The following is a 144,179-nucleotide window of genomic DNA, read 5'->3' as shown; positions in this document are numbered from 1 at the left end:
TTAGCCTGAATGCACAACTCCACTCCTTCGGGGCCACAGACAGACCATATTTTCTGTGTATCTTTGGCTGATAAGTACTTTAATGATCAAGCTGACACATCCAAAATATGATGTCCGGTTTGCAGCCTTTGAGGAATAGAATTGTGCTCCCTGATATAAGGCATGCTTTTGAGAAAAATGATGGCCTACATTTTTAATATCACTTTTATCCTATGTACTGCATAATTCGATGTTTCTGGGAAGCAGGGGTTTTAATTAGGAGTGATATTCTTTTTTTAAGAATTATATTATGCCTTGCTTGCTGAGATCATTCCTGGATTTCTAGATGCAAACAAACTATAAAGAACATAATTCTTTTCTTTGTAATTGTTATGAAATGTTATAGACTCAATATAGCACTTGATCTTGATTTTCATATAGGGGTGCCCGCACTAATTGAATCGATTGCGCGTCTTTAAAAATTTTCATTGTCATCATACAAAACCCAGGGTTAATATGGCAAGAAACCTTTTTAAAGATTTCCCCTGTCTTCTCCAGTGGGGAAGTGCTGCTTATTTTTCTTAAAAAAGCTTATCTTTTCTATGTTTCCAAATATTTCCATTTTATTTCAATATCAAGCATAAGCCATACTGTAAGCATAAGCCAAAGAACAAATATATGATCGTAACCAAATGCTAATCATAAAAACAAAGTATGATCCAGCTCTGATATGACATGCTTCAAGGGAGGTGATTGATTTCAATAATTTACAAAACTGGATAAGTTCATTAAGTAGATTGTTTTTTTAAGATAATACATGTTGGAGACTGCAAACTGATAGCATATCACCCATTTCTAGGTGGTCTGACTTAGAAGTATAATCTAATATTAAGTACACGTTGATGCATCTACGCTTTAATGTTTCTCCAACACATTTTAATCATATACAACTGTTTAACAGCCATACTAGTGTTATTACTCAAGGAACACATTCAAATGTTTGATAATGAAACTGCACATTCTTTATTGCCTGAAATCCACGGTGTGTGATCTTTCAAGAAACAAAACTATGTAGAATATTGTATTAGCTGTGATTGTTTGGCGTAATTTATCATCTGTGGAAGGGAATGTAATGTTGTTGTATCAGCACCCATCCTGTGGTTTGACCAGTCTTTAATACAAGTTAAGTCACTATATTAAAGGGACAGTTTAATGTCCCAGGCGGCATCACCAAAGAAAGCTGCAGCTCAATGGAGAGAGCCAGGGGTCCAGCCATTGGAGGTTCCCGGATATGTATATTTTACTAGTCCTAAAATTATATCACATCTCGTTGTCAGATGTGCTTCCTCATCTGTAGATTCATTCAATAGAAAAATGCAAGCCTTGGGAACAAACGACAAGCGTTTCCTCGTATATATATACTGCATAATATTAAACAGATTTGTTGTATCTGTTTTGTATTTACATAAAACAAAAAAACTTATAGAAAGAGCTCTGCATTGTATGTATTTATAAAAACAGATGTTTTCTAGTAATGATAAACTCTCATTAGATACATGTTGCATATGTGTTTCAATTACCCAAAAAACAGAAACACAGAGTGCTGTGAAAATCTCAATCCTTATAGACTCCCTGGTAAGGTAAAGCAAAACCTTAAAAACGCCTGTTACACTCTTACTTTAGACTATGAGCTTTGGTCTTGGAAAATGGTAACACTGTCTCATATTCTTCCTCCTCCTGGCTGCCTCTATTGAAAGCATTAAAACATTCTTAAATACGCAACATAGGCAAGGAGCATACTTAAGTATGCTTCCTGCTGTCAACGGAGCAACTGGAGGATGGGGGATGAGTCATACGCCTTTTCCAACTCCAAGAACTAAAGAATGCTTGCATTGCTTTTCATGCAGTAAAATGCAATGCGAAATGGACACAAATCTGTGTTTAATGAGGTTCTAGTGGGTTTTAGCCCATGGCCCATGAAAAAAGTGGCTGAAAAAAACTATCATGATGGCACACGATGTCTTGAAGAAAGTAGCAGTATATGCTAAACACTACCTGGCAGTTCCCGGTGCCATTAGCCCTCTCAGTACTGGAAGTCTTGCGCAATCAATAATTCCATTATGAATGGATCCCTCCAGTTCTGTGAACGTGAGGATCCATTCATGAGTAGTGATTGCTGCTGATCGATCGGAGACGTGCTTTTGCGCAGACACATGAGCATGCCTTGTAGTGTGCCCTGTATATTTAACAAAATATGCAAAAGCCTATCCATGTGGGGTATTTCTGTAATCTGGAGATACAGCTGAATACATCTTTGTGGGTTTTCTCTGCAGTTATATTTAGTCTGTTAAAACAATCCCAAGAAACATGAAATGCTTGGTGAAAAAACATACAGCTCCCTTTGCCATGGATTGAAGACCAACTGGCTCCATGATAAGTGTCTTCAAAAATATATACTTTTATGGGAGTATTTTGAGCTGGCAGCAGTGGCGGAACTACCGGGGTCGCAGGGGTCGCGACTGCGACCGGGCCCCGGCAGCAGGGGGGCCCAAGCCAAGGGGCCGCCCGAAATCTTTTTTTCCTTTTTTTTTTTTTTAAATAAGGCAGGGGCGTCCAACATGCGGCCCGCGGGCCAAATGCAGCCCGGGAGACCTCGAGGTGCGGCCCGCGTAAGATCGGCAGCCAGGGCAACCGATCTTACACGAGCCGCACCTCAAGCCCTACTACTTACTTGTGGGAGGGTCTTCTGGACTGCACAGAGGAAGCGGAGTTCACGTGACATCCTACTTCCTCTGTGCTTTAGCAGAGAAGGCAGAGGGAGGCCGCGCCCCTGCTGAAGTCTGTGAGCGGCATCGAGGAGCTGCAGTGCAGGTAAGGGGGTGGGGAGGGTGTTTGAATGAGTGTGTGTGATTGAGGGAATGAATCTGTGAATGAATGATTATATGAATAAATGAGTGTGTGTGTGTGTGTATGATAGCATGGATGTGTAAGTGCTGGAACCTAGGCATGATGGGACTGTGATTGCTGTTAGCAATCACACTCCTATCATGCCAAGTCAGCCAGTACATGCTGAAACCTGGCCAGCTGCCCCCCTTGTGTAGTGATGCTGCCAGCAGTATGGGGTCTGCACTTACAGCCACCCTGTACCAGCATGTACTGGCTGACTTGGCATGATAGGAGTGTGATTGCTAACAGCAATCACAGTCCTATAATGCCTAGGTTCCAGCATTTACTGGATGGATGTGTAAGTGCTGGAACCTAGGCATGATGGGACTGTGATTGCTGTTAGCAATCACACTCCTATCATGCCAAGTCAGCCAGTACATGCTGAAACCTGGCTAGCTGCCCCCCTTGTGTATTGATGCTGCCAGCAGTATGGGGTCTGCACATCACTTACAGCCACCCTGTACCAGCATGTACTGGCTGACTTGGCATGATAGGAGTGTGATTGCTAACAGCAATCACAGAGAGCACAGTCCCATCATGCCTAGGTACCAGCATTTACTGGTTGCCTGGGTATGATATATATATCATATTGCTAATTTTGTCCAATTGTGTGTTACCTACTTTTATTAAACATGTGAGTTTTTATTAGTGAACCCTGAATGTTTTGGTCCAGAATTTTCATTTTAGTTCATCCCTAGAATAAATCTAGGGAATCCTGAATTTGTAGTCACAAAACTTTCAAGGCCCAGAAATCAGTGAGAGGAAGAGTAAAGGTTTTGTGTCATTTTACTTTATTTTAATCTGCATATTTTATTAAAGGCCATATTTTTTGTCACAGTGAAAAATGAGTGCGGCCCGCGCATGTATACAATTCTGATGAAGTGGCCCACTGCAGAAAAAACTTGGACACCCCTGGATTATGCCCTTTGTACATGCACCCCTTTTTCTTTTATTTTTTTACAGATATGATTCAATATGTAAATTGAATTTGTTGATTTTGTTGAATAAAAATTGTTGGGTAAAAATCATGGTTTTTTTGGGGGGGTGAGGGGGCCCTTAACAGATTCTCGCACCCGGGCCCTGAGGCGTCTAGTTACGCCCCTGGCTGGCGGACAGCTAAACAGTCCCAAGTGAGACATAGGCATGTTGTATTTTATGCCTGGATCATGCGCAGATCGTATGTATGGGTCCCTGGGTGTAGCCAATGCTTCATTTCACTTCATAGTAAAGTGTCTATGCTGGATTTTGAGTATCTTGTCTGGTATTCCATGGTATTCAACAGGTGCAAGGATAAATAAGATTGTCTCCCAATGCAGATGGTTATGCAAAAAAAGTTAAATGTGCTGCATATAAAGACATACTTGGAGGAGAGAAATAACATTAGTTTGCTTCTCTTATGAATTTGTTTTTAACAAAATACCCTTGTTACACTCTTCAAACATCCTTGGAAAAACGACTTGGCTTACTCTCTATTTCTATATTGGATTACAAGGAAATATTAAATACAGAGGTTTTATTCACATTCTTCTTAAAGCTTGTGATGACAGGCCCTTTTCCCTTAAATTCCTTCCTGTTCTGCGTGATGGGTGGGCCCCAAGCAATTATTATCTTTTGTAGATAACATAAAGTAGTTTTGATTACTGCAATTAAGGATGTTTTTTAAACAATATGATTCTTTTTAAATTATATATATATATATATATATTCAAACACCATATGACCAAATCTATGTGGACACCCCTCCTAATTATTTAGTTTGGGTCTTTCAGCCAAGCACATAGGCAGTCATTTCCATAGACAAACATTAGCAGTATGAAGAGCTCAGTGTGTCAGGGTTCCACCCTGCCACCCTGTATTTCATGATGTCATACCCTTGTCATGTTTCCTTGCAACCTCTAGAGGTCACTCTCCCGTATGAGGAGTCAGGAATCATCTTACCTGACTAGCTGCACCTGTTTACTTGGGAGTTACCCTTACTATAAGTAGCTGCTCAGCACCTCAGTCTTGGCCTTTGCGTTGCAGTGTTAGCAGCCTATTGCTGTGGCACTGTACCTGGTCCTAAATCGTTCCTAGCATCCTGCTTCTGATCTTCGGCTTCTGACTTGGCTTCATTGTGACCACTCTCCTGCATACCGTTTTGGCTTTATGATTGTGTCCTTTGGCTACCAACCTAGCTTGATATTGACCACGCATACCTTATCTGGCTTTTCTGAGTTCGGCTACACACAGCGGGCATCCCGCCAGTCCTGCTACACAGTGGGCTTTCTGCTTGTATCCTGTTTGTGCTTTATTCTACCAATATACTAGTCCTGTTCCTGATCAGCTAGCTTTCATCAATATAATCTGTTCTTGTATATCAGCCTAGTGTGTGACTGTTATCTCTTGTCTGTACTTACCTGTCTGTCAATATGCATCTCGGAGTACAGACCTGAGCCTCAGATATCCCCTGCAATTGGGCTCCTACCCGACCTGTTGACCCTAGCCCTGACACAGTGACTTTAAACCTGGCACGTCATAGGAATTCTAATGAAAGAATCTGGGTTTGGCAGATGCCAGGAGAACACTACTTACCAGAATCTATAGTGCCTCCTTTGGGATGAATTTAAATGGTAATTGTGAACCATGACTTTTTTTCATCCAACATCAATGTCCAACCTCATAAATACTCTTTTGGCTGAATGGACATGAATTCCCACAGTCACACTCCAAGATCTTGTAGAAACCCTTCTCAGAACATCAAATGAATCCCTATGGTTTTGGAATAGGATGTCCAATATGCATAAGTGTCAGATGAACAACCACATGTGACATATTATACCCTGTCCTGATTTATTCAACAAAAATAAAGCCAAAATAGCGAAGCTAAACCCAAGAAAGAAAACAGAAGAAGTGGAGAACAAGAAAAGGCAAGACAAGAAGCAGAGCTGTGCAAATGGAGAGGGGGACATGGAAGCAGTTGGCGGAGAAGGTAGGGAGAGCGTTAGATAGCATGACACCAAATGGAAAAAGCTCTCTGAATTGAGTCTAAAACTAAATGGCAGGAAATAAAATTTGTTGTTGACAACTAATGGACCAAAAATTAAATGAAAAATTTGTTCAAACTGTTTTTGATCCATGTGAAAAAATCTAGTCAATACTATAGACAGTTAATCGTTAACCATCCAGGAAGTTGCTGGAAATAGCTGGAAATCTCATTTGGATCACATTAGGGAGTTTTGTCCGAAGACCTTCGTGTGTTAAGTGCTTAAGTTCCACTTAAATTCCAAGACTGTAAACTTTTCTTTTTCAGTTCCCCAAAATTAAAGATGAAGTGGAAAAGAAGGAGATTTAAAAACATATCAACCATAATAATTTAGAGAGACAACTTCACAGCTTAAGACTATCGGGTCTATTCAGTAAGATGTTGAGTATGCCCTTTAAATTTCGAGCGTCATCCGTGATGGCAAATGGGTTTAATGCGTGTCCTGAAACTTGCAAAATACCCCCTGCTACGTTAACATAAAAATAAAGCAAAAAAAAAACTTAAATTCCATTCCCAATAGGATGTTGGGTTAGGATAAAAAAATGATTGCTGGAGGGCATTTCGTGGCATCCATATCTCCCTCTCCATGCCCTTTGGGGTGAGGGGGCTAATGAGTAACATACCCTTCAAGGGCAACAACAAAAACAATAATTAAAACAAATCCTGTCTACTTTTTTCTCACACATGCAAACATTCTGCTACAAAGCTTGCATTTTAGCAAACTCACAAGCACTCACAATTTAATGAATAAACCTGTTTCTGCATTGCATCCAAAAGTGTCAAAAATGCATATGCTCTGGAGAAGAGTTGCTTTGAAGCAACACCACATAAGAATATATGTCTATAATTGTTTGAAATAAATCCTGAGTCTTACAACATTCTCATCACCCCTTGTATATGTCCCTGTAATTTGCCTTTATGTCTAGATGCATCCACTTGGGAAAAGAGGGTGTTGTTTTGGTTGGCTGAAATTATCAGTTAGCTCCAGGGCAGGGCAGAAAGAGCAGCTGCCATGCATTAAATAGAGGTCCAGTGTCCATCCCTTGTGCCTGACTCCATAGTCTTGGAATTACTGGAAGAGACAAGTCGATAAGTACCTTTCAATAGTGATCTGGGAAAGCTTCCAAGTTGCACAGAGAATGACTGATGGAATGTGAGCAATGTGGTATCTAACACTCTTAATATTCATGTTAAAGACTCACGTTCTCACACAATCCAAAAAAGAAGTTACAAGCATTACATATAGCTGTTGTATGAAAAGAGAAATATAAGCATTTTTGGAGTACTTCTTAGTCTTCCTCTGTACCATTGACACTTTGGTAAACTACTTAATTATACTCTGCTGAGCAAAATAGTGATTTTATCTCACTAATAGGCTTAGGACAGAAAATACAAAACTCTAAACCTAAAAATGAAAATCTATCAGTAATGGGCTAAGAAAACTTACTAAGTAAAAACTAGACTTGTGCATTCGTCTTCGGGCGAACATGAAAACGAACACGAAGAGTGCGTTTTCGTGTTCGTTCGGAAGACGTGAAGAAGAGAAGACAGTGCCGGTAAAACGTAGGCGAAGACGAAGACTCACACACGAAGAATCTTCGCCTTCGTCTACTATTCTCCCCGGTCCCTTCCCCATCTAACTTACCTTATCTTCACAGCATCGCGGGAGTTGACTGAAGTGGAAATCCGCAGGTTCGTCGTCAGGGGTTACAGGGCAGTGTGAGTGAGCCTATTGGTCACCTGCAGGGTCTTCCTCTGGCATCAACCAATTGGTTGATGCCAGAGGAAGACCCTGCAGGTGACCAATAGGGCTCACTCGCACGGCCTTTTTAACTCCTGATTTCCGCTCCCATTAACCCCTGCGATGCTGCATTGGATAACGGGAGCAGAAATCCGTAGGGTAAAGGGCTGTGCAAGCGACCAATAGGCTTACTCGCACGGCCCCTTACCACTAGTTGCTAGGCAGAAAAAAAAAAATCAACCTGGGACCCTGCTGCAACAGTTAAAAGTCCGTGCCAGCGACCAACAAAGTCGCTGGTACGGACATTTAACTGACACAGCAGGGACACCAGTGCTCTCCCCGCTGTGTCAGTTAAATGTCAGTGCCAGCGACCAACAAAGTCGCCGGTACGGACATTTAACTTAGCATAAATAACTTACTATAACTTCGGACACAATGCTGCCCTCTGTTGGTTTTACATTAAGTAGCATTGTTCCATATGCTTGAAAGAAATCCAGTTATTATGCTACTTAATGTAAAACCAACAGAGGGCCGCATTCTGTCCGAACATATATTAGCCATATGTGGCAGTGTGCTCATTTGCATTTATTCAAATAAAATATATTCCCATGATCCTTTCGTGTAATGGTTTAATACAAAAAACCCCCCAAAATAAATAGAAAAAAAGAGTTTGCAAGTTCGACAGAATTAATGTCTGCGAGTGCGGACATTTAACTGTTGCAGCGGGGAGACCAGCGGATCATGGGAATATATTTTTTTTAAATAATTAATAAATGAAAATGAGCACACTGCCACATATGGCTAATATATCTTCGGACAGAATGCTGCCCTCTGTTGGTTTTATACTGAGTAGCATAATATTCTGCCCGAGAATATATTAGCTATATATATGGTAGTGAGCTCATTGGTCCCCAGCAGGAGGCCCCCTGCTGGCGACCAATAGAGTTGCTGATAAGCACATTTAAACTACTGGCGCCAGAGCTGCTGCGGTACGCGTTAACCCCGTATTAACCCCTTAACCGGACAAAAACGAAGAAAAAACGAATATTCGTCCGAAGAGAAGACAGGAACGGGCGAATATTCGCGGAATACGAAGAATTTTTTTTGGACGAAGACGAGCACAAAGACGAACACGAAGAGCCCCCTGGTGCCCAAGTCTAGTAAAAACAGACCTGGACTTGCCATCGGACAAGTGCCTGGTGGAGGCTCCCCATGCACCTTTGCTGCTACTCCTATGGCCAAAAACATCCTATAGTGTGTGTCCACATGCTGCAATATATAATAATGTTAGAACGTGATCACAAGTTCCTTGTAAAGCAAAGAATAACTCTGTATACCCGAGGACATTTATGGTTCTTATACCACTGCTTGTAATGATGGAGGAAAATAAATACCCAGGAGAATTAGCCTTGATGGGATGATTCTGTGCCAGTGAGGGATGGTGGATGGGCTCTGGGCAGAAATGTGGGGTTTTGGCTGAGAATAGAACAGACCGTAACAGTTTGAAGTCCAGAACAAAATCCAATTCTGAAAACTGAGAAATGTCATGTTTTCCAGAGAAAACCTCCCAAATGATAAATCAACCAGATGTGCTCTTGTATGCCCCAAGCTTGTAAGAAAAAGAATATTCAATTCTAAATATTAAAATAAGAAATAAACATATGTATTTTTGAATGAATACTATGACTTCAAGGAATTAATGAGAGTCAAATAAATCAACCCTCTGGTTTTGGTTATTTTAAAGAAAAAGAAATGAAACAGGTCTTGAAAAAGGCTAAAACACTTAAAACTATTTACTGGATAATGTATCTACAGCTAATTAAGGATTCCTTGCATCTAATACATTATCTAAATTTTAACAATTTTCAGAGAAAGGGAGGCAAAATGATAAAATTCCAGCAGATTGTACAACAGACATGTCTGGAATGAATAGGCTGCACATTGCTGAATTTTATTTGTGCCTGAGGTAAATGAATTATATATGAATTTCTATTCTTAGACATAAAATTTTGATAGCATAAAGTCCCATAGCTGTGTGTTATTGCCAAGTGTCATTTGAGATTCCGGTTTAGTCTGTTGGTAAATAAATTACGTTTTAAGCCTTTCCTTTAAATCCAATACTGTTTGTTGTTTATCAGTGCTTAAATACTGTATGCAATGGTCACCAGGCCAGATAGAAAATATAAGTTCACGTTAACATTTTACTAAGTGGATAAAAACTGTTATGGAAAAAATGGCAATATCGATTGGAATTTCACACATTCTTCTGGCTCTGTTTAAAGGAATAGTCAATAAAAAATCATGTACTGGATAAAAAAAAAAGGGAGGGGGAAGAGTTAGAGACAAAGGAGAGCCAACCCATTGTACACCGCAGCGGAATATGATGGCCATATGATTGCCGGGTGAGCGCTGCGGGAGCGGGGTCTTGACACGTGCTGCTCCCTGCCCATTTTTTCCTTTAAATGGGGTGTTTCCAGCTGCCGTCAACCGGAACTCCCCCGACGTCAGTAGGAATGCTGCCAATGTCAGCGGGAACTCCCCCGACGTCAGCAGGACCGCCCACCGACATCAGTGGGACCACCCACCATCGTCTGCGGGACCGACCGCTAATGTCAGTGTGCAGTCCTTGCCGCGTCCTGCAAGGGAAGGCTCTGGGTAGCTGGAGCCGAGAAGTTCCCAGGTATGATGATGGCGCTTTATAAAACAATAAATAATAATAATAATAATAATAACCCTAATACCATACGTCCCAAGAAGGGCCATTTTTGTTTGTGGTGTTGCTGTCACAGGCATGGTTAAGGGGCAAACTTACTAAAACATTTGTATGGGACTTTGCAAGCTATTGATTGCTTTATGTGTACATGACTAATTTTATTTATGTGTTTTTATCCAATAACAGATTTTTTTCTGCAGTTTATATTCATGTTATTTTGACTTTTAGGGCTGCAAAACACTCTGAACCCATATAAAAATAGGGACATGAGGGAAGGAAAGAGGGATATTTGGGTCACAAAGATTAAAAGAAAACCAAATACCTTTCTTAGACGCCTCACCCCTTACTAGAGGCAGCCATTATTTTATAGTAGTTCTTCATGTTGATTGCACATGAAGCTCATATAGGTGGCAGCACACAATATATTACGGGGTGCGTACGCTTAAGAATGGGTTAAATTCCACTATTATGTTAAATATACAAAATATAACTAGAAAATGCATGAGAATGGCCCCCCTTTGCATCTCGGGTGCACCAGATTTTGAAGGCTTCAACTCTCATCACCCTCATCATCATTCTGAGGGTGAAGGGAGTTATAGGTTGTAGGTCTGTTTTTGTATGTAAAATACATTTATTTATATAAAAATGGTCCCTGTGTATGTTTTTATGGGGAGGTGATGATTCCTGCAGCATTCTTAGTAGCATTACTAAATTCTGTTCACTTCCTATCAATTCATTTGCCTTATAATTAAAAGCTCACGGAAATGAGAGACTTGTTTTGCTGACAGGAAGGAAGGGGTGGCCAAAGGGTCAGAAGAGCAGCGAAAGTTAGGGAAATATATTTAGCAGGGAAATGACCTATGATACTTGTCATGGTTTTGTAGAAATAGCTCCATGAAATACAGATCTTGTGATATTTTATTGCATAGTGGATTTAGGGTCACTCGGTGTTATATTTGGTTAATTTAACCCGTTTAACTCATTAAAGTGAATATATATATATAGAATTGGTCCTGTCTGAATGCACGCATGCAACGCACTCATAAGAGGGATATAGCCACAACCTAGTGCCGATAGAAGAGAGGGACAGAAGATTTGTTGTCCTTTTGATGACCACATTTCAAATATTGGGCAAAAGTGAACTTACAACATTTCTGTATATCTGGTTCTCTTGCAGGATTCCTTTCCACCTTTCTGCTGTGTAGTGTCCTGACACACTAGATTTATCCAGCAGGTGGCCGCAGTCCGGTGCAAAGACTGATAAAGATCCCGTCTCGGTATATGTATCCTGTTTTAATTCTAAATGGCTGTGTTTTGGAACAAGTTACCGCATGTGTGACATTGGTGCTCACTTTAGCGCATACCTTGGAACTTCCTGGCTATCTGCAGCTGTCCCTCTTCTGGTGAAATGACTTTATGTAGGGGTAGGGCAAGCCACATGTGAGGAGCTGTTAGCTCAGGCCTTTAGTGGGCTAATCGGCATAGGGAAAGTTCCCAGGTATGCTTATGTGAAGTCTCCGGGTTTGAGTCGGAGATCTCCGGTTCAACACCCGACTCCTCCCAGTCGTGGGAGCGCAATCTTGACACGCCCTGCTCCCCACCCATTTCCCCTTTAAATGGGAGCGTTTCACGTGATGTCAGCGGGGATGCCCACCAACGTCAGTGAGACCACAAATGCACCTACTGAGAGCCCCCTATGAACTGGGTCCCCTTGCAACACAGGGGCAGCAGAAGCCTGTGTTTTTCACTCTGTGAGAACCAGACTAAAAGGTGAAAAAAAGATTAAATAAAACTATTTCGCTCTGCTTCTCTTATTTTGGGTGAAAAAAATGTGTGGTTTATTTCAAAAATCTACTTGGACAGCCTTCAGGACTTAGCAGTAAAGAGACTTTGCCACAAAGCTTTCATCCTTCTAGAATTAATGCTTTCTTTCAAAAACTAGGATACAAACCATTTTTTTCCTATCCATTGCAAATAGATTTCAAGGAGAACAAGTTTTAAATGTCAAAACAGAAAAGCTTTAGAATTAAGCATTGATGAAAGGGCTACATGACTGAGCATGGGAAAGGCATTAATTTATACATAGTGCAGGAATTACTTTTTAAGACCAGGTAAGAGTCCTCAGTCGTATGAGAATAATACTCATTCTCGAGCCTTGGTAGTAAGCAGTTATAAAATGTCTGCTTTAAGAAGTAACATAGTATTAGTTACATATTCAATAACAGCACTGGCAGTAAGCATTGATACAAATATTGCTTTACTGATTATAGAAATGGCATTAACATACAGAATACAGGTTGGGGTTCGAAATTTTGGGCTAAAGTCTTGAGTGGCACATAAGAGAGAGGAGCTTGAAAATGGGGTCACGCTAGGCTATAAAATGAAGCACTTGGAAGGTGCCGGCACTCTTTACATAATTTGCCACAGTTAATTGTTGCCCCCTTTTTTTCTCTCTTTCAGGTTAATCTAAGTGGCCATGGTGCGGGTCCTTGAGGTCTGACATCAAAGCAGTCATTTGCTCTCCGAGGTACAAGCGAAATATTTAAGGGTAGGACTCTCCATGGATCCAGACCATGGAGGGTAGTATTGTGGCTACCATGAAGCAAAGGTAATGGCAGTAGTCACCCAGCAAGATCAATATTACTCCTATGTCGGTACTCTCAAGGAACGCATATCATACTTTTAGGGAATAAATTCAGTTAGCCAGTTCTGGCTGCCAATTTGGTGATAAGTTCATATGTTTATATTTGTTTGTTACATACACAAAAAAATTGGCACAGTTTTTCCAAAAACCATTATAATCCAGAATGCTTCTGTGTCATTATTATAGATAGATTAATAACATTTTAACAGGCAAGACAGATTTTGGCAAATCCGTGATACATATATAACGAGAAGAAATGGTTCTAGACACCACAATAGTGTGTGACACACCCTTCCTAAATACAATTTTAGGGCCGTCTTCAAAAAGTCTGTTCAGATCCCCTCTCAACTTTTCATTGCAGTTCTCCAGTTTTTTTTGTTCTTTCAGTGTATCATAATTATAATGTATTAAAGTCTCTGGGGCTTAAAGCTGTCATTTTATTCAGCTGTAAATCCCTTAGGCTGGCCATAAAACTGAGAACTCCTGAGAACTATACATGGGGAAAGCTCATAAACTCATAACAGGCATTATTAATTTATTCTACTGGACTAAAAAAAGAAGAGGGGGAAAAAAGTAGCCATTGCATAAAAAGGGCACATTTGCATAGATTTTACTAGACTTGTGCATTCGTATTCGGGCGAACATGAAAACGATCACGAAGAACGAACACGGCGGCGGCAAAACGTACACCAAGACACACAACACAAAGAATCTTAGTATTCGTCTTCGTTAGTATCTCCTAACTAATCTCCCTGGTTCCTTCCCCTTCTAGCCTACCTCGTCTACACAGCATTGCAGGGGTTAACGGGAGCGGGAATCCATAGGATCGTGCAAGGAGTTAAAGGTCCGTGCGAGCCACTCTATTGGTCACCTGCAGGGACCTCCTCTGGCATCAACCAATTGGTCACTTGTACAGACCTTTAACTCCTAGAGCAGGGAGACCCGGGGCAGAGTTTTGCCGTCATGAGTTAAAGGTCTGTCTGAGCAACTCTATTGGTCGCCGGCAGGGAGCTCCTCTGCCAGAGCGGGGAGACCAATGGTCTCACCAAGCCGACCCATTTGTAAATTTGCTGACGTCAACTTGCAACTTACAGGACTTAAAGGATCTGCTGCTAACGTCTCGGTGCCAGATACCACAGAACACCTTCAGAGGTCTAGAGTCCATGCCTCGACGGGTCTGGGCTGTTTTGGTGGCAAAAGGGGGATCTACACATTATTAGGTGATCATAATGTTATGGCTGATCGGTGTATGTGGAAGATGAGTACAGAACATTCCTTGTGTGTTTACAAGGTGCATTGTCTAGCCCACCCCACCACAATGTTTGTTCTATAAAATTCCCAAAGCAGAATATAGCATTGGGGACACTGCTCTGTCAGTGACAACAGAAGAAAGGGACTTGGGAGTGATTATTTCTCCAGACTTAAAGGTATGCAGGCAAGCAAAAGGAGATTAGAGTTTAGATTGCCTGGCACACATACTTTATATGAAACCTGTTTAAGCAATATAAATAAATTGATCAATAGTTTAATGTAAACAAAAGTACTGACAAGATATTGATCAACATGTTATCAGTAAATAAGAATATGAGTAGTACCACGGAAGACACAAAAGTGTGTCAATTCATTATCAGATGATATATTGGCATGTTGACTGTATTGCTGCAGTATAGTTTAAAGTTTTCCAAGTAGCCAGTTCAAAAATCTTTTTGTTACAAATGGAGGTAAGCTCCACGCAAGACTCTACTTATTTTGTCTGTAATATAACAGATGATCTTTACCTCAGGTTTGAGTAAGGGCAACTGCAATAACACAAAACGCTTTAAGACAGTACACCCTTTGTATGATGAGGAGAGCAAAGTTTCTGTTTGATTTGGCACCATTAAAACTTTCTTTTTTTGTTTTGAACCACTCCTCTTTCTTTGTCTGCTATGAATTAATTCACTCTAGAATATGAAGAATACTCAAGATATTTGTGCTGATTATGAGCAATTGTACCTGACAAAATTATATACCCTACTTTTCTATATTCTGGAAAACATTTGGGCATAGCACAAGGAAGCTTTATCTGTCAGGATGATCTAACTCGATTCTTTTGTCACATCCAGTGCCCTTCAACTGGTGAATTTGTAACCGCACAGGAATGCATCCGATCATTCAGCAGGGATGAAAAGGAGAAGCACGGGAGCGAGTATTTGCCTCCAAACACCTTTTAAGAATATTTAACCCCCTCCCATTTGCAATCTGCAAGCAAATCCCCCATTAAGGTGTAAACTCTTGTGAAGTTGCAGTAACTCCACTTTCCTATCCTATCCTTGAGAATATGCAAATTGAGAGAGGTTTCTTTCCAAGTGTTAATGTGGGTTGGCCTTAGTGAATTGGTGAGTTGCACTTTTGTCCAGCTCGTCCAATTTGCTTTGCAAACTTACATTTTTTTGCCAACTTACAAGCAGTATTGTGAATAGACATCTTATCATGGATAGTATTGGTACGATTAACCATCTCTTATATTTTTATATTATATATATATATATATATATATATATATATATATATTAGACCCCTGCATCTGACTAAAGACCAGGTTGAAAACAAATGTCTGATCTCCTACATTTCAAGGGCATTAAATCAAGGCACCTTACATTAAACACAATTTAAACAATTAACCTAGTATATTATTAAACAACAAACTGTCAATAAAAGAACCCCAGAAGTGTTAAACCCAAAATTCTACGCTCATCCATAATTCCAACGGAAGCTCAACACATGATCTTAACATACACTGTAATATCTGTATTACTTTAATATTCAGCTATACTGTATGTCACGGAGCTGGCTAGTCCGACCGACTGCCTCCGCTGTCTTGTGCTCCCTTAGCCTGGGACAACACACTTTCCCCGGTTCCCCAGTCACTAGCCGAGACTCAGTGTAGGGTAAAACCAAACGAAGACTGATTTATTTTGGACACACAGAGCTGGATATATCCAGCAAAACACACATTAACATAAAACAAGATATTGGGACACAAACCGCCCCCTTAATCTGCCTCTCAGAGACAACAGGGGCAGTAACGGGATTAACAATACAATAGGTGTGTGTGGGGGGGGAGACTGATTTATACAACATTAAACATCAAAGAATGGTGGTCACTCCCTGGTGGCAGATCCTGGCTGTCTGCTGGAGATAATCCCCTCAGCCAGTGATGAGATGATACTGCTGGGGGTAGCCACAGAAGTCTCTACAAACCCAGGGCCCATAGTCAATAGGGAGGAGGCTGGCAGTCAGGCTTCTCCAGTGGCCCCAGTGATGGAGGCTTCCGTCACAATTCTTCCCCCTCCGAATTGGACTGACATAGGATGAGACCCCAAACGGGTTGACTCCGTAGTCAGTCAGTTTATTTGGCCCATCAATGCCCTCCCAAAATTGTTGCTCCTGCTGCTGCTGGGAAGATGGGCCGGCTGCGCCATCTCCCGGGTACCGCTGGGGAGGGATGCCGCCTGCATCCCCTCCCTGGTGCTCCTGCTGCCGTTGAGGAGGGAGTTCAGGTTGATCTGGTCCCAGAATTAGGTTCTGCCGCTGGGGAGATGGACCGGCTGTTCCACCTCCCTGCTTCTGCTGGGGGGGCAGGTCGGCCGCTGTATCTCCCTGAATTCCTGCAGCTTTGGTAGGTGCTGGGCAGAGGCCAGTGATGCTCTGCCCTGTTGCCAGCACTTCAGCTGGGGTTAGGGCATCTTGTGGGTCGGCCTGCCGCTGGGGAGGGAGGGCCGCTTCCTCCGCTCCCGGACATGTGAGCTGCCGCTGGGGAGAAGGGCCGGCTGCCGCATCTCCCTGGATCCCTGTAGTGATTGCAGGTGTGGGGCAGAAGCCAGCAGCGCTCTGCCCTGTTGCCAGCTCTTCAGCTGGGACTAAGAGATCTGGGCAGACTGCCCAGCATTCTGAGGACCCAGGTGTGGAGACTGCAGTGTTATCCAACCCTCTTGAGTTAACATCCTCAGACAATAAATCAAATAAATCCCCAGTCTCTGGTTGTGGAGCACAGTCGCACAGCTCCAGTATCGGATCTGGATTAGCTGCCCAGCATCCCTGTGACTCAGGGGTGGAGACCGCAGTCCCATCCACCCTGCCTGGGTCAACATCCTCAGCTGACCACTCAATCACATCCACAAAATCCACACAATCCCTGGACACTGGGGCATTCTGTTGAACGCGTTCGAACAGTTTTTTATACGCCTTCTCCAGTTCCCACTCCTGTGTAATTAAAAAGTCTAAATCACCTTTAAGTTTTAGTGCATCTGGGAGGTCCCACTCCCTGAAATCCCGGATGTCCTCAATCCGCCACTCCGCTGTGCTGCCGAAGTCCGGATCCTCCTGAAGACTATCCCATAATAATCCCAGGCCACCGAAGTCATAGCCCTCTGGAGAACATTCTTTCGCAGTTCCCCAATATGCTTGCTCTGTATACCACTGCAGAGCCCTATAGTGATCTTCCAGCTCTACCTCCTGTTGGACCAGCTTGTCCAATTCGGATACCCATTGCTCCTGGGGTTGCTGTCCCAGGAATGACATCCGTAGTTCCCGCTGGTCTCTAATCTTTTGTTCGGAGCTTGGAAGACACTGACCCCGGCATATAACAGCCCTCTGCCATACTGACCGTCGAACCACTTGCCTCAGGTTCTGGTATTGTTCTGTAGGCAGGGCAGTGGTGTAGCAGGAGAGGATGAGTAAAAAGTACGTGTCCCTCGGACTAAGAAGCAATCCCACCGCTTGCCACCAATGTCACGGAGCTGGCTAGTCCGACCGACTGCCTCCGCTGTCTTGTGCTCCCTTAGCCTGGGACAACACACTTTCCCCGGTTCCCCAGTCACTAGCCGAGACTCAGTGTAGGGTAAAACCAAACGAAGACTGATTTATTTTGGACACACAGGACTGGATATATCCAGCAAAACACACATTAACATAAAACAAGATATTGGGACACAAACCGCCCCCTTAATCTGCCTCTCAGAGACAACAGGGGCAGTAACGGGATTAACAATACAATAGGTGTGTGTGGGGGGGGAGACTGATTTATACAACATTAAACATCAAAGAATGGTGGTCACTCCCTGGTGGCAGATCCTGGCTGTCTGCTGGAGATAATCCCCTCAGCCAGTGATGAGATGATACTGCTGGGGGTAGCCACAGAAGTCTCTACAAACCCAGGGCCCATAGTCAATAGGGAGGAGGCTGGCAGTCAGGCTTCTCCAGTGGCCCCAGTGATGGAGGCTTCCGTCACACTGTATAAAGTATAATGTCCAGTTCTAGCATAGTCCCAATTCTCCACTCATTGTAGTTTACTTCCTTCAGCCCAACCCAGATCAAAACTTAACAATAGTTTGTTGTGAAGGAAGATAAAGATTTTTTACTCTACATTTGCTAAGCAGGGCTTCATGCGGAGCCTCTAGGTCCAACTCAAAGACTTCCCAACTGGTATCAATTAATGCAAGGAGTGAATGTTAGGTAGTGGATTTTGAAGCCATCATTTTCATTATTTCTTATATTTGGAGTGTAGATAAATACATTGTGTCTCATCTCAAAGCATAATTTGTGTAAAAATATACATCAGTTCATACATTGGATGTATATCAGCTGGGTCATTGGTTAAAGATATTAATGACTCTTTGACCTGCTATAGTGTTTTCAGATGCTCACATTTCGGGAATCTTTTGTCTTTTAACAACTTGCAATTATTTCACAGCCAAAAAGTAGCCTGTGAGAAAAAGGCTCTGTAAAATTGTGAGAACGAGGCCAAAATATTTCTCTCTTGCATCCAAACTCCAGCTCTGTGTTTCATTATACAGTATAGGAGAAAAAAAAATCATTTATGGACCATTCTAGAATATTTATATTCTTAACATTAACAGATACAATTAGATCTTAATGAGTAAATAAAAGAAAAATCAAGGTGTCTTTACATAGGTTAGCTTGACCAAGAAAGAGCAAAGCCATAGATCCTGATCCAAACAATATCTCTCAACAGGCGCATTGCAAATCATTTTGGCTCACTTGTTTCCAGATGACAATCTCCAGTACTATACCCTTCCTTAGTGAGCATGGTTGATTATGTCCTGCTATTTGGCTTCTTGATTATTATTTCTTCTTTACATATTCTTTCATTATTTCTTTAAAACATAAAATCCTATGTGTACATAATTAGGTTTTAGAGCCTTTCCCCCAAGGAGTCACTAATCGCTTCCAATTGTCCCATATATTCTGGAATATCTCCTAGCAACAGATGTTTGTAATTTCAATGCCTAAGAGTTAATCTTCTCCTTAATCTTTAATATCTCAACTTCCAAGTTTTCAGCCCTGATTGCCAATACATCTACACTGATTTTAATCAAAATTATTTTCCATACAAACTTCATTGTTTAATCCAACAGGCACATTGTTGGTTTAATGTTGTACCACCACAAAAGAATGTAATACAGTAATATGCAGAGCTTTAACTCTATTTGCATGCTTTGCAAAATGTCCACTTTTCCCATATTCTGAGAGCAATTGATTGCCCGAGCCACATTTTAACAAGCGTAATAAAACTATTACGCTTTAATAGTGATGATTAACTAAAGGACGCATTAGAAGATTAACTAAAAAATGGTGGGTCAGGCCACTCAGCTGAGACTCAAGAATAAAAGGCCTCAAAGCATCTTTTTAGTGGTTCTCTGGGGTACAATTTCACAATTATTTTCAAATTACGTTCCCAAATCCACCAGTATACATATACACTATATGGACATATACACTAGGTATTGGGACACCTGACTATTACACCAACAGGGATTTATAACATTGCATTCTAAATGCATAGACAATTAGACATTAATATAAAGTTGGCCCCTCTGATGCAGCTATAACAGCCTCCTCTCTTCTGAGAAGGCTTTCCACAATATTTTGGAGTTTCTGTGAGAGTTTTTGCCCATTAATTCAGTAGATCATTTGTGAGGTTAGGCACTGATTTTGGGCGAGAAGGCCTGGCTTGCAATCTCCATTCCAGTTCATTCCAAAGGTGTTAGATGGGGTTGAGGTCAGGGCTTTGTGGGCCAGTCAAGTTTTTTCACATCAAACTCATTTAACCATGTCTTTATGGACCTTGCTTTGTGCACTGGGACACAGTCATGATGGAATAGAAAAGGACCTTCCCCAAACTATTCCCACAAAGTTGGAAGCATAGCATTGTCTAAAATGTCTTGGTATGCTAAAGGGGACATACCAAGACATTTTGAACAATGATATGTTCCAAATGCAAAAATCGTCACAGAAAAAGTCCAGAATCTTGTGGAAGAGTGAAAGCTGTTGTAGGTGCAAAGGGGGGGGGGCAACTACTTATTAATATCTTTGTATTTAGAATCCAATGTCATAAAAGTCCTTGTTGGTGTCATGGTCAGGTGCCCCAATATGTTTTGTTCCTACAGTGGGCATTAGAACCAATACAAAAAGAATATGAGATACTCACCAATAACAGACAGCTGCTTTTTTGCCTGCCTTACCGTGCATGGGAGCATCGCAAATTTTAGCTCTCTTGTGCCACAAATCAGTCTGATCTCACCCAAAAGGGCAGTCTAAAACCAAAGTGAGAGGCAAACTTCCTCTGCACAAGTGAACCAACAACCCCAGACATTTGTTTCAGCCTTTATTGGCCTTGTCAGTGGGGTACGATTGGTATACCTTTAGGCACAAGAGAGCAAGGAGGTCACGTCTGAACTCAACTTTACACTTGGGGTGAACCCCAAGAAATCCCTGAATGGTGAAATGCCATTTATACTGGCGAGGCCAATGAGTCATGGAAGAGTGCCAGCTAACAATGGCAGATATCCACAGCTGAACACCCTGCCACAAACTTACCATTGACTGGGGAGGAGATTTGTGTGACTGCCCTTGCTTTATATACCTCTTCTTGTTTCTGCTTTTCTGTGACTAGCTCCTAAATATTTACACAAATCAATTCAATTTAAGCAGATATCGCAAAAATAAAACCCATTCACAAAATATCATTTTTACTCATTAAAATAAAAATATAGTATTATTATATGTAAAATGAATTAAATTGAGCAAATTTCAGTCTATTCAGCTCTAAGAGGTTTTGTCACCAAGGATTAGGAATACGCTGACTAGATGTTGTTTAGTTTAGTGTTCTCCCAACCATAAGGTTAGTTATCGATGGCTTAGTGGGCATAATTCAAAGGAATAATACAATGGTTCTCATAATAAAAAAATCTGATATACAGTATTACATATGAGAAATTACCTTGTTCGCTAATTCAGTACTCAATCCAATCAACTGAATCAAAAGAGTGGGTCCATCTTGGGTCTACATACCAAGGCAAGATGCAAAGCAGGCATTAGAAAGCCAAGAAATCTCTGGAATATGAAACGCACTGATGATCAATTTGTCTTCTGGATCATCTCTCGCACAATCTAAACCGGCAGGGTCAGAAACTATGCAAAGAAAAAACACATTGTCTTGAATGGCTTTTACAAAAATGTTATAATAATGTCCTAATGTATTTCAATAATAGTCATGCCAGATGTTACTGCATGGGCAAGTCGCTATGAAATATCACACTGTAAATGCCCAAGGACATTATAATATGTATGAGTTTGAGTTTTTATTTGTACAACAATCATCAGAGCTTTCGTTTACAGTATAATAAATCTGGGGTATAGTAAGTGAAGTAACGATTATTATTATTATAGTATTTTATTTATAGGGCACCAACGGAATTTGTGGAGCTGTAATAGATCATAATAGAAGACAATACTCAATGAAACAATAAGTATATATGAATATTGAATAGGAAACTGTATATGCTTTCTGTAATGGTTGTGTTTCCCATAGGCTATGGAAAATAAGGTATATAATGTACAACAGTTATTGACTTTAGTATGTCATACTTTACTAAAGTCCAGAGTATGACAGGGACTTCCATCATTGAAAATATTGCATGGTATTGTGTTTTGAAACAAAAAAAACCTTCCAAATATAGTAAATATATTCATCTATATATATATATAGGCATTTAATATGGTTCCACACAATAGATTACTGTAGAAATTGTCAGAAGTAGGCTTAGTGGCAAATGTATGTACTTGTATTGGAAACTGGCTAAAAGATAGAATGCAAAGAGTGGTTATAAATGGAAAATTCTCAAAGTGGACCAAGGTATTAAGTGGAGTCCCTCTGGGGTCTGTCCTAGGTCCTCGGTCCTCTTTTTTAAATTTGTTTATGATTGATCTCCCATATTGTGTAGAAAGCCATGTCTCAGTGCCGATGAAACAAAATTATGTAGGATACTACAATCTAACTTTGATGTTGCTTCTCTGCAGGAGTGTTGAACTGGGCAGGCAAGGGGCAAATTAATTACCACCCCTGGAATTACCACCCTAGGTCTAGTTAGCCTTGGTGAGAATATACCACTGTTGGAGGCACATATGTAAATAATGCACTGTACGCTAAAAACCTGTTATTATGGACATAATGGACATGTCACAGCTGAGCGCCGTGAGGTGACTTGTCAGGTAAGGTGGGTGACCATGTCTCCAGCCCACCCACTCCTGCCTACAGCCCTGACCTTCTCCTCCTCCTACTGTATATGTGTATATGTATAGATCCATTATGTTCATATAAGTACAGTGGTATAGTTATAAAAATAATTATAATACATTAGGACACATTTTATTTGAGCTAAAGACATTTCCAGAGGTACCACCACCCTCCTAAGCAATACTCACACGCTAAATCAGACATGCCATAAACCTGAGCATACATTATATATGCAACACATACATAAAAAGCTCAAAAATAAGTTAATTTATAACATGGTGTCTTACTTACGCTAAATGAAATGATGCAGTATGTCAATGTTCTTCAGATTCCATCAGGAAGATGCCAAATCATGTTTGCTTCTTTTTTGTGTAGACATGAGAAGTGGGACAGTGATTAGACTTTAGTCATATGCCCAAGGCATGTTTTCTACTGTAATACTGCACTGGTCCCTTGTATGTTAAAAGCATTGTATGGCTTTTGATTTCTATCCGTAGCAGATGCGTTCCATTCCCGAGGCATCCTTAAAAGTGATAGTCTACGCGCATGAAACTGACTGATGTAACATCTCAACAGCTTTTCACTATTCTCCAGTCAATAACAATCAAACATTTGGAGGCTTCTGGCAAAGATCTTCCACATGACAATTCACTTTATTTCATGTTCTCACTCTATATTATTAGGAGGTACAGTCTGACAAAAATGTTTAGTGACACTGTAATGTGTTCCTTTGGGTAATTTACTCGAGACTTCATGTCCTAGTGACCCAAATATTGTACATAAATAAAAGTGAAAAACAAACAATGCTTAGTATTATACTGACAGTGACCAAGCAATTGTAATATTGTCAGGACTCGGGTGATCAGGTCAGGTAGGAGCCCATGCGCAGGGGATACTTGGGGTTCAGTATGTAACCCACGGTGCATGATTATGCAAACAAAGACACCACAAACAGAAATCCAGGTAATGCAGTGTATTTCATGTATATAACAGGACCAGCAAATAAGGGTAATATAGTCTAAGCAAGTAACCGGACGTATGGCAAAATAAAATACAGGTAATAAGTCTTTTGGCAGGGAGCCCACTTGGAAGGGCACGACAGACAGAGAGCCCGCTTGGAAGGGCACGAATGGCACACAGCCCGCTTGGAAGGGTACGAAAGGCACACAGCCCGCTTGGAAGGGTACGAAAGGCACACAGCCCGCTTGGAAGGGTACGAAAGGCACACAGCCCGCTTGGAAGGGTACGAAAGGCACACAGCCCGCTTGGAAGGGTACGAAAGGCAGGGAGTCCACTTGGAAGGACACAAAGCAGGGAGTCCACTTGGAAGGACACAAAGCAGGGAGTCCACTTGGAAGGACACAAAGCAGGGAGTCCACTTGGAAGGACACAAAGCAGGGAGTCCACTTGGAAGGACACAAAGCAGGGAGTCCACTTGGAAGGACACAAAGCAGGGAGTCCACTTGGAAGGACACAAAGCAGGGAGTCCACTCGGAAGGACACAAAGCAGGGAGTCCACTTGATCAGGACAAAAAGCAGGGAACCAGGAACAGTACAGGTGCAGAGCCACAGCAGGAAGGTCCATAGACTTCAATACAAAGGCCCTGACTAAAGGGCAGGGCAGGTTCATAAAGGCAGGGTAATCCAGGTAATAAGGCCCAGCTGGATGTAGACTAGGGCTCAACCCAGGTAACAAGGCACACCTGAGTTCTGAGTGCTCCAGAGGGTGGAGGGTGGCCACTAGTGGTTGCAGATGTAAACACCACAGGTATTAAAAAAGCCATGGTTCAGGCAGCGAAAAATTGGTTCCTGACAAATATGTAGTATATGTAATTTAGCTGCTCCTTACAGAAGTTAAATTTTATTTATAGGGTTATGAATAATAATAGAATTCTATTTCAAAGTGGCAAAAGCAGAGCAATCAGTAGAGACATTCCTTTGGATGCTATGTTGACTTACCATTTTGGATCATAATTGCCTGTTTTATATCTGTCTTTCTTTATATCCCTGCTAACTTGATTTTTTCTTAATCAATTTAAAGACCCGGATAAAGACTCCAAATGGGACCAAACAAGGTCCAACTTGCAGTGTCACATAACCCATTAGGCAGACTTGGCGTTTGACTGGTGACTCCAGAGATCTTGCCTCCAGTGCTTTAGCTGCAATACTGTTGACTGGAGGCAGGCATTTGGCAGGGTAATGTCATATGTTGGCAGTTCGTGCCATGTGCAAGAAGGAGTGGTGCCTTAGGCACTAGAATATTTTAGCCTGGCACTGCCTCTATGCTGGCACTTTTTTACACAATTCACCAATGGAGCCACAGTGACAGGATGTCTACCTTGCCAGGGGTCCAATGCAGCTTGTTAGAGTTAATGTTCTTATGAAGTGTTGATTGCACTGATGCACATATCCATACCTACAGTGTATTTGGGGTGCAGCACCCTGTTGTACTTACTACAGTGTGTAACAGTAGCACTCTATAGAAGATAATATGGATCATATTAAAACAGATAAAAAAACAACCATGTTCAGTGACCCAACACTTACTGCACTCAGTTCAGTCACTGAGGAAGGCCATTGGGGAGTGAAGAGTGTGACAATGAAGAAAGACATGATTTGCTTTACTGATCTTATAAAAATCAGGACACAATTACCTCTGTAATACTTTATTTAATGAAGCATGTGGTTGTATGGTGTATTACAATGTAACCAAATAATAAATAAACACAGACACAATACTTTGGATGAACAAAGGCCGTGGTCTTTTATTTAGCTTATAACAAAATCACCATATAAACACTCAACCAATAACTTAGTAACAACTTCATAAATAACCACCACTCTTGGCCCAAACCACAGAGTTAATAAATTAAAAACAAGGCCGACTGCCCCAAAGCCGGTCGGCCTACCACTGAAACAACCCCAATGTTCACTCTCTTCACAGAGAGCAACTTAACCCCAATAAAAGCCACGACATGAAATATATACTTTATCTTTTTTTTTTTTTTTTTAAACAAAAACAAAATAACATATACATAAATAAAACAGGGGAAGGGGGGGCGGGCGACAATTCAGCAGCTCTTCCATGCTTCCACCCCGAAGCCTTGCTGAAAACCGCCGCTCACCAGACGCAATTAAGGTCAGTGCAGTCGGTTAACGCTGCTTGGGGTAGTGAGACGGACGCCTCAGGAACGGCACTTATATAGCGCAAAATCCCGCCCAAACCATAGCGCGAGCTGTCCGCGAGCGCAACATAAAGCAGCAGCGCGAGGCAAACTAAGCGGCGCGAGGCAAACTAAGCGGCACGAGCCGCCCCTAGAACATTCTTTTCAAAAAAGGCGGGCAAAACTAAGCTGCGCGAGCGCATGCAAAGCACAAACCAGGCTGTCCTTTGCCTGACCCCTGGACAGTTAACCCTTTCCACATAAACAGCTCTCCCCAACAACCACATGTAACCCCGTGCTATTTGCACAGGGTTTTTTCATATTCTATTTCTTCACTAGAATACATGGAAGCCCTTTCTGTGTCCTAAATGTTTAGTGCTTACAGAGTACGTTCTCTGTAAAGTGACAGTTGTAAGTAATACTGTCTGCAGCGTGGTGGAAATATTTAGATATGTAATAAAAATATAATTTATCTTAAAAGACTTGGTATTTGGATGTGATACCGACAGTCCGCGCCATCAACTGGGCATATCAGCCATTTTTTCCTGGACAAGTCAATTTTTTACATTTTGCTGACCACTACCTGCAAACTGATTTGTTGTATTAACTTAATTAATTAAGGTATGTGCTGCTGGTGCATGGCACCCAGTCACTGAAATGACCATTACATGACCCTGTGGTTTGGGCAGCAGCAGAGCGACAGCTCAGCAGTGAAGACAGGGCTGCATGCCAGCTAAGGGAGAAGGGGGAGGAAGAGCTGAAGAGAAAGCTGTATGAACTACTTGGATGGGAGAGGGTGAGAATGTGTGTGTATAAAACATAAGTGTAAGTGTATGGTGTTATTGTGAGCGTGTGTTAGTGTATGGTGCGGGGGAGTGTAGATTGTAAGCTCGTTTGAGCAGGCCTCACCTGTTGTCTCTGTAAGTCAATTTGTTATGTTACATACTACTTCTTATGCCAACCCAATTGTCTACCCAATGTGCAGCGCTACGGAATTTGATGGCGCTATATAAAACAATAAATAATAATAATAAAAATGTGTGGTACAAGTGGTGACTACTTTATGACATTCCTTATGGTGCTTGGCCCAGTCTACTAGACAAACACTCTGACTCCTTGACATACTGTTAGTCAACCAGCCAGCCAGTCTGACTAATGAAAGGATATGTAGAAAGGGACTGCATTGCATTTCTAGAAAGAATAACCTCAGTGTGGTGACTGTGCTAGGACAGCCTACAGAATAACACATGACTGAAAACAATGGCAACCTCCATGTCATCATATTAAGAAAGTTTTTTGGGATAAAAGGAGATTTAAAATGTTTTTTTATATATATATAATGCAAACCAGCAGCACTGTATACAGCATTGAATTTTGCGCAGAAGTTGAAGAATATGTTTCACGGGATTAATAATAAATGCACCCACTACATCAAAAAATATAATTTTAAAGTAGGATAAAACCGAATAGCTATAAACCACAATCTGAACTTCACCTGAATGTGTCAGTCACAGTCAGCCACATCCTTCAAGAGCTGATTCTCAGTTTCCACTCTGCCCGTCCTTAGTACGAGAGGTGGTAGACAAACATAGACAGACTAATCTCATATGAGGTCTGTAGGTGGTATAGACAGGAAGCCTGGGGCCGGCTTTATTTTGAACCTTGCGTTTAGACACAGGAATTGACCTTTTTTCACAAGATATTTATACTAAATGTCATTCTTAGTCATCATAAGGTTGTACTTTTCGGAAATTTTCTCACAGAAGAAAACTTCAAATGACGTGGTGAGACAATTTCTTTTTTTTCCCTACCTAAGATAAATTAGTGTCACTGTATTTAGGTCTAAAGAAAAGGTAGGTAGATGAGAAACGGGTGATCAATACAAATGCATTCTATTTCTGACATTCAGGGCTGGTCCAAAACATGGTGCTGCCTTGAGTCCAAAGGGGAAAATCGCCCTACCACCAAAACAACACCCACATGTGTTATCATGATTAATAAATTTACTCATTCATGGTCTCTAACACAGGGCTGCCATAAAGGGGGTACAACTATTACAGTTGGAAGCGAGGTGCTTGAGGAGACAAAAAGTCTCCCTTTGTTTTTTCTAACAGAAAAAAAGCTTGAAGGCAGCTCTGCCATGCCCATGATTCCAATACTACAGGACCACCAAATAGAAGGAGCTGGAGGACCCCCAGTAGCAGATAATTTCTGGGTGCTGGGACCGGATGTGATTTTAAGAAGAAGGTGATTAAAAAATGCTCCAAATAAGGCTAGATGCATGCTACAAAAATAATTGTAATTTGTAATGAGCCAGTGAAAGAAATCCTACATAAGAGATTTGTGTAAAACATAATAATAATAACACTCATAATCAATGCTGGACTAAACATAAACAGATTGAGTAAAAAGAAAGCACCTGTGAAATACCCTCATCATAATACCATCAAGAGGTAACTTAAGAAGAACAATGGTTACATGGTTCCTTCAGATATGATCAACCAGAAGTTCTATATTCTATAAAAACCCCAATGATGGCATGGGTGCGTGCAAGGTGGGTTGCATCTTTGGCCCTCCAGATGTGGGCATGAGGCCCACCCAAGCATCCTTTGGTTGCCAGGAGGGTGAACTGTGAAAATCAGCTAATGTATCTAGGCATTAAGCAGTGCTAATCATAATAATTCACATTTGGTATACAGATTTTCATATAAAGAGCAGCCAATCACATGCATGTTGCCAAGGGTAACATCAGTAAACGATGCCCAGTGTCAGTGTTCTGTGCATCACAATGCCCTAGCCGTTGTTCTGTGCATCACTTTGCCCTAGTCGGTGTTCTTAGCAGCACTCTGACTGTAAGGCAGAGAGGCATACAGGCATACTGCAGCCAATTCTAAGCATTTTTTTTTAAATAATTCAATTTTTTTGCTGTCTGATCACTGTTATTGAATGAACTGCAGTTTTTGTACATTTGTACATTTTTTAACCCTAAAGGGTTAATTCCCCCATTCTTCTTTTCACCAAAGTGGATTGGGGTGGGAGGATTAGAGAGAAATTTCCTTGTGCGCATATACAGATTTTAGGTAAGAACATAAATGATTTAGAAAGTGGATGTCATATTTTAACCCATAATGATAACAAAAAGCATAGCATATCATGGTATATAGACATTATACCTACACTATATATCAATATAGTATCAGTTTGGTAAGTGAAAAATGTTGTTTACTTAATTTTTTCCATTTTTTGTTAAACAAAAACTAATGATGGTTTATCTATATCTATGTATGGTTTCCAAAGATGTCCTACTTGTCCTGAAAAATAAATATGATTTGTGTGGTTAAACTTAAATTAAGCAGGGGAAGACTTTGCTTGAAAATAAGATAGGAAAAGTGCAAAAATCCCTCACATCCTTAAGTGTAAAAAAGGGGAAAATTGCCTTAGATTATGACATCACAATACATCTAAAAGCTGGAGTTTCCTTCCAGGTGCTATCATCATGAAGATGAAGCGTAAGTGGAAGAGGCGTGTTACATTTTGCAAGAAGCAGAAACAATCAATGAACAGAACCCTGCAGGGCGGTACTGCGGCATTCGAAAAGAAGAAGGTGGCTACAATCCGCAAGAGAAAGATGACATTCCCTGAGGGATACATCAAGCACATCAACAGAATCCTGCAAAGCAACGCCCAATAAATGCTGTCTCCCTGATGTTTCTAAAATAAACCTAAATTAGATTAAAAATAACTTTTTCTGTTGTTTTGTTGCGACTCCACATACCTGTGTGGACAGAGCAGGGTTAACATAGTTGAGGATACGCAGATGACTTCTTACTCGTCTCTTTAGGAGTTTACCTATTCTCTGGAATCCCCTACCTCGTTCTGTCAGACTCGCTCCAACATATTCCTAATTAAACATTCACTATAAACCCACCTGTTAAGAGAAGCATACAACCTATCCACCCCAAACCCTTAACCTGCATCCTAAAAGAAACCATCTGTTCTCCCCTTCTTTGAGATCTCCATACTACTGACTTCTGCACATGACCTTCCCAGCAGGGTCCTCTTCTCCTTCTGGGCCAATATGTCTTAACATGTGTTTGTGTTATTGCTGTGAAATCTGGTGGTGCTCTGTAAATAAAATGTAATGTAATCATGTAATCAAATGTTTATTTTCTTCTTTAAACACACTAGTACCACTTTAAATATCTACGTGTGTGTTCACAAATCAAATCTGATGCTTAGAGAACATTTATTCTCATTATGCGATTTAAATGAAGGCTCTTAGATATTTGCATGACCTCTCATAATTCCTGCCATAACAGAAACCATATTCTAAAAACATCAAAATGACTTCAGTGGATACTTTATGTATTTTTATTTGCAACCTTTTTTGTATGTATGAAAAGAAAGTACTGTTGAGAATAGCAGGGATGGGCAAAACCTGAAGAAAAAAATAATTCTGTGGGCACTAAACTCAATTGGGAGGAAATTTGCATACTAAATATTTCTCAGACAAAAAATTACTTTTTTAGAATCTAAAAAATAGATATAGTACAGAAGCAAAAATTCAAACAAAATAAAAATTACATTACGATTAATTATATAGCATCAGCAGATTTTGTAGTTCTATTAAAAAAGGTACAGTGAAAATATTCAACAAAGAAAATTACAACAGCATTAACACGCGTTAAAACATATCGGTACAGAGTGAGACCTTTCGATGTATCCAAATTCTGATTGATTCATAACCTCCAACTTTCCCCAAATCTTGTAGCGTTTATTGTATTCCATCATCCATTTAATAAGGCCAGTAGACTGCGCTTATGAAATGTGCAAAGCCCTCAACGTTAAAGAGTTGTAGACCCTGAATGTATCTCTCCGTATGTAAATGCCGTATCGTTATACCGGTATTATGCCATCATAACGTACTGTAGAATACCCGTGACTTGTAGCAAAATGTTGTACGGTATAATTACATTTTAGGGCAATATTTACAGTATATTTGTTGTGAGCATGCAATTATTAAATTGTCCGATAGTTATCTTGAATGCTGAATAAACACACTAGTGTAACGCATATATTAAGTTTTTACAAAGCCATGACACATATAAGCAAGACAACAGATGTACTCTCTGTGGAGGAAAAAAAATGGAATAAGCCCTTTAATTGGCTTAATTTCCTAAATCATAAACCGGCTTAGACTTCCAGGAACAATACATTACTGTTTCCAAGCAAACAGAAAAATTTAGTATTAAATTACTTTCTCTATATTTTATATGTCAATTAGCGCATGTCATATTCACACACAGTGTCTAAATGTATTATTTTTTTCATGGTATTGCCATCTGGAATACAGCTAATATAATGTTATGGTACAAAACTCTCTGACTCAATACTGTATGAATATATGTACTGTTTTAGCCATTTATCCTTTAGAGGGCCTCTCGGATTACAGATTGAAATTATTCTGAATATTTCAATTTTTTAGGCAGAAACAGTAAAGCAATGTCTTAAATTTCTTAAAGAGGAAGTAACTAATTTAATGTCTTCTGTATGGGTTGGGGCGCAATGGGTTTTTTTTTAATTTCTACTGGGAGGGGTATGTTTTTTTAAAAAAAAAATAAGGATTTTTCAAATTTTTCTGCATTCCTATTTATCATGTAGCAGTTCAACAAAACCAGAGTTTCTGGGAATTTTGTAGACCCCTCAGATCTTTTGTGTAACTATTAGGGACCCCTAATGTGTTGCTGTGAGTGTATTTTTATCTTTTTTTTTTATCTTTTTAAAAAAAAAAGATTTTTTTTTTACAAAACACTTTTTTGGATTTGTATAACCTCCATGCAGAATTGCAGATCACACAGTGATAAGGAAGCAGAGCTCTGCAGCCATGCTGCTTTCCTGATCACAGCGTGTGTTATAAGACACAGCAGGGTCATCAGAGAAATAATAAAATAGGGACTGTAGCATCCGTGTCTCGATCTCTCCCCTGCAGTCTTCATGGAATCTCACCGATATCAACATGTAGCACGAATGAACATGAAGGCATGAGATCTCTGCGGGAGGCATCAAGTGAAGTTGCAAACTTCTCAATGTGCAAAAATATTGATTCTATCGATGATCCATGTAGATTCATGATCTAGCACATAGCGCATAACAGGAGGGGTATCGCACAAAAGGAGAACATGAAGATAGGCGCCTAACATGTTTCACGCTAAACGTACAATTTATTTATTCATTATTCATGATGCTTGTGAATATGCGCCAAGTTTAGCGCAGGCGCATATAATAGGGTGAGCGCCACTTTGACACAGAAGGTAGTAAATGTGTGAACTTCTGTAACTCTGAATCTGTCAATAGGCAGATTCACATTTGTTAAGTATGTGTTGAATTAATGTGTACAATTGTTCATGTTTATTATTCTAATTGTTAATATTCTGAACCATGGATCAGGGTTTATAATGCTAATGATGTAAGATGATGTGTCTCTTCCTTGGATTTATCAGCATATCTACGTCGGAATAATGTTGCATCTCTTAAGAAGAATTACCCATTATCCCCCTTATACTACATGGCCCATATAATAAGGTCCAGCATAATGCATTATGTAGTACATACCAACAGTGCTATGCACTTTCCCTGCTTCAGTATGCTTCTGCTGCTATAAGTGCTCAGTGAACTGGATCAGTAAATTCACACTGGATGGTGTGACCTAGATTTGCCTCAATCTCCCCGCCGTTGACCTCGGATCATGGCCTCTTAGTGCTTGAACTTCACCTGCGCAGACATCGGATTTTAACTTTAGTCCTGACTTCAGATTAACCTCATTAAATTGGACTATACAGCTTAGTATGTATCTGCTATTCTGAGCCGCATGGTATGCACACTGATACATATGAAAATGGTGCACATTTACTCATGTATACAGGAATCTAGAAAGGATGGGCAGTGAAATAAATACTTAGCGATTCATCTTTAAATACAACAAAACTATTTTGGGGTGGAAAGGCAGAAGTGCATTTTAGAGATCCTCATTTATATTAATAAATTAATTTCTCTTTCTTTCAGAATGAATTACAAGCTATCCGTTACTGAATAGTCTATAAGCTTTTTGTGTTCTTTCTCCTTCTCAAGAACAGCAATATTCTGGTGTTTTTATTTTGCAAATATTTACAGGTAAATACAACAACCCCCCCCCCACAAAAAAAAAAAAGATGCATCAATCAATATGTTTTGTTGGATGCAAATTTTGGGATCTGTTTCAGTTGGCACTAATTTTTCCTTTCACTTAGGGTTAAGGTTTTATAAACATCTATTGCTTCTGACCCGGCCACTGTTAACAAAATCTTTCATTCATTCACCTGATCCAGAACTCATATAGCTCTCAAATTTAGCTGCAATCTTTGCTTAAAGCCCAACTATACATTTTCCATTATACCAAATATTCTTTTTTTTTTTTTCTTTTTTTTTTTTAGCTCTGGTGGACTATTTAATTTTTTCTGTTTGTGTGCCTGGATCTCAAGTCTGGGATTTGGATGTAAAGACTCCTGAGAAAATGAGAAAGAATCTAGCAGTATCACGTTCCTGTACACATTTCCTATTAGTCTGTCTCATTTCCACTTAATACTACTGTAGGTAAGGAAATCCTTATTCTGACACATTGTTTTATCTTATTTTTAGGAACCTTGGAAGCATGCAGATATAACTTTTTTGTCAAGCTTCAGTAACATTCTGGGTTCAAATGACTATGAGATTTTGTTACTGTTGACTATACATTTCCTTCTGAGAAAGTCAATTTATGTCCCCAAGTCCAGTGTTGTGCAGAATTAAGATATCATTAGACATTTCAATCTATAGATAAAGATCTACTTTAACTACTCTCCAAGCATATCAATGAATCTACAAGTCACCTGCCAGAATGTGAAAAGCTGAATGTTCTGTGCGCTAAAAAACTAAGCTAATTCATGCACATTATATAAATCATAACCAATGTTGCTATGTAGTTCAATGCCATTTGTTTTCAAGTGTCTCCAAGTGTTTGAAATATGAGCTGAAAGTTTTAACAAACGGAAATTCTTTCGAGACATACAGGCTTGAAACGAACTATGTAAACAATGTTTTTTTTTTTTGTATAATGTTAAATACCTGCATTGCAAAATGGCAAGACATAACAACCACACTAAGAGTGGCAAGTAATGGCAAGTATCTCCTTGCTTTAATACATTCTATGACAATTAATTTTACTGTAGCCCAGACAGATTTTTATCAATAGTATTTCTTTATTGGTGGTAATATGCCTTACATTTGATGGGAAGAGAGACACAATTTATTGCTCCAATAACCGTGTTGGTTCTAGAAAAGTGTAGACATGTCAGAGTTTACAGTATATTTCAAGCAGGAGATTAATGAGGTGTTGCAATTGTGCATACAACCAGTATGCTGATCTCATAAGCGTTGGCAGAACATAGCCTTTCACCCTCATAGAGGAAGGGTTAATAGTTGTACATACAGACTCTATATTACAGAGTATACATTAGCTGCATATTTTGAATATTTAAAACTGGTGAGATCATGAAAACCACTGTTTCCATAGCAACTTCAAAACTACAATAGAGCTTTACAATGTTAAAGTTAAATTCTGTTGAATGGATGGCGAATAAAAGGGGTCAGCAGCAAAGGATAAAAACAAAACAAAATAAATCTAGTTGTCCCTGCAATTGTCTTGAGAATCTCTGTTAATATAGAGGTCAATTATATTTAAAAAGTAACTTTTGCTTTAAATGTCATTCAGATTATTAAGCAGCCAATTGCTTTATAAAAATCCATACCTTCCAATTTACTTTTTTATTAAAAAAAATACCATTTAAAGGTGCGGCTCTACAAAATATTTATTGAACTCTCTAGTATTTTAAACAAATAATGAATTTGACCAGAGTCTCAGAGTAAAGTTCTACTTCCCCAGCTCCCCAGGGGTAGCCATAGCCACTACCTTCCCACTTTCCCTACCACTCTATGCTATTTGTGAATAGCCCAGCCCCATGCAGGGCTAGCCCCACTCACACAGCTGGGAAGTTCCCAAGTATGCAAATAAACCCTAGCAGATCTGCCATTGTGTTCTTTCCTTAATTTAACAAGATTAAATCATTGTTTTTGGGGAGGATTTGGGCACTCAACAGTACTAAGAATGATGTTTCCAATGCTGAATTTAGTCACAAAAGTGTTATATTTGGAAGAGTAAGAGGAACGCAACCTTTAGTATCATAAATTTTGCCACATGAGGCCTTCAGACCATTTTTTTGCACATATATACCTTATGCATAGGACATGGTGACCTTGCAGCATAACACATCGTAACTCATCCTCTAATCGGGGGACAGGACATCACTTGAACTCAGGACAATATGGTGAATTGTCTGGTAACGTCCTCTCCCTGATCCTCCAGTTGGGATAGAGGACGTCACCACAAGTGCCGCCATTTTGAAGGAAGTTCCCGTTATGTCCACAGAGATGTGGACAAAGATAGAAGATTGACGATAAAAGATGAAGAAGATGATGCGAGAGAGTAAGTAGTCGGCAGAAGTGGAAGTGATCAGCAGAGAAAGTAGGGAAACATTTAGTGAGTGTCACACCTACAATGTCCGCCCAGGTCCCACGGTGTGCCGCAGCTCGTGGGAGTTGCTTACGGGTTGACGTGCACGTCGACACGCCATGCTCGCAGACTGATGTGCACACCGATCCACCGATGGGTTCCTGGTTTTCCATTGTTTCTTTCCCTAAAATCTCTCTTTTCCTGTTTGTTTGGTTCTTAGTTACCAATTCCCAGAATCACAAGCATTTAGTAAATATAGTGAATAAACAAAAGAATATTGCAAATTATAAAGATAAATTAATAACTATTCTATTTCTAATAGTACTGTCTCTTTAAACAAAACATACTCTTCGTTGGACTACGTTTGAAGTCTTAAGATCTGCAGAGTTGTCTCTCCAAAAATATGTAATTTCAAATATGGTTTAGTTAGTAAAATCTGATTGTTGGAGTGTGGTTATAGTGCACTGTTCCGAGTGACAACTTTTGAATATTGCCATTGTTTAAAATCTCTTATAACTCAACACTTCTTGTCACATGACCAGAGGTTCATTCATCAGGGTTATGCACTTGGATATAATGGAAATCAGCCATCCCTTTGTGTTCTATCTGTTTATGCTTTTGGAAACCTGTCATTCCGGTTCCAGTATTGTGAACTATAACAAGGCATTGTTAGCAAGCAGTACATTTATACATCTGGATGGATTTAATAATGTACAAGAATATTAGCATAGTTTGTGTAGGGCATTTCAGAACACAGAGACGGATCTGTTGGAGTCATTTTGGGTGGGGTATTTTTAATGCATGTTCTTAAATATGCAAAATAATTAAAACATTTTTTCTAGAAAATTCATGTAATACATATTCTATTAATATACGTAATTGGTACAGTTAGCAAATGGACCTTTAAGTGGGAATATATTCTATTTTTCATATTATAGCACTCAACAGTTTAAATCAAGACTATTTCGCCATAATTAGTAAAATTAGCTTAGGCTCGTTGGTACAAAAATTACATTTTGGCATAAAAGCTGCTTTGTCATTTCTAATTTAGATAATTTTTCTTTCTCATTAATCTTACTGTGCGCCATTACCCCGGCTTCTAATGAGAATAGAAAGGGAACTACAGCTGACTGAGTTGAACATTGTAATTGTAAGCTTGTATTAAGCTGCCTAAAACACAGCTTTTGTTAATATTATAAGCCAACTTGGCAACAATGTATTGTTAGTCAAAGCAAATTAAGGATGTTCCACTGGAAGGTAGCGAACAAAAAAAAAAATTAACGTTGATTATGCTCACTGTATTGTACTGTGCTATTTAAGAAAGCCTTAATTGTGCCTTCCAGTTTCCAGTTATTACAATGTTTTCATGGTTTATGAAATCCAGAATCCAAAGCTCAACCTCAGTTTATGGGCATTACAAAAAATGTAAGAACTTAGCTAAATGGTGATTGTAAAAATTTTAGACCTTACATGACCTTTTCCTAAAAATAAAAAATAAAAAAACAAAGAAAGAAAGAAGAGAACCAAAAAAGTGATGTTGGATTAAATATAAAATCAGAAAGAAAAAAGAAGAGAGAGATTGATGGCGAGAAACAGATGCAGACAGAAGGTGTAGAGGGGGAGCCAGACAGAGTAACGGGGAAAATCAACTTTATCTCAACTTTAAATCAAATTTATTTTACCACCTTTAAGTTTTTTGTTGGGGGAGATATTTTTTCTAGGTTATTATTCAACTACAATTTTCTATTTTGTGCACCTATAAACATTTTTAAACAACAAATAGGTAGTATTAATATGTAAAAAGAAATATGTTTTTTAAAACTATTTTTTTGTATTTGTTATATTCTTTTCTTCCTAACACAAAACCACAATACTGCCTTCCAGTTGCCATTCTGACTTTGCCACCAAGAAAACTACCATTAAAATCATGTTGTTGCCACAAATTATCCCAATTAATTTAGTCACAACTAGACTTGCGCTTTTGTTTTTGGACAAATGCGTTTTTGTGACGAATGTTGATGTTTCGTCCATTTATCTGAATAACTAAGGGACAAATGCAACATTGGACGAAAGAAACGAAAAACGAATGTGCGCTATACGAAAATCTTTGTTCATTGGTTCTGTCACCACGCCCGCCATTTTGACTACATTAAAATGAGGAGAATATCGCCATTCTGCCAGCACTAAGAGGAGGGACATTGAGTGAGCTGATCTTTGTTTGTCCAATCATCTCACTCCTGTCACATTATGCTGAGGGGTTGTCCAATGGCTGTGCTGCATCTTTCAAAGAAAAAAAAAGCAGACTATTAATGAAGAGAGCCTATATAAGAGCAGAGCAGGTGGTGAGCCTCGGCCTGCTATTTCTCACAGGGTCTAAGACTCTCTAAAGTTTTGATTTTCATTAATTTAATAAAGTTAATTAATTGAGCTGAGATCAAGTAACCATTTCGCTGCTATCGTTAACCTTAACCTTATAACTATAAGCTAATTTTGTTTGCCTAAAATGTTGCTTGGTGAGAACAGAGTAATAAACAGTGCTACAAATTACAAAGGCAGAGCTGAAAAAAAAATAAATTAAAATAGATCTTTTATTTCATCACTCCACCACCAAACTTTGTAAAAAGCAATAGTGCGTTCGCTCATACCCAGTTTTGCCGACTCCTGAGGGAAGTTACCATCTTTTGATTAAAACATAGATCTGCCTCTTTACCTAAATCCTGCTTTTAACAAACCTGTTCACACCGTTTATGTATACAATGGAGTATAGTATCTACATGCACCCTATTATTATGTTGCTGATTGTTAAGTTACCTTTGTAAGGAAGGAGTGAAGAAAAGGGAAACTACTTCATGACGAGAAATTGATTAGATAATGCTGAGCCTGCCTCAGGCTGCTACTGACCTCAGCTACCAAATCGGTAACCGAACAAGCTATAAATAGTTCTCAAACTCTGAATTTAGCTATGTTATAAGCCTAAATGCTGTGTGTTGACCAGTTCCCTTTTAAGTTTCTTGCAGATATCAGAATAGTAGATGCAGTAAGATTTAATTTAAAAAAAAAATTAATATCCTTTCATTAGTACCCCTTTAAAAATATGATTTAAACAAAAAAAAACCCACAAAACCTATTTTTGTATAAATATTTTTTAAAACTGATGACACAAAGGCTTCAGTTTGTTAAGGCAAACATTGCCTATATACCATGCAAAAAGCATGCAAATCAACATAAAACAAATTGAAAGAGTGAAAAGCCACAATTCACCCAAATTACTAATATATATACTTGTGGTTTACAACACTGGCATTTCTTTAGTTCTAAAAGGAAATGCATTCCTATTAAACTGCACAATTTTAAAATGAGTGCCTACAGCTTTTTAAAACAAACAAACAAACAAATAAATAAATATGAAGTCCTATTAAATAACCCCTTTTACCAACTGTGGGAAACAGTATACGTATTGAAAAGTATCATGATAAACTCGGTACAGGACTTGAATGGCATTGGGTATACACAACACCAATTGCGTGTTCTGGCACACCCAAAATGCTTGTAACACGAGAAAAGGATTTTACAAGTGGGTAATTTCCCATCCCCATTTCTTCCCACCGCATGCATATTTTTTTTATCACTTTAGCAAGCACTCCGTACAGTTTTCACAAAAACAAAAGCCTAACACTTTTGAGTTGGACTGATGAGTTGGACCCCTTTTCCCTATCTCACCTCTTACTGTTAGTGGAGCAACCTTGTACCCATTATTACACCCTCATGAATTACACGACTGTTGTTACTGTACATGTGCCCATGATTCTTATAGCTTTGCATTCCATTTCAGAAACTATATGCATGATTGAGATTTATCTCAATCTTTTTTCTCTTTATATTTCCCCCTTTTCCCTATCTCACCTCTTATGAATTATTACATTTCAGGCATCAACTCCATATTTCCCTTGCCTCTCCCCCAGTTACTCACACACAAACAGGCCAGAGCACTTCAAGAAGGAGCAGGGAGACAGAGGTCAGTATAAACAGACCTCACGCTCCCTGTATTTGGGGCTAAAGCATACTTTAGCCCCAGAGTTTGGATTTATGGCTATGAAGTTGAGATTCGGGGCTTCAGCCCCAGTAGTTTGCGCCCTCCCAGTGACACCCAATAACCAAGGAGAACTATCTTCAAATTATCTCCAGCAATACAACAATGGGTCCTAACCCAAGCATCACAGCTGAGGGTATTACTTTTTTCCCCATTTAGGATGTTTTATGGATGGATGAGCCATGTGCAACCAGGCATCCAGTAGACTTGTGCAATCGAATTATACAATATATATCATCAAGTGTAAAAAGCACACACTCTAAAAAGACTTTATAACATCCCTTCTGAAGAGAAAACAGGTCCAGGCAAGTAGAACATCTATGAACACAGCTCATATCGTATTACTTCCTTGTTATGATAAGATGTGATGATAGAATAAATGAAAAACCTGTAGTAAATGTAACATATGAGCTTTTTCAATTATACAAATGTTATATAACATAATCATAGCTCTTCCTTCATAGTGGAGATGGCGGCAGTTCGGTGCCCTTGATTTATTGGTTACAAAATAATTTCTGATGTATACTGCAAAGTGAAATAATTAAAGCAGTTTTGCGTTTTCTTAAAACGTAATCACTTCCAAACGTGCCTAATTAGAAGGAAAATTGCTGTTTAGATCCCGAGTCCCAACTTGCCCTCTTTCCTACCTGATGTCCTTTGTTTTCAAGGAGCTTAGAATACATGCCATGTTTCTCTCTGTGTTGCCATAGACCTAACAAAAACCATCCCCTTGGTGGTGCCATCCTTACTGCTGAGCACCAGCATATGCAGCAATTGTATTTACCTTCTGCCCCTCAGCTGCCCCTCCCTGCACGCTGTGTCTTTAGGTCATGGAGCACGGGATGTGATGTCATATTCTTGCATTCTGTGTCGTAAAGCCGCACAGCACCTTCTAATGGAGACTATGGGGACTGTGCTGAGTGCGACCAGCCTACATACTGTAGTGTAAATTGGCTGGTTGAGGAGATCAAAGATCTCCACTGTTACCAGCCGAGTTGAGCAGCGGGATACTGGGGGGCATAGTCAAACTAGTCGGCCTAGGCCATAACACACACTGAGGATACAAGGTTATATGACATTGCTCATCCTCTTAAGTATGTGCCGGATTGAAGTAAACTATGGAGGGTGTGCCGACTTGGCACAGTCCACCATATTGTTAATGTGCAGGTTGGGGGAGATCAGTGATCTTCCTTTTAATTGGCTCTATGATCAGTGGCACTACCCCAATAGGTCATTCAGGCGCCCCGTTATACAGCAGTCAGGCAATGCCAGAAATGCCACTGCTCAGAATGTTTGTTCAGTAAGAATGTATCACAGTGTTTCTACATCCCTAAATGCCACATGTTAAACCTGTCAGACTCATTATAGCTTTTGGAGAAAAATGCATAATTAGATAAACAGGACTTCATTATCATTACACTGCAAAAAATACCAATCTCAAGAATATTTATTTTCTTTTCTAGCTTAAAAGGTAGCGTTACATTATCATAAACAAGCTATATCTGGATTATAATAAGTCTTGTGTTTTAAAAATATATCTTGAACATAAATGTCATTTTTTCACTTTTTTAAAGTAAATACATACTTTTTATTTATTTTTTTGCAGTGTTATAATAAAGAAACAGCTTGATGTAGTGGCTCAGGAAAAGCCACCCAAAATAATCAAGAGATTGCCTACAATGACATCTACAGGGATGCAGATAAAGGAAGTTTCTTGAAACAAAATGAATTATAACCCACTTTCCTTCGGCGCTAAATTACATTACTGTATACGGCACTGTTTTCTCTGCTCAAAGAAAAATATTTATTTATTGGCGGCACTTCCCTTTTAACAATAATTATTGAGAAATTTCCAAGCGGGGGGGGGAGATTCTACAAGACATAACAGGAAGTGAACGTGCACAGGAAAACTACTTCCCCCAGAATACTGAATCAAACATTTTATTGTTCTGTCACAGTATGGAAACATTTACATATCATTTGTGAATATTAAACACAGAACCATTTGTCGATATGAACCATTCGGTCCATTTAGTCTGCCCATTTTTCTTGCTTGTAAAAGGATTTCGGTTAAGAAGAAAGTGCTATTATTTTTCTTTTTTAATAAAGAAAGTTTGTTCACTACGCTTTTCATGAGTTGGAGAGGCAGTCGGAAAACAACAATTAAAATAATTTCTTTCAGAACATTGTGCAACAGAATACAGTAATACTCACGGCCAAATAACAGGAGCCGAGGTTCTGATATGATTTATTTTATTAAAGATTCCATACCACTGGCATAAAAACATAACCCCTTACTGCCAAAATGGTTCTAGAAGTATTTTTACAGCAATGCGTCCAGGCTGTTTGCCAGGGAGGGGATTAATACGACAAATAAGAACGATTATGTTTACCATTAGATCTATGGATTTTTTTTATGTAAGCTAAGCTAATTTTATGACATACCCTTAAGTATATAATCACGCCTTACAGCTGTATACTTTTTGCTTTTAACCGTTTACATCTCGCCCTCTTTGAATCTTTCATTAATGGGAAGTGAGGTTGCCATAGATCAAAGATCCCATTGGGCTTTTATGGGATTTCTGATTTTATTGTACCAATGGGGGTTGTGCATAAATAGCGATTTTGCAAAGTGTGAAAAACGGACTTATCAACATAGCAACCAACCGTGGATTGGAGCAGTTTACAAAGTTTGCACCAGAATCACGTTCACACAAAGTATTCCTAATATACTCACAGACAGAGATAAGGTCTAGTACTCTCCAAACTAAAACCCCCATCATCACTGTCATCTATGAAAGCTATTTATAGTTTATTATTTTGCTGTTTTCTTTAAGGATTTAATATGTACTAGCAACACCAAGACAATCGCTAAGGATGGTATTGTGTCAACCGTGATCCAAATCACCAAGCAACATGTCCCACGGTGCCAGCTTTGCCACTAAACAGTATTTCAGCACGCCTTTTGTCCCCAGACAGCTTCTCTTTGCCATTTTAGCCAAAAACAGTTTGTCTGTGTCATCTTACCCCACAAAACAGCTTGCCTGTGCCATCTTAGCGCCCAAACTATATGGAAAACTACATGGGGAAACAGATTGAAAACAATAAGATGAGAACTATGTCATGAGACATTCTGATTTATTGATCGCATGAATTTCTGCTTTTGCCTGGTTTATTTGGGCTGTCCAAGAGCCGTTCCACATGCAGTGTCCACAAGAGCCTTTACAATATGCATATGAGCAGTTTTATAGTAATAATAATAAATAATAATGTACTGTTACAAGCACTAAAATTACAATTGAACACATTGATTTGCGATCAGTACACAAGAAATTTACATTCAGCTTTTTTTTTAAGAAAAACCAATGCTTATTATTAAACACTAAACGGGCTTTTTCCCGGGCAAGGTAGTGGGCATTTAGCCATGTCTACGCACCCACCGATCTCACTCCTCCCTCACGCGTGGCTAGCTGTGCCCTTTCCCAAGCCATTCCCTCAAGAAAAGGTAAAGCTTCGGGTAGTCTGCCTTGGGAAGTTTCCAAAACAGTACATCAGGGGTTACAGAGAGATAGGGGATTCAGTGTCAAAAAGGGACTGTCTCACCAAAACCAGGACACTTAGGAGGTATACACTTTTTGGTATCTCACGACAGTTCAAAAAGAGGGCAAGTTTTTAGTTTGCTGTCACAATTTAATTTATAAACCCATTTCCTGTTGTTTATAATCATAAGACTTTCAGGGCTGTAACACTATGATAAACAGCAAACAATTTAAGCTGAAACAGGGACATCACCAGGGGAGGAAAGAGGAATATGGGTCCCAGGAGACATTTGGGATTTGTGCAATCTATTAGGGGGGAACAGAAGATTAGGGAATAACGGGGGGATACTAAAACGAAACAACAATATTCCCGAACGGGCAAGCTAAATTCTGCCCAAAACAAAGATGGCCGTAGGAAGTTCCACACTCTCCATTACTATCCTCCGGCCAGAGGGTGGCGTGACGTCACCAGCCGTGCGTGGTGGCGCCAGGCGTGGGAGGAGACGGAGGAGCCAGCGGTGGAGCGAATGAGACAGCCTGGGAGAGAGAGAGAGACTGGCGGATAGGGAAGGCAGCCGCCCTGGGAACAACATCGCAACCAGCCGCTCGCTTCCCTTCACCCACGTTCCATGGCGGCAGGACGAGGCAGTACTAACCTCCAAGTATCAGGAACAGGATCCGGAAGACTTGGCCTGCACCCTAATAACTTGTAAGCTCAACTGGGGTATCCCCTTCTTTCCGCGGAGACCCCTAAAGCTCACGCCCTGGTCACGCAGAGTGGGTCACCCCGCGCACCGGATCATTCGATTTCCTGCAGCAAATCCGGTTTTCCGGTGTTTTTGTTGCGCCCCCCCCTTTGGCATTAAGGATTAACTCTATCCTCCTGCGAACTCCTCGAAGTGTCAGTAACTCGCCTCCGCTCGCTGCGTGTGTCGTCCCGGGACCCGGAGCCGTGCATGTCACATCTGTCTTGGATCTTTACATTTGCTTGGCCTACGTACTGAGCAAAGCGGAAAAGAAAAGGAAAGCCATTAAATATTAAGGCAGCTCGGAGCGAGATGAACACCAACATCATGTATGCCAGCAGGAAGCGGCGAAAACCCGTCCAGAAGACGTAAGGCTTGTCTGCTTGTCTGTCTGTCTGTCTGTCCGTCTGTGCTGATTGCAGAGGATTAAACTCTTTGGAGCCACTTGAGAATGACAGGGCATTCTGGCAGCACAAGGGTTAACCCTGGAGTGACAGGGAGCACTTAGAGGACGTGACATTGTTTTAACATGGGGGTACTTATGAGGTCACGAACTCAAAACTTGAGGATCATAGCTTTACTTTACTGAGGCTGTGGTAGATAAGTGGAACAGCGTCCCAGTGGAAGTGGTAGAGGTTAGGCATGCATGGGATAAACATCTAAGGACACTGATGGTCTGAGGCAGGGAGAAGAAAACCAGGCAAACTAAATGGTTCTTACCAGCAGCCAAATCCTTTGTGACTTTGTTGTAATTGTGTCATGTATGTTATATATATATACGTTATATAATGTAGTGTGAATCGTATCACTGCACACAGTTTACTGTTTGATCGTTAGAGCGCCCATTAGAGCGCCCATTAGAGCGCCCATTAGAGCGCCCAGATTGGCAGAATATCTCTTAACCTCAGAGATGACCCAGGAACGTGTTACCCCCTGGCATCCAAAGGGGTTTATGTGGGTTAACCCTTTCTGATTCAGCTCTCAGTGCTTGCCAATATTGTCTGTTTTTACGTCATTGTTAAATATCCCTGTCCCCTAACACCGCTACAGACTCTGCTGGCGCTACATCAATAAATGGCATGAAATTAATGAACCTCTGAAAGAGTGTGGACGGTGAGTAAGGTTACGAAAGGTTTTGTACACATGTGTCATTCTATTTGTCATCCCGTCATGCAGCGCTTTGCCGTGCTTCGTGTAAATATATATGTATTGTCATGCTATTAATAAAGTGCTGACGGTTAACCCTTTCAGGGCTAACCAATTCCCGGATCGTTCATTGGCTGGTAAAAAGGTGATCTACCCACCGTAGCTGGTGAAAGCCCCCAATTCTTATCTTTGAAATAGTCTTAAATTTGTTTGGTGGCGCTCCTGGCCAGAGAAAAATTGTCCTGATTCTGTCAATTTGCAAGAAATACGTGAAAGTCTCTTCTTTCTCTTACTCTTTTTGTGTCATCGTATTCTCGGCTACTAATAATTTGTTGCGTTCTGTAAAAGCCATGAAATCCGGAAGAGCAAAAAAAACAAAAAAAAAACTAGTTATACATATAAAGAGTGTTTACATTTTATGTCACATTGCAGTCAACAAAAAGCTTTTTTTTGCCCCGGAATTTGTTTGCTCAGTCAATATTTTATAAAGGACGTAGAGCCTTTTATCCTCCATTGAATTCTCTTTGCGATTTTGGTACGGATTATATCCACGTTTCATATTCGCAAACTGTGATCTTTATTGCGAAATGTTGTGAGGAATTGATGGAAATGCTATATTTGTGATTAGTTGGTAAGATTAAGCCCGTTTAGAAGGAAGAGCCCTTAAGACGACAGGAGACAGCCCAGCAGATTTTTATTATTTTATTTATATTGTTTTATTTAAATATTTTTTATTTTTCTTTTATTTATATCTTATCTTATTTTATTTCTATTTTTATTTAAATATATATATACATTTTTTAATGAATTTCAGTTTGCATCCTCACATCGTACGTGTATTATGGCATTTGTGCAACGCTATAAAAAGTGTTATTACTAGTAGAAGAGTGTTTCGATGCCGTTTATGTAGTATTTAATAGCGTATCCTTGGAGTTATGTGACGCCTTCTGGTTATTAACCTCTTACTGCCCGGGTAGGACAGCACTAGAGAAGGTTTCTGTATACAGGCTTGTTTTGCTATTAGGTGACGTATGTCAAACAATACGTGAAATATATTTCTGTTTAGTTGCCAACAGGTCTTTCCTTTACTGATCATTGCAAGTAGTTTATTGTCTATTAATGCAGGTCAGTAGTGTTGGTGCTGGGAGCACGCCCCGGACACACTTCAACCTGTATAATTCATTTGTGTTGTAACATGCTTTTTGGTCGAGTTGTATACGGGTTAGAGAGGACATTTTGAGTGTTTTTCAAGCCCTGCTCCACCCCTTATTGTTTGTAGTTCGCCTTCTTGCTTGCTCACTATGATGATACTACTATGTCTCTATACCATTTAGTAATACCTCCGCATACATTACTGCTTCCTCTAGCCCTCTTGACATTTTTTTTATTTTTTTTTTTAAATTTTCTTCCTTGCGTTAATTATTTTTCAATACGGATCTCCAGATCTTTGTAGAATTGTCATAGTAGAAAACAAAAAAAGTTTTTAATGAATATGTTGTCTTGAAAGGCTATATCAAATCAACTCTGTATGTTGAACAAAATAATAAAGCATATTTATTACTTTATTATATTTTATTTATATAGTAAAAACAATTTACTCAGCGCTTCTTACAAGACAAGACTAGAACTGACAGACTAAGACAAACCGAGAAAAGCATAATAGGGTTCCACAAAGTCCTTTTATTTATTGGAGTTTTCCACACTCTATTCCTTTTTTTTTAATTTTTTTAATACTTGGTTATATACGTGAATATTTTTGTACTCTGTGGGTTACTGTTGTCTTCGTGTTGCTACTGTAGCTCCACGCGGTGACCTGTTCACATTAACATCTGAGGGGCAACTAAACGGGATGTTTAATGTACGGAGCTAAATAATGACGTAATAAAAAAACATCACAAAACATTCAAAATATTCGCTTTTAAATTAGAAAAAAAAAAATCATATAAGAAAAAATAGATTAATATCCCTTCTATCTTTCACACATCCTGATATTGTTAGTTTTTTTTTTTATTGATTTTTTTTTGTCAACATTGATATAATAAAAAAATGTATAAATCTAGAGAAATGGCACAAATTCAGTATGTTATTTTTCACTATAATAATAATGGTGTTCATACTGTGTCTTGGAGAGCATTATGGCAGTTTATGGGTATCTCAGAATGATTTTATATGATGGTAAATAGAATTTTATAAGTCAGCACTTTGGCTACATAATATTAAATATCAATATTAATAATATTATTAAAATATCAATTTGTGTTCTAACATTTCCTATAATTATAGTATATAATTTTATATATATATATATATATATATATATATATATATATATATCATAAAAAAAAAATCATTTTGTCCTTCATAAGATTTCCGGCGTTCTCATTTTGCATGGGAATAAATTGTTTAGGCATAGAGGATTTGGCTGTTTATAATTTCGTTTTTGATGAATTCACGTGGTTTGATACACCATATGTTGTTTTAAAATGTGGATGCATATTTGTTGCAAATAGACTTTTTTTTATGAAGTGTCAAATTTGTTAAAAATATTTTGTCTGTTATTTAAGACAATTGTACTGTGGGGTAACGCACTAAACCTATTTAATTATATATCTCACGCAAAACTGCTAATTTGTTTGCTTTTTAAGTAACATTAATGCACAATAGACTGGGTTTTTACCATTTTCTTAACCCTTTTAAGCGCGATGTAATAAGCATTTCAGTAAAAAAAAAAAAAAAAGGCTTTGTAACTTTTCACGAGAGTAAAAATGATTTCTTTCTTTCTCGTTTTCCTTTTGCCGGTGTTTTTTTTTCCTGTCGTCATGCTGTCTCCGAGTCTGCCCTTTATAAATGCACAGATTATGTTGACTTGTAATTGAGTCGCTTCCCTCCTCCCATCACCTCCAGTAATTGAGGGTTAGGGGCATGAGACAGAAAAAAAAAAAAAGAAAAAGCAAATTCTGTTGCACTCAACCTTGCTTCTTGTCCCTTGGTAATCACCAGCAATGCTTGAGCGGACTACTTTTAACTGTTTAGTGCCCAGAGTCACTGCAGCCCTTCCAGGCAGTGGAAAAGGTAAAGCACCCATGCGGCCCCATGTGATATGGAGGGGCAAGGGTGGGCAGATGGCCAGAAATGTCCAATTACTTTCTGAAGGGCTTTTAGAGTTGTAGCGACTTAGTGATACATAGTTGTACAGCTTTGCACAGGGTGGGAGGAATTCTCTCTCTTTTCCAGTCCTCAAAAGACGCCTTTAAATCAACCGTTTATGGGCCCACCGCTCATCGGGCTGGTCCGCTTGTCCTTCTGCACAGTAGTCCCTGTTCTCTTTACTTCATTGCCTTGACGTTGTCCGTGACATCCGTTATTCTGAACTCTGTCGCTACCAAGGACTTTTAATATTCAATTAGCTGAGCGTAGCTGCAGCCAGCCACCGAGAGACAAAAGACCTGTATATGTCAACTACATTGCGACCGCGTAAACGGCAGACTTGAGATGATATTTGAATCATTCTTTATTTATCCAGAGCTTCAGATTTAATTACCGCTTTGAATTTATTTTGTTTATATTGGCTGTTAAAGGGTCAAAATAAAATACAAAAAATCTGTATAAAAAGCCAACCTGTTGGTACGGAGGCCTATACCGCGAAGTCAGAGTATTTGGCCGTTAGTGGTTATATTGCTGAATACATTTTGGAACCTCCTATAAGAGGGAATTAACGTTATTTGTCATTCTGAAAGCGTGGTTCGCCTGTGGCCCTCAAGGAGTGAATTTCAGTGTTATGTTATAAATGCACTGAAACAGAAGGGTGTAACGATCTTTGCTTTTTATAAAGAAAAAAAAAAGCTAATTTTTAGCGGGACCAGCACAAAATATGCTGCGCTTGTGGCCCTTTACGGCTGCAGTCGGACCCCGGTCCTAACCTCTGCAAGACTTCCTGTTTACATTGATTACATCACAACAAGTTGTTAAACTTACATGTACATACAACAGAGCAAGGAATCCGCGCGCACGCGCGGCAAATGTTATCTTAGTCATCCGAATCATATATATATATATATATATATATATATATGTGTGTGTGTTGGGGATTCGTCACACCCCAGTTTTAGAAAGCCCTGTCTAATCTTTCCATGAAGCTGGAACTGCATTACTTTTAACCCAATAATGCTGCAATTTCTAGCCCTCTCTGGACGAGGGATCCTTTACCCAGAAGCCTGGTCAGGAAATAAAACTATATAGAAAAAGCTAAGCACACCCTAAAAAGCGTATAATCCCGATACCATCGCTTGAGATGGGCGACTAAGTGGATAGGAAACATCGATATCTCTAATTATCACGCTGTTATCTTTCTATCATAACCATCATATAGGTATACAGAAAAATATATTAGGGGACAGACTTTTTTCCATATGTGTTAATGCTGAATAAATACTGTAAAGTGGTATTAAGCTCATTGGAATATATCTATATATAATAGGTCATTTGTGGGCCGAAAAGGGAATGGAGCTCCTAGATATACATCTAGGCTAAATGCGTAGCTTTCGAGCTTTACAATCACACTTGACAGACGACTTAATCGTTTAATTTTGTTACCGCTTCCAACATACATAACTGATCACGTGTCTGTAAGCATGTTGCCATTCCAGTTACTCCTACCTTCCGCTCTTTTTATTTATTTAAATGAAACTATACATTGAAGCCAAGCACTGAAACGACTCTTCCATGTCATTTCTTGACGTTTACTTTTTATGTATGCATTTTTGGGTGTTGATGGTAAACTTGTGGATTTACGATCTACCTGTGCATTTAGAGTTTCTGTTTAAACGTGAAAACAGGCTGCAAAGTAATCTGGAAAATGTGGTGCTTAACCCTTTTTTGTGCTTTGCTCACCTTCCGGCAACTAAAGAGTTAGTGGTTATAAAACAGAAAACTGACTCCCGCCACTTATTGAATATAGCCGTTTTTCCTGTGTTTTTTTTGTCTCTAAAGACAGCTACTTTGATCCCATGGTGTTAAAGCTTTGTAATTTCCGCAGTTACCCGACGGCCCGCCTTGCGCAGCATCCATTGATGAGCACTAGTGCATGTAGCGAGATGCCAGCCCCACGCGTTTGTGCACTACAGGAAGCATGTGTCACCGGCTTGTGATCCGATTCAGACTTGTCTCCTCTTTTTCAATCTGTTTTATGTTCTTCAAAGTGTTAATCTGGAGTCTATGGATAATAGGTCCTTTGTGGACGGAGAAAAAAAAGTCATGTTGCTGCTCGCCCTATGGAACTGCTAACTTGCCCTAATCTGCTTTAATGCAACTCAGAGAAGACAAGAAGCAGTTTTATTATCCTTGTAAGAATGCAGTGTGTGTTTAGGATTGTCTGCTGTACCTTGTACTGTTTCCCTTGGCAGTCCTGGCAGTATTCCAGCCCCCCCCCCCCCCGATCATCAGCATCATTTGGATATCCGTACCCAACGTAGACGTAGCTGTGTTAAGAATGAAATATATTTTATTGGCACGTTTACCTTCAAGAAACCGCAGCCTTTATGCAGTGGATGTAGTGTTGGCGTTATGATGGTAACATTTTATTAAAAAAAATTAAATCTGAAACATTGCGATTCCTTTAATACTTTACAATAATTACTTTTTCAGTTTGAGTAATTAAGAGATATAAGAGAATTGGTAAAGGGTTTGACTATTTTGGGAAACGTGTGTGTGTGTGTGTGTATTTATGGGGAATGTGATGCAGCTTGTTTTAGGTGACTGTACACCCATATATTCATATACTGGCCCATTACGTATTTTTGCATATAGCATGCCTGCCTATGTTTAATAAAGGACATAGATCTCTATGCCAGGGTTTCACCTGCTGGACATACGAGCTGTCTTTCCCTTCTCTGCTGGGAAGTGGAATCTCCGTGGGTTTACGTGGTGCTGCAGAGGTGTAGACAATTTGTCCTCCGTTGGGCTATACACACAGAGTATGTCTTCCTTTATCTTGATATTGGCCCTGTAGTGTATTGTGTAACTACCCGCATGTTAGGCTTTATTTACGGTGGTGTGATGTATTGTGTATCTGACACTCTAAACTGTTAATGGTACCTGTTCGTCTTTGAACTCCATTTCTAAGGAACCTGCACCGGGTGATGTCATAACTCGCACTAGAAAAAGAACATGAATGAAAGTTCATTCCAACCCTGACACCCGTATGCTGTCTCCACTCTTAAACCATACATCAAATCATGTGTGAGACCTCTGCAGATACTTTAATCTCCTTTAATCTTGTAGATCTTTTTTTGTTGTGTCTGGGTCCTTAGTTTTAAGTATCCAATGTATTAAGGTTAGCATAAGCAGACAATTGTACTGTGCTGCTGAATATGACGTGACCCTATAAATCCGTATAAGATTTACATAAAAGCATCTTATTTTGGTCCAAAATGAGTATACCCGTAATTTTCTTTCCTGATCACAATATTTTTCTTCCTTTACAATAATCATGGTGGCATATTGTATAAAGCTTGTCTCTGTGTGATGGCATAGAGCGGCATAACTGTGACGCTTGTTCAAAGCATAGTCGGCGCTCACCTTTTGTATGTTATCACGTGATGATGTTATGTCCCCCGCACCTTATCTACATTATTCTGATCTTCTCTTGTTAGAGCGGTTCAGCCCTTTCCACTGTTATTCACCAGTGCCCTGTGACCCTTATTATTCAATTACACGGAGCAATAATATAGTTAGGGTTGTTTAAGTGTCCAGATTTAACATAAATCATTTAAGAATTTGGATATCAAAAGCACCACATCTGCATGTAACTCCGATAAGAGTTAACCTGACTAGTCCTGCATTGGTGGACTTGCCATTTTCTTCTTATGTCCCGTTATTCGCTATGGCAGACATTCAGGAATAGTGTGTTAATGAAGGAAATCCTCAGACGGATCCCCCGGTTCGCTCTCCTAGCTGTAGCCTTTCATGGAAGCCGGTTGTAAATGTCATCTATTTCTGATTTTACTTGTATATCATCCGATACGTGTCCAGTAGCCTCAAAGGAAAATTATTTTTAACTTTGAGACGATAATGACCCTTGCAACCTTTTAATCGCATCAGAATAAATGAAGTAAGCTGATTGTAATCTAAAGGTGCGTTGCATAGTACCTCAGGAAGAGAGAACCCTAGGACCTAGTTAAAACCTTGTTAGTTTTTAACCAAGCTGATGTAATTTCACATTTTTTCTTCCCCTCCAATTTTTGCAATTATTGTGATATATTATACAGTCATTTGCCAGGCCTGACATATTGCCAACAGAAACAATGATAAAGCTTCCTGCATAATAGAGGGAAGAGGAGTGATATGGAGTCTCTGACCATTCTTCAATATCTGCTAGGTGGGTGGAGTCATGGAGCCCCCACACTAGTAGTTGGGTAGCCCCCACTGTCGCACATATAGAAGATAATTATATGTGTGGGACTGAGATATGCTATTTTTTGAGAACACCAAGTGTTAGTTTGATTGAGAAGTGGTATCTGTGTTTGAGTGTGTGTCGGTGTGGCTGAGAATGGTGTGTGAGTGTTTTGTGTATATTTAGGTATATGCTTCCTTTGGAATAGTGTGCCTGTTAGAGTGTTAATGTCGATTTGCCTTTGTGTGGTCAGTGGGTTTGAGTTTGCTTTAGTATAACGGTGGCCAGTATAAAGATATGTCTATTTGGCTGAGAGTGTTTGCTGTGTTTGAGTTTCTGTCAGTTTGACTGAGTGTATGCCAATGTGTAAACCCAAGTGCCCCTTCCCCCTGTGATTCTCAGGCTCTAATTTGTGCAGTATACTTTAATGTTCATACCTTTACTGCCCTTACATTTATTGAACCCTGCCCTTATAACGTGTAGCCTCAGAATTGTTCTTTCTAAATATATGCAAATATTACATAGGTGCACAGAAGCCGGTGTTACTTGCAAGGAAGGAAAGTGCAAAGTCAACATATTTGCTTTTTATAGCCACACACAGATAACCAGTGTTTCATTTGCCCCTGTCTGAAATCCATATGCACCGGCTTTGAAAACTGATTTAAAGATTGTTGCTAATGGAACACTTTCCCCCGCTGGACAAAGTGCTAAAGGGAGTAACTCGGGGGTTACTAGACCCTACTTCCTTGCAAGGAGATTCGGACAGATGTGATTTAATGTTGGCAAATTCAAAGTTAGCAAGCAAGTTGGGTAAAGATGATACCTTTATTATTATTTAACTGCAGTATAATAGATTTCAAGCTTTTAAGACCATCTAGGTAAACTATACGCCTGAAGAAGAGACCTAGTCAGTTAGCCAACAAAAGGTCTAATGATGATTGCCTGTCCATTCAGACTTTATGAAATACATTTTCACTTAAAACCGTGAAAAGTGTTCTTTATGATAAGGAAATAGAATTCAATAACTACAGAGTTTGACCAATTAATTTGATGCCTTTGATTATGGCGTTTCAAATGGTTTTGTAGCAAAGAAGGATATACTGAGTTATAACTGGTTATAAGGACAGGGTTGGTTATAGCTTGTTGATCCAGCAAGAAATCAGATTGTCAAAAAATTTCCGCTTTTTTGAGAAACCATTGGAAATCGGTGGGGGTTTTTTTTGGGGGGGGGTGCCATCTTCTAGATCAACAATGAAATTGAACATGATTGAATTGTCTTTTTTTTCAACCCAAATTACTATATTATATGTTTGCTTGGCTCTGAATGCGTTTCTTCTAGTAAGTGATTAGTCTCTCACAGTGCTGTGGAGGGGTGTTTTCCAAACAAATTTGTATTAACTGTGATATCTGTGGGGTTTTACGTATAAAACACTTACGTGTCCTGCAACAACACCTCATTTTAGTTTAGTTCGGACACAGAGATGTTCTAACGTTCTCTGATGCAAAACAAAATGCTCCAGTGAAGGCAAGTTGTCCAGAGCATCACCATGCCATGACACTGCCACCAACATGCCTCACTGTTGGCATGAGGTTCTTAATATGGATTGCAGTATCTGCTTGCCCAAGAAGTTCCACCTTTTGTCCCACATCACTGTATAAGCTTGTTCCAGGACTCCTAAGGAGAATTCAGGTTTTCGGGGTACTGACAAGGGCCCACATTGTTAGAATTTAAAGCAAAACTGATGCCATTTATAGTTTTAATGTATTGTGTATAATAGGTTTAGTGGGTTTTATTAATGGGAGCTTGTCTTCAAACTCTTGTTTAGAACATGACACATCCTCTGAAGTCTTTGCTAAGAATTCAGCTGCCATAAATGATAGGTTGGTTTCCCAGCCCAGTCAAGTAAATATTTTGTCTACTAGAATTAAATATATATTTATTTAGAATTTTCTTATGGATGGGGCTGAGCCAAAACAATTTAATTTTGTGCTATAAGCTACACATCTGTTGTAAGTCCAAATACTATTCTATATTTTAATATCCTTCATCGAAATGCATTTTACCAGATCATGTTATAAAAGGCTAATAGTGATGATAATGGCTATATATATTGTATTATATATCATGTTTCGTACTCTAGACACTCGTTTTCTAAGCCTTCATCCTTATTTTTCTTTCACATGTTTTGAAAGCAAAGACCAACCTGGGTGCAGCATAGATAAATAAATAATATACATTCACCCACATAATAATAATATACATTCACATCACAGTAGCCTACTATGTACCACTTTTTATATAGCACTGTTTTAACTGCTGCTCTAGAGTATATTTGTATCACCATAGAACTAAATAACCATGGCGATTACCGTAAAGCGTTTTATTGATAATACCGGATCTACCTGGCATAGCTATCTAGTCCAGAATTACTATTAGCAAATGTAACAAGACCAATGTATATTAACCTTTTTTAATACTGTTTATTAACTAAATGCATAATGGCGGATATAACAAGGGTAAACGTGTATTTTTAAAATGAGAATTGGAAAGACAAAGAGATGAAATAAAGTGATTGAAAAAAGAGGCTTTTGGAGTCCTAAAATTACCATAAGAAGAGCAGAAAAGGCTGAATTGGAAACGGCTTCTTCTTATCACCAGGCCTTTTCATTTCTAATTCATTTCTCGCTCGGTTGATTCTCGGTCTCAGGAGCCAGTTTCGACTGTCCTTAAAGCACCTAATTGAGGGTACATTTAGTTCCTTGTATAGGCTGACATTTAGCTGAAGTGTTGGACTCGCTCAACGAAAGCATTAAACCGTGTTATGCAGCAAATGACTTCAAAACAATAATTGTATGTTCCGTGTTCTCTAGAAACAGAGAACCTACATTTATAATAAAAGGTCTGTGTGGGATCTCCTGAATGTTATGTTCCTGCAGTAAAGGTTTGGATCTCTTTCTGTCTGATACCATCACGTGGAGTGATAAGAGCTTGACAGACACCAGCGCCAGGGGCCCACGGTGCTTTAAATTCATGTTTGACCATCAATTCCACCTGTCTCCGTTTTACGGTTCTGGTGTGAGCGTATCGTCCGCCTGTTGTGCGTAGTCTTGGTCTATTATCATTATTATTAGTTTTATTTATATAAAACGTGTTATACACTCTTATCCAAGGCAGGCAAACACCCTCATAAAGTCTTTATTGACTTCGATATTGATTGCTTTTCATGGCTTTTAAAGTAGTCCAGGCACCTGAAATATACATCAATGAGTCCAACCCTGTATAGATCACGATGTACGATCACTTCCGCACTGCATATTACTCTTGGTTGGGAAACTGTCATCGTTTTGTTTTTTCAATATGAAAATTTGTACATTTGAACTTTAAAATTGCAATTATTCTTGCCTGTTAAATCCTATATCGATCCATGTAATTAGTGGACTGCCTGCATAGAAGGGTTATTACTTTCCTGAGAAGCAAAGGATCTGTCTAATCAGTTGCTATGTTACTGGTAATTATAATTACCCTGCTAATAATCATCGTCAGTATGTTGCTTGTTATCATAGTCGGTGACCCATGCATTTAGAAGCTTCTATCTACATACATAGACTATTGAGCGCCGATTCGATATAAGGTTAGATGATCTTGGTGCGCTAAATGTTAAGGAAATCTTTTAATTGTTTTGAAGAGCTTAATGTCTTGGCATTATGTTCATTGTATTTTGATACCGCCTTAGTTACCTTATTACTAGGCCTATAAGCTTTCCTGCCAAGATGCCCATCGGTAGGAGGTAATGTAATGGGGGGGTAAAGACCAAAAAAAAAAAGAACAGAAGAGGACTTGGATCTGGAGGAGTGGGGATCTAACAAGGGGAATCTATTGCCCCAACACCTGAGCTCAGGAAATGTCTGGTAGATGTTACAAAGTGTGCCTACAATAGTGATTAATGAAAACCATCTTCTAGTGGGACTTCCATGGGCCAGACTCGGGATGGGTTTCAAACAAACTACCCCCGGTGTCTACCCTGCAGGTGGAAGAGGAACAGAAAGCATCCAGAACATAATTGGACAACGCAGAGAGGGGATGTATACCAGGGCACACGAGGCTGATGCTCGGGTACCCTTTCCTCCACTTGGCAAAACCACTTCTTCCAAGATGAGCCCCAATTAGTCTTCTTCCTATACAAAGACGCCATGTCCCAAAGTGTTCACTCAAGTTACAAATAGTAATACCTTGCCATAAAAGTACTAGTACTTGCTGGTAGCCGTAACAGTGTTTCAGGGGAGGATACATCACTTCTGTCACCCTCTTATTTCCGGCTTCCCGTTGGCCACATGGATGTCCTCAGTGGCTCACCGGTGTCTCACGAACAGCTTTTCTTGGTAATGGATTAGTAATACCCATCTGATATAATACATTAATCATATGTACACAAAAAGGTTGTATGGTGTGTTTGTATCATTAAACCGTTCAGAAGTTTTTATGATGTTGTAATTACACGTTTGCTTGTCTTGTAATTAGAACGTCATATTAACCAGCGCATGGATAACATCCTCGTCGTGACATTGGGGAAGGAGGATTTACGTTCCTCCCCAAAACGCCTCCTTTAAAGAGTGTGAATGAAAAAGTATGTCCTGTTTACCAAAGGGCTAATAAAATCTCTGTTAAGTGGCATTTTATGGCATTTCGCCTTTTTGTAACCCCTTGTTAGACAATGTTGGCCTCTTGCATGCATCCGTAATTCAGCAGCAGATCATTTTACTTAGATCTGTATTTGTGGGTTATAGCCTTAGTGCAGAATAATGAATATATAGGTTTGATCCTGCTTTACAAAAAGTTTATAATTATTCACACCGTACTAAAAAACACCCCAAAAATCTTAAAAAATGACATCTGAACTAGCAAGTCACTTCTGAAATTGTAGACTGTTGCTACGTAGATAAGTGAGCTTTAACCGGAAGACGTAAAAAAGAAAATCCTTTCATGTTAGTTATGAATAATTGAAGTGTTTTTGCAATGCAGTCAACTTAATCCGCTTGGTCAATTCCACCTGTTTTTATTTATTTATTTTGAAAGAAAATTTCTTATAATCCTTACCCAGTGCACAAACTGGCTGAGGATCCTGTGAGTCCTCCCTCTGGGTTAATCACTCCCATAGAGCCTCTAACCATATCAAAGGGCTGACATATATATATATATATACATATATATTTATTTACAAATACAAAAAGGAAGCACTCACCTGAACTAGCATTAATTATAAGGGGGTGCTGCGGAAGACCAAAGTCATACACAATCTCTAAATCAGCGCACACACATCAAATAGATTATAAACTCTCATGACTGTAGTTAAAACTACTTAAAAACACCTTTCTAAGATGACAAAATTGGAGTTTTAGTCACATTATATGGCCATATTATGCTAAGCCCACCACTACGCCAAAGTACTCCAATGTAGGTGGGTCCTAACGCTAAATACTGTAGCTTATATGGAGCTAAATCTTTGCAAATACATTGCTTACCAGGAGCCAAAAGGCCTTCCTAAACAGACACTCCTGCAATTTATAGGTTTCCAAGGACCTCACCTCCAATTTGGAACTCCAATTTTGTCATCTTAGAAAGGTGTTTTTAAGTAGCTTTAACTACAGTCATCAGAGTTTATAACCTATTTGATGTGTGTGCGCTGATTTAGAGATTGTGTATATATATTTATATATATTTATATACCGTATTTGCTCGATTATAAGACGAGGTTTTTTTCAGTAAATGCTCTGAAAAATACCCCTCGTCTTCTAATCGGGGTCGTCTTCTAATCAGACCTCAAATAGAGGTCTGATTATGAGACTAAGATCCAGATCCCCTGCACCGTTGCAGGGGACCTGGATCCTCCTGTCTCTCTCCCCCCACACACACTTACCGGTGCTTCCTGCTGTATTGCCGGGGCAGCGGGTTGATGTCTACGCGATTCGCGTAGACAACGTCCGCTGCAGCCGGAAGGAGGTGTGGCTAGCAGCGGGGGTTGTCTGCGTCCGTCGCGGATACCTTCCCCGACTGTCAGAGATCACAGTTCCCCGCACCGGTGCGGGGAACTCTGACAGCCGGGGAAGGTATCCGCGACGGACCAGACAACCCCCGCTGCCAACTCCACCTCCTTCCGGCTGCAGCGGAAGGAGACGTCAACCCGCTGCCCCGGCAATACAGCAGGAAGCACCGGTAAGTGTGTGTGTGTGCGCGTGTGTGTGTTAAATGGGGGCATAGGGCATTTCTGGAATGCCTTATACCCCTATATGTTACTCTGGCACTTAGGGGGTTAAAAGGCATATTATGCATATAGGGAGGTATAAGGCATTTCAGGAGGCAGAGTGGCGTTAAGGGGGCATTTAATAGAGCACTCTGCCTCCTGAAATGCCTTATACCTCCCTATATGCCACTCTGCCCCATAATCTGCCTTTTAACCCCCTAAATGCCAGAGTGGCATATAGGGGTATAAGGCATTTCTGGAGGCAGAGTGCTCTATACAATGCCTTTTAACTCCCTTAATGCCACTCTGCCTCCTGGAATGCCTTATACCTCCCTATATGCCACTCTGCCCCATAATATGCATTTTAACCCTCTAAATGCCAGAATGGGATATAGGAGTATAAGGCATTTCTGGAGGCAAAGTGGCACATAGGGGGTCAAAAGGCATACCATGGGGCACAGTGGCATATAGAGGGTTAAAAGGCATATCATGGGCCACAGTGCCATATTGGTGTGGCAAGCCTGGGAGCAGATGTGCATAACTGGGGGACAGGTTGGAAAATACAAGGAAATAAAAACCCAAAAAATATTTTTCTCAATCATAGCTTTTATTTAAAAAAATAGTTTACATGAATTAACATTTACTGGTAAAACTTTTTTCCTTTAGGGTCATCTAGGCGTTTGTTTTTTTCGTAAGTTAATATTCAGATTTTGGGGGGTCGTCTTATAATCAGGGTCGTCTTATAATCGAGCAAATACGGTATATATATAATATAAATGTATGTATACGGACAATTTAATGTCCCCAACATCTCCATTAAGAAAAAATGTATATTAGCGTACTCAAAATGAAGAAAAAGAGAAACTTACCGGACCTAGAAGTTGCAGCCCTGTTGCTGCAGCTACCATCTTCCCTGTGGCAGCCAATCAGCATCCGCAAAGCTCTGCCAATGGAATCAATGGGATCAGTTGCCAGGCATGCGCAGGGATATAAATGGACCCCTCCCGCAGCATTTGCTGAGCTAGAGCTGTGGCATATACCGTGGCAAATCATATCTGCTGCACACAAAAAAGCTGGAGGGGGAGGGGCAAATACATATGGGGGGGTTCTATGCAAAAGCAATGTTAAAAAATGTAAAGGATAACCTATTTATTTTAAAATAAACAGAGAACATAATCTTTGTTCAAATAACTATACTGCTGTGTCATCGTTGCTTAAACAATTGTATGGCCAAAGGAGCAAATTCTGTTAAAGGGGCAGTTTGCTGGGGTAGGGAAAGGGGCAGATGCATATGTCTGGATTCTGCGGAGCCCCCACGCATTTACTTGCAAGGGGGATAAGAACACAAAATTAAAGGGACCGCACAGCTGTCGTAGTCATCAAAGCACATATGATGGCCTGAGTGTCCCTTTAAATGTAGGCATCCCTACAGACAAATACTTATGAAGTATTTTTGAGGATTCATTTAGGAAAAATAGGTAAAATCTAAAGCAAAAAAATTAATTTTTTTCAGAGGAAATCCTGTGTTTGAAATCTACTAAAGAATGTTATCATTTAGGAAAAAATTTCTTAAATCTCAAATGACCAATAGCTTTAATGTTTGTGTGAGCGGGGAAACGTTTTGCTTGTTTTGGTGAAGGAAAAGTTATTTTATATAATACCGTACTATTCATTTCTAATCTAGGTGTCCTATATGTTTTCTGACAAAACCGGAATGTAACAGATGGACGGCTAGAATTCACTATTCAACTTAATGACGTTTTTTTTTTATATGTATTGGGTTACCTTTCACAAAATTAGAGACAATCTTTGGTTTGTTTCACTTGTTCCTCCTCCACGCACAAGGTTCTTTAACCCCTTGATGACCATTGCCGGTCCGGGCACGTCACGGAAAAACATGTCGTTAACGACAAATGACGTGCCAGGACCGTCATTTGTTAAAACCCTCGACCTCGAGGCATTCAGCAACGCCATGATCGGGATCGGGGGCCATGTCTAGCCCCTCCCCGGGGCGTCAACATCCGCCATACAATGTATGGCGGCGGACGCCCGTTTTAAAAGCGTTTAGGAGGCGATCAACGATCACCTCCTAAACTTAAATGGTGTCGCTGGAATGCCTCGATCAGGAGGCATCCAGCGACACCAAACACTTACCTCTTGATGGACTGTGACCGCTCCGGAGAGCGGTCACAGCCGCAGCTGCCGGTGATCTTCGCCATCAGCAAGATGGCGGCGGCCCGGGAAAAAAATTAATAAAGATGAAAAGGTTCGCTAGACGGTCTCCAGACCCTCTAGAGAACTCTGGCTCCACTTGCAGGTTGAATACAGGTACTGCATTCAACCATGCAAGTCAATGGAGCCCAGCTTTCTAATCACAGTGTGATTAGAAAAAATAAATTAAAAATAAAATAAAATTAATAATAATTAGAAAAAAAATAGTAAAAAACCAGTAAAATGTAAAAATAATTTCCCTCTGATGTCACTATCAGGGGAACCTTCAAGTTGAAAAAAAATTAAAAAAATGTTTTAAAAAAGGCAAAAAAAATAAAATATATATAAAAAATGCACATGCCGCAAATGTGGCCCTTTTGCCCCCAAACAGCCAGGCAAAATCATTCATGTGAGGTATCGCTGTACTCAGGATATGTTGCTAAACACATATTGGGGTGTTTTATGATAGTGACATATACCAGAACCTGTTTATTCATACCTAAAGTAAAATGTGTGAAAAAACAAATGCAAAAAAAATGACTACCATAAAGTTTGACAAAGACTGGTGGTAGATATGGTGCATGGAAAGAGTTAAAATACTAGCATTTGAAATACCCTGGGGTGTCTAGTTTTCAAAAATATATGGCTTTATTGGGCATACTGAAATGGCCCTGCTCAAAGATGTACCAAATAGGGCATGGGCAGTGGATCCCCAAATGCCAAAGTTCAACATTGAAAATGCACATACCCCAAATGTGGCCCTTTTGCCCCCAAACAGCCAGGCAAAATCATTCAAGTGAGGTATCGCTGTACTCAGGATATGTTGCTAAACACATATTGGGGTGTTTTATGATAGTGACATATACCAGAACCTGTTTATTCATACCTAAAGTAAAATGTGTGAAAAAACAAATGCAAAAAAAATGACTACCATAAAGTTTGACAAAGGCTGATGGTAGAATTAGTGCTTGGAAAGGGTTAAAATACTAGCATTTGGAATACCCTGGGCTGTCTAGTTTTCAAAAATATATGACTTGATGGGGTAAATTGTATTGGCCGGCTTCAAAGATACCCGAAATGGCACATGGGGGGAAGAATTACCAGATTTGGAAAAAATGGCTTTGAAATAGCAAAACGCTACCCGTACTTATTGCCCCATAATGTGTCGAAAAAAGCAAAAAAACATAAAAACATTGGGTATTTCTAAACTCAGGACAAATAGTAGAATATATTTTGCAGCTTTTTTCATTACCTTTTATAGATGAGTAAAAGATTTTTCAACTAAAAGTTAGAAACAGTCATTTTTTTCAAAATTTTTCACCATATTTTATACTTTTTTTAATAGTAAATAATATGATACAATCAAAACAATGTCATCCAAAGAAAGCCCTTCTTGTCCTGAAAAAAACAATATCTAATGTGTGTGGGTTCAGTAAACGGGAAAGAAGAAAATTACAACTAAACACGAGCAGCGCAGAAATGTTAAAACGGCCATTGTCATGAAGGGTACAAAACGTAAAATCAGCCTTTGTCACGAAGGGGTTAAAGTATTTAAATTATCGTTCCCTAAAATAAAGCACTTTAAACTGTATAAATGCTCATTTTAACAATATGCTACATTTAACATATCTGGCAGATGGCATCGTAGACATGAATTAAAAGAGGAATATGTTTTTTTTTTTAGTCATTTGGTGTTTGCCGTCTAACAAGCTCATTGTTAATACACAGGGTTAAGTCAACGCCATCTGAAGGGGTGAAGTCGAACCCATCGAAGAGGCACAGAGACAGATTAAACACTGAACTGGACAGATTAGCCAGCCTGCTACCCTTCTCACAGGACATCATATCCAAACTAGACAAGCTCTCCGTGCTCCGGCTCAGCGTCAGTTATCTCAGGGCCAAGGGCTTCTTTGAAGGTAAGTTGTGAAAATGTGTTTTTTGGGAATTTCACTTGGAAATTATGCTTCTTTTCTATGTTTGTGATGATTTTTATTTATCCTGGTTTTTTTTGAAATCTATCTAAGCTACTATTGTTAAGAAAAAAGGGTTCTACCTGGAGAACAGACCTTTTTAATTTTGCCATCGTGGCGATAATGATCCATTTGTCTCCAGTTTTGGTGTCGTGTGGCTACAGGCCACAATTAAACACGCTCTTAGAATTATGGATTGTGTGTGTAATCTCGCATGGAGAAGAATAATTAGAGTAGATGAGACAGTTCTTTCTAACTTTACAACATAAATAACCCCAATTATGGATAGGTGTGGATTCATACTATGTGTGAAAGGATAAGTCACTGCCTTTAATTCTAAGAGATTTATAGAAGTGGAATGTATAGTGTTAAAATGATCTTCTGAATATAAGAGATGTCTCACAGTACATTACGTAAGGATGCTTATTGAGCATTGTGTGAATTGTAGTCCTAAACTGCTGGCTTGACCTACCAGAGGTTTCCAATCCTTGGATAAAAGATGTACCATTCTCGCATAATTATCAGTATTATGAGGTTTTTTTCACCAAGTTCTTTTTAAATACACTTCAGTAAATTGGGTATATTTAATGTATCTGCGTTTAGAGCTCAACTTTGACCATTTGGCTAAGGGAACGGTTGTGAGTCTTATCCTAAAGTTTTTGATCTTCTTAGGATCACCCCTAATGGGATGTGTGTTTCTTTTTTGAAGAAATGTTCCTTGTGCCTGGTCATTAATCTTATGGTGTAGTTTTTGTTGGTCAAGGATGAAGAATGCAGAATTTCCAGTGTTTAATGATTTGCTAATGCTTGGCCTGTGCAGCATCTGCCCTTGGATCTCCTCTTGAGCCGCACTCTGTGGTTGTCCCCAGTCTCGAATAAATCTAATATTCTAGATCAGTTTCACCACACCAGCCGCACTGATAGGTGATGTGACGTAAACAGCAATAATTATTTGAATCATTTCATAATTTCAAATATTTGAGAAGAAAATCTGCACTGAAATATTTTTTTCTCCTCACTCCTGTTGTAATTATGTATAATTTCATAAAGTGTACATGAAGCCATAAGCACATGCCCAGCTAATACCTTTTAAAACATCTGTCTAAGGCATATTGTATATTCTGTCACGCTATATGGCCATATATTGCTTAGCGAGCCATTACGTCAGTTACCCCAATTTTTGCGAGCCCTATTTCATTTTACATGGCTGTATTGCTCACCAAGGAGCTGGATCATTGGGATTGCACTGGGTTTTTACCCACTGAGGGGTTCAAGCAAATTAAAGCCTTCTCTGGTTGAAATGCGCAATCCCACTGATTCAGCCCCATGGTAAGCAAAATAGCCATGAAAAATAAGAAAGAAGCCACCAAACCTGGGGTACTTTGGCGTAGTGTCGGGCCAAGCTATACATGGCCGTGTAGTGTGATGTTGGTCTTTTCAGCAGCACCCTGGAATCTGAATGTGTATGCTTTACAGTGTTCTTCCCTTTCGGTATCTTTTTGCACATAAAGCCATAAGCGGGGAAATATTGGACTACTAGTTTGCAATGTTGAAGTAGGAAACCGAAATTGAAATCTCCCTGTTTGGTCCTCCGAGTAATTATAATATATATAAACCTTTGAAATGGTGGCTCCTTAAAGTACTCATTCTAGTGTTTGTGGGGATATTTCGCACTCGGTTACTACGCTGTTATGTGTTAATAAGACTTCAATGTGCCTACAGTTCTACATAATACTGTCAGCTCCTGTGATGGACCGCTTGTACTGCTTCGCTGTTACATCTTCCTTAAAATGGATGAGGCAATATCTTTCTTACGTTTATTAAAGTTTGGATTTCTGCCGCGTGGGTTTATTATGTGGCATTGAGCAGTTGCTAAACAGCATGCCTTACATAAACAAAGCGATACACGTATTAGAGAGCGGCCCGTCGGGAATCCAGGCTCTAGAGACGCTCTGGGTAATGATTATTATTTGTAAGGAGCTGCAGTGACATTCTCAGGCTTGGGGACTTTGTTTGGTAGCAACCTGTTTCAGTTTATGGGGGGCTTTCCGCGATATGGGGAAGGACACATACAAGCATCTTTGAGGAACCTCTAGTGCCCGCTATTCTCATGAACTATGGTGTCAGGACTTTAGCTGTGTCCCCCAACCACTTAAGGAGAACTAGTCTATTCAAACTAGAAGGAAGCTTCATTTAAACGGGGTTTAAAATTATCTAATTCCACACTGGACATGTTTTTATATCTTAGGGTAAATGTAGAGAAAACCATGCGCTACCATCCCATTAGGTACCAGTGACTTCTTCAGGCTTTGTCATGAGCACTTTGCTGATCAGCGCCAAAGCATTTGGGTGGTAGTTTTGTCATCTTAGTTGTAGAACGAGAAAACCAGCTCTAGAACGTAAGGCCAGAAGAATGAAGTCCATGTTCCCTTAGAGTGCAACACCCCCAGGAACCGGTTTGAACATCCAGGTAACCGCTTCATGTTGGGTGGACTGTGCAGAATTAAGTAATTGTGCCTGGCTTGGGTGTTGTCAATATTTTCAACATCATTTAAAGGAACCTTCATAAAAATGTTTGTACGCAAATTGTAATTGTGTTTGTTGTGCAAAATGATGAGTAACCCAGATTGTGTAATTTGCTGAGTGGTTTCATCTGGTCCCAATTGCGTTTTAATTTAAGCAAGAATAAACTTTTTCATGGGCACTATTAAATCGGTGATGTTTTATGGCAATGCCCGTACAAGCAAAAACCTTAAGGACCCGACTGGGGTAACGCGGCTCATATTACAAAAAGGCTTTGAGTTGACCGTGAATCAGGACGAACGGACTCGTCAGATTTGTTTATTACTAAAGCTTTAGTCTGAACTAAAACGAAGCGGTCGGAATAACAGGATGCAAATGGGGGTGTGAATTCCTGAGGAAAGTCATATCATCTGCTTCGGAGGAAGCCTATATTTCTCCCTCTAACAATAGATGATTTTTTTTTTTAAAGAAAAACTTGAAATCCAAGGTGAAATAAGTTGAAGGCCATAGTTTTAACCCTTTCATTCTGATCAGCGCAAAGTAGTAGTCATTCTCAGTGTTTCTATTGCTGAATAATTTACCAGAGGAACAAGTAGAACTTTCTTACAGAGGAACAACAATTAAATGTTTGCTGAAAGGAGCAGATATGCCCGTTTTGTTCCTTTTCCGAGTGCTACACTGGGTTACTGGCGGTGTGACTTATTGTGGGTGTATATGCGCATGTTCGTACATCCCCAGGGCTTATGTGAGGACCCGCTGGCACGTCATGTGCCCGATGTGTACTGACGAATGCTTCCTGCTTTCAAAAGACGCACCTGAGGGAGGAGTTAAATGAATCCACCACCAATAACCAAACAAAAAAAAGTTTTACAAGATGTACTATGAATTGATTGTTCCTTAAAAAAATCACTACCACGCTGTATATTTGTTTTACTGCCCCTAAAAAAAAAACACTGAACTATATATCTGCGCCGCATGGGCTGAGCAGAATGTTTCGAAGCTCCTGGCTCCCCAAATGGTTGAAATTTAGATATTGTATACAAATTCTGAAATGTAACATGTGCAGCATCCATACGCATGTAGCATACTCCATTAAACCATAAGCAGTAATTGTAACATCAGCTGACAAGGAAGATTGAAGGTCTCGCTGGAGAAAACATTTTCTGTCCATCTCCTTCAGCTCACCCACATTTGCACTTGGAGGTAGCTGCCTCCTAGCTACGGCCTCCAGGGGATGGATGACCTGCTTTTCTTTCCCCCGCTGAGAGCCATGAAGCAGTCTGCCGGTGTTTTATACGCTTTGAAGTGCAGTCCAAATATTTATCAATGAAAGCTTCGCTTCTTGACGCTTCACTTAAAAGCTTTATTGAATTTTTTGAATAATAGAGGAGATCTGGCCGGGGTTTCAGGATTTTATTAAATAAGTAGTATTTTATATGTAGGGAATCACCTGGGTTAGTTACAGATCATAATACGTGAATGCTATTTACAAATTGTGCTTTTTTTTACATGCAGTAGTGGTTCTAAAACCAACGCATAGTTTATGTGCAGGTTTCAGTCACAGATTACACCTTGTATGAAGGTTCTTATGGTTTCATGTTGGAATAGTATCCTGCATTTAAGAAACGTAATGATAATTTGTATATGTCTTATAATCAGTTTTAAAAGGAGGCAAACTCTCATTCTCACACAGGCATGACGGAGGCACTTTTTGCTCTCTGGACCCCCCCAAAGCATATGATCGTGTTGGTTAGCCCTACATATGGGCTACCCTAAAACGATATAGATTCCTAGTACCCCGGTTCCTCCAGCTGCCCCTGAAGCTCCGACGTTTTGCAAATGAAGAAAGAAGACAGAAGAACACGAGGATGCAAGTTGAGGTCTGCGGCATGGAGACATGGACAAAGAAGCGGTCGGCAGAGTCATTCAGATAGAGCGTGAGAGAACATGAATAAGAGCGCGTGAGAGTGTGACAACAAATTTTATTTCTGAATGTAAAAAGTACTTCGATTTGTGTCCAGAACAAAAAGGCAGGAAACGGGATTTGTTGTCCGAAAAACACACACACACCCAAACTCTACCGTCCAAAATGTTTGGGGTCATTTAGCTATTTTCTTGGAAAACAAGGACATTTTGTAACACTGTAGCGTAATCGCAAAAGGGTTTTCTAATGATGAGTTAGCATTTTAAAGGTGAATTTGGATTAGCGAACACAACATGCCACTGGAACACAGGAGTGATGTACGCCTATGAAAAGGTTCTATTCAAAATCAACACTATTTCTGATCCATTTAATGTTATTTTAATGGACAAAATTTGCTTTTCTTTCAAAAACATGACCATGACCTAAATGACCCCAAGCTTTTGAACACATACCTGTGTGTGTGTGTGTATATATATATATATAATGTGTGTGTGTATCGCATGCATGCACGCATTGTGTAAGTTTCCTTTTGACAAACGCATCATATCGTATATCAATGTGCATATTTCTTTCTACTTTCTACACTATAACGTGTAGCGCTTTCAGCAAGCTATCTCTCTAACCGTTTGCCCGTGTGCTCGTTCCTCGGTGTAACATGATAGTTTCATTTTTTGTTATATAAACATGCTTAGAAAGTTATAATAAATCAGTCGTTTGCTCTCTAATGGGGAAAAAATAAAAGTAAGTTAATAATTTTGTGTTCTGCTTGGCAGGCGCTGCGCCAGTATCTATTTATCATGATATGCAATACTTGCTCGCGCAGATCGAACTGCTGCAATTGTCTAGATAATAAACGCTCCGAGCCATAAGGTACATTAGTATTTCCTCCAAGGACAGTAAACACATTAATTGATTTTGGACTTGCCTTTTATATCCAGGTGTTACTCGACCTTTTCCATGGACAAAAGCTTTTTGTCTCGAATGCGCCTCAGACTCTACGGAAAAATCTTCTGGGTTTAAGAGCATCTTAAATAAGTGTTTTCTGCGATTCTACGGCTTTATTCAAAAGATACCCACAGAATGCAGAGTATGGCAGAGTACTTTGCTCAGTGAACCGGGAACACTGAGGGATTGTGTCTTGGGAATGATTTTAAAGCAGGAAAGAAGAATATGGCGTTATTGGCCTCAGCGCACAATGCTCTTAACTCGCTTCACAATCCGCCGAGCGTTCCGAGTAAAGAGATTCCCATAGAATAGGAGAAACGTTGGGCAAACAGAAATTAGTTGTGTCCTTCTGGCAGCGAGCTGCATGTATGTTTTTGTCTGTATAGAAGCCGTTACAGAGAATGCTTTGTTTAACATTCCTCCTTGTACAGTAAATTCAAGTTGGGGCAAGTCGACGTTGGCTCTTTTTACATAATTTTAGTTGTCTCAAGGGTCGATGAAACTAAGGATACCTAATCTATTTACGTATGTGTTTATATCAAGGAAATGGAACTCGTTTGCTAGAGAGCTCTCTGTATAGGGACCACCATCTGACAAAACAATTAACTTTTAAAGACTAATAGTAATCAAGCAATGTGTATATAAATCAGGAAAATTCAGTAGTTTAAACTTTGACTGTATAAGACTGTGTTTCAAGCTGCATATTAAATTAATGATCATTGCCATCTGTTTGGTATAATTGTTTAATCATAAATCTGACTATATGCCTACAAAATCCCTGACTTAGTGCAAGCGTACCTAGAAGAACTGATGTTGCTTTGAAGGCATCAAATATATTGATTTGATTAAGATTGTCCATCAGACACAAACACTTCAGTCACCAGCACAGATCTCGGCTCCCTCTGTACCGATCATAGGAGGTGCTACATGGTCACAGCATACCTTAATGCAATAAAATAAGTCTACCTATAAACTGTTTTTGTCTGGCAATTGGTTTGAGTTGGAAAATGTTATTTTAAATGTTAGCTTTGTGGGAGCTGAGATGTCGTCCTATCTCAGGGTGGCAGGGCCAGAGTTATCTGATCAGCTGTCCTGAAGTTACCTCTCTTTTTCTCACTCCACCCTTACTTTGACCTCCTCGTGGGATACACAGATGATGTACGTGACTAAAAGCTCACATCACTATTTTAATCGGTAACAACAATTACCCGAGTCCTTTAATGTATGGAACTGTTAGATGCAGAGCTTTGGGGAAAGCGGCAGATCTGCTTTCAGGTTTCCAACGAGTCTTGAAGTCTAATGTCTTCAAGTCTTCGTTATTTCAGAGGTAAACACTAGTCTTATTTGTAAGACGGTATGCTGGACTAATAACGTTATTTCAGGAGCTGTCGAGTTTCTGAGTGGCACTCCGCAGCCCATGTGCTCTTTTTTCCTGACCTCTCTCCTTCTAAATGACTCCCTTCATAAATAGCTGTCAGAGTTTAAGTTGCATAAAAAGTTTCTGTCAAGCCCTGTCCTCTAGCTATATTAACTAAAACAAGTGTGTCCCCCTTTGGGCATTTAAGCGTTGGCAGGTGTACAAGTATGTTTGCATTACATCATAGTGTAGGTAATATGTCCAATGAGCAAAAAAAACTTTAGATTATACGTTTATTGGATTTTGTTCAGGTTCGTTTTGTACCGCAGATAATTTATTAGTGTTTGTATGTCAAGTAGGCAGAGTCATTAGCGGCTTCCCATACTCAGAAGCGCCATTAAATTGTTCTCTTCCTCAAAATTCTTCAATATGCTTTAATGTCCTGATTCTGTGTGATGTGGCTTCTCGCAGGAAGCCGGTTTGTTTCAATGATGCGTTAATGGAAAAGGATCTTGTGTCATATGCTATATAAAGGGGCAGGAAGCTGTGATGCTATAGGTTGCTTTATAACCTTGGCAAGGTTAGCTGCTCCATGTAATATAGGTCAAGTGAATTCAGTGGAGTAGAACAGCGCATCTATTATTTATGATTACCAATGATGTCTCTGTCTTTCCGAAGGCTTAGTGCATATACCGTATTTGCTCGATTATAAGACGACCCTGATTATAAGACGACCCCCCAAAATCTGAATATTAACTTAGGAAAAAAGAAAAAGCCTGAATATAAGACGACCCTAAAGGAAAAAAGTTTTACCAGTAAATGTTAATTCATGTAAACTATTTTTTTTAATAAAAGCTATGATTGAGAAAAATATTTTTTTTGTTTTTATTTCTTGTATTTTCCAGCCTGTCCCCCAGTTACGCACATCTGCCCCCAGGCTTGCCACACCAATATGGCACTGTGGCCCATGATATGCCTTTTAACCCTCTATATGCCACTGTGCCCCATGGTATGCCTTTTGACCCCCTAAATGCCACTCTGCCTCCAGAAATGCCTTATACCCCTATATCCCATTCTGGCATTTAGGGGGTTAAAATGCATATTATGGGGCAGAGTGGCATATAGGGAGGTATAAGGCATTTCAGGAGGCAGAGTGGCATTAAGGGAGTTAAAAGGCATTGTATAGAGCACTCTGCCTCCAGAAATGCCTTATACCCCTATATGCCACTCTGGCATTTAGGGGGTTAAAAGGCATATTATGGGGCAGAGTGGCATATAGGGAGGTATAAGGCATTTCAGGAGGCAGAGTGCTCTATTAAATGCCCCCTTAACGCCACTCCAGAAATGCCCTATGCCCCCATTTAACTAACACACACACACACACACACTCTCTCCCTCCCCTCCCCTCCCCTCCCCTCCCCTCCCCTCTCCTCTCTCCTCTCTCCCCTCTCAGCCCTCTCTTACCGGTGCTTCCAGCCGGGGCAGCGGGTTGACGTCGCCTTCTGCTGCAGCCGGAAGGAGGTGGAGTTGGCAGCGGGGGTTTGTATGCGTCCGTCGCGTATACTTTCCCCGGCTGTCAGAGATCAGAGATCTCTGACAGTCGGGGAAGGTCTACGCGACGGACGCAGACAACCCCCGCTGCTAGCCACACCTCCTTCCGGCTGCAGCGGACGTTGTCTACGCGGATCGCGTAGACGTCAACCCGCTGCCCCGGCAATACAGCAGGAAGCACCGGTAAGTGTGTATGATGGGGGGGGGGTGAGACAGGAGGATCCAGGTCCCCTGCAGCGGTGCGGGGGATCTGGATCTTAGTCTCCTAATCAGACTCTATTTGAGGTCTGATTAGAAGACGACCCCGATTAGAAGACGAGGGGTATTTTTCAGAGCATTTGCTCTGAAAAAAACCTCGTCTTATAATCGAGCAAATACGGTAGTTTTGATTCAGAATACTGCACACTGTCTTTATTTTTTGCTGAGCAGAAAATTGCCCCTAAAGCAGTGCTTTCCCCAGAGTGTCTCCCCGTCATCATCTGCGGTGTATATAGGGTTACAGTAGTGTCCCATTTCCCTCTATTACCCACAGGCTTGTTTAAAAACCTACATTTTATTGCAGAACAGATCCCCGTTTTTGGGTTTTTTTGGCACTCAATAAAGCAGACTAAGTGCTAATCTTTCCACAAACCCATAAAAGAAATAACGGTACATTAATTTGCTATAAAAATATATGTAGGTTGAACACGATAAATATATATTCTACAAACGTTATTTCTTATGTTGAAAACATCAATGATGCGTATCGACATTGATCGAACGGAAGGGTTACATGATGGACTAGCCACGTAGCTCCTAAAATCTTACTGCTGCCGCCTAACTTTGTGCTCGTTCCTCTACTGATCTTTTTGAATACTGCTGTAGATGTGCATCAGGTACAGATACTCTTTCTAATCATTTAATTCCATTTAGAATGAGATAGCAGCTATCTGCCTTTTCTGTTGTGTCTCCCATGAATAGCCCCATTTAGTAATGTGTGATGCACCGTTCTGTTCACACACTTCTCACTTGTGTCTTGCTTCCATATAATGGGCTTTTTGCATCGTTGTGTTTTAAGGACTTTTCCATCGCAAGTGTTATGTTCATGACCTTTCCTGATCTGACTTTAAATTAATTCATAATAGAGTCTTTTGAAATTAGCTGAAGTGTTTTTTTTCTGGATATTGATTCAGTGACCATAAAAACATATGAGGTTGGCAAGTAAATATAATTTGATCGCTAGATCAATGTGAATTGGTTCCTATGTCATTTGTATTATATATTTATTATATTATGTATTTGATTATATATTTGATATTTATTATGTCTGTGTATGTTATATGTTGTATTAGATATTTATTATATAGTCTATTAAATATGTAATTTGTATTCCACAAATTTTTTATTTTTTATTTTTTTTTACACTTCCACTTTACACAGAAACCGTGTTTTTAAGCGATATATTACAAGGAACCACAACCTTTATGCTTTGTGGTTTTGTATTTACAGTCTGCTTCGCAACCTTTGGTTACTAACTTAGCTCTCCATGAGTCAAGATATATTTGTGGCACAATGGCCTTGATGACTTTGTCTAGAGAGAGGATTCAAATAAAAATGTTTGGGGTTTTCCACTTAATACAGTAGGGTTGTGAAATCATTTTATAATCCATGGTTCATCCTTTGTAACATACATACTGTAAAATGGCATGTACAATAGGCGCAATTTACCCCCTTGTTCAATTGTACTGAAAAAGGGGTGAGTATTATACTTGAGTACATAACACTGGGGTAAAAGGGCTTTCCTTTGGCACCTGTCTGCACCCAATAGTGGTGAGCACAGCCGCCAGCAAAGCCCTCTCTATCGCCATTCCCTTCAGTCCCAGCACACTGATTGAGTATGAGTGCCGGAATATAAGATCATTTCATGCAAAAACCTGTCTTTCTTCCACACACCCTTCATCACGCATATCGGTGTTATCTAAACGAAGACAAAAGATTTCCCAAATAATTCTCATTCCCATACATTTAACTACTATTAACAGAAACCATGATATATATATATATATATATATATATATATATATATATATATATATACACATGCATACCTACATATGCATATCTACACACATGTACATTCATACACCCGCATACACATGTCCATATACATAAATATCTGCTTATAGTGCAACCGTAAGTGTATATATGTGAAGTTGATGTTATGGATGCCTTTTATACATATGTACCTAATTTTTCCTAAAGACTAAAGGGTAACTTTGTGACTGTGTATTATACCAGAGATTTTATGGCAGCTGTGGCATCATTTTGATGATTTACCACTTCTTCCATAAAAAGGCTAGTTTATTCTTTATTCTTCACCTGCATAACTAGTGTTCTGTAGCCTACCGTGTATCAAGTTGATCTTCTTGTGAGTATTTGTGTTAAATTGTTTGACTATCTCTGGGTCTTCAGGGAAGATTCACAAACCCACCATGAATGTTAGCGAGTGCTTTATTGCAGATCACAAATATTACTTCGACTATCTCTGCTGCTTGCCTGTATATCGAGCAGGCAAGCGAAACCTGCCTTATACCTGTTAATATCATTTAAATCAGCGTGACAAATATACTTAACACTTTTTGCTCTGTCTGTGTTGGCCAATGCAACTGAATATGCCCTGGTTAACAATACACACGATATGTCAGTCTAGTTCTCTTAAACCTCACATCCGCTTCCTTTTTGTGGAAACCATATGCCATCGGTGCGCTTGGAGTCGCCCGCTGTAAATAAAACCAGATCATGAATGGTTCTTTTTCTGGGCATAAGGGAACCAAACTTTCTTCAAAAATTCTTTAATTTAAACTATATTTTAAAATAACTGGCCGGCCATCTACAGACACGTCTGTTTTATCATTTGAGATGCAATTAAAAAGCAAATGTTGTAGAGTTCTTAAGTTTCACTACTAAGCATTAGTGTGTGTTATAGGGTCGCGGCTGCCCTGTATTGCTCAAAAAGCACAGTTTCTTTTCAAGAGGCTTAACATAAAAGTAAACAACCACCACAATATATTCCTCTTTCTTTTTAGACACAGTGATAAGTGATTATTCTGAAGTCAGTATGTTAAACAGTTTGAACGTGTTCCTTAGATTACTTTTTATAATTAGTTATAAGTGTGTGTGTGTGTGTGTATGTATATATGTATATATATATATATATATATTACATGGTAGCTCTATAACACACGTCTGTTTTTGCCTTCAGACCCTGTAAGACTCTTAAATAACACGCGACATGTCATCTCACATTATGTTTATGAAACTGACCAATGAGATGTAAATGGTAACGAGAAGAGTTTCCTTAAAAAAAAACTCCTAAGGCATTGAGATATTGCAATAAAACACATTTTCTGTCATTTCTTATTTAAATGATCATTTGAAATTCCTTCTAAACAAATGCTGGGAGCAAGGCAACCGTGAGCGTTTGGTATATCCCGTGTATATTTCCATGACTGGGTGGTGCACGTGTTAAGACATCGATCGCATTTATAAAGGACAGTTCTGGGCCAATGTGCTAAATGGATCGTAACCGCCCTGGTTATTCCACTTGATTCAGACTTAGAACGTTGGCATAAAACGCTTTCTTTCTAGAGAAGGCCCTGTAAATGTAGTGTGTATTGCAGGGTGTAAGGTTGGGTGTTTATTTTTCTAATCTAATACTTCCATACTAGATCCTGTCATGGTGCTGCTGGTAGACAAGCATCAGCAAGCAGAATCTTAGCAAACGGAAGGAAATCGGTGCCACAAACATTGTTTGCGACACATTGATTTCCAGTGATTCTATAGAGTACTGGCCATTTAATGTAATTAGTTTAACACAGTGTCACAGAAGACCAAAACACAGCAGCAGGAACCACTACCCCACCCGCAAGGCCCAGAGCAACTACACCTTAACCTGAAACCCATGTACCCCACGACCCTAAAACTGTATTCACTGCCAACAAATATCCAAGGAGGCTTCGGTAAACCTAGTTTAACTGCTTTAACTCTCTAAAAACCCAATTTAATCAAAAAAGGTATATCCCCAAACGCTATGAATTCAGAATTCGAGCACAAAGACATAACTGGTTAATTTATATTTAATCTGAGTAAAATGGCCGTGGTGCTTGATACAAAAATAATGGTAAAAAGAACATACAAAACCAGTCTTAAAATAAACAGGGATAATACACAGAAAACATAAGCTCTACAACTCAAGATGTTGCAAGTTCCTTGTGAAAAGATGTTCAATAAAGGAAATTCAAGTTGTTTCTTCTTTCTTCGTCTGTAGGAGAAGTCCGTTGGCACGTGAAGAGGGGAGTGTGTATCCCAGGCACATTACCACACGAGTTGGGTCATAAACCCTGGCAGCAAACTCCTGCATGATATTTTGTTGTTATGGTACCTCGTATGTTAATAACACTGGGGTAATCACGACCCCCATGTTATTAGAAGGTGCCAAACACTACCTGTCAGCTAGTCACCCGTTATAACTTCTAGGCCCTCTTTAACCCCCCTCATACCATGTTTCCTATCATTCTGGAGGTCACGCACAGATAACATCTTCATGTTATGATTCTATTACAGAAACGTAACCATATTTCTCAAATCATAACTCTGAGTGACCCCCGTGCCTGCTCCCCCGACAGGACATCTGCTATCTTTTAAAGACACCCTGTTTTTATGCTCTTCCTGACCCACGGATTTTATGATGAGTTCTTGCCAGGTTAGATAGCATTTATGGCAGGACCCTCCATGTACGCATGTTGCATGGCAAACGGTATCTCGCTAACACAGCACAACACAACACAGGTATGTCACAAACTTTACATTTTACAGTTCCATACATATTTGTAAACGACTTGAACAACTCACTATAACTTTACCTTTTTCCCATTGTAAAATTGCTGAGTGTTATGGATTGGTTCAGTCAGCTGTCTTAATAATGGGTTAAAGAGAAGGAAGGAAACTTCAGGAAAGGAAATACATATGCAAGCTCTGCCTCCTTTCATTACTTTTATCTCAGCCGCTATCTTCTAGAAAATATTTCACCAATTATACTGATTCACACACAAAAAACACATATAGGTCGTTTTAATAAAAAAAAAAAATCTGGAAAATGTTCAAAACAAACAGATAAATACTAGTGATGGTTTCAGATGTTTATTGCCCCATAGATGAAGCTCCCTGCCTTCTTTGTGGTCTGACAGTTTGTGTACTGATTGGTAGATTGAAGCAGCCAATCAGTGGCATGAAATTACTCCCATAGATGCAGTACCTCGCCTTCTCTGTTGTCTGGTTCGGGTACTGATTGGTAGATTGAAGCAGCCAATCAGTGGCAGGAAAGCACTCCCATTGGAATTGAACAGACTCGCGGTAAATATACCACATGTCAGGCGGTGTGTTCAGACAAACGCATCTCCTGATTGGTATATAGTACGGGTTGGAATCATCCCAATTATTTGAAGGGGGACACCATGAAAAAGGCACCACTCACTTATGATATGCGTTAAAGTGGCATATAGTGGTTGGAGCGCCCCTTTAGTAAAAGCGTGTCCATGATACACATATACAGGGACGAGTGAACTTTTGACTCGGGTTATGAAATGGAGCGCAGTATTCATTACTAAAGATTCAACCTGCTTAGCAAATGTTTCAAGGTTCTACCAAATGCTAATAAAACTCCAAAGCTGTTTGTGAAAGACTTTGTGCAAACAGCCCAGGCATTTTCGAGTTTATTTTAGATTTAACCCCCTCGTGGTATTTGGAAATACATAGAAATGAAATGAGATGATTGTCCAGCTAGCTGTCCTTTTCTTTACTAAATGGAGCTAATATATCTTATCTGTCTATAAAGTAGGTGAATGTGCAAATACAGAGTCATTATCTTGGGTTAGACCGGGAAGGTTCTCAGAGGAACTATGTAAGGAAACACAGACTCTACTATTTACATACATTTGTCGAGTTCATAGAAACTCCTTTGGTAAGCTATACATCTGGCTTTTATAAAAAAATTAATAAATAAATAGCACATTATATAAAATCTTGAATTCTTTTTTTTCCCCCCAGAACTGTAATTGGTTGGACTTGAGTCTAGAAACTGATGTTTACTGCAGATGTTGACATTTCATGCAGATTGTTCTTCATTTTCTATGATTGCTCAGTGAAAATGTATTTGGCTAGTAGGAACCTGTGGTTTGATTGAAGCCATTTAAACATTTTAGTCTGCCCTTTTTTCACTGTAAGGTGTCTGATATTCAAGATATTCACCATAGCTTTCTGCCTTTCCCATAGAAGAAGTCTATATCCCATTTATCCCCCTTCTTTTTTTTATTATTAAGAAAATCCAATGGAAAATGCCACATTTTTCTCTGAGCATAAACCACAGTGCCGTGTACAGGAATATAGGTTAACAAAAACCTGAAACATATTCAGATGACTAATATGCAGTGTCTGAAACCATTATGCAAAAACTAGAACTATTTTACAAAAGGAAAACAATACTTTTGAAAACTTATCACAATCTGATAATAGTTATAAAAACAAAAACTTGCTTGTACTTTGTTTTAATCTTACCATCAGTTTATGTAGGAAGTTGTAAGACTTGCTGGTCTCTACATGCATACTTTTAACAGAATCTGTCTAGTATTACAAATTAAAAATAAAAGGCAACAAAAAGTCATAAATATATAAACTCCTTAGATATGTGTTCTTTGAATGGTATTTGGCACTAAATGCTTGCTATGTTTTTGTGTAATTGTTGGTCATTATTATTCTAGCAGCGACCCGGAAATCTGAATGTGTATGCCTTTTAGGTTGTGCACTCCTCTTTGTGTGTGTGTGTGTGTGTGTATATACACACACAAATTTGTTTTTATTTTTTTTGCTGTTAGTATTACAGATTTCACTGTAATACTGTAGATTTCGCTTCCTTGGTAAAGCTATTATCACCAGCATCTTAGAATATGACAGCCATTTAAATCTTGATATGGTATTGTGAACTTTATCAAGCAGGAGGCTGAAACTCTACTTATTCTCATATAAATGGTTGTGTTTACAAGGCTCTTGTTTTCTCTTCGATGCAATTTAGTGATTTTAAGTGAACTTAAAACACTCAATAAAAGTTGGAGCAGTTAAGCCAGATATCGAGTGTTTGACAGATGGACCGACATTCTAATAAGCACTAGTAAAAACAAAAAATGTGTATTTCGCCGGCCAGAATCCTCCGCACTAACATAGAATGTTTGCTAGCCCAGTCCTCCAAATGTAGTCATAGCCTTGTTAGTTATGTATGTATGGAAATTATAATTCAGTCTAGAATAAAGAATTAGGTAAAGTGATGGAAAATCCCCTCCAAGTTTATCAATTCAGGTGTCCTGATTTCAGAAATACTTAATTTATATAGATTTTCCAGACTTTCCCAGCACCAGGGAGCATACTATTAGGTGTACAATTTTGTATAATTTTTATGCCTATGGCTTAACGGGTTTGGTGGTTGTGAACGGGGGCAGGAGGGTTATACTGGCTAGATGTTATGCTAGGGCAATGGGATGTAAGGTTTTTTTAAGAATTTTTTTTAATCTTTTTTTATATATTTTTTTAAAAAAAATTATTTTAATTTTTTGTCACTTTTTGTATTTTTTATATATATTTTTTTTACACAGTAATGGTTAGAGGTCCTCCTAGGGACCTACTGAACATACCAGTGATGTCACAGTGACATCACAGCTCACATTATAATTTTTTTTTAGTATTATTTATATTATTATTTTAATGATTTATTTAATATTATTTTTAAATGACTAACCGTTTTTTCCCCCCCCCCCCCAGCTTTTCTGTTACAGGACGGGAGGGGGAGTGAGAGAGATGGTTTCTCACTCCCCTCCCCGCGATCCCCCTGCACCGATCACACTGTGATCTCTATGCAGGTCCTCACAGACCTGCATAGAGATCGCAGTGTCTCTGCCTCATCGGAGGGCAGGATATCCCCGCAGGGGATATCCTGTCCTCCGATGACCTTCCGGGTTACGTCAGCAGTGACGCAACCCGGAAGGGAATGCCCGATCTGCGTTTGAAACTGCGCGATTGCGCAGTTTACGTGTAACAGCTTACCGGCTTTCATGCCGGAAGCTGTTACAGGCGATCGGACAGCAGAAAGCCGGCAAAGCCGGCTTCTCCTGTCAGTGGGGAGTCCAGGCTGTCAAACGACAGCCTGGTCTCCCGTGCAGCGGCAGGGATGTGTCCCTGACGCTGCACGAAGGACTGGAAGTACCGGGACGTCCATAGGGGTTTCATAGTGGGCGTTTTTTGGACGTCCCGGTACGTCTATATGGGATTGGAGGCGTTAAACTGGAACTATCCACTGAAAATGCAAAATATGTTATTCTTCAGGGTTAATGCGCAGAACCAACCAATAATGCATATTCAAACATTCTGTAGCTACTTTAATAGACATTCTTCCCAAACTAGGGGGGGGAGAGATGCAGCCCTCCTCCATGTTTCTTTTTAACCCCTTCGCGACCTTTGCCGGTTCAGGACCGTCATGACAAGAAGGTCACTAAATGACCTTTGACGGTCCTGAACCGTCAAATTAAATAAGCTTAGAAAGTGATCAACGATCACTTTCTTCGCTTAAACGGCGTTACTGTAATGCCTCGATGTCGAGGCATTCAGTAACGCCGAGATCGGCATTGGGGGCCATGTCTGGCCCCTCCCCGGGGCGTCAACAACCGCCATACATTGTATGGCGGCGGACGCCCGTTTTAAAAGCGTTTAGGAGGCGATCAACGATCGCCTCCTAAACTTAAATGGTGTCGCTGGAATGCCTCGATCAGGACGCATCCAGCGACACCAAACACTTACCTTTGGATGCCGGTGATTCGCCATCAGCAAGATGGCGGCGGCCCGGGAAAAAAAACAACAAGAAAGAGTTCGCTAGACGGTCTCCAGTCCCTCTAGAGAACTCTGGCTCCACTTGCAGGTTGAATACAGGTACTGCATTCAACCAAGCAAGTCAATGGAACCCAGCTTTCTAATCACTATGTGATTAGTAAAATATTAAAAAAAAAAAAATGGGGAAAAAAAATTAAATGTGCTAACATTTAAAAATCATTATGCAGTGATGTCACTAGATGAACCATCCAGTACCAGCAAAATGTGTAAAAAAAATTATAAAAAAATAAAATAAAAAAATAAAGTTTATTATTTTGAGCAAGTGCTAAAATTTCTCAAAAATCTCAACAAAGAGTTAAAATAAAAGCACTTCAAATACCCAAGGGGTGTCTAATATATAAAAAAAAATGGCTGATGGGGTAAATTGGAGTGGCCGAGCTCAAAGATAGGGCATAGGTACAGACTGACCAAAATGGAGAAAAAAAGCGCACTTCCCAAATGTGGCATTTTAAATCTCAAACAACCCGACAAACCCATGCATGTCAGGTATCACTGCACTCAGGAGATGTTCCTGAACACACATTGGGGTGTTGTTTGACAGTGGCATATACCAGAACCTGTATATCTATAACTAAAGTACAATTTGTGTGAAAAAAAAATAAAAAAAATTACTATTTCAAAGTTTGACAAACTGTAGTTCTATAATTGGTGCATGGAAAGGGTTAAAATAACAGCATTTGGAATACCCTGGGGTGTCTAGTTTTCAAAAAGATATGGTTTGAATGGGTTAAATTGAGTTAACCGGCTTCAAAGATATTCCAAAGAGGAGATGGAGGCAGACTGACCAGATTTGTTAAAAAAGATTTGGAAATCATAAAACGCTGCTTGTACTTATTGCCCTATAACTTACAAAAAACAGCAAAAAAACATTGGGTATTTCTAAACTCAGGACAAGTAGTAGAATCTATTTAGCTAGTTTTTTTACTTGCTTTTTTAGGTAAGTAAAAGATTTTTCAAATAAAAGTCATAAAATGTGGGTTTTTTTCAATTTTTCACCATGTTTTGTTTTTTTTTATAGTAAATAAGATGATACGATCAAAATAATGGTATCTGAAGAAAGCCCATCTTGTCCTGAAAAAAACAATATATAACTTATGCGGGTACACTAAATGGGTGAGGAGAAAATTACAGCTGAACACAAGCACCACAAAAGTGTCAAAACGGCCTCGGTCCCACAGGGTACAAAACGAAAAATGAGCCCGGTCCTTAAGGGGTTAACAGACTGTGTTCTTCTTCTTACCACTGATTTGGCTACTAAGTGGTGGCAGGAAAGTGGTGGCATTAAAATCACTGGGAGCTCTTTCCACACATCTGAACAACCCCCCCCCCGCCAGATTTGGGGCTGACCGGTGGTAAGTATATCGCACCCAGGGAAAATAGCTGTGGGTGGGAAAAGGGTAAATGTATATGAGGGGGAATCTGCAGAATCCCCCAATCCTTTTTCCTGGTGAATAAGATAGCTAGAATGCCTCTTAAACTTTTATCCTGTGGAATTCTACATACGTTTTAGCTCTTAATTTCTGACAATTCTATGGTCTGTACTCTCCAAATATATATATATATATATATAATTTGAAATTTCCATTTATATTCCCCCCCCCCAAGTGAAGAAACCAATAAAGAGAGTAATCCAAGTTAAGCACGTGATATTGCTCACTTTTTGCAAGCTTGCCTTTAATGAAAAGTTAGTAACGCTTTGTATATTTAAGTCTACATCATCTAAGAGCAGTTCTGACCTTTGTTTGCTTGACCTTTTGTGGTTTGTTATTGATGCTTTTACTGTGCCGGTATCTTCTACATGCCACATTCATATAATAGCTGGGAAATATATAAAAGGGGAATCCGGTCCATTAAACGTCCTCTGTCTGCACACCTGGAGGCTGCCGTTGTCAGCCATGGTCTTTGTCTGGTATGTTGGGCTAAGATAACAGATCTAGAATACTTACAAATGCCTTATATGCAAATAAAATAATTTAAAAACCATTTTATTCTTTTATACTAGTAATAAAACATGGCAGTAGTTCCCCTTTAAATGCAAGCTCATTTTTCCAGTGAAAGGCGAAGTTGGCTGTATTTGCGTATGCTGCCATATGTAATCCCCATTCGTCTTCTCTTGGATCCAGTATGGGCTCTGCTTGTAATATGCAAGTGGTATATGTCCCAAGTTCAATTCCCGTCATTTTTAAAGACATCCTAACCACGTTACAATTCAAGCTCCATTATCTCCGGTGAACACACGCGTGGAGCATAACGTCGCCGTTTCTAGTGTGTGGGCACATTTTTAAACCAGCACTTTCACAAAAGTTGTCGGGAGGGCTTCTCCTCGGCATGCTTCATGTCCTATTTTCCCTTAAAGCAAAGGAACCGCTTTCCCCCAGCCTCCTGAATGAAAGGAGGTGCAGTTTCAGACCTTTTACCGTACATCTGCAAGTCACGGTCGATGAATCCTTAGGAAATGCTTTCAAACATCACCATCTGATCCCTGAGAGTGCAGTATGCTGTTGGAAGCGTAGTGGATTGCTAAGCCCTGCTAGATTCCCTGAAGTCCTGAATCATTTATACTGTTGATGCAACAATATTAAGCGTCTGTCATCACTACAGGGCCCTTCTGCACAACTTGCAAGCGTGGATCTTTTGCCGCGTGTGATGATCCTTTTTTTTCTTTTCATGATTAGAAACCGGTATTCGGTGCAAGTTATATCTATAGTAGTGTTTGCTAATATTTCTAGAATTCTTTTTGAGCGCATCCTCGGTATTACATATTCTACCCATGTGAGTGTTGCTGTTAAATAATTCTTGTGGCATTTGCATTTATTATAGCGATTTTATAATATGCGTGCAGAAAAAAAGAAAAAAAAAGAAACGTTCCTAAAACCATTTTTTCTTTAGTGAAATTGCTTATGTCGTTGAACCGGTTAACAGGCCAAAAGACAACGCTTTAACGCACGGTAGCGGAGTGTACACTTCAAAGGGACAGGACCCTGCCGTGTACATGTACCGGTATTTGCCTGTTTCTCCACCCCAATTTATTTTTCCATGCGCAAGCTGTGTTTGACCTGAAAAATGTCAATGTACTTGCAATATACTCACACCTTCCGGCAAGCTCCAGTGCCGGCATGCATGGAAAGTGTTCCCATTGATTTCAGTGAAAGTGCCTTACTGCCATTCATTGGCTGCCTCAAACAGCCAATGAGTGACAAAATTCGGAGGAATAATTTATTTCTGATGAATGCATATTAACGATACAAGTTCAGGTGCTCAGAGTACTTTAAGACTGTGCTCGACAAACCTCAGGTCACCATGGAGACTAGAAACCACTTCCTGGCAACCAGGGTTTTCCAGGGCAAGAGAGTAAAAGTGCATTTGTATATGTATAGTGTTGGAGTCAGTGTGTGTGTGTGTGTATAATGGAGTGTCGGAGTCCGTGTGTATATGTATAGTGCTGGTGTGTGTGTGTAAAAGTAAAGTGCCAGAGTGAGTATGTCTACTGTGTTGTAGTGCCAGATTCAGTATGTATGCATAGGGTTATAGTACGTTTTTTTTATATATGTGTAGTCTTAGCCAGTGCGTGTGTGTATGTTGGAAAGTTTGTGCCTGTATATAAGTGTATGGTGTTTGTTACAGTATGGTGTTAGCATAAGTGTATGTGTCAGTGTTTGTGTTAGCATGTGTGTGCATTACCACATGTGTTACTATACGGTGTCTAGGTGTATGTTAGTGTGTAGCAAGACTCGATAGATGCCAGGCCGCCATAGGCACTACAAATCACTTGAGGTTGCCCCCTCGCTTGGCTACAGGAGTTGCTGAGGTAGGTGCCACGGGTGCATGTGGCCCCATGGTGGTAGAGAGGCAGCAGGAAGCATACAGTGTAGACAGGTCTCCAGAGGAAGGAGGGGTAATGTATGTACACTGTATGTATGTATGTGTATGTATATATATATATATATATATATATATATATATATATATTAGTGTGTACTAATCTATAATCTGTACTAATCTATGACATGATTACGTGTTTAGAAGCGCTAACATATTCGGCTGCACAGCCTATGAGAGACTTTAAGCAAGTCCATGTATTTGCTGCAATAAATAATATTAGCATGAATATGGTTTAAGGGAACACTGAAGGTATTTAATCTTTGGCAGGTACGCTGAAACACAAAAAGAGGAATAATGGTTAAACATAAAGGTCTTTATGGTGTACACTACCCATTGTCATGAAGGGGTGCAGCCCTAAAGAAAGATGTGTTTTATGTCATGTTGCCACAATAAACATCCTTTAACTGCAGGCCTAGTGGTAATAAACGAAAATAACATTATTGGGAAAGCAGGAAAAAAAAAAGCTAGCTCCTACATTTTTTGGCTGGCTCCTAGATCCAAAATAAGCTTGTTGACCCCTCCTTTAAGATGAATTCTTCTTAAGTGGGGCTGTCAGAGACATTAGACGGCATGGAGAAATGTTTCACAACCCCCTGTGCGTTTGCCTCTTTACCCACGTCTCTACTCCTAAACTTGAAAAAGTTGTGTTAAACGGTGCGAGACGCTAGACTGTCCTTTTTAAAGTCTGTTACCGGATTAGACGGTACTGTGGCGAGCACTAAGTATGGTACTAGATTCCTAGCTGTGAAGTGCACTCTACTCATTCTTCAGTACCTAATCTAGCGAAATGTATAACACAGTGTGTGGTCGCCTGGAAAAAAGCCATTTTTACCACTTAGCAATCACCTTATAAAATAAATATCTAATTCCTGTGATTATATCACCGCCCGGGACTTGAAAAGAGGTATTTGTTTTTATTGTTCAATTGCTCATGAAAAAAAAAGTTTATTGGAAGAATTCAGGTGGTCCCATACCATGCTTCTTTAATTATGCTAAGTGAAAGAGGGTCTCTGGCCTGGTTTTGTATTACAATTTCCATTACAAGGAATGTCTTTGATAAATATACTTTATTCACAAATTGGGTAGAGTGCTTTTCAATTTTAACTGTTTAAAACCAAGCCGGCTGGCTTCTTGTAACATCTTATGGGATTGCAAGGTACATACTCACTCACTCATACATACATACACACACACACTCACTCACTCACACACACACACTCACTCATACACACTCACTCACTCACTCACTCATACATACATACATACATACATTCTACAGGAGATTCCAATTTATTTTTTTAAATATACAACATAACTAAAGGCAGTTTTGTAGGGGTTGTTCCGCCTAATCAGCTAAATTTAAAACTTGTTACTAAATGCAGTATTACAAACATATTTCCTCATGCCGTTGAGTGCCCAAGCCCTTTCCAGAAATATGTAATCATGTAAACTTTGCCTTTTTCTAAATATTTTTACACTTAATTGTTTGTGGCAGAAAAGTAGACACTGATAGGTTGTTGCCGTAGAAGCTCGTTTGAGCAGTACCCTTTTTTTTCTGTAAGTCCAAATTGTTTTGTGATGCACCAGTTGTTATGTCCCATTTTCACTGTTGTACAGCTCTGCGGCATATGACAAGGCTATATAACCCAATGATAGAAACTGCTAATGCTTCTTAAATGGTTCTTCTAGATTCTGTTTCTCCTTCAGAGGAAATAATAAAACAGATCTGCTAAAGTGTATTTGTGTAACGTTCTAGTAAGTGCAGTTTGTTTGGTCTAAGTGGAACGGTATCTTCAGGATTTGGGGAATGCAGTAGTGCATCCGGCAGCTCCAAACAATACTGACCATTCATGCCACATACAGGCGAGCCATTGACTTGGGTAATATTTGGGGGTCTTTTTTCCTGGAATGATCCCACTGAAAAGCAATTTAAGATGTTCAAAATTTTGTTTAAGTGGTAACATTCCTCCTTTAATATGCAAAACTTTTATGTGGTTGACGGTAAATTGGCTTAGTTGTTTTGTATGCGATAAAATAATCCCCATGGAGTTCTAGTTTTTTGAGGAAAAAACTCCCCCCTTCGTCTTGGACATCCATAGCCATATCATGGCTTTATTGTTACATCCTATATGTGATCTCTGCCATAAAATACAATTGTTAAATGTGTTTAATTAATACGTTTAGTCATGTGAAGAAAGTACACCCTTTTTGAATCCTACGGTTTTACATAACATAATTAATCATCTTTTCGTTAGCAGCTCTAAAAATTAGGTAAATACAACCTGAAATGGCTTCTACATTTTGGCTTTATTTTTGTTGAAAAGACGGTGTAATATGTCATGTGCTGTATGTGTTGTGTATTTAGACAGCCTTTGTCTACCTTACCATAATGTAGCACATGCTGCACTGCAGAGACTGAGGTCGTTCATGTGCATCCACAGAACCTTTAGTAAATACACCCTTGTATCACTGCAAGAGTTTGAAAGTAAAAAAGTGGCATTAATCTTGAGTTAAAACATAGGATTGAGAGGTCTGTGCATTCTTATCGTTCAAACACCTACCACCCCATCTGTTGTGTTTGCCAATAAGCCCAGTCCAAGCAGCTTCCCCCACAGTTGTTGGGTAATGTCGATAGACATAGTAGACCAGTAGGGTCAACCCACGTGTTGTCTCTTTTCTCATATATCTCCTGCTAAGTGACATTCATCATAACCAAACAGTGCTGATCTTTACAGACTCCGATGCCTGTGTGATTTACTGCTTGTGATGCTGTAACAATTCAGCTTTTTCTTATGTTATTTTGTTCCGTATAATTAAAAAATATGTTAATTAAATATAGTGGTTACAAGTGCCTGCTGATAGACAGCTTCACGCAGCTGCACACCTGCCCTAGTTGCAGTGGTATTTCAGCACGTTAATAATCCAGTCTGTTTTTCTTCCCATGCAGTGTCACTACAGAGATCCAAGACAGACACCAATGGGATCAACGATAATCGCAGAGCGGTAAAGCAAGGAGAAGACCTGTGTTTGCTGGAGGGAGAGCTTCTGCTACAGGTGCATTTACTGTTATTTACGATTAGCCACTTCCCAACAGCATTTTCGCCTAAGAGTGTGGTTTACCTATCTAGCTGGCTGGTTAATACAATGTATAGGTGATGTTATGCCCTATAAAGTGATGAACTCTTACAAATCTATAAAGAAACCAAAATGATTTTTGGAATATAAAGTGATTAGATATTTGTTTTAGCGCTCGGAATGTATGAATAACTCTGAAATGGGATAAGGGTATGCTGGTTAGGGATAGTATTTTTAGCATCCATCAAAAGTAAGGTTGTATTTTTCTCCACATTGCATGTGTGCCAACAAAATTGGCCTGTATCCTTCAGTTGTTTCTCTCATGGACAGATGGGGAATAAAATATTGAAAACATCTGTAAATCGGTTACTTATTTTAGTTATTTAGTTTTCATATAAAAACCTACCATAACTACTTATAGGAATATGTATAGGAATTAGAAGCAGCTTGTACTGGCCTAGGGTGGCAGGTTGTGGTAGAGCAGCAGTCCCTTTGCCGCAAAACTAAGAGCAGATCGCGCTCAAGGGCACGATTAGGCTGTTCTGGTTACAACAGACATATCTGATCTCTAGTAGTTCCATTTCCACTACTGAGCCTAGGCATCCCCCAAAGTGTGCTCTACCCTGCCCAGTGCGTCCTTCTGTCAGAATATGATGTCATATTCCTTCTATCGCAAGAGTAGGTGGCAGCCTCTTAAGTAGGTCCTGCAGCCCCAACTTAACTTTTAGGCAGTCCCAACTTAAATGCACCACATGGGCATTAGTGTTTTACACCTGCAGGGGCTTATTTTTATTTTGGACCCTTTTGAATTGAATGTGCCTGAAGCCAACATGACTATATGTAGACTTCACTTTATGGTTGATTAAACTGGAAAATAGTACTAATGAGTAGATCTTTTAAGCTTGGGACATTTCATTGTATTTTTGTGTTTTGTAAGTAGCTTCCTGTCTTTGATAACATTTAATAATAGTGGATAGTTTTGTACCGTAACTTTCAAGAACACGTTTAAATTCTCTTAAAGGGTACGTTGAATTGACTTTCTGTGACAAGTTAGATAAAGACATGTAGCACAATCAACAATACGTTTCTTATTGCCATTGCCAGACATTATGGTGAAATGCTTCCCTAATCAGTTATCTAATAAGTCATCTTTTGAAACATGCATGGGCTGTAAAGGAAATGAATCAGCACAGTGTTGCTCAAATAAGGTGATATCAATGTTTAACTTTAAGGGGAAATTCGGGGGAAAAAGTATTTTTCAATTTAAGCATAAAGTACAGAAATATAGGTCAGCGTTGGCAAAAACCTTGTTTTATCTCCTTTTGTTCCGATAAACGTCCTTTTATCTGCAGACCTGGAGGCTGCCTTTGTTGTCAGTCATGTGATATTTTGGGTGACTTTCCCTGCTTAAACCCCACGCTGAGCTAATACTTTATGACTATTCTATGAAGTCCTTTTCTCCATACGCTTTCATTAGTCAGAGTTTCCAGTAGTTTAACGAAGAGCCATTGTATTACTAACCACGTGCAATATGATAAGGAGTCAGGGTGCTTGTCTAGTTAACTAGACTAAGATAACAGAGCTAAAACACATACAAATAGGCAGTATTTTTTAACAATCATTTACAGCGTTTCTTGGTCAAGTATATTGGCAAAAGGCATGAAGAGTGTAACACTCACAAGATAGCAATTCAACTTCTAAGGAACAAATTTGGAAAATGATAGGTAACGGCTGAAATGCAGACATTTTTATTGTGCACCGTTCCTATCTCTTAACCGCTACACATACAATTAAATTAAGCAGAAAGTTCTGGTACTGCCACAGCAGAAGCTCATTACAGACTAAATGTTGCTGCAGCTATTTGGTGTATCGTCATTAATATTATACACTGTACTTTTTCCACACATAAATAAAGCATTAGCAAGTTGTTCCTTATACATTTGCTTCCATAGCATAATCCACTTGCTCTGGAGCATTGAGATGAACAAACATAGGATCTGCATTGTTCAGTAACCTGAAGGAAGGTACAGCCGCGTGGCCCGGTTATAAAATGACCCAAAGCACGTTTGACAAAAAACATGATAAATGTTATAGAAAAACATAAAGAATAGAACAGTCTGAGTTTAAAGCTGCCTGGTTGCTCTCGACACCCCAGAGGTTTTATGTGGAATTGCAAGTAAAATGCAAAAAAAACCTTCCGATTGTGGCCCGGAATCTTTAAATCCGAACAACCAAGAGGATATCTACCGGTTCTGCCCGGTTATCAAATCAACTATGTTCCCTGATAAAGGATGGGAAGGTTTGCATGGGCTACTGGCCAAAACACCATTGCTAATGTAGAATGTGTCATGTGCCTGGGTTTAAGAGCTTAGGAGTTCCTCTTTCTTTTTATGAAATATCTGAATAAATTAATGACGGGTTTTAGATATGTCCACTTGGAAACCCTGGAAATAATGGTGAAAAAATGTAATTTCAACATTGTACCTTTCTTTCCCCCATTGTGTGAGATCTCGGGCTGACACGTGGGGCAGGATTTTAATTATGTCTATTTGCAGAGGCAGTCGCAGTGTCAATATTTAACTCCCCGATCATAGCGCTGAGTAAAAGCAGGCCGTGTTATAAATGCTTCACCCCTCATTACTGAAGAAAAATAGTCATTAGGAAATATAAGCACCATACCCCTGGCCTGGCCTTTGGTCTGGAGCTAAAGTCTCCGTTGCCGTTTATATCTCATTAAATTAAAGTAGCTTTTGGTTTTATGAAAAATTGGCTTATTTAATGCAATTTTGAGAAATGATCATCTTTGATTTTTTTTTGTTTTGTTCCATAACCATTTTTAAAAGGCTGCGTAAGAAACAATAACCTTTACAATTTACAATGTTTCCTACATAAATTACGTGCCTAGAACATTTTCTTCATATTCTAGGCACACACTGGGGCTTTAACTACATGGAAAATCTAAGTCATCTCGCGGCATGCAGTCATACAGCCAACAGATGTAGCTAAGATATTCTTTTTCATTTGCATTTTTGTTTTTAATTTTATTTAAAAAAAATTTGATTTGAGATAAAAATGTGCTTAATTCCGCAACATATCAAGCAGCGTAACTTCCAATTTGCTTCTTTAGCTATTAAATAACTAGCGTGCATACACAAAAATGCGCTTCTTTTATTGAGAAAAAAGTTGCAAATGAGATTTTGAAGTTGCTTATTCTTTCCAATTGACCCGCCTGTCCGCTTTAAAATAGAAGAATCTGGTTAATCGGCAGCTTCCCTTAATGTAAATTATTTTGGCGCTCCGTTACGGCTGCCTTAACACTCGGATTGGATCTAGTAGATCAGAACTAGATCTCCCTGATTCATCTTTCGAGTGAAACTAAGCTTTTTAGACTTTGCAACAGGACAATAAGCAAAGGCAATGAATAGCATCCTCGCTGTTACGGTTCAGATGAGTCTCAGTAAGAGCCAGAAAAGTACAGGGTATTTGAAACTTGTTATTCTGTAATAGATTCTACGGTGAATAATACGGAGCTGCGTAGAAGGAACTTTTGGCTGGCGATCCTAATGTATTTTCATGTACACATACTTGAGATCTCTAAATATATATTGATAATTAAGGCTTTTTCCCTTCTTGGTATTAGAATGAAAGTACCTTATTGTCTGTACGCGCTATTTTTTGTTATTGAGTAACCTGAAATAGAATAGTTACTGTCCAACATATTTTGGCTTCTGTTAAAGCCTCTTACTGGAAGTTAATCTCCAGAATGTTTTGGACATCCTGCCAAATTACACATGTTTTGTTTGTTATCAACAAGGCATAGGCTACGTTGATCATAGTTACAGATAAATGAACTTTTGTGCCTTATCACAAAGGAGCCGTTTTGTCTGTTTATCACGTAAATGTTACTTTGTCCCCATGGTTTCACCCCAAGCAGCTAGCAGAAAAAATAGGTTGCTTCGCGTTTCCATTCAAAAATCTTCCATCGTGACACTAAAACAGAGACTACAAGTTGTTTTATTTGGTGATAATATAAAACGTGGTGGAGGCTCTAGATTCAAACTAAGAAAAGCACTAGGTACAGCTGAGCCCATTGCAAGGGAGGTCTCTGAGCTCCCCAACCCGCTCATTGAGAACCGGACCACCAAGAAACCTCATTGCCTTGGAGGGCAATCTGCCGACCCCATATCCCCGAATCCCTAGGCGTGTGTAAGTTGCTACTTATACATATGGAAAGATAAAATGTTACATCTTAACAGATGTATAACAAATCACATGTATGCACAATGTAAAGGAGATTTTCCATCGGCACCTTCACAATGCAACATGTTTCTTTGCTAATGTCTGGGAGATCCTCTAAGGGCAGGTGCCAGCGATTCTGTGATAAGCACACAAAGTTATCAAAAGAAATAAAATACAAATGATTAAAATTAAAACATTTTAGAACAAAAAAAGTTAAGGATGATGTCATTATGACATCATTCATTGTAGCCATTAATGATATCAAAGGGGAGTTCACAGAAGGGATCTCTGGTAATAAACAGATCCATTAGAAGAGTTCTGAACGCTCCACCAACCCCCCCAAAAAGAAAATTTACAATAGATTGTTGTATACAATAGTGTGGTGTATAGGAGAACATTGTGACAATTGAAAACCTTTTTATGTACTGTATTTAAGGGATGTTAATGAACATAAAATCTGAAATCTCTCCCAAAAAATACATTTAAGTGTTTTGTGTGGAAATGGCTGCATGGAAGGTGTTATGGTGATCTTTCTTAAGTCTGAGAGTGCCTAATCAGGCTATAGTTCATGTACTTTACATTCAAAAAAGAGACAAAAAATACAAAGTGATGAATTCTTTCACCTTGGCTTGTAAATGCTGAAGGTAGAGGAACACCCCAGATGTATTACATGTCTCCAAACTCATTGATTGGCAGTTTTTATTTGCATTAGATGTGCATTATTACCTGTAAACCCAAACTAATGTGATAAATTATATGCACGTATAGTAACTAAATGAGAGAGAGGGATATTCAAGTTGAGCATAGACATAGAGACAACGTTATCGCTAAATTCTTTCCTAACATATTTTACTCTTTTAGGCCCTGAATGGATTCGTGTTGGTGGTGGCATCAGATGGCCTTGTCTTTTTTGCTTCATCCACCATTCAAGATTACCTGGGATTTCAGCAAGTATGTGATCTAATATAACTGTTATTGTGCTTGTGGTATGTTTTTTTGCTATAGTTTTTTTGTAGCCAGAGCATTGGATTCACACTTGCCTGTTCCAATGCATTATAACTGTTCACGGGAAGCGCTTACATTGATTTAAGAGGGAGTGCTTTCCTGCCACCGATTAGCTGCTTCAAGCAGCCAATCAGGGGCAAGAAATGGAAGACTCCAGAGGAGGAGGGCAGCTGCAGCAACAGGACTGCAACTTCTAGGTCAGGTAAGTGCTAAGTGCTTTTTTTGAGAAATGCATACTCAAGTACTTTGATATGCATTCTTCTTTAATGAGGATGTCGGGGACATTAAACTATTCCTTCAACATTTAAGCAAGACTGTGGCATCAGACCTGCAAATTTGTTAGGAGTCAACTCTTTCTGTTTGCAAAGTTATCTTCCTAATAAAAGCGATTAATTTGTTTCATTTGACTAACACATTAAGAGAGATGCTACAGCCTTTTAATGCACAGGGTAGCTGAGTGGTCCCTTGCTCAGGGGCTGTCCCTTTAAACATTTTCTGTGCCCTATTATTCTCCCAGGACAATGTCTACGCTGTGAAAAAAAGTTGCGTGTGGAGTTCTAATTAAATACTACGACTTTGATAACTTTGGTATTTCCTTAGTATCAGCTGGCACCGATGATGCTGTTCGAAGCCAAGTTCAACAGTATTTTCATCTAATCATCTAATCAGGAATAATGTGTGATTTTATTCCTGTGGCACATGATTCTAAAGAATCCACTTCAACTTTTTAAAATGTATTTATAATATATATATTTTACTGATTTTCAAGGGCATCGGTGCAATAGTAATTGGCATTTACTATAAATGCAAGAGCTTTAATGAAGTAGTTTCAGAAACAAATTGAGTGTTTTCATAATGTACGAGGAAATAAACACATCTTCAGCCAAGAGGAATTGTTTTTGTAAATACCAAAGGTTTATCTTTTTGACTAATATCTTCTCCCAAATAGATTACATCTGAAACCAAAAGGGCAAGACAAACAAACAGTGCTTTTAGCTGAATCAGTAGCGATGGACTTATAAACATGGCTTCCCTGTATTTACTGAACCTCTGCGTGGGCCTTGGGAGCCTAACTGCTTACTTGTCCCCTGCCTGCTGGTTTGCAAGCGATGCCCCTGACAATCTACTCATGTATCATCTTTGTCTAATGGAACACGACATTTACTATATCCCACTTGGTAATAACCCAATCTAAATAGCTTGTTAAGTGCAGCTCAGCTATGTACAGGAAACTTACCAAACCACCATTGTAGGAAAGGTCAGCGATGATGAGGTTGTGAAGAGCGGCAGAACAAAATAGCCAAGTCACATTACTTACTCAACTATGAATACACTTATTGTAAGCGTTGCTGTACGGAAAACTTACCTGTTACATTTTTTTTCAGGCGGTAAGATAACCAAAAGGTATGAACCCAAGTAACGTGTTACTAATTTATCAGAAGTTCTGCACCTCTTCCGCAGGCTTTTAATCCCGTTCCTATTTTGGAACATGTTCTTCACTCTTCTACTCTTCACTCTTCTTTGCCAGCCATTAAGTGATCAAAAGCAGTTTGGTAGGGATGTTAAGGCAGGATACTAAATGGTGTGGTTAACTGCACTAAATAAATCTATCTAAAGGAAATTATGTTTACTGATTAATAATATGTAGTATATTTTAAATATTATGTATACACACACACATATATTAGTGCCTCGCTTTGTGGGTATACCATGGGAACATTAAGTGTGTTCTGGGTTCTTGTGATTATTCCTCCTTGTTGCTTTCCTTTTGATACAGTGTCGTATGTCTTTGTTGGCATTTCAGAACAGGAATTATGCTAGGAAAATGTTAATTTTGAAAGGGAATTATTTAGAAAAAGAAGAAATGTTTCTGAGTATCAGAGCTGCTACTGGAATTACCCTTCTGCCTTTTAGATGTACAGTGTGGCCCAGTCAATATTTTCTGTTTGGTTCTGAGTCCCTATTTAGGCATAGCTTGGACCAGTTGGCTAAATGAAACCTAGTAGAATGGATAGTTGCCAGCATTGGGAGATTTGGCCTGTTTTCTGCCTATACATGTATTGATGATTTATAATAAACTAGGTCTTTGCAAATTAGCAATGTGTTAAAATGCATTCCTTAAGAATTATGTCACATCTTGGGTTACTCGTAACTAATCCATCATTTTCCTTTTTATTTTCCAATACTAGTCTGATGTCATTCACCAAAGTGTATTTGAGCTCATTCACACAGAAGATCGACTCGAGTTCCAGCAGCAGCTTCATTGGGCTTTGGATCCAGCACAGCCTTCAGAGACTGCCCAGAGGTCCCAAGGTGAGCTTCTTCTATAGTGTGGATAGTGTTAATGCGTTTGTGGCTTATAGGTATAGTGACACACAGAGTATACATTATCTGCACATAACAAGTTCTTAGATAGCAGACCAACCAATACATTACAGCAGTAAGTGGGGACGTCGGTAGATGTCCCTGGATGTCTACAGGAGGGGTTCTGGTGGTGGTCATGAAGACCAACTTTCAGGACTCATTCCACAACATATGAAGGCCAGTGTTCAGCTAATCCAAATGAAAGCCTTAAAATGAAGTATTTGTGGTCTCCTTTTTATATTTGCCTGCTATTTCAGTATGTAAAGTTCCATTGGTTTTAACTTAAAGTAAGTTTTTTTTTAAATGCTTTAATTAATTAGAAACCTGTTCATGATTGCATCCCTTTAACGTCGAATCGCGAAGCTTTTACATATTTAAGTACGACAAATTACATTTTTATGTTTGCACTCAGAGGGTATTGAATATTTTGCAATTTCCTTTTTGAACTTGTATGGGATTATGAAATATTAATGTCTGTTTTTGTTTAAAATACTCTTTAAAAATGTCAGCCTTCGGAAAATGTTAGCGCACTGGCCATGTTAGAAGGGCTGAGGTTGCCAAAAGCTAGATTGCAAGCTTATGCTGGTGATGCCCATAAGATTCAGGGAATTGAAAGGCCATTATTTATTTTGACAACTGAAATAAAGCATATTAATATTGTAAATAGTTTTACATTAGATAGGCGGTTCTTAAAAACATGCTTCTTGGATATAAGCTGCGTTAGTAGATCTCTTGGTCAGATCTATCTTCTAGCTTTACATTTTGCGTGCCAATTTCGTGATATTTGGATTAGTCATATTAGTTATAACGTTTGCTCTGATCAGGATGCGTCCACAGAGCCCTAATGTTGGTTACGCACCAGAAACACATAAAAAAGGTCAATATTTGAATTTCTTTTATACTTTTGTATTGCGATTCGATTAATAAACTAATTTTGTTTACAGATGACAATGACTTCCCAGTGGTACAACCTTGCTACAAACCCGAGCAACTTCCTCCGGAGAATTCATCGTTCATGGAGAGAAATTTTGTCTGCAGGTTAAGATGCCTTTTGGATAATTCCTCTGGATTTTTGGTATGTTCGTATTGGGTTACCGTGCTGTTCTGTTATTTGCCCTCTTGCTTTGAAAACATTAAAAAGTGGATGGGAACACAAACCCACGGCACTTCTTTATGGAAAAGCCTACCAGGACTATTTTACAATGTAAATGTTACCTGGTATAGATAGATGTGGTTACCTGCTACTCTAATATATGAAGAGGATCACTTTTTATATGTAACCTCCACTGACTTTGTGTTTCCACACATTCTATACCTAGAGTCACAGGTAGGTAATCTGTTATTGATTTCTTTTTTTTCTTTTTCAGGCCATGAATTTTCAAGGACGTCTGAAGTTTCTGCACGGACAAAATAAGAAGGGGAAGGATGGGTCGCATATTCCTCCTCAGCTTGCACTTTTTGCATTAGCTACTCCATTGCAGTCTCCATCCATCCTGGAGATCCGAACCAAAAACTTAATCTTCAGAACAAAGCACAAGCTGGACTTCACTCCCATTGGTTGTGATGCGAAGTAAGCATTCATCACGTTATCATCGTGCCTATTTAATTTATTAATTTCTATTTAAACAGATAATTTAAGGCTATATGTTGAATTTAGTCATTCCTATAGTGCTATATCCTTATAAGCCAGAGGTGTCTCCCATATTAGCAATGGCCCCCAACCTACATGAAAGACCCCTCTGTTCTCCTGCTATGCTTATCTAACAGGAATTCATTTTCAAGCATATTAAGCCATAAATCCATCACATTAGATCGGTGTGACCAGTACCGTTCCATTTAACACTATATATGTTTTCCCAACAGAGGAAGTATTGTCCTGGGATACACGGAAGCGGAGTTATGTGTGAGAGGAACCGGCTATCAGTTTATTCATGCTGCTGATATGCTTTATTGCGCAGAGAATCATGTCAGAAGTAAGTTTCAAGACAAATCTTTGTTCCGGGACGAAAAATTCAGATCGAACCTGTTTTTTTTTATTTTTTTTTTATTTAACCTTTTCTTGGTTAATAAGCAACCGTGACCTGTGAGCCTGACCATTTTTCCAATCTTTTAGTGATCAAGACTGGTGAAAGCGGCATGACCATATTCAGACTCCTCACTAAAGAAAATGGATGGGCTTGGGTCCAAGCGAATGCACGCCTTGTTTACAAAAATGGACGGCCAGACTATATCATCGCTACGCAAAGGCCCCTGACGTAAGTTTGAAAGCTTACCTGTATGATCACCGTTGTGCACTTTCATGCAAATTGTCTGGCTTCTAAAACAAATAAACCACTAAAATCTTAAGACAATGTAAGAAATCCTTGTTTCTGATCACATGACAACTGTTAGAGGGTCCTCTTTAGAATGCTAGTATGTTACATGAATGGTCCAATGGGGCTAGAAATAGTGCCCATAGATGGTAGAACCTTTACCCTAACTTATAATGTAAAGGGGTTTAGAAGGACAGGGTCTCTTTCTCCCCATCTTTTCGAAAACACAAAGCTCCATCGTCTTCCTACCATCTGTCATCAATCAGTGCTCTATGTGTACTATTTTACTCTTACAAGAATCCAAAATACATATAAGCTGTGATTTTGTCTTAACCTTATTCGTGGAGACGTTGGCTATTTAATAAAAACAAACATCTAATGTATTATCCATTGTATTTATATGAACCGATATTAAGACTCAGACCTTAATAACGCTGCGGTCTGGTCTTTGATTCAGGATAGCTGCCAGCCCACGCTGTATTAGTCCCTACCGCGTCTGATGCGATGTGTTTTCACTTTGTGTGATGTCTTTCACGTGTCTACATTTTATTTTTAGTGAAGAAGAAGGAGCAGAGCACCTACGGAAACGAAGCAGTCAGCTGCCTTTCATGTTTGCAACCGGCGAGGCGGTATTGTACGAGTCTTCCTTTCCTTTCCAAGGAATAATAGACCCCACACAAAGTAAATCCAAGAGTTCCTCTGTCAAAGGAACCTCCTCGGCCAAAGCCTCAATAAATGAAACGGCTGTAAACCCGGCTTCACTCTTGGGTGCCATCATGAGACAAGACGAATCTGTGTACATTAGTCCTCCAGCTCCAAATACATTTTCCTTTGACACCTTTTATACAAATGCTAGAGACAAACTCAGCGACTTTTCCAGCAGTTGGCAAGATAATTGTGTTCCAGTAGCCAATAACAATTTCAAACGAGAGGACGGCGTTTCTACACAGACGACAAACTTAACGCGAGCTCCTGAAAATACAGAAATCTTTAACGAGAGCAAAACTAATGATATTTACAACATCATGAGAAGCCTTGGCATCGATTTTAGTGATTTGGAGATGATCCAGCAAGATGAGGCATTTTTTAGGAACGAGTTTGAATTTCCGGATATTGGAGATATTGATGTGGCAGATGAAATTCTGACTTATGTTCAGGATTCTCTGAATAGAAAACCAGACTGCATGTTTGTTAACAACATCCAGGAAATGCCTTGTGTACAAGACCCGTCTGGCATCGCACAAGATCCCTTGGATACGCCACAACTACTTCAACAGCAGCCAAACCAAATGATGTCGCGCCAGCTGTGTCACAAAATGAAACACATGCAAGTCAAGGGTTTGATGGGAAACTGGAACTCTGTGAGCGGTGTGCCCCCCACGTACCAGGAGCCACAGGAATACGTTCCAAGTATGAACAACGTTGCGCAAGACTTTTACAAACCTGAACTCAACAGTGCTCCTTATACTTGCAAACAGGAATATATGCCTTACCAGGAGCCGCTGCCCATGGTGCCACTACCTGCTAACCTTACGCAGATGGACTTTGACCTTGGAAATGTGGAAAGACCCGCTTACCCTGCGTCTTCCAACATGGACACTTTTCTGGAGTGTTTATCACAGAACCCTGAAATCCAGAGTTGTGGTTTAAATGCACAGACTGTTCTGATGACTCCGCAGGCTTGTTATACTGGTGCTGTATCAATGTACCAGTGCCTACAGGAACCCCAGCCATCATGTCTCAATCAAATACAGTATGACACTGTGATGCCCACACAGCAGCAGTTATTAAACAAAGTAAGCAGCGCTCGGTACTAAACACTAAATCAGAATCATAGAACATACTGCATGAAGATATTTGTAATTTATAGTCTTCATTTAAGTGTGTGTGTGTATATATATGTATATATATATATATATATATATATATATATATATATATATATATGAGGCCCTATGTAAAATCTTATATAAATATATACCTGTGAAGTAGGATGTAAGTTTGGCTGTTTAATTACCACCAGGCTGTAGTCAATTAATTGACAAAGGACAATGCAAATACATTGTCTATTACTATTACCGTTTTTATTATTATTATTATTAATATTTGGGGCATTTGTTACTTTTTCTTGAGTAAGCCAACTTGCCGGGAAACGTAACATCTGTACAAGTGACCTCTTGTGCCGTAAAAGCTTATGAGGAGCATCATTGTATGCATAAGGGCTGTTTTGGCATTTCCAGTGTCTTGACAAAATGAATGATATTATCTCAGGTTTCAAGAAAGAACATGCCTTTTCCAGCCCTGGAATTCCTATTGTGTAACGAAGAACTATGTTAATGGGAGCAGTTTTAATGTAAACTGATAGTATACCAATTAGTTTATCTCCCTTCGGAAAAACTGCCTGTACCCATAAGCAAAAATCAGCAATTATAAACAGGGGAGAGATAACATAATGGCGACTATTAATCATACAGAGCCTGAGAAAAGGAAGTAAAGATGGCGGATCTTATGGAATACCCAATAGATGGAAAATATTGCTTATTTTAATCAATATCCATTATTACTTGAACATAAGATATTGTATTTAGGAATAAGTTTGGGTAACATCCTCTTTAGTGTCGTCAGTTCTGAAAGGTACAATACTTCTTCACTTTTACAATATGTTCATTTTTTAGTAAATGATTTGCAATGCACCACTTATTTTCTCTCTCTCTTTATTTCTCTCTCTCTCTCTATTTCTCTCTCTGTCTCTCATTCTCTCTTTTTTTAGCAGTTCCAAAATGGCTTTAGTGGAGGAAGCATGAACGAAGCTTACGCTGCACCGATGGATGTGGTTAATAACACCCTCCCGGCCACACGTATGCCCCCCCATCATCGTCATGCTGCGGGTTCCAAATGTTACCCGGATTTACCGTCAAGCGGATACATGTAAATAATCGACGCCGCGGGCAGCACGTGCTCTTAAGTGTTTTTCTTTTGGCCTCGAGACTTCACGTTGAAAATGCTTTAAAGCCGCATTATATTCTAAAGAGTTTATTAAAGGCCGTTTTGCACTTTGTAGGCCTCAGAAGTCTAAAGCTTACACGTTGGACAGGGCTGGCCTGCTTGTGGCAGAGAAAGCATAGGTTGGAAAACAAAGCTCTTCTATTCCCCGTACTAAGAAGTCCATATTTTTAGTGGGATTTAAGTCTGTGTATTTTTACAATACAGTCCTGTAATATGTGATATCAAGCAACAACATAAGATAAGGCAAGCGTTTTATTTCTCGACACTGCGTAGAACTATTTGTTTCATGTTAAAGCACTTACAGCCTTAAATGCAATGGCATTTTATATATTTTAATTAATATATAACAAACATTTATTTTCCTTTTCGCATAGTGAAGAACCTTGGAACTCTGCACCAAAATCCTTTCGGGTGGCAGTTCTATTTTCTTTGTATTTTATATTGTTTTGCACTCTGATAGAGTAGAGTGGGTTAAGTCTGTGATTAGCTCCTGATCAGATGGGCTTTTTTATTTGGCTGGATTGACCCGATACTGAAATAAACCGGCATCGAGAGGCAGCGAGCAGGAGGAGGTTGCCCCCTTGAGCTGCTGTGATTTGAAGCATTGATGACACTGGCTATTTATACATGCAGTTTAACATATGGCCATAGACTGAGTGTTACGGTGTTACCAGAAGCTTTATGGGCTTGTTTCTTTGTTTTGTTTGTTTTTTGGAGTTTTTTGCAGTTTTGTTTTTTTGGGGGGCAAAAACCTAAGTAGACTAATTGGTATTCCCCCAGGCTAGCATGTTCTTGATTAGTGGATGCATCCTTACACAGTATAGGTTAACCCTTAATAAGCCAAATATAAGAAAAGGCATTAAATATCCCAATATTTGCTTAATATTTTGCACTAGTAGTATTTGCTCTTTTATGCCTAGAAGGATACCAACCGGACCCCACTGCTGGGGCCGAAACGTACGTCTGGGGTTTTTGGTTCACTCGTGCAGATGAAATTTGCCTCGTATTTCGCTTCTAGACTGCCCTTGTGGCCAGAAACAGACAGATATGTCGATGGAGATTTTTCCTCTGTAATGGCCCGAGATGGGTGAAATTTGAAATGCTCCCAAGCAAGGATTCACCATAGGAGAGGCTATTAAGCCACTGTCCATCTCAAATCTTTTTTTTGTACGATAAATAGAAATATAGGTCACAAATTTATTTTTAAGTTTTCCTTCTGCATCGGAATGATGTCGGAATAATAGTCCAATTTGTTGTGCAATGCGTTCTGGGTTTGCTGCATTCTGCTCCCATCTGATTTGTTTTCACAACTACGATTGATAATATTTTCTGTATCCCTGAGACACACGCAGGGTTAAATCACTTGTGAAAAGCACTGCCACTTTAATTATGGATCAGTTCATGGCTTAAAATTTGATTAGATCTAATTCTATTTCTTCGCATCCTGCACATGGTGGTAATTTGATAAACGTTTATCTTCAGAATTTCTCCAGACTTTATAAGTGAGATCTTGGCACGTTACGCGTTTTTAAGACGGTCGTGCCATTGCAGTATCCTGCGAGAACGTTGGATTTTGACCTTGTCCCCCACGTTCACTTACTCATGGGTAGTAGCAGCACTTTTTGTATTAACGATGTTCCTCAAAGCACTAAGAGGCATAAACAGAATGCAATGGTGCAAAGCACGAGATCCTAATTGCAGTTAAGGCTGGAAGCGTATTGTTTTGCGTTATTTCCTTGCAGTGATGTTTGTCCAAAATAAGGAAAGGCAGTCATTTGGAATATTGTTTGATAAAATAAATTTGTGTGACGATTTCCCTATTCTTTCCTACTTATTTAATACATAAATTAATGTTTTATGGCACTGAAAGGAATAGTGAGTTTGAGCACGTCCAGGATGTTCAAGTGTCGTTTTATGAATGGTCAAACTCCACCAACAATAGATCCACAGAACGAGGCACTCACGGGTCTTAAAGCTGGGGGGAAATCTAGAAAAATCTGGAATATCGGTGAGCTTGCCTTGATAGAAGTTAAGAATTAAAAAAAAAAAAAATATCTTGAAACATTTTTGTATTTTGACAGCTATTAAAAATCTTTTTAAAATCCCAGATATTAGTGATAGCTCTTCGTAAAACACTGTTCTAGATGCATTCAAAGAACTCTCTGCCCCATCTGAAGTCTTGAAAGCCCATGTGGCATTACACCTTTTTCCAAGTTGGTCCCATAAATCTAAATCTGTCTGTCTTCCTTATTTGAATCTCAGGATTTTTTTTCCAAAAAGTCTTGCAGGTGAGTTACCGTTACAGCTCTCGATCTTCATTGCACTTGACTAATTGCCTCCTGACCTCAGACTGCATCTCCTACTAGAAGACCATGACCAGCTCTGTATAACGCATAATTAAATCTGAGATTCTATGATCCATCTATGGATTATGCATAAGAATTCAGCTTTGAATATACACTAGTCTGGTGCTGCATTTTTAGTGGAAAAACTTAATTTCACTTATTAGTTATAAACTAATGTCAAAAAGCATGATTTGCATTTATATTTATATAATATATACCGTATTTGCTCGATTATAAGACGACCCTGATTATAAGACGACCCCCCAAAATCTGAATATTAATTTAGGAAAAAAAGAAAAAGCCTGAATATAAGACGACCCTAAAGGAAAAAAGTTTTACCAGTAAATGCTAATTCATGTAAACTATTTTTTTAAATAAAAGCTATGATTGAGAAAAATATTTTTTTTGTTTTTATTTCCTTGTATTTTCCAACCTGTCCCCCAGTTACGCACATCTGCCCCCAGGCTTGCCACACCAATATGGCACTGTGGCCCATGATATGCCTTGTAACCCCCTATATGCCACTGTGCCCCATGGTATGCCTTTTGACCCCCTATGTGCCACTCTGCCTCCAGAAATGCCTTATACCCCTATATGCCACTCTGGCATTTAGGGGGTTAAAAGGCATATTATGGGGCAGAGTGGCATATAGGGAGGTATAAGGCATTTCAGGAGGCAGAGTGCTCTATTAAATGCCCCCTTAACGCCACTCTGCCTCCTGAAATGCCTTATACCTCCCTATATGCCACTCTGCCCCATAATATGCCTTTTAACCCCCTAAGTGCCAGAGTGGCATATAGGGGTATAAGGCATTCCAGAAATGCCCTATGTCCCCATTTAACACACACACGCGCACACACACACACACTTACCGGTGCTTCCAATTTCCTGCTGTATTGCCGGGGCAGCGGGTTGACGTCTCCTTCCGCTGCAGCCAGAAGGAGGTGGAGTTGGCAGCGAGGGTTTGTCTGCGTCCGTCGCGGATACCTTCCCCGGCTGTCAGAGATCAGAGTTCCCCGCACCGGTGGGGGGAACTCTGATCTCTGACAGTCGGGGAAGGTATCCGCGACGGACGCAGACAACCCCGGCTGCTAGCCACACCTCCTTCCGGCTGCAGCGGACGTTGTCTACGCGGATCGCGTAGACATCAACCCGCTGCCCCGGCAATACAGCAGGAAGCACCAGTAAGTGTGTGGGGGGGGGGGGGACAGGAGGATCCAGGTCCCCTGCAGCGGTGCAGGGGATCTGGATCTTAGTCTCATAATCAGACCTCTATTTGAGGTCTGATTAGAAGACGACCCCGATTAGAAGACGAGGGGTATTTTTCAGAGCATTTGCTCTGAAAAAAACCTTGTCTTATAATCGAGCAAATACGGTATGTAATGTCAACACTCATGTTCTATCAAGGCATGCCAACTATTATACCATTTCGGATGACCCAACATGCTTCTTTTCATATAGAACACATAGAATGATTTTCCAAAGGGATGATAGGCATTGACAGTGGTTTCCAAGTAAAGTGTGTTCATTGCAATCGGTGAATCTTCTTGACTCAATGCTTTAGTTATGTATGTCCAATAAACGCCACGCATTTTTTTGGTTGTAAAACAGGGTTAAACGTAACAAATCTGCCATCATGAGAATGATGGTTTGTTACATTAATTGTGTGCTTGCTTGTTTCTCCTCTTTTCCTGGAAAGGCAATCATTGCTTCCTGAGTTTATTGCAGAGGAAAACATGTGCCTTATCTTGTGTTAACCCTTCTATAGCCGGGCGAGGGGATGGCCGATTGCATTGCTGTGTGCCACCCCCTCTTCTGATAACCCAAGGGTATTTTCTTTTTAATTATTATTATTTTATCTTCATTTTCTATATCTGACTCTATGCAATGTTTTTCAACGTGTCAACCTATCGGATCACCAAGGAAGGCAAAAGCATTAGGGTTTGCTTGTACAGTAGAAAGTTAAACAGTATTGTTGTTTTTGTTTTCTTTAGTGTCATAAAAGCAGATTCGCTTTTTTATTGTTTATTAAAGAGACAAGTTTAATAAAGAGTATAGAAAAAGAAAAAAGTGATACCTTCACTAAATTTGCACTTACATTGGAGCCCATTTGCTTGCAGTGAAGGACTCCATATATGCATTTTTGTATACATTATCTTCCTTTTAATTCTCAAATTAATGCATTTTAAATCACTGTTTGTTATAAAACGTAATTCAGATGTTGCTAAGTTAAAGACCTGTTACACTAAACATAGCCAGGTGCAAAATAAAGATCCTACAAAGTGTCTGTCGGTATTATAACCGTTTAAAAAAAAAAAAACGTTTTTAAAAAAAAATCAGTTTTAGTTAGAAGGTCCTGTGAAGGGAGTACTTTGTAAAACTAAAATTCCTTCTGTTCATCTTTAAGTAATAAAATATCTTTCATGCTCTTGACAATCACATGATCTGAAGAAAATTGTACACAGTGAAGGCTGCTTTGAGTTACCGGTGTGTTAATTGTTACATGTTATTATACCTGCTGAATTATAGTCTGTTTTTATTAGAAACAAATCATAAACACATATGTTCATATATTATTGCATAGAACTTTTGTGATATCAAGACTCCATTCTTTTTTTTTTTAATACACGCGTCTTGTTAATCACAGTGATTAATCACAAAAAAATTTGAAAAATACTTTGTATATATATTTTTTTTAATCTATAAGGATTATTTGACTTGTAGTCGCACCAATGTATGGTGTAAAAATGTTATTTGAAATAAAATTGAAAAAAAAAAAACATTTTTTTTTGTACATGTTAAAATAATGGTGTGTGTGCTGTGTAAGTTAAATGTAAGGAACAAAAGCAGCATCCTATATAAAGTGTATTATAATTCTGAATTTTTTTTTTTTTTTTTAATTATTGCCAGTGTCTGGCAGAAAAGTGAGAATTTGTTTTGTGTAATTGAAAAAGCAGAAAGAAAAATGTCACAATTGTGTTTTTATATTGTTGAATAAAGGACAATCATATGGACTGGAATTAATTCACGTAAAAAGTGTCATTTTTAATTTATGGGTAATAAAAGAAAACCAAAAAAAAAATTGTTCATACATATACAATGCATTTTTTGTATTATGTCACTTTTAGGTGTGACATTACACTAAGAAATAGCACTGAAAAGTACTTAAAATATAATTTTAAAAAAATGCAAAATTAGTTTTATGGATATACAATATAATAAAAGATTCTTTTTTGTCGGCGTTATTTTAAGAAATCTTGTGAATGTTAAAGTATTTGAAGAAAAAAAAAAAACATGCAGTGAAAAATTCTTATCTCTGAAGCTTTTAGTCATATCTAAACAACTAACAACCAATCAGAATCAGAGACTGCTTTTGTGTCATATGACACGTGTTCCTGGCAAATTATGGAGGAGACACAAATGGTTTTGGAGTTTTTTTGTTATTCAGCGGCAGTAAGAAGTTACTTGGTACAACATCCTTATCCGCGATCCTTGTTTTCTATTTTGTGTTATTAGCTAGCCACTAATGAAATAAAGTAGCGCCTATTCCCATATCACGCGAGTTCCCCCAAAGGTAGGCTTATCTTAAAATGATTGTGCAGGAAACAAGCCACGGACGTTCTTGAGCTTCCTCGGTTACTCCATTTGCCAGTGTGACTGCCATTAATAGCTGAATAGTTTCGAGTAATGTGCTGTTTGACCTGTTTTCTGTATGAAATAAGTAACAGTTGTAGGGAATGGATCAGGGAAGTTGGCAGGTCTCCAAAGCAAACTCAGGAAAGCCGAGGGACTAAAGGGGGTAAGCCACTTTTCTTTGTTTACAAAGCCGTGCGCGGTGGGAAATTATATAAGAACTCAACTGTTGGCATTTACTGCGTGACATTTTTTTCTCTTCTGTACCAGTCGCTCAAGGATAAAAAAAATAAACTACCATGGAAAAAACCCTTATCCAGATGGGTGAACAACACTAAAACAAGAAAAAAAAGCTACCGAGGATTACAATTAATAGCTTCTTATACTTTGCGGCACGGAATTAACCAATACATGGGAAGCTTTTTATTTTGTTTTTTTCTGCAACCAAATTTGTGTGTGAATATGTAAATATTATGTATAGTTCCAGTACACAGAATCATGCTTAAAATCACATAGCGGCAGCCCAAAGCATCACCTAGACAAAGTGAATCGCTGTTTCTATACCGCAGATGCAGTGCGCTCTAACACCAACATTCACACCATTTAAACAGGTACCAGAAATCAAAAGAATAAGTCGCTTCATATACAATGTCCCTTCAAATAAGTTACTTGCTTTGTGCTTCCTATAATGTCAAACTTATGGAGTTTCATGGTCATCCCCAGACATAATGTGAGAGCCGTTTGCCTAACGTGGTTTTCTGACTACGCGCAGTCTTTTAATAACCCCGCTGAGTATCATCTTCTAATTTTTCCATATTAGCCATTTGATGTATTATAGCTTCATTATCTTATCCAATGTACAGGACAAACACCCTACTGCCTGTAGTCACCAATGGAATCGCTCAGATCCTCTTATTAATGAAAGTGGAGGAACGGACAACGATTGTCCTTAAACCTATTAAAGACAATGCATTGTGAGCCCTTACATGTACATGATTCGCCGTGAAGGGGTTAAGTTAAACCTCATCCAAAATATCACTTCTGACAGCAGCTTCCAGGTCTGCAGATAAAGTAAACTAATTAGAACAAAACAAACTAAAACCCTGCTTAAATAAAAGTATTTGTTTTTCCCATAGGACTTCTGTTTTAATGCACACAGTTAGTGTGAACGATCATCATTGTAGGCCGTTACTTCCCTGTAATGAAACCCTTTTCGATGAAATGTTTGCACTTGTGCGATTGAAAATATTCAACAAATCAACCAATGTCATTCTCTAGCGAAATACACTAAATGTCATCAAAAACATCCCGCAATGACAATGTTTGTCTTTACATTTCTAAATTAATCTCAACACTCGTTCCACAAGCACCATCATAAGAATAAATTCTGTTCTGTGTGAAGTTTACAGCCATATTGTTTCTATCGGCAATTCTTAAATGATTGTGTTAATAGGAGGATTAGTTTCTCTATACTCTGTCTATGGACTGCACAATTTCAGAGACATGTTAATATAAAGAAGAGATTAACACAGAAAAACTTTTTTTTTTTTTTTGCACATAATGAAACCCGAATTCAGCAAATTCTGTACTTCTTAAACCCATGTGATACAGACCCAAAAAAAAACAACCCCAAAACATGGCAATGCAAATTTGACAACAACCAGCCGGCCTATCTAGTCTGCCTATTTGTCCCCTGATTACTCAGACCTTAATCGGTCCTTGGTCTTGTCTTAGATTCAGAATAACAACATGCCTTTTGGAGACATAGCAACGCCCCAGCCCTTAGTCTTTCTTTTGTCCTGCAAGACATTCACCATTTTGTTGCCGTTCTCTGAACTCAATCTAAAATGTCGATATCCTTGTGGTCATGGGGTCTCCAGAATTGTACACCCTAGGTAAAGTTTGACTAGAGATCTATAAAGTGGCAGGACCACCTCCATCATCCTGCTCCTATAGCCTCTATCTATACAACCAGCACAACCTGCTTGCTTTTTTCAACCTGCTTTAAGTCATCAGACTTGAAAGTTCTCAAAAAACTACTTCAGATAGAAGCCCAAGGTATGTACCATAATTATGAAGCTAAGCAAAGTTAGAAAAACCCATGTCAGCTAGCATCCTAAATATTTTCTACATTCCCATGAACAAACAAGTCACAGGACGCAAACTAGGAACTCAAGTGAGGAAATCCCAGAAGAACCTCTGATTTCTCTTAGAAGATGTCTCACTCCTCAAGGACATCTAAAGATAAACTTGTGATATAAAATAAATGCTTATTTGTCGTTAGAGAAGCGAGAGGGTGTCTAGCTCTTTGTGACGTTGTATACAAAACAGGTATTTAAAGATAAAGGATTTGTATATTTCTCTTAAGTTGTGGTTCAAAGAGAATGTATTAGATGTAATTTCACGTATTGATATATGTATATATATATATATGTGTGTATATGTATATATATATAATGTGTGTGTGATTAAGAACTATTATTATTATTAATGTTTTCTGCCACTTTAAAATTCCTACTCACAATTTGTGAAATCTACAAAGTAGCTAAATAGGAACAAAACGTGTTTTGTTATAAACCACTTATAATTCTTCCTTTGATGTAAAGTGATTTATATCTGCGGATGTAAAAAAAAAAGTGCCCGAGGTGAAGCTTTAACAACCTATTCTTGGAAGTTTCGATGCTGAGGCATGCCACACCTTGAAAACTGTTGAAGTCTCACCTCTTTTTTTGAGGGGGAATCTTTTTAAAGTAATAAACACAATGATAAAGCGGGAAAGAATTTGAAAAATTCTATCAAGTAAAATGGTTAGATTATATACTTCCGTCCATTGCATATAATGGCCTCTTTGCTGTACTAGTGCCAGTAGAATGCCATAGTTTCCCTGGATTACCACAATCATCATTGTACACTAAAGCCATACATGTAATAACATACTCTCCATGTTGTTAATTTAAACGTGCCATCCTATCTGATTTAGGAACATTATTTCTGTTGGAAATATATTGGTGTCCTCATCTAAAAACAATGATTTACCCAGAGTATGGTACACATGGAATGGGAGCATTTAAATTATATTTATGGCCTTCAAACTGTGTGTGAACATTGGTGGATAGAATGAATATTAGGCATGAACGATGGGTGTGATGGTTGACTACATCTACTTTGTCTATATGCTTTGATATGGCATTCAACCCATGATTAGTCTGTCTGCTCGATATTAGTCCTGTTGCTCCAGTGAAGTCAGGACCAGAATCCCTCCAGACAACAGTTCCTAGCCCAATTGTTAGTGGTTTAGGTTTCATGGAATTGGTAATTTGATGGAAAAAAGCAGAAAACACTGTTGTTTCTATGGCCTATAACGCCACATCTATCATAACATTTATATCACGTGTCATGACTTTTACATCCCACTGTGTGCCACTTTCAGGAAGTATAAACACATTGGGTGCGTCCATACATCAACAAGGGCATATTCTACGCTTCCACCTTTACTTCTGCAGGAATTTTTGCAAAATACAGAAAAGTCAAGAGGTTTCACATAGACTTGTGCATTCGTATTTTGGTTGATGGCAGAGGTGGCCCCTGCAGGCGATCAATAGAGTTGCTCATACGGACATTTATAATCCTGGCGCCAAAGCTGCTGCGTAGTCCGTACCGCATTAACCCTGTATTAGATCTACAAAAAACGAAGAAAAAAACCCAACACGAAGAATGTATATGAATATTCACCCGAACCAAACACAGGAACGGGCGAATATTCAGGGAATACAAAGATTTTTTCCCCCCGACAAAAACGAACACGAAGAGTTGGCCAGCGCCCAAGTCTAGTTTCACAGTTACCTCTGAAAGAAGAAAATAGGTTTTCATGAGGAAACAAATATGGGCCTTAAGGCTAAAATCTCCAAACCCATTTTCTGCTCATTCACAGCCATTCTTAGTATGTACCCTTCCTGCAACAACTTTGTTTTTTTTCTACTTGTGGGTTAATCTGTCCGGAATGATAGGCTCGATTTTGTTTAGAATAGCTGAGATATTTTCTTAGTGGTAATTGAGTCGTTTTGAATTTCCCCAGCTCCATATCTAATAACCCAAGAGAAAGTGTAATTGATGCTGTGTTTATAGTTTATTTTATGATAACATTTGTTATTGTGACTTTAAACCATATAATTCACATTCCACAGATCACAAGACGTTTTCGAGACACATATAACAAATACTGTATCCAGTGTCTTGGCCAGACCCCCCACCCCATAGCGGTATTCCCGACCACTGGCATAAAAGTCTCATAACATCTGCGGACTTGTGATGTTCACGTGTATGTTAGGCTCCAAAACCTCATTTTTTCCTTTTGTTTTCCGTTTCCGTTTAGTGCTCCAAGAATTCCGATGGATACCAGGATCTGAATTAAATCTTGACGCTTGATGTAGTCTCCAAACAAGTAATAAGAAGATTGTTCAGCGTGAAGTTTGGAGCCACTTGTATTGCTCATGTAATAGTTTTGGTTAAATACAGTGTTTAAAGTTTAATAATCTTAAATGTCAGTTCTGGTACTAGGCAAAAAAAAAAAAGTATTTACTTCAATCCTGCTGCTCAGCGCCTATATTAATAATCTCTATTATCTGATATGACTATGCCTTGGCTATGGTTCTATTATTCACTAAATGGAAGTCACTTCTGCTATAATTTAAGTTTTGTCAGAGTGGTCTTTAATTCTAGATGGAACCTGGGTATATATTTAGTCGTTGGGCTCCATTCCTATTCTTTATGCATTCAGGTGGGCATTACCTGCTCTTGTGATCACTTAAAACCCTGTCGTTTTACATGGCAATTCACACTAACTTATTCTTAGGAAATACTAAATTCATTAAATGTTCCTATTACAGAGATGCATGCAATAGACGGATGAATTGCTATTGTTATTTTTATTATTTATATAGTGCCAAGCATTTAATACATACATTCAAAGGGTGTGACATTAGGTTACATTGCCATGCTCGCAAGCTTACAATCAATGTGTGTGTATGCACATGTATATACAGTATATATAATATACAGTACTGTGCATCTGTTTGTGTATGTATATACGTGTGTGTATATAGATATATATATATATAACCAAAATATGTGCGCAGTTATACAGAAATAATATATCCCTTCAACATGTGCAAATGGGTCAAAAACGAATAATTCGGGGGCTATTTTAAAGTAGGAAGCTCTCGTTGACCCTCTCATTTTCATTCACTCGCTTTCGTTTGCTGTCTCCCTACCTTCTCTGCTGATCGCTTCCGTGTCTCGTATCTTCTTGTTCCCCTTTTTCTCCATATTGACTGAAGTTCATACAAGGTTATGTTAAGGGAAAATGACACATTTTGGTGGACGTTTGCATGGAAGTTATGTCCGCTGAGATGGGGATGAAGAGAGAGAAGAGAGAGAAGAGCAAGAAGATGTGAGACTAGGCTTTTTGCTTCATTTCCATCCATTTCGTTGGGGGTCTGGCTTTGTTTTCAGAGATTCATAGGAATTGATGAAACTAGCAAATTTTGTAAAATGTACAATTCGTGTGTATCCAAGTGCAAAAGTCTAATATACATAACGAAAAACACATTTTACTGCACTCAGGGTACTGCTTTCTTAGAAACAGGCAAAAGCTAAATAATAAATGTAATAGTAATTCGGGTATTTTCAAATATTTTTAAAAAAATTAATACAATTAAGCATTCCTGTTTTGCTGAGAGCATCTGAAACAGGGTTGATCGTATCATCACTGATAACACCGCTTCAGGAATCTTGCAAGCAGACTGATAGTAAGGAAAGTACACGGCACTCACTCACTCACTCACTCACTCACTTGTACACAAAAAAACAGGTAGCTTTTCTAGAGCCAGACACACTCCAGATAGGAGTTTAACAAACCACTTGAAACGGGGCTGAGGAATCTGTTCTCATTAGTTTTTCCAAACAATTTAAAAGGATACTCTGCCTCTATTCCTACCTGAACACGCAGGGGTTGCTCATCTAATGGAAGGACTATAATTGGGGAAAGGAGGGGGCTCTAGCTCTAGGCTACCTTAAGTGAGAGGGATAGTGGATGGTGAGTGAATATGGCCAAGCTCCACTCCTTTGCCCAGAGAAAAAGGTCGCTGACTCAGAGACCCCGGGAAGCAGCATTTTATCCAGAGACTCTGGGTCAAATCCGGGGAGGTCCAAGGTACATTATAGGTTGGTAGGATGGGGTGGGAGAAGTGGGCAGACCCAGGAGGGAAGGAGAGATTAAATGCTGTCCAACAGGGCTGGAAATCATATGTGATACTTTTGCACTTGGATACGTACGAATTGTACATTTTACAAAATTTGCTAGTCCAACAGGGCTGGAAATCATATGTGATACTCATTACTCTAAGCCAGCTAGGTTAACCCCTGAGCCTTCTCAATAAGTGATTGTCTTTGATAGAATCAGATTCACAGTAAGCAAACCTATCTTGATGGCGATACAAAAGGAAGCGGCTTTTTTTGCGCGCAGAACCTCAAGTAATTGAAAATCAGGAATATTAGACAACTGAATATATTTTAAGGAGCAGGATAAGAGTGAGATGCCTTTAACAGTACCATTATGTTTTAAATGGCATTTGGTATGTTAGTCCCCTATATCCTGAAATGCTATATAAAATCTATAGGTACCACACCCCCTACAATTTTATATAGATACAGGCATCAGATGTTTCCTTTTCCAGCATTTGATGAATACACATTGAGTATTTTAGTAGTTCGCAAAGTGTTTGCTGGTTCACAGACTGAGACCATCCACTTCTGCATGGAATTGAGTCAATGTATATATAAAACGTGTGTCCCCATTAAGGAAGAGAAACGTAGACTAAAGTTAATTTCACTGTCACTTCTCTAAACACTGTAATTATTATTTATTCATCTCAAAGGAGCATAAAGGGGTAGTCAAATCTCAAAGGTAAATATTACTAATAAACAAATAAAACATTAACCCTTTAAGTGTGCTTTTTTTTTTCAATATGGTCCCATTTGCCATGAAGAACTATATAAACCCTAATTTTATATTTAGAAGGTTCATTTAAAACTGCATACAAATACCATATCTTTTTCACACATGCATTAGCACTCAAAATTAGGGCTCATTAGATAGCAGTTATACAGCGACATCAGACAAACCCTTGGTAAATTCACTGTTCCTGCACACAGTACCGACTACATGCTCGATTTAACGAAACAAAAAAGAAATCTTTATAGATACATATATAATACATATATATTTTGGCTACATATATCTTCATCTGCTATTCTGACCTGTGGAATTTTTCAATTTGGAGAGAAATCAAGCTATTTATAGCATGGTCCGCTTTAAAGATCATCAAAAATGTATCCACAGCTGTGCAAATACCGTGTATTCGATCCAGATGTTTTCCATGCAGAATGCTGGACTGAAATGGTGAAATATCAAATATATCGGCAGATGCCTTTCTACCAAACTGGCCTTTCATTTAAAATGCATTTGTTCGTCTAAGCTGTGTTTATTTACTTTTTTGATGACTGGAAAATAATTGACCTGCTATATCTTATCCATCTAAATGATTCTGTATTTTCACAATATGATTTTTACAGAGTCCAATTAACTCATGCAGCTTTGCTATATTTATTTTCTCATTTTAGTCTAAATGTCGTCCAGCTTCCTGTAACATGTTTCTGATTTCTTTTTAGTCATCTTGCCTTCAAAGCAACCGCATTTTTTACGAGGACTTTGATGTCCCACCATTCAAATAGTGCAATCGATTACACTGTAGTTATGATCTATGTCATATAATAGCTTATTCAGTTTTATCCTCCCACATACCTCCCAAGAATCCCTGTTTGGGATGGGCAGTCCCTGTTAACCTTATTTATTAGAAGCTCAGAATATTTGCTGGATATCAGTGTTCGACTGCTGTAAAAGTCATAAAAGTTGCTATTCCATTTCAGGTGCTTCATCTGTGATATCATATGCATCATATACCCTGTTGCCTGAGCTTGGTAATAATGGATATCAGATAATAATGCACAAGTAAAGATTCTGAGTTTGGTATAATTTAGTTTTCTATAGATGAATTACCCAACCCTCTGGGATATCTTTGCCTTTTTGCATGTAAAATGGGGCTAAACATTGTCAAATCACAGAAAGCAGAATTTACATTGGTCAATGAATCCATAATAAATACGAAATTACGTTTCTTGTATTACTCACCTTTTGAACCCGGGCCCCTGCAAGATTCAAAACGTGTTCAACCACACTTGGACTGGTTTGCCAGATCTGCAAGGAAGTTTCTGAATTCAGATTTTTTATATATTTTAAGGAAGATTGTTTCTTTTTTGGCCAAATGTTGGTATTCACATTTTGAAATGTACACTTCTTTGTCCTGGTCCCCTCCCCCTCTGGCCTCCTACAAGCCATAACTTTGCACCTTTTTACCTACAAGAACTTTCTATTAGTTCACCTCTCTTTCTTCTCCTGTAGCCTTTCCATAACATCACAAGCCACGTGCTAGCCACCTTCTGAACCCAAACAATAACCCACCCAACCCTCTGTTCATTTTATCTTATTTATACATCATCTTTTGCATCCTGAAACCACCTAGCCCTAATCACAAGAGGTATACCAGTTTTCTCTACTGGACAAAATAGAACTGCGATACATTCAAGGTTCTCTTTTTCTCAAACCTTTTTGTGGTTTTCTGAATTCTCCATCCAACCCATGGCATGTAATCAGTAATATTATACAGAGCAAGAAAAAATAAATTGTAAGGCATTTTCCACTGTTTTTTTAATAATTTGATCTGATGACCAATTTTCAAGTATTTCATTTGGTTCCTGTATTTAGGAGTTTTTGAGTGTATGAGTCATACAATGTACTTCTCGAGCACAGACCAAATAATGTTTACGCAAGATCCTTGTAAAAGTAACTTTGTTACACAAGTTAATTACATATTTCCTCTTTCCTAGCCAGGGCCCCCTAACCAAAAGGCACAAAACAACCTGAAAAAAAACTTGAAAAAAAAAAGATTTGTTTTAACTGAAGATGTTAAGCGAAATCACTCGAATCACTAGAATGGGGCAAAATATTGCATCTGGGGGCATTACCTGAAAAAAACCCCAATGTGTTAATTGTCAAACACAAGGCTCCACTTCTCCTCCCATGTGATGGGAGCTGCAGAGCCCCGTTTTGCATGCCCCTGAACAATGCCCATTGATTATTATAAGCATATCTCATTATATGGGGTCACATGGAAATGTCATTGTTTTGGAAAGAAAAGCAAATTTTTCCATTAGAATACCATGAAATGGATCAGACATACAGTGTAAACATTGTTAATGTTGTAAATGACTTTTGTAGCTGGAAACGTATGATTTTTAATGGAATATCTTCCTAGGCGTACAGAAGGCCTTTATCACTCCCATCACTACTGTGTAAAATGGCACATTGTATTTGTTAATCCAAGTTTAAGTTTGAAAGCTGATTGATTGTTTAAAAAGCTGATTGATCGTTAGAAAAGCCTTTGAACAATATTTGGCTGAAACTCGTGCTCATAATGGAAAAAAAAAAAAAAAACATGTACCCTTTTCAACTCTTCTATGAATAAGGGCCAATTGCATCATGGGAATATAATGGGAATAATAATATAATATTATTATTAATATTTGTTTTTGCTAATGTGTATATTATTTAAACATGGTGCATATTGGTCAAGCACGTTATATTTAGTAGACATCAGTTTGCAGATTCTCCATGCAGTAACCAGAGGCAGCTGTTATATGGAAAGAGGAGTACATCGTTTTTAGTATCTGATTCATTCTGTATGTTTTCCTGTATGATAAAAAAGTACATTTGCAGACATATTACTTAAGGGTGAACATATGGAACTGTCTGCATTACATTGGTGTCCAGTTATTGTAAAACAAACCAGATGCTCCATTAAAATGTATATGCCTCTATCTATAGTAGTTTTGTAGCTAGACATAATCCAAGGTATTATGTTTTATAAGAAAGATATATACTACTCATTTAATAATCATATCTCCATTTGGTTATTTTTCTAATGATTTTAAATGTTAATAAAATCATACAAGTGTTTCACTAGTCCTTACATTAAAGTGAAATTCTACTGAAATAAAACATCACAGAGATGCAGTCAACTTGAATGTAATTTTTCCCAAACATTTTAAGTGCAAATTTTATGTAAAAGGCCATTATCCTTTATAAACACCACAGCTTTGCCTCTCGCTCGTGTAAATCCATTGTATGATGTCAGGGTTACATGTGTAGACACGTCAAACTTGTTCTACAGCAGCAATTTCCTAGTTATGGTTTAACAGGAGATGGTCTTTAACCAAAGGTGATCATTCAACCAACCTAGGAAAAGATGTTGAGTCACATAAGCTTTTGGGACCAAATTGGTCTTTTATTCCCACCATTTGGAGAAGAGAGTCCTGAGCAGTGTTCCCTCTAAGCTGTGCGCGTGTGTGTGCACATAGCTTTTTTAGAGAGCGCACACATCCAAAAATTGTGCGCACAATAGTTTTTCCCAAAAAAAGAAAAAAGCAATAATTTTCTGGAAACTTTATGCGGCGCAGATATTGTGCGCACAAAATTTTTGCACAAGAGAAATTTTCTGCGCACGCCAACTAAGAAAAATTAGATGGAACATTGGTCCTGAGGTCCCAAAAGGTATCACAAGAGATTCCATCCTTTCTTGGGCTATCTATATGCAATTCCCTTATTTTGTGGGAACAAAAGTGGAACAATTACATGTATTCCCCATTATTTCGTTACATGCTGGGATATTTTTATATTGGTTTCAGAGTAATACCTTTAAGTGAGCATCCACAGAATATGATGAAAGTTATAAGACCTCTTTTACTTTACTTTTTTGCAAAAAATGTAAATAATTTAGAGAATAACCTAATATGGTATACCTCTGATACCATCATAACTCACAAATAAGTAATGAGAAATTCGTTTTTTCACGAAGTACCTGTTTCGTATGGAGCTGAGAAACAATAAATAATCAGAATTTTGAGTTAGTAACTTTACACAGTCTGCACACGGACAGCTTATTTAACGTCATGGGCCTTAATCCCCTAGATGTTGTTGGTGAATAGTTTCCAAAATAAACATTGTTTAGTTGCTAGAAAGAGTCTTTATTAAGACAATTAACCAAATCTTTGAAGTCAACCAAATGTGCTAACATCTCAGTGTGGCATGCTGGACCTGGAAAGGTTCCAGAAACATAAATGAGGATTAACTCAAAAAAAGGAAAATAGAAAAAAAAACACCCTACATTCCAAGCATGTTGTATGAAGCCGTTAGCCCAGAAGGTCACAGTCTCACAGAGTCTGGGAAAATGATTCTTTTTAGTCACATATGTCATAACAGATGTTATAATAGAAATAGCACATTATGCTTCTTTAATGTATGTAATATTCAACCCTAAAGAAGCAGAAAAAGAATAGCATATCATTGTTCTTACACATTGTTTTTATTTTATTTTTTATTTGGGATGCTGACAGATGGAGATGAAGTTCACATTTTATATTACAATGCTTGAACTCTACTTGTAAGAACACCGTTGTATCTGCATGCTGACAGCTTGTCTAAGAATACATACCGCGTGTGGGATACACAGTTGGCCTACTGGGTAAAGATGGTTAATCATGTATCTCACATGCTAGGCATTTAAGATGTATGCATTATGTTAGTGAAATGGCTTACTAGTACAGGCCAAGTAACTACAAGTGTTGCAGCAGCAGCAGCTGAACATTTTACTGAGTGGTCTAGGGCAGCGGATCCTACTGAAATGATCACTCTTTCTTCCCACCCATGGTATACATGTGTGAAGAGATTGGGGAATGACGTCACTACTTAGTGCTCAGAATATTTCCATGCACACAGTCTGAAACATTTATCTGCCTGTTTATCCCCCAGAACATCAGGGATTGCATCTCTGGAGTCTCCTCATCTCTATGCGTGGTACCTGGTGGCTCAAAAGTGAGGCACCCCTACCCATGACTACCAGTACTACTTCATTTTAAGTGTCATAACTGGTACCAGCATTTCAATAGAGTTCACAAGGTACCATGTGACATTAAAAAGCAAAGTACAAACACAATTAGTTTTATCTCAGAAGTGCCAGCAGAGGTAGGGGAAAACTTAGTTTTCTTGATAACGTCTGCAGATGTTATTTTCAGTAGTCTGAAAGAGGGAAACCTGGAAGGAATACATGAGCCACGGCAATGCAGATTAAAAGGCGCCTTTTGGACAAACTGTAACATTTTATAACTATAGCATGTTCAATTTACCCTGCTGAATACACAATATATTGCAGCCTCTTTTGTATCATTAAGCACCGTTACTTTCTTGCTTCATGTATGACACACGTAGTATCAAATTTGACCTATGTTCATATAACACTCGCCAAGGAACAGTTATCTCTCTTGTGACCTCTCTCTAACACTGCACACAAAAAGTAAAAACTCTCAAACATGTACATTTGTGCATTCCTTTTAGGGTTAAAAAAAGAAAAAATCTAAAAAGGAAGCAGTGATACTTTGTTTATATTGCATAAATGGAAATGATCTGTTAAGTTTACCCATTCTCTGATAGTACTTGCTATCCAGGGTTTCACCCGGAGTCTCTGGATGAAGAGCTGCTTTCCTGGGTCTCTGGGTCATTCTCCTCTTTCTCTGTGGGAGAAGAGAGGTGTTTAGCTGTGTCCTCCCAATTAGTTTACCATTCCCAACCCATTTAATTCTATCCGGTCCTTCCATGGCTACCCACGCCCCTTGAGCTGCTAGGTTCCCCTCCTGTAAGGCTATGCTCACCCCATCACAAAGCCGCTCTGACACAAGAGGGAGAGTGCTGCCATTTACTGCTCCAGTGAAATCAGTGAGGTATACTGTCTGGGTCCATATTGGGAATTTTATTATAAGTTTCTCTGTTTCCTGACAGGAATTATCTGATTCCATTCTTTTTGCACACTACACAGGTTTAAGCAGTGAAATGAAAAAATATAAACTATTCTGCACAAAATAAACACAAAAAATTAAAAGCTTTAGGTTACAATATTTTATGTTTTGCAAAGATATGTCTTTAAGGATATTGTGGTAACATATATATATATATATATATATATATATATATATAAAGAGAGAAATGCACTGTACATTTTTCTCAATGACCTGACACACTGATATATTATTGTGTTGAGTATTTTTTTTCTCCAATTAAACAACAATACAAAACCACATTAGATGTCATCTGGAAGCTAATTATGTCATTGCACTGAAGGATTTGAACATATGCAACCCCAAAATAACCAGATGGATCATGAAGGCGTGAGCCAAACGCCTTGTCAAAACATGATCTGTTGTCAATTACAATGTTTAGAAACAAATCCATTGTTATTATCAAAGTGGAACTGTGCTGAAATATACAGTGGCAACAAAATTAAGTGAACCCTTTCCTGGTTTTCTGCATTAATTGTTCATAAAATGTGATCTGATCTACAACTAAGTCTCAAGTATAGACAAACACAATGTGCTTCAGCTAATAACACACAAGCAATGATAATCGTTCATGTCTTTATGAAAGCATGTTTCCTGTGATGGAAGCCTCCATCACTGGGACCACTGGAGAAGCCTGACTGCCAGTCTCCTCCCTATTGACTATGGGCCCTGGGTTTGTAAAGGCTTCTGTGGCTACCCCCAGCAGTATCATCTCATCACTGGCTGAGGGGATTATCTCCAGCAGACAGCCAGGATCTGCAACCAGGGAGTGACCACCATTCTTTCAGTTTAATGTTGTATAAATCAGTCTCCCCCCTATTGTATTGTTAATCTCGTTACTGCCCCTGTTGTCTCTGGGAGGCAGATTAAGGGGGTGGTTTGTGTCCCAATATCTTGTTTTATGTTAATGTGTGTTTTGCTGGATATATCCAGCCCTGTGTGTCCAAAAAAATCAGTCTTCGTTTGGTTTTACCCTACACTGAGTCTCGGCTAGTGACTGGGGAACTGAAGAAAGTGAAGGTAGTCGGTCGGACTAGCCAGCTACGTGACATTTCCAATAGCTTCGGATCAGACCTGCACAACATTCAGAACATTTTATACCATTCTCCCTTACAGAGCTGCTTAAACTCAGTCATATTCCTAGGATGTATGAACGGCTCTCTTGAGGTCTTTCAACAGCATCCCTAAGGGGTTAAGGTCTGGGCTCTAGTAAATTCAGCGATTCGTGCAAAGCCATGAAAACAAGGCCAGACCCCCCACAAATTGGATGAAAAGAAAGCAAACAGCTTCCAATTTTCATCCAAAATTCGTGTGCCCACTCTCTAAATGTTTCCCTACCTTCTTGGCCAACCACTTCCACTTCTGCATCTTTTTCTGAATTCTTCTTCTTCATAATCATATTTTGTCTTCTATCTTCTCTCTTCATCTTCTATCTTTAATCTGCAATCTGATCCCTGACGACATAACCCAGCCAAAATGGTGGCATTTGCAGTGACATCCTCTCCCCCATCCTCCAATCTATTTCTTTTTTTCTTGGATAGATGATTTAATCAGACACATTGTTGTCTTCATCAAGTAGATTAAAGTAACACCTTCTTTTCCCTACTCATTTAGTTCTCATGGTGAATGTACTCCAGAATCTCAGGAATAATATGCACCTGTGTACATGTGTTAATTTACATGCTTTATTTATAGTTAAAGTTCCAGGAAAACGTTACATATGGCTCGTGATGTCTTATATTTATGTACAATAATCACCCCACCTCTAGTAGTAGAGAAATAGTGAAAATGTTACCTCTAATTGTTTTAATATGTTCAGTATTTGATCTAGAAAACAGTTAATGTAAGTATTTACAATTCAAACACTGATAGTAGTGCATACAGCAAACTTAATTTAGGACACATTTGATTGTGTAAAGTTTTATACTGTACATAATTCATTGTATTAAGTCATAAGTTATTAAGATTAATAAAGCACAGCCATAAATTAAAGCGTGTCTTAGGTGTAGCAGTTAGTAGATACAAGATTTCATATCATACATTCTTAGCTTGTAAGATCAAATCGATTTTCACCGTAACTTCACATAGTATAAATAATGTTTATTCTTTATTTCTCCATGCATTCCAGTATCTCTCTTAACGTCATGTTACATGACATAAGCGCTTGTAATGCTCCTCAACAAAAGGCTATTGTCTTTTCTTGTTTTCTCAGCAAGACAGAACACTGTTCTCTTGTGTTTAAGTGATCAGCTTCCCTGGTTATTTGAGCTGTTTGCATTTGTTGCTTGTACTTGTACTTTCCATTTATTTATTTCAATAGACCTATTTACTGCCAAGTTTTATGGAGAAAAAAAAAATCTAAATTCCAAAAAAATATCATGTTTCCTCACTACTGGGAGCCAGATGTCACAGCATAGGCTTCAGACTGGCCCCGATTCTTAAAAACCCAGTTACATTTTGTATGAAGTGAGAAATGAGTCACAGACACTTAACTAGGAGAGATCTTACTGTGGCAACCTACGTGGTATATTTAAAATTTCCTTCACAATATCAAATACCACTCTGTGCGGCAAAGTCAACCACTAATGACGCCAGTCGATGATAAGTATTCTCCATTGTTTTGTATGCGCCAGAAGAAGTAGACAATCCAAACCGTGGCATGCCTAAATACATAGTCACAGTTTTAAGAGGAACTGGCAAAGCCAACCAGTATCTCCTTTCAGGCTGCTTTGTTGCCGTTGCTTCAATTGTAAACTTAAGATGTGAGGAACAGGATAATTAAGCCATTGTTTGATTCATAAAAGAATATGTGCTAGCAAATCTGAAAAAGTATTGCATTATTAAAACCAAATAACAATCCTGTGTTGTATTTGTGGGGTCATTATTCTCAAAGCAGTTAGACAGTAGTCTTTCTTAACGGGCAAAGTTCTAAACTCCAGCCAGTTTCTTCAGAATAGTTCTGCTCTTTACTGAATCTATCAGCAACAAAGGTTTTTGGCCGGATTCGTATTAGGTCTCGTCTACATGCTTCACAGTGGCAGAAAGATCGTGTAGGATATCATAAATTGTAGATCCAACTGCTGTCAGAAAACTGCTACCTCCATAGCCACATTCATAAGGAACATATCCATGAACCCCAACAAATTGGGTCTTCTGATCAAGACCTAATGCTACTTCATAGGAAAATGCAAGGATAAGCCAAGTAATCATGGACCAACAGCTACAAAGGACCAAATCTTGTCTAATCTTGGTTTAGGTCTGAGGAACCCTCATCCCCACTGCTGTATTTGTCGGGTTCAGTGTCACTGATCTCAAAGCTGGCGGTAGGCTTATTACATACAATCACTTTATTAACTCACACAGTTCTAAAGTACCAAAAAAAAGTTATAGCTCAGTTACATGAAAAGCAATCTGTTATTTGTATTATTTAACTTGCACACATTGTTTGGAGGATCTTGTAGACAAGTAATACTACCATATGGGCTTAGGAGACATGGGAGAGTTAATTGGTTGTGCTCTTGTTCCAGGTAGCTGAGTGTGCAGTATCCATCCTCAAATGTGACAATTTCACAATTTCATTCATTTAACTAACATTTGAAATATAAATAATCATGTCTTAAGTTCCTGTATTTGTTACAAAAAGTTGCTAAAATGTTATTTTGTGGCTCATTAATAAACATGTACTTGTTTTATTTTACTTGGTGTAAGCTTTCTGGATACTACTGTTCATTTATTTTGACAATTTATGTAAGAAATTAAGGGTGCCTTTAAAATGTGATAATACATTTATTGCATAATGTTTTGGGGACGATTTGGGTTTCCATAAGGTGAGATATCTGGTTTTACAATGTAAGGTAATTTGCATAGTAATGCATTACAAAGGGTTTGGAACAAAGGCTCCAGCAGAGGTGGGATACCCCACAGGGGGTCAGACAACTGAAGCCGATGTATATTAACATAACTGTGTGCATGTTTGCATAGACTACCTGTCTCCTCCGTAATTGGGTCATACAGGAAATGTCTGGAAAGAGGGGTCGGGTGAACAACTTTCTGGGAGGTACAAGGAATTCTGGGATGACTAGTTAGGGGCTGCAATAGAAAGAAGAGTCTGAGTAAGAGAGAAAGGAGAGTCGGAGAAAGGAGAGTCGGAGAAAGAAGAGACAGAGAAAGAAGATTCGGAGAAAGGAGAGCGCAGTGAACAGAAGTGTCCTGGGTCAGGAGACTCTGAACGAAGCTGCGCAAGATGTCGTTCGGGAGAAGCCTGTGAGCTGAGAGAGGTTTCCCAAGAATTTGTTTAAGTATCCCTTTTGTTTTGTATAATTATCAAATGTTTTGTGTATGTTATATGTTTTATAACCTGTAACAGTAACCTAATTCAATATCAATATACATTTTTCTATACGCTTGTGTTTGTGCTTTATTCGTCACACATTCCCTAAAAGAATAACCCTGTAAGAGGGTCATAATTTCTTACATTTATATCAAATGGAACATGAAATACAACACTTGTACCTTTGTTTAATAAAACAATCCATAAAATGCAATTTTATGTTATTACCAATTCTCAGTACTTTTACAAAAAAAGCCTGAGGACGACTGATGACAAAAGTGCGACTGATGGCTGGATATGACTGGCTGCAGATGACGTTTTTACATACGGGTATATCAAGCTGGTGGCCCCATACTACAGCACCCGATCGGGAGCGAGCGGTGGGTCAGGTGGCTATGGAGCAATGGCAGCCAGCAGCCCACTGGGCATTTGCACGCAGTGCCAGATAGCCATTCCGAGTTATACAGATAGGGAAGGGTTTGCATATATTACTGAATAGGAATTTAGACGCTTTGGTATGGTATACAGACCAACTTTACTGATACTTTTCTTCTTTTTTTTTGTTCAGTGCATGCAATAGAATATCATTATGTAACATCACCCTGTTCTGTACCTCACACTACAACAGAATTCCCCTAACATGATCTTGATAAATCTGCTAAACTAGATTGTTTATGTTAATTAGTAAAGTAAGGTTTCTTAAATTTAAACAAAAAATCAGGCTTAAAATAGAAACTATATGAAAACAGGCTTTTTCTAAGGAGTGAGAGAAAGAGAGCAGGTTGTGCCGTAATGGCTTACATATGTATGACAGCATGAGTGCAAATTAAGGACACCTGTTCGGCGTTTATTAATATCTTTTTAACTAAAAGGCCAGATTGCATTCAAAAACCCCTAGTGAAGAGGGCATATCCGTCTCATAAAGGATTATATGATAATGACTTAATGAGCCAGACAGCTACAAGTGTGGACATAGCATGAATAGATCGACAATATGTGTATATTATAAACAGGTCAATGAGGAAAGTGTAATACATGAAACACACACACACATATAATATATATATATATTATATATTATATTATCTCACAAAAAGTGGTAAAAATATTGTAATCAGGACCTAAGATACAACCATAGATGACTCCAACAGTGAAAAACATAATTTATATCATTGTTACTGTGTGTAATGGTCAGATTAATATTTCTAGCTCTGATATCAACCAAAGACATAAGAATCATGCAAATTGTTCCTAAATTCTCAATGGCCCTTTACTAAACATTGCATTGGAAGCTTCGTATGAATCCTGCTAGGAAGTTGGAACATGTGTGTTCCGTGTGCGCTGTTTAGCAGATCCAGGCACTTGTAGTACAGATTGTTTACATGTGTGCGGTTCCTCTGTGAAGTTATCACAAATATCTTTGAATGCACTCGTTTAAAGTGCAGTACAACAGAATAAGTAAACATGACGTAGGTACTGTCTAACAATTCGGACCATAGATAACCTGGATATGTTCCCCATGGAATAGTATTTAGATTCAACAGATATTATATAACATACTTTTATAGCCTTTTGGCTCAGATCAACTGAATACCCATTAGACGGGGAAAGTTTGGTCCTCTGGCAATAAGGTCAAGTGGCCATTAAATAAAACCAGAGGGGTGCAATGAAGGCCCCTGGTTTGGTTCACCAGGGTGTTCAGCACATGTGTGGTAGTGCAGGGGCAATTTAGTTTTCACACATCACTTTCAGGACTGATAAATGCACCACTAAAATTGCCCCAGCTAATGGCTGGTGGTTGAGGGGACTTTTTTAAAATTACCCGCCATGGGCTAGGTCCAGTAACACATTTCATGAGTACCATTTCCTAGTTGTTTTGCCCCAGTGGAACTGAGTCCCTGAAGAGCGCAACACGCCTCAAAGAGTTAAGTGGGCCCAATCTACACGGGGTCCCTAGATGATCTGGCTCTCCTTGGTTTAGGCCACTGAGGGAAGGAAGGTGCTGTATATCCCTCTGAGGGGGGTGCAGCCTGAAAAGACTGGGGACCTGGTATCCACTGTGACCCTGCACTTTGAAGCACAGGTTCACTTTTTCCATTGATGGGTGAGAAGCACGAACCCTCAGGCTTCACGGGGGGAAAAGAAACAGATGGTATACAATAGTGAGTCAGGTTTCATTTGTGGTCGTCACAGGAAAATGCATAAATTGGAAACTTGTTTTTCTGTAAAACACGTGTTATCATTTGAGATCACAAGACATTGAGTTTAGAGGTTTATAACAGTTTACAAAACATGGCATGGGGATTTGACCGAGAGTCTCAGGGTTTTTATGTCAATCTCAGGGTCTCAGGAAAGTCTTTCCTATTTTACACTGCTATGATCATATAAAGGACTGCCAATTGGTACTTTTGCTATGACCATTATTGTATTGTGAAGAACCCCATGCCATCCACAAGTATAAACCCAACCTTCGTTAATTTAATAATGTAATGCAATAGAGCAGATGGACAATGCGTTGTTTCCCTCACTGAAGATGATGTGATTGGATACAGCAACACTTTTTAGGGTCACTACCAATGTTCCATCTAATTTTTCTTAGTTGGCGTGCGCATAAAATTTCTGTTGTGCAAAAATTTTCACAGAGCAGAAATTTTGTGCGCACAATATCCGCGCCGCATAAAGTTTCCAAAAAATGTTTTTTTATTTTTTGGGGAAAAACTGTTTTTGGACGTGTGCGCTCTCTAAAAAAGCTATGTGCGCACACACAAGCGCACCGCTTAGAGGGAACACTGGTCACTACAGAAAGGTAAGTAGGTATGGTTTAATTAATGCTCTGCTGTCTTTTGGACATGCATATCCAACTTTTGACCATGTCCTGTCCCTATTCTACCCACAACACCCCATATCCTTTTTGTATTTGTTCACATTATTTTAGTGAGGGGAGTCTATGCTATTTTTCTAATTGCTTAGGAAGTCAATATGAGAATAATTAAATTATTCCAAGATTTTTACAAGTTGGTGAAGAAAGGCGCAGACTTGGAAACAATAAGTTTGCAGAGACTGACTCCACTAAAAACAGATAATGCTTCATAGTTTGCCCTACATTGAGAGCTCACTTGGGAAGGTCCACTATACATTAGCATAACAGACCAGTGTTACCAATAAGTAAATACCAGTTCATCGGAGAATTCCCAGGTATGCATACAGCACTTTGTCATATTCCTAGCTGTTTAATAGCAGTGCATACCTTATAATGGCCACATATGTTAGTTTAGGATTTTATTTGTCTCCTTGCAGCATTACATAATCCTTCTGTATCCTGACAGGATACTTTTTAAAGTCTTGTTGAAAGGTTCTGTTATAATAAATATTACAGGTAGATAGCCAATAATAAATAGTTGTTACTCAAAACATTAAACAATAAATATTGTTACATCCTCAAACAGGCAGTGTATGTCTCAGAGGGGAAGTTACACATTTGTGTAAAATGTCATGTCAGGGATATATTAAGGTAAGGTAAGAATTAAGCACCAAGCTAAAAAGGCTAGAGCAACACAATTTTGATAAGGCATTTGCAAACGGGCAAAAAAACAATTCAGACAAATTTTTCGGTACATTTTTGATCCATTTGTTTTTGGGCAAGTGCCCAGTGCCCACATTAACTCTCTCTCATTCTCGTTCACTCTCCTTCTAACACTGTCTAAATGTTTGCCTTCATTGCTGACCACTTCCACTTCTTCTTGTTCTTCATCATAAAATGGTGGTGCTTCCAGTCACAATGTCTCCCCCGATCCGGGAGAGGTTGTCACCAAAAGTACAGCAATTTTGGCTGTACTAAAGTTCAGTTAGTGCAAAATGGAGGCGCCAGGACAGGACGTCACCGGAAATGAGTGTGTGAACGAGTGTGTGCTTTTTGCTTAATTTACCTCCATTTCGTGTGGGGGGGTCTGGCCTGGTTTTGTGGCTTGAATCGCCCAATTTGCCAAAATTCTGTAAATACGCTAGTCTAGTTTTTATATGTATGAGAGAATCAACAGCTCCAGAAATATGTTTCCTTCTTTAAGGACTTCTAGGCAGAATGAGTAAGAAGGCCCACCTCAGGACTCAATGTTACATTCTGGGAGTATCCCAAGAGATGACCAAGAAGGAAAATGCACACACAAAAAGCTCACTTTTTCCATTACAGAGAAAAAAATCTCAATCAATCAATAGCCCCAGATGTACATTTTCGGGTACATTTGTGGTACAATCAATGCAGATTTATTAGGGAGGGTTAATTTGTTAAAGTGCAATTTATGGCAATGTAGTTTTGTTTTTTGTTTTTTAAAGTAGCTACACCATGTTAAAAATACATTATATATCATGAGAAAAATACATTTTCCTTCCTCCTATGTCATCCAACTTGCTGCATAAGAGCTCCGAGGCTTGTTTAAAAAAAATAAATGTAGGAGGAAAGGATTGCCCTTATCTGATGTTCCATTTGTTTCCAATTGTTGATTACTATGCTAATTATATATAAACAACTGTTTTAATGGTAGATGTATTTTGCTGAGAACTTGTAGCAAATTAGGATACATATGACTATAATTAAAATTTATTTTATATGGATATTTTCTTCCCAAATAATTAGTAAGGAAAAGTCTGCGGAACTATCTGTAGCAATCAAATGGAAATGTTATTTCGTACATGGGGCTCTATGCTTTTGGAGCTTATTCATTTAACAAAATGAAAACACATTAAAGATAAGGAAATCAGCACTTGGCAGAAAATACACATAGTCTAACAGAGCAAGAATATATACACATTATACAAATAGGTCAAATATGTATCATGGATGTGAGTCATTTTGGTAAAAACAATGAAAAAAAATATATATATATATATACAGTGCCCTCCACTAATATTGGTACCCTTGGTAAATATGAGCAAACAATTCTGTGAAAAATGTTAATTTGAGCATTGATAAAGGATGTATCACCGTTCTCTGATCTCATGCAATAGTTCCGCTTTTGTGAACTCATGAAAAGCAAATCAAGAGGCTGTCCAATTTAGCATGTAAATCAATTCCATTTATCACATCATCCTGAAATGATTCACAAAGTACTCATTGCACAACTGTTATTGTGAACCATGCTGTAATAGTTTGCTGGTAGGACCCCCAGGAGTACTAGCCACTGAAGTGAAGGCCTTAAGCCCTCGCCTTCTCAGCGGTTGAGTCACTGAGTTTATGTGACCCCTGAAGCTGCACAATTTGTATCATAAAGTGTGAGGTAGCAAAGGGAAACCCAAATGAGGGATCAGGGAGAGCCGAAATTTGTCACTCAGAAAAGAGGTTTGCTATAGGAAACAGGTCAGCTATCAGAAAGTAAAACATTATTTATGATGAGACATCACAGAGGGACACATCTGTCCTTATAATGAGACATGGGTGGATGAGTAGGCCTTAAATCAGGGGCGTCCAACATGCGGCCCGCGGGCCAAATGCGGCCCGCGAGACCTCGAGGTGCGGCCCGCGTAAGATCGGCAGCCAGGGCAACCGATCTTACACGAGCCGCACCTCAAGCCCTGCTACTTACTTGTGGGAGGGTCTTCTGGACAGCACAGAGGAAGCGGAGTTCACGTGACATCCTACTTCCTCTGTGCTTTAGCAGAGAAGGCAGAGGGAGGCCGCGCCCCCTGCTGAAGTCTGTGAGCGGCATCGAGGGAGCTGCAGTGCAGGTAAGGGGGTGGGGAGGGTGTTTGAATGAGTGTGTGTGATTGAGGGAATGAATCTGTGAATTAATGATTATATGAATAAATGAGTGTGTGTGTGTGATAGCATGGATGTGTAAGTGCTGGAACCTAGGCATGATGGGACTGTGATTGCTGTTAGCAATCACACTCCTATCATGCCAAGTCAGCCAGTACATGCTGAAACCTGGCCAGCTGCCCCCCTTGTGTAGTGATGCTGCCAGCAGTATGGGGTCTGCACTTACAGCCACCCTGTACCAGCATGTATTGGCTGACTTGGCATGATAGGAGTGTGATTGCTAACAGCAATCACAGTCCCATAATGCCTAGGTTCCAGCATTTACTGGATGGATGTGTAAGTGCTGGAACCTAGGCATGATGGGACTGTGACTACTGTTAGCAATCACACTCCTATCATGCCAAGTCAGCCAGTACATGCTGAAACCTAGCTAGCTGCCCCCCTTGTGTAGTGATGCTGCCAGAAGTATGGGGTCTGCACATCACTTACAGCCACCCTGTACCAGCATGTACTGGCTGACTTGGCATGATAGGAGTGTGATTGCTAACAGCAATCACAGCGAGCACAGTCCCATCATGCCTAGGTACCAGCATTTACTGGTTGCCTGGGTATGATAGGAGTGTGATTGCTGTTAGCAATCACACTCCTATCATGCCAAGTCATATTGCTAATTTTGTCCAATTGTGTGTTACCTACTTTTATTAAACATGTGAGTTTTTATTATTATTTTTAAAGGTGGGGGGTCATTTTCGGTTTTGGCTAAGTGAACCCTGAATGTTTTGGTCCAGAATTTTCATTTTAGTTCATCCCTAGAATAAATCTAGGGAATCCTGAATTTGTAGTCGCAAAACTTTCAAGGCCCAGAAATCAGTGAGAGGAAGAGTAAAGGTTTTGTGTCATTTTACTTTATTTTAATCTGCATATTTTATTAAAGGCCATATTTTTTGTCACAGTGAAAAATGAGTGCGGCCCGCGCACGTATACAATTCTGATGAAGTGGCCCACTGCAGAAAAAACTTGGACACCCCTGCCTTAAATAGAGTCAGGTGTCATGTTTTCTTCCTTACCAACAACTATTGTTTTATTACAGTGTCAAACAGAGGTTAGAGTTAAAATGTAACAGTTACAAACCCAAACTGCATACAAGGGGCATAAATGTATGCAGAGCTTCACAATTTAACCCATACCTGTATGATGCCAATATCGGCTTGTTTTTTTAATTACATCTTTATTTAAAACTGATATGGCGGTATAATTTCTTTTCTCATTGGCCTAATTTTTAGCCTTACGAATGAATAATCCCCTCACAAACACTGAATTACTACCAACCGATTTCTGCTAACACCTAACACCTTCATGGATGCGTCAAATGCTTTTATGGCCCCTCTAACCAGGGAGCAGACCGATCAAAGACGTTCTGACTGAACTGTATATATCTATATTAGATCTCTGTAAATCCAGCTAATTTACTGCTGAGAATATTCTCCAATACCTCTGTGCTTATTTTGCCTATTTTGTAAACTGTGCTTTCGTAACGAGGAAGTTCTGTTTTAGCTTCATTAATGCCTGAAGAAGGGACCTAAAAACATGGTCTGGAAAGCTTGCAATCAAATTCTCAGCCAATAAACTGTATAATTTAACTATTTTTCCTTGTTTTTTTGTTATTTGTTTACTATTTTAATGCTTTGGACACAATCTTAAAATATTTTACATGATTTATTCAGGATTCAGGATTTAGTAAAGCATATCATTATGTACAAATAAACTACTGGGAAAATACCACGCTCTAAACCATGAATAGAAGAAAAATGTTCTTGCGTTAAAGTGCCATCTGTAGGTTGAGATGGGAATTTCCTTGTATTTGTTGAATTATCCAGTTTATCTCAAGTAATCCACTGCCTCATTCATGCTATGGTTTAAAAACCGCAAGTCTTTGCAGCAACTCAGAAGCTGAAAAGTTTATGAATCCCAGAGATCACAGTAAATTCAGAAATATAACTGGAGAAACGTGCAGTCATGGGTGACTGCTGAGGATGGATGTGCTTATTGGATTTACCCAACTTCAAGCAGTTCCAGCAAGTTTAATCCTCAAACACAGGAGCTGATTTTGGAAGAGCAAATGGCAGAATCCTGTGGTACCCGGGTCATTACAAGACTCCCCAAGTCTGCTCAACTGTCACAAATGTCCAATGTTTGAGACAACTTAAATTCATTAATAATAATTCCAGGACAAGCTTTTTCCCAAGTTGAGTTCTTATTATCTTTAATTGAGTTTATTTTGAGTTCAGTTAACCTTTCTATTGACTGGCTATTTAACCAAGAAGGGTCTCAAATATACTGGGGTCACCTTGCCATTTCATGAAAACGTTTTTGTTTGTATATTATTGATATTATCATGGTTGTCAAAGATTGAGTGCGATCTTCTCCACATCACACATGGCCTGCATCTTATAGAGAATTGTCCTCTACCAGGTTGGTACACTAGACTGTATGACAGGGCCAGTCCGGAGCACAACACTCATTTAGTGGCAAATGCTAATTTACTGGTTACATTATTAACTGCAGCATAGCTAGTGTATCAGCACAATCCTTCTCGCTGTCGTAGCAAAACTGATGAAAACCACATTGTGGTGATTATTGCTTTATATAATAAAAAGCTGATATTCTAGCTGCTTCCTCATGTAGTATAAAAGACATCTCCATGTTTTCCTATGGTGCTTTCTACCAGGGACTTTAAGTACTCCAGTAAAATTTTATGACTCTAGAAAAGGCAGCAGTGAAAAGCAATAAATACAATTATAAGTGCACAAAAATGCCATGTCTGTTTGTTCTAAATTAAGAAATAGCTGATTGTGACCCTTACTTTAAAATCTTCACTCTAGTTTTTTTATGTATTCGGGTTTTTTTTACTTGCATGTATATTTATGCAGAAAAGGCTGAAATGGAATGGAAGTTTAGTATTCCTACAAACAGTAAAACTCTCAGTAAATGAGATTTGTCATCCATTAATGTGAACCAGTATTAGCTTTCCAAACATTCAATTACAAGAGGCTCATTCCTCTATCACAGAGGCCAAAAAACTGCAAGAAAATGGATGAATAGCATTTGACATTTTAGCATCTGGGGAATTTGTAAATTCCTTCCTCCCATTGTGGTATGCTTCTTTGGCAATGTTGGCATTAAGATCAAGGGCATAAAGAAATAACAGAAAACCACAGACTTAGCCACGTATTAGGCATGTTATATTTAACTTAACCCTTTGAGTGCTAAAATTAAAAGTAATGCATTATGTTTCACCGGATGTTCAGCCACTGGTTAGGAAAGAATTCAAAAGCAGAGTACCAGGTTTGAAATAATGAAGAATCGTTTTAACACATTATCCCTGTTAAGTTAATGCTGTTATTTGACCATTTAAAGTGTTTAACATCTTTTGCCAGTGCTGGACAAGTATTGAGTATTAAAACTATAATTTTGTTTCTTTTTTTACCCATTTAAAATAAAACCAAAACTGGAAAGTTAGTTGAAATCCAAACATCAAGATCAAAATACAAATAGAGAATTCAAGCTTTTTCTCAAGATGTTGAGGTTCAGGGAGACATTTTTCCTATTATTAGTGGTTCTGTCAATCATTCCAAGCCCTAGATTAGGCAGGGGTTGGCAAGGTGTCATTTCTTATTGTATGAGTAAACAGGGGGTTAAACATAAAGACAAGTTTCAGTCTAGAATTGCACTTTATAAATGACTTCATAGAGCACACATATCTTCGCACCAAACACAGCTAATTACAATTTTAACCCTGGGGACATTTAACATAAAACCAGTCTGAAATAAAAGGTAAAAAATCACTGTCTTTAAAATCTTTGGAACAAACCCTCTGGCACTCAGTAGAAGAATTAACAATTTGGGTAACTGGAGAAGCATTGCAAAGGGATTTATTGATCCTGATTGCTGTTTAAAAATTTTAAAAATTAATGATATATTTGAGTTTGCTAGATAATGAGTTGTTTGGGGAAAAAACAGAGCCATAAATCAAAGTTATTATTTTACGAATCCCTAATTCTAGGACAGATGCATAAAAACAGACAATTAACATAAAGACAGATACTGGTTCTTTGACCTTCACAGATATTAACAGCATTTATTATGAAAAAGTGTAATATAGCTAAGCATGCTAGATAAATAATTTCCTTGATGTCTAATGTCATCTGACTCTATTAAGGGTAGTGATCTTCTAAACTATAGGGCTCCAGGTTGAGCAAGGCTCTGTTTGTCATTTGTTGTCTTCTGCAACGTGGCATATGTAATCTCATTAATAATCCCATGAGCTCTATGGCCTGATGGACAAGAATTATCTCATGAAGTAGAAGAAGGAGCCATTGGTCCAATGGACCTTGCTATACTGGTAGTCTAGAAATCAGATTGTCGGTATGGTCCGAGTGCACTGAAAATCTCCACTTCTTACTGGTTTATTATTCAAATGAGTCAGACATTTGTAACCAAAGAAACAATGAAAAGTATAAATTGGCTCCCATCCTACAATGACCCAAAACCTGGAAGACATCAAGAGCACTTAAGGCCTTTTTCTTTGATCAGGAGTGTTTTGTGAGAACGTAAGTTATTAAAAAGTAGAAGGGCATGGCAATGGGGAGTGGTAAGAAAAGAATGAGACTGTAAAGTTAATGGCACTTAAGGTTTCTGTAAATCATAGCGGATTAGCTGGCCTCTAGAGGCAATAGTTTGTACACTTTGATAAAGGAGCTTTGTTGCGCCTAAACGTTGGTGTTTGTTTTGGGTCCGCTGTCAAGATATGCATTAAATTAGGGATATGCATATGATATGCATAATTCAAGATATGCATTAAATGACATAAAGTGAGAACGAGGTGGTGCCGTGGGTTTATATTTGGTGTTATCTCTTTCCCCCTTGCCTTATAAAATTCCCAAAAATTTGAATTGCAACGCTTAAATCAGACGATGGCAGCCTGATCCTTCTATTAAGTGTTTGCACCAGTTTCCTCAACACTTTGCATGTCTGCGCTTTATGTGATAATTACTATTCCCCTTCATGACATGGTCAAAAAAGGGCCGCAGCATGGATGACATTAAAATTCTTTCCCCCCTCGAAAAAATTACTTTGGATGCCGATGCTGACAACACGCAAAATTAAAAATAACATCAACACACGGTAAGGCATACTGCTACAGAAGGAGAAGAGCTCCCTGCTCCTCAAACCTAATGACCGTTATAAGGTGCACTGAAGGCAATGACTTCAGACTGAATCAGTTCTGAGTTTTATCTCTGCAGTCACATTTTATGCTAAGATTTGGTAATTAGGGTGTATCTCTGTACCTGTTTTAGTAAAGGCAAGAGACATCTCTGAAATATGTTACATGATAAAATATGAACAGAAGGATGTGGTTCAGGGAACCCATACCAGATTATTTTTAATTATTTTTTTTTATTATTATTTAAACTTTTTTTCTGTTTATATTGGCAAAACACACCACCTATAGATGATCACAGAAATGTAGATGCCACATGAAAAAAAAAATTATTTAAATCTGGATTTATACTGTTTCATCATCCTAATTCTATTAAGATGTAGATGAAAAAAGTAATATGCCCTCTATAAGTAAATTCTCAACGCTTGCAAACTCTGGATGAAGAAAAAAGTTTTCTCAAAAAACATGAGTCCGGAAGCCTTCAGAGATAATTAAGACATTCTTGGAAGTAATGCAGTACAAATTAATTCTGTCAACAGAATTGCTAGTAACACCTATAATTTGACTCAAGAATATTAACAGGAAGAATTATGATGGAAGCCTTGCCCAGATGTTTATTTTTCATACGCCACAAATGTATGCATCGGTTTCCTAAGCATGCAGTTTGGTTCAGTATAAGGCTTCTTCTGCTGAATTGTCCATATGGAACGTATTAAATGGTAGAGGACTTACTGTTATTTATGGAAACTGCATACATTCTGGGTAATGGTGGTTAAGTGGCTGAGAAGAATAGTAATCCCATCGGAGGTCTGCCTCTATATACAAAGCACAGTTATTAATCTTTTTTTAATGTTTATTTCATACAATACCAGCCAAGTATTTACATGTTTTTGTTGCTCTATATGTTTTTTTGCCGTTATTTATGTATGTGTTTATACTGTATAGCTTTCCTGATTAATAATCACAGAATTGTAGGAAAACATTCTCATTCAACTGTCTCATTCTTTATATGTAATTTAGCTATTTTGTCATTTCAATTTTAATTGCTTAAAAAACAGCTGGCAAGATATATCCTTTGTAGTTTGATAGCTCACTATTCTAGTCATTATGGAAAATAAATTGGAATCTACTCAAAGCTTTAAGCTCCTTGCGAGGCATTCAAAATAACTGTAAAAAAACATTATTTTGGCAATGAGATACCATACAGTAAAAGCAAGAGAAACCATAACAAATGCAATATTGTGAAATTTCCTTGTTTTCCATAAAAACAGCTAAGTGACCCAAACGTTAGTGTATTTATTTTTTTAAACTGCCTCAATATCCCTTAGATCTACTACTTCTACAAGTGAAAAAAAATATTATAAAACAATCACAATCCCCAAACCCTTTAAGCCAGTTTTATTATTATCCTCATTATTTATTGTTTTATATAGCGCCATCAGGTTCCTCAACGCTGCACAAAGGGTATTAAAAAATAAAATATAAGGCAATGTGTAAAGGATGTGGCACTGAACATAAAAAAACGTTGTATGTTGGTGTTACTGTAATCAGGGGTTGTCACTTAGAATGAAATTCTTTCATTGTTCAGCAGTTGTACCGATTATGTGGAATAAATCATAAGCCAAATGGCAAAAAAAACAAAACACTTTTGTTCTATTTGAAAAGTTTTTTTTTTTATTTTTTTTACAATGTATTACTAATTATTATGTTTTATGTATTCCTATGATTTTAAAAGAAGCCCCTACTCAACGAAACCCTAAAAGGGTTAAGAGTTCCCTTAGCATGGTCCAAAACATCTCACAAAACTGATCAGCCTAGTAACCTTTCATTTTCCCCAGAAAATGTCAAAATGTTTACTTTTGCCACCAGATCGTAGTCATCCTCTGAATAGCTAATATGCTTTAAATGAAACATTGAACACAATTTTGTCCTCACAATGTTACATTTTACCTTAAACATTTTCTATTTACCAAGTTTATACAAAGGAGCATTGTCTTTAAAGGTTAAGAAGCTATTTTAATTTTCCAAATAATCTCATCTGAAATGTACTTTCCATAAACACTATAACATGTTCCTAATCCGCAAAATGGGATTACTTTAATAAAGACCGGGAATGAAAATATAAAAAAAATAAAAAAATGTAGAAATTGACTTGCGACAACATTTCTCAGGATCCAAGCCACACTTGGATACATTTCTGTAATTGAAAAGGCACACACCTTGAAAAGTAGGGCATGACATCCCCCAAAAAAGATAATTTTAACCTAAGTAGTAGAGGCGAGCTAAAAGTAGCTTTACTTCCAAGTGATAAACCTTGCATCGGTATTTCCACAAATGTATACTTCGCAAGAAAATGTTGTCAGTGGCTAGAAATTGCCAGTTTCCACCCACTTTTCACTCTTTTTTTATAGGCGTTTACAGTGAAAACAAGGCCATCTTTTGCCTACTCACCAGTTATGATACTGTATTCACATCGGAGATTGGTAATTCAGCTTATACACATTAGGTTGTAATTGGTGGAGGCAAAAGGATTTCACCTTGGTGATAGAAAGATTCCTCCATAGACCCAGAAAAAATATTACAAAATAAAAAAATATCTAATAATGTATCACTTGCATATTGAAAGTTTTGTTAAGCAAAAAATGTACTAAGAATCCAAATATAATCACTGATTCCAAATATGTTATCATTGTTTGGATCTTCCTGCAGTTATCATTAAAAAATAAAAATTTCAATAAATTCTGTCCATATAACTAAAACGCAAAAAAAGAAAACATTTTTCAGAGCAATGGCAGTTTCTCGTGGAGGAATAGTTGAGTTGGTCCTAGGTTCATGCATTGAGATCAGAGTCTTTATCAGGAGGGGTCAGGTGTTTCATTTTAGCTGTTAATATTCCTTGTGTATTTTTGAAATATCTTTAGTGGGGATACTAACCCAAGAAAATAAACATACATTTTGATGCCAATTTTTAATAAAAACATTAATGAATGTTTAAAATGAAATCATAAAAAAACATGTATTGTTGGTCCTCTGTAAAACAGTGATATGGATAAGAACTATGGTTCCCATCAAATTGTACAGTACATGTTCACAAACTGCACAACTTTTGATAAGTGAATAAAGAGTTTTTGTATATTTATTGTGTTAAAATTAAATCTTGGGTGGCGAAGCAAATAATTTTGGTGACGACTCTTAAGAATCATGCTTTCCGTCTTACCTCCCTTAACATTCTAACATCTCGCACCATCGTCATATCCTGGACTGGTTACCTGTATCTACTAAATTGCTACTGAAAATCATCAGCAAAGATGTCATATTACATCTCCAGATAACTCTACAACCTGGATCTGTCAATTCTCTGTGGTTGTCTTCCCCTTTAATTACAACTTCTCCCCTAGACAAAAAGGTCTGCTCCCGTATAATTATTGATGGGAGTTTATATGAGCATTAGACCTTAAGAACTGATCATTATTAAACCTATTTCAGCGGGAAAGAATATAATCTCATACTATACCACTTGTTGGTTTAACTGTATTGAAAGTTCACATTATGTGAAAAGTTCCAGTTAATAATAAAATGAATTGATTTAGGAGTGACATGTTCTGGCCTAGGCCTAGTGTGGCGATTCTCTCAAGTAAAACCTCCCTGTTTGGGAAGATCAGACCTCTCTCTTGTACCTGGCCCATTTACACGATGGATTTCTATGCTTGGCCAAAGGTAGGTGCTGGGGTGGCTCAGCCATCAGAAGCCTTTCTAATAATAATAATAATAACCCCACCTAAAATTAAAGTCTGATGACTGACTTAATATGACTACCTGCTACTATGGTAACAGATGCTGTAAGGGGGTGAATTGTCTACAAGCAGGCAAATGTATCTTCCACCTTGAGTTCGGGCTTTGAGCAAGCATGCATCAATATACAGTTTTCCAGATACAAAACTCCTTTGCGAAGTACATCCCTACTCGAGAGCATCTCAGCTTATCTCTGTATGACATTTCACCCTTCGGGGGTCTCTTGGGACCCACCCCAAGTCAAAAGGTGAGTCCAGACATGGACCTTGGTGCTCTTGTGTGCCTAGAGAGATACCATCTGGAGCCCTATAATGAGGTCCATGAAGGCTGGACTGATCAGCCTGATATATTGATGGACATTATTCTCTGTAATGGCACAAGCAAGCTTAAACTGACCACCAGCTGCCACCTGCCATTTCATGCTCATGCATGTAAAACAACAAAGCTTTACAGATCCGCATTTACACATTGTTTTATTTTTTTATATCGCTACTGATATATCATGTGATATGATAGATGGCTTACCCTTAACTAGGTATCTATGAGTATCTTAACTTGTCCTGAGAAAATAATATGTAGGTTTCTATATTTAAAGGGTAGGCTGTGTATAGGATTGTCAACCAAAATATAACTCCAAAAAGTGTCTTGAACCCTGGCAATCAAAAAGGCTATGTGAACACTTAACTGGAATTCACATTTTTTATAGTCCAAACATCTTAGTAGTGAATTCACCATAAATTGGGTGTCGACAATTAAAAAAAATATATATTTTAAATCAATATGTGTGGCATTAAGTGGACTTCTAACGTCTGGCAAATGTCCAAACTGTGTTTATGTGTTTTTATGTGTTTTTTGGACTACTGCCTGCGGAATTTGTCCAGAAGATGGCAGTCCAAGCTTGCATATGTGGAGTCTGGATAATTCCAATGCATGCATGGTGCACAGAAATGGGCTCTACTGCAGTACTCTTTGATTTTTATGTACGTCTTTTATTTTTCATGGAGGGACAGTCACCCTTAAGGATCCGGATCCTCCTTTTCAAATGTCCCTTTTTTTATATGAGTGTGTTACAGGGCTGCACAGCAATACTACTTGCAGTAATCTGTGTGTTAATTACAGGAAATATTTTGAAAATATATTTGTGTAACTGCACTTGTTTGTAATTAGCTATATAAGTAGACATCTATAGGTTAGGAAATCTCAGTAAAACCTTGGCCCCTTTCCGGATTTCCATGCAAGTTTCCAAAAAACAAAAGCATCTCTCTTCGGCCATTTAAAATGTTTGGAAGCATGGTCTTTAAATTACTTTACCAAAGGAAGGGTTTGTGATATACAGTATCTACTAACTTGATTTACCATATGACACTTTACAATTTATCTTTTCCCCTAGAGGTTTAAACCTTTACTTTTAAAATCTAGATGTTGGTTTTCCATAGGTTTTTCATTCCATTGCCGTGCCTGAAAAATATTATAAATACATGTTTGTGTCTTAATTTTCTCGTAGTTAAAATGATATGACGTTTATGCCCGCTCTTAATCTTTTCTTCCATCCATAAACATCAGTAATATTTATGTCTTGGAGACAATCTTGAGTAACATTTTGCTTTTTAGTGAAATGTTTATATATGCTAAATACATACATGCTAAATACATACATACGTGTTTTTCGGTGTATTCCTTTTGGGGTACAGTACAGCCATCTCCGGTAGCTAGTGGGCACAAACTAGTGTTTATTCAGTAAACTGAGTTTGATAAAATTAAACATTTCACTAATTTTGAAGGGTCAACCTACAGCCCAGTTGGATCTCTATAACGCATTCTTAAATTGTTTCAACATACCACAATTTACAGTTTACCGAATAATTGCATTTTTTTTACGAAAGCTAACATAATATATCAATCCGGGAAGTAGAGGTTTGGGTTCTTATGTGCTTGAAGATAGGATGGCTAGAAGGTTGGACGGAGTATTTAAATCACAAGTTGACAGAAAGTGGTCAAGACAGTATAGTAAGGGAAATGGAATCAGATATAGCAATCTATAACTATATACGCTCACTGGCCACTTTATTAGGGACACCTGTTCAATTGCTTGTTAACACAAATACCTTATCAGCCAATCACATGGCAGCAACTTAATACATTTAGGCATGTAGACAACTTGCTGAAGTTCAAACCGAGCATCAGAATGAGGAAGAAAGGGGATTTAAGTGACTTTGAACGTGGCATGGTTGTTGGTGCCAGACGGGCCGGTCTGAGTATTTCAGAAACTGCTGATCTACTGGGATTTTCACACACAACCATCTCTAGGGTTTACAGAGAATGGTCCGGAAAAAAAGAAATATCCAGTGTCAATGGTGAATTTGCGCACCACACACCTATCAAAATGAGAAATAAAAGAAACAGAATAGTTGCAAAATAAGAATGTGTGCAAAATATAATGTTTTATTTATTTATTAACCACCAACATTATTTTGCTAGATTTCTAATTGCACATTAGCAAAGTGATGCAATACGTTTTACAGAACCAAATAAGTGACAATATTCCATAATAAAGTTACAACATACAGTAAGGAAACCCCATTGTTTGTGTCACTGTGGGATCAATCAGTATGTGCCCAAGTGAGGCAGTTATATGAGGAAAAGGAGAGAGAATAGAAAAGAATAGGAGACAAGAGAAGAGAAATGAGTGTGGTGTATGTCGTCTTGGTGTTGTTGAAATCACAGCTTATAGATAACACAACCCCTTCAAATTATTATTCTTATACCACTAAATTAAAATACTATACCAAGCAAAATGACTGCGTAAATTCTGCTTTAAAAATGATTCAATATTTCTAAATTCTATCAGAACACATAATGCGGAATGCTAACTCGATACTGTTATGATACTTAGTTCATTTACTGAGGAAACTGTATGTTGTGTGAGACTCTGGGGATTAAACAGGGTATTTGTTCTTTCATTGTAGCCATTCCTTTACTTTTGGCACATTATTCTCCATCCATGTCACTGAAATATGATCATATTAACTGGCTCAGTTCCATCAGCAGCAGCTTGAATGCTGTGTAAAGTATACATTTTCTCTAGTCCTTGTTCACATATAATGATGTGCCATAACATCTACAAAGTGCCAGAATAAATCAAAGATTGAATGTTTTTTCCTTCTTTTTGGAAGAGGGTATATATTTCCCTCTAATATAGCTGGCACAAGGAAGGAGCTTTTGGCTTTCGCAAAAAATAATAATATATATATATATAATGTGCCCTCAATATAATTAATCAGTCATTGGTCTTGTCTCGGGATATATTTATGCCTATGCCACACACTTTCACATTCTCCTTGTGCATGCCTCTACTACTTCTGATGGGGGGCTTTTCCATTTATCAGCCAGCCTCTAATATAAATAAAACTTCCTTACATTACATCTAAACCACTAGGGCTCTCGTTTTAGATAATAACCTCATATGCTAACATGTCTCTTTTGAAATAAAACTTCCCTCCTGTACTTTGTTAAATGTATTCATGTACAGTCACTTGAAAAAAGTACACCCTCTTTGAATTCAAGAATGAAGGTGTTGCAATGGCCCAGTCAAAGTCCAGACCTCAACTTGATTGAAATGCTGTGGCGAGACCTTAAGAGAGCTGTGCATAAACAAATGCCTGCAAACCTTAATGAACTGAAGCAACATTGTAAAGAAGAGTGGGCCAAAATTCCTTCACAATGATGCAACAGACTGATAAAGCTATTGAATCATAAGGTGTACTTAGTTTTTCACACATGGCTTCTCCATTTTGGCTTTATTTTTGTTGAATAAATCACTACATGGTGTAATATCTTCTGAATTGTTCATCATAGGGTGTATTTAATTAAGTTTTAGACCTGCTAAGAAACAGATGATTGTTATTATGATCTGATATGTAAAAACATAGAATTCAAAGAGGGTGTACTCTCTTTTTCACACAACTGTATTTAAATGCTTTAAATAATTGTTTCATAGCCTTTCCTAAAATAGCTTTGTCAGTGGGGCAATGAGACCATCTAGAAAACATAAAAATGGGAAGACAATAGTTAAATATAGGCAGTGTATAAATAAAGGTGGATGTCACGTCACCCATACTTGAGGCACTCACTGCGGAAGTTCTTCTGCCCAGAATACCGCTATGGAATATTCTGCCTATTATTATTTTTATTGTTATTATCTTTTATTTATATAGCGCAGACAATTTACACAGGACTGTAATGTAGTGATGCTTGAAGAAGCTTTTAGGAAATAACTGGACTCATTTTCAGCAAAATAGCACACTGCTTTTAACTAAAATGGTTTGATTTATTATTATTATTTAATTTTTTTTATTTAACTCAGAGGCAAAATTTGTACTAGCGTAAGGAATCTTTGTTTTGACTTCATCTGGATTAACATATATGTATACAGAGATGTCTTGGAAAGGTTGGACTTGATGGATTTATGTCTTTTTTTTAAAAAAAACAGTGATCATTAACAGTGAAACTCCCCTTCCGTTTCCATATTTAAATGTAAGTTCAAAGGATATCCAGCTTGGTATTTTCTGCTTTAGCCAGGAAATGTTCAATAAAACAGAAAGCCAAACAGGGTCTTTAGAGGATGACGGAGTTAAATGAAACTGAAGTGACAGGAGAACTGGCTCCACAGCTGTGAACTATAACAGTTCTAACACTTAGCTCACTCCTATGATCCACTCCAAGACGTAGTGTGGTCCATAAATGTGAACTAGTTGGAAAGACCACAATATGAACATGTGCAGGTTGAAAGAGATCAGTTGCACTACTGTCTGTTTGACCCACGGCATTAAAGAACAGCTGCATCTATTAAACATAACCAATTGACTTAGTTAAAATAACATTCAGATAAGTATTTTTTTCTTTTTTTTCTTTTCTTGTAAATAGCCATGATAGGATTTCTAATAGCTTAAATGATTTTATTTAATAGAGAGTAAGTAATCATTTAACATGTTTTTTTTCTTTTTACATTTTCCCCTGTAATGGCAAAATTGGGACAAAGCTTGGGACGCCCCAATTGAGAACACCACATAGGGCAAGCTATTAAGTGGCGGTCAGTTCTAGGTTGAGTTTTTTGCCATGTAACAATCAAATCGGAAATCAGCGAAACCCAAAAGAAATACACATTAAACACAAAGCAGAATTCTTATTCAAATTATAGTAATTTACCAGAAGATATGGAGATTGGAAGAAACTACTGCTACATGTCTTGTATAAAATGGCCCAAATCTTCATAGTATTTGGGCAATATTCTGTGTGATCTCCCACATAGGCTGGAAGCTAAAGTTGTATATAGACATGAGAAATAGGCAACTAGAAGAAGCAGGTGGGATATCAGTAATTTTAGGTTTAATGTAGTTTTGTCATGTTTATGAGAAGTGAGATATTTCTTGTAGAAATCTTAAAATGTGCTATGGCCATAAGTTCGCATTTCTAACTTAGCAGCAGAGTCACTTTTATACACAGCCCACTAGGTTATGTTCCGAAAAAATAAATAAAATGCAAAGATTTGCAGACATGTTAAAATAATCAGTACAAAAAGTGCCCTGTAGTTGATGCAGTAATGATTTTAACATGTCAAAATAACGTTCCCCCCCCCAAGTGTTTTTCCGCTGGCACTCATGATTAAGATAGCATAAGGTCGAGTGCACCTTTATATTCTACTTTCTAATAATCTCTATTAAACTTCCTGAATGATGTAGAATTTTACCGACATTAATAAAAAAAATATAGAAGAAAAAATGTAACTTTGTGAAGACTTTAACACTGTATTGACATCCATAACCACATTGCAAAAGTCCCGATTTTTGGGTACTGTCCCGTTTTGGCGGGTAACACAGCCCTCCTCCACTCCCACACGACCACCTTGCGGTTTTGCAACCATGGTGTACAAATACTGTTAAGTTTTTGTACTGAAACCCTAGTTCGGTAACATGTTGGCTTTAAGTAAAATCCTAGTAGCATTTGGATTCAAAAATCCACCTAAATAGTAAAAGCCGTTTTAACCTATATGAATGACATATAGGAACCGTTTATGAGGATCCCTTCCCAGACACTTTTCTAAAAAAAAATATATAACAAAGTATAGGGTTAAAAAGTATATTGTTCATGGTTTTGTTTAAAGCAGTAACAAGGTTTAAAGAAAAGGTGTAAAATCC

General features: G+C 38.7%; 1 protein-coding gene across 1 annotated transcript; it reads left to right on the top strand.

The window, feature by feature from the left end:
* The first annotated feature begins 56,271 nt into the window (after positions 1-56,271).
* LOC149300861 (aryl hydrocarbon receptor-like) lies at positions 56,272-106,809 on the top strand. Its single transcript, XM_089484896.1, has 13 exons — positions 56,272-56,397; positions 62,418-62,649; positions 72,176-72,195; positions 86,811-86,906; positions 92,028-92,117; positions 94,361-94,484; positions 95,480-95,610; positions 95,903-96,105; positions 96,399-96,508; positions 96,649-96,790; positions 97,404-98,643; positions 99,621-99,705; positions 106,670-106,809. The coding sequence occupies exons 1-13, from the start codon at positions 56,272-56,274 to the stop codon at positions 106,807-106,809; spliced, it is 2,739 nt and encodes a 912-aa protein (XP_089341022.1).
* Positions 106,810-144,179: the final 37,370 nt, after the last annotated feature.

This window comes from Sceloporus occidentalis, unplaced genomic scaffold (assembly GCF_023333645.1).
Source record: "Sceloporus occidentalis isolate IW3139 unplaced genomic scaffold, rSceOcc1.0.p SCAF_23, whole genome shotgun sequence".
Taxonomy (NCBI): domain Eukaryota; kingdom Metazoa; phylum Chordata; class Lepidosauria; order Squamata; family Phrynosomatidae; genus Sceloporus; species Sceloporus occidentalis.
This window is presented reverse-complemented; position numbering and strand designations above follow the sequence as displayed.

Coding starts and splice junctions, on each gene's coding strand:
- LOC149300861 (XM_089484896.1), top strand. CDS start 56,272: ATGGGTTTCAAACAAACTACCCCCGGTGTCTACCCTGCAGGTGGAAGA. Junction 92,118..94,360: donor ATTACCTGGGATTTCAGCAA/GTATGTGATCTA, acceptor TTCCAATACTAG/TCTGATGTCATTCACCAAAG. Junction 96,509..96,648: donor CGCAGAGAATCATGTCAGAA/GTAAGTTTCAAG, acceptor CCAATCTTTTAG/TGATCAAGACTGGTGAAAGC.